General features: G+C 42.1%; 3 protein-coding genes, 1 long non-coding RNA gene, 1 other non-coding gene and 1 pseudogene across 16 annotated transcripts in view; 4 read left to right on the top strand and 2 right to left on the bottom strand.

The window, feature by feature from the left end:
• Window positions 1-18,633: 18,633 nt before the first annotated feature.
• Window positions 18,634-32,317, bottom strand: NACA (nascent polypeptide associated complex subunit alpha). Of its 9 annotated transcripts, XM_047739865.1 has the most exons (11): window positions 32,162-32,289; window positions 31,206-31,367; window positions 25,534-28,379; window positions 25,443-25,464; window positions 22,818-24,323; window positions 21,513-21,598; window positions 21,250-21,327; window positions 20,250-20,396; window positions 19,699-19,827; window positions 18,949-19,071; window positions 18,634-18,760 (listed from the first exon to the last, which is right to left on the bottom strand). In XM_047739865.1, exons 2-11 carry the CDS (start codon window positions 31,273-31,275, stop codon window positions 18,746-18,748), a joined length of 5,022 nt encoding a protein of 1,673 aa, XP_047595821.1. In that variant the 5' UTR covers window positions 31,276-31,367; window positions 32,162-32,289; the 3' UTR covers window positions 18,634-18,745. The 9 variants fall into 9 exon arrangements, with proteins under 9 accessions (XP_047595821.1, XP_047595818.1, XP_047595819.1 ...); XM_047739862.1 differs by having other exon boundaries at window positions 22,818-24,289; window positions 24,368-28,379; XM_047739863.1 differs by having other exon boundaries at window positions 22,818-24,178; window positions 24,380-28,379.
• Window positions 32,318-36,713: 4,396 nt separating this feature from the next.
• PRIM1 (DNA primase subunit 1) lies at window positions 36,714-59,882 on the bottom strand. Its single transcript, XM_047739869.1, has 13 exons — window positions 59,705-59,882; window positions 58,893-59,050; window positions 53,911-54,017; window positions 53,766-53,839; window positions 52,274-52,410; window positions 51,845-51,903; window positions 50,741-50,850; window positions 49,745-49,833; window positions 49,438-49,579; window positions 46,721-46,790; window positions 45,734-45,825; window positions 38,836-38,934; window positions 36,714-36,918 (listed from the first exon to the last, which is right to left on the bottom strand). Exons 1-13 carry the CDS (start codon window positions 59,805-59,807, stop codon window positions 36,899-36,901), a joined length of 1,260 nt encoding a protein of 419 aa, XP_047595825.1. The 5' UTR covers window positions 59,808-59,882; the 3' UTR covers window positions 36,714-36,898.
• An 80-nt stretch (window positions 59,883-59,962) lies between these two features.
• On the top strand, window positions 59,963-97,346 carry HSD17B6 (hydroxysteroid 17-beta dehydrogenase 6). Of its 2 annotated transcripts, none has more exons than XM_047739872.1 (5): window positions 59,963-60,063; window positions 86,173-86,502; window positions 88,342-88,600; window positions 93,319-93,482; window positions 96,748-97,346. In XM_047739872.1, the coding sequence occupies exons 2-5, from the start codon at window positions 86,190-86,192 to the stop codon at window positions 96,963-96,965; spliced, it is 954 nt and encodes a 317-aa protein (XP_047595828.1). In that variant the 5' UTR covers window positions 59,963-60,063; window positions 86,173-86,189; the 3' UTR covers window positions 96,966-97,346. The 2 variants fall into 2 exon arrangements, with proteins under 2 accessions (XP_047595828.1, XP_047595826.1); XM_047739870.1 differs by having other exon boundaries at window positions 59,969-60,063; window positions 86,170-86,502.
• On the top strand, window positions 69,404-69,508 carry LOC125108077 (U6 spliceosomal RNA). The gene has a single exon (XR_007129766.1). It is a non-coding gene; the product is annotated as a U6 spliceosomal RNA (small nuclear RNA).
• Window positions 97,347-124,102: 26,756 nt separating the features above from the next.
• Window positions 124,103-129,256, top strand: part of LOC125106175 (uncharacterized) — a 10,158-nt gene continuing 5,004 nt past the window's right edge. For 2 of the 3 annotated variants that reach the window (XR_007129255.1, XR_007129256.1), the window contains exons 1-2: window positions 124,103-124,266; window positions 128,763-128,986. This is a non-coding gene — a long non-coding RNA (uncharacterized LOC125106175). The remainder of the gene's footprint in view (window positions 124,267-128,762; window positions 128,987-129,256) is intronic. The other variant, XR_007129257.1, reaches the window with a different exon arrangement.
• On the top strand, window positions 124,442-126,133 carry LOC125106173 (60S ribosomal protein L27-like; annotated as a pseudogene).

The following is a 129,256-nucleotide window of genomic DNA, read 5'->3' as shown; positions in this document are numbered from 1 at the left end:
AAAGTATAATATTGTTGAAAGAGTAAATCTTTATTTCCTTTCCTACCCCAGTGAGTTTTCTATATAGAAAACTTTAGTGCTCTTTACCTCATTGCTTAAATCCTACAGAAAATCCTAAGAAGTCAGGTCCCTATTCCCTCTTCTCTGGACCCTACCCAGAGTTCTCCATAGTAGCCTGGAAGCCTCCAAAAAACTTGAAGATCCAAACTCCATTGTTAGCCCTACTCTAGTAGTGTTATTTCCTCATAGTTTCTTTTCTTTTCTTTCTTCCTTTTTTTTTTTTAAGATTTTATTTATCTATTCGACAGAGAGAGAGATCACAAGCAGGCAGAGAGGCAGGCAGAGAGACAGGAGGAAGCAGGCTCCCTGCTGAGCAGAGAGCCCGACGCGGGACTCCATCCCAGGACTCCGAGATCATGACCCCAGCCGAAGGCAGCGGCCCAACCCACTGAGCCACCCAGGCGCCCCCCCTTTTTTTTTTTTTAAAGAGAGCTTCAGGTGTGCTATGTTCAGGGTCGGGGGAGAGCAGAGGGAGAGAATCTTAACCAGGCTCCTGGGCTGACTTAATGACCCTGAGATCAGGACCTGAGTCAAAATCAAAAGTTGGACTAGCCCCCCAGATGCCCCTCCTCATAGTTTTTTTTTTTTAAGATTTTATTTATTTATTTGACAGAAATCACAAGTAGGCAGAGAGGCAGGCAGAGAGGGGTGAGGAAGCAGGCTCCCCGCCGAGCAGGAAGCCCAATGTGGGGCTTGATCCCAGGACCCTGAGATGATGACCTGAGCTGAAGGCAGAAGCTTTAACCCACTGAGCCACCCAGGCGGCCCCCCTCCTCATAGTTTTTTATTTTATTTATTTATTTATTTATTTATTTATTTATTTATTTTTAAAGATTTTGTTTATTTATTTGACAGACAGAGATCAAGTAGGCAGAGAGGCAGGCAGAGGCTTTAACCCACTGAGCCACCCAGGCGCCCCCTCATAGTTTTTTTTTTTTTTTTTTTAAGATTTTATTTATTTATTTGAGAGAGAGACAGTGAGAGAGAGCATGAGCGAGGAGAAGGTCAGAGGGAGAAGCAGACTCCCCATGGAGCTGGGAGCCCGATGCGGGACTCGATCCCGGGACTCCGGGATCATGACCTGAGCCGAAGGCAGTTGTCCAACCAACTGAGCCACCCAGGCGTCCCGTCCCTCATAGTTTTTTAAAGGTAAAATTATTCTCCTCTGTTTGCCTAGGCAAGAGAATATGCTGTGTATGGAAGGGTTAGAGGATGGGAAGTATTGTTTTATGTCCCATTGTAAATTAGATCCTATCAATAGTTTTCTGCATTTCTGTAGTAGGTTTTTTTTTTTAAAGGTTTTATTTTTATTTATTTGTCAGAGAGAGAGCACATAGGCAGGCAGAGTGGCAGGCAGAGGCAGAGAGAGAAGCAGGGACTTGATCCCAGGAGACTGGGATCATGACCCGAACTGAATGCGGCCACTTAACTGACAGCTGCCCAGGCATCCCTCTGTGGTAGCTTTAATATAGAATATATTGTAATTCTTGGGAGGTTACCATGTCCTTTTCTGAGATGGAAGTTGGGAAAACTACTTCACAACTTCAAAATTTGTAATTTTCATTTTCAAGGGGGAAGAGAAAGCATAGCAGAAGAGCTTTGGGGTAATTAGGGGCAGAGGCTTGTGTAAATCCCAGCTACTCCATTTCTAGGTCCTCTTTTTATGGCTTTTTCAAGGTACCCTATCCTCTTGCAAATACCTATGACAGTAGGAGGTTTCACGTGTGTGCCTAGGTGTTCCGTATTTGATGTTCTTCACACTTCCTGGGACAAGAGTAGGAGCAAAGAAAGACTTTTTTAAAAAAATTTACTATTTTACCCATTTAAAAAAAATGATTTTGTTTATTTATTTATTTGACAGAGAGAGAGATCACAAGTAGGCAGAGAAGCAGGCAAAGAGAGAGGGGGAAACAGGTTCCCTGCTAAGCAGGGAGCCCAATGCTAGGCTCGATCCCAGCACCCTGAGATCATAACCTGAGCCGAAGGCAGAGGCTTAACCCACTGAGCCACCCAGGCGCCCCCCACCTTTTTTAAAAAAAAAAGATAGAGTTAAAAATGATTGCCCAGTCTTAGCATCTGGCTAGGGTATCCCCTGGGTAAAGAAACCGAAGTTGTACCCAATTAAAGTAATCCCCATTTTAATGGAACTGTTCATTTCCCAGCATTGTGGTTTCTCCCTGCAATTTTGGTGGAGGCTTTCCTGAGCTATTTGGGCAATATAAAAATAACCAGAAATGCTCAGGGGGGAGGAAGTCAAGAGTTTTTATTGTTAGGTCCCAAGTGACTCTTACTGCTGGAGATGTGAATTGCTCACCACCATCCTTGTCCTTATTTTATTTTATTTTATTTTTTAATTTTTTAAAAGATTTTATTCATTTATTTGACAGACAGAGATCACAAGTAGGCAGAGAGGCAGGCAGAGAGAGAGGGGGAAGCAGGCTCCCTGCTGAGCAGAGAGCCGGATGTGGGGCTCAATCCCAGGACCCTGGGATCACAACATGGGCCGAAGTCAGAGGCCTTAACCCACTGAGCCACCCAGATGCCCCCTTGTCTTTATTTTAAACAACAAAATATGAAATTTATTTGCTCCCTGACTCAATTCCCCAACATACAGTTGGCCAAGAGCAGTTAGCAACTTTCATCCTTAATTTGTATCATTTAGGAGCTGCCACTTTCCCAGCCAAGCTCGCCGGTTGGATCTAGGCAGTGGCTGCCTCTTTAACCCCAAATTATACCAAAATGGACAGGCAGAGATCTGACTTGATGATTTCTAAGAACTGGATCGATTAATAGGTGGGACTACACAGGTACCTCTTGGGACAGAGGTCAGGAATCTTTCTGCTTAATTCAGAAACCAAAGTGTGATTTCTGTGGATCAAAATGTTCATGCTTGATTAGATACTGGTTTGAAAAACAAAATCAGCTATACATGACATTGGGAAGGGGTGCCTAGCAGTCTCAGTCAGAAGAGCATGTGACTCTTCAGCCCCACGTTGGTGTTGAAATTGCTTAAAAATAAACTTTAAAAAATGACATTGGGGAATTCTGAACATAGATTTTTGTATTCAATGATTAGTGAATTATTAATTTTTAGGTACAATAGTGGTATCATAGTTTTGTTAAAGAAAACTTTCGGGGGATGGGTGCCTAGATGACTCTTGATTTCAGTTCAGGTCCTGATTTCAGTCATGGGATTGGCCCCACCTTGGGCTCTGCGATCAGCCAGGAGTCTGCTTGAGATTCTCTCCCTGTACTCCTCCTGCACCACCCTGTCCCGCTTACGTGCACTTGGGCTCTCTCTATCTCTCTCAAATATTTTTTTTAACTTTTTTTTTTTTTTGGAGATGCATGATAATGAGGATAAAAGTGCCATGACATCTTGACATCTGATTTTCTTCAAAGTTTTCAGCAAATAAACTAATATGTCAATATATTAATTGTTGATTCTGTAAAGGAATATAGTTACTCGTACTAATCTTTCTACTTTTCTCTGTGAAAATTTTCATATTAAGAATGTATATGTAGGGGCGCCTGGGTGGCTCAGTGGGTTAAGGCCTCTGCCTTCAGCTCAGGTCATGATCCCAGGGTCCTGGGATCAAGCCCCGCATATGGAGGGGGGGGGTGTCTCTGCTCAGCGGGGAGCCTACTTTCTCCTCTCTCTCTGCCTGTCTCTCTGCCTACTTGTGATCTCTGTCTGTCAAATAAATAAATAAAATCTTTTTTTTTTAAAGATTTTATTTATTTGACAGCGATCACAAGTAGGCAGAGAGGCAGGCAGAGAGGCAGGCAGAGAGAGAGGAGGAAGTGAGCTCCCTGCTGAGCAGAGAGCCCGATGTGGGGCTCGATCCCAGAACCCTGAGATCATGACCTGAGCCGAAGGCAGAGGCTTAACCCACTGAGCCACCCAGGTGCCCCTAAATAAATAAAATCTTAAAAAAAAAAAAGAAAAAGAGTGTATATGTATACAAGACAATTCTTTTTTTTTAAAAGACTACTTTTTTAAAAGATTATTTATTTATTTGACAGAGATCACAAGTAGGCAGAGAGGCAGGCGGGGGCAGGGGGAGCAGGCCCCCCGCTGAGCAGAGAGCCCAACATGGGGCTCGATCCCAGGGCCCTGAGATCATGACCTGAGCTGAAGGCAGAGGCTTTAACCCACCGAGCTACTCAGGTGTCCCTACCAAACAATTCTTACACATGAAGAAATCAAGTAAGTAATCTCACATGTTTTCCTATGCCTACTGTAACTCCCTCACAGAAGTGAGAATCCATTTTTTAAAAAGAACCATTTGAATCTACCTACTTCCATCACCATATCTCCTCTTCACATTCTGTCTTTGGAAACAAAGTCGATGCTTCTCCTTTGTATTTAAAAATTAGTATTTAAAGATCACCTTTAGGTTTTTCTTTCCTTCAGCCTCCTTTCCTCTACTTCATGAGAAGCAACTCTCAATTTCTTACATTCCTGGGTAGGGGAGAGGAGAAAGAGAGAAATTTTGTACCTTGATTTTGTCACATTCTAAATCACGAGATAACTCGTAAAGTTGCCACTGTCTACTCAGTGCTTAAATTTTATTGTTGAAACAATTTTATTTTTATTTATTTATTTTTATTTATTATTATTATTTTTTAAAGATTTTATTTATTTATTTGACAGAGAGAGATCACAAGTAGACGGAGAGGAAGGCAGAGAGAGAGAGAGAGAGAGAGAAAGGGAAGCAAGCTTCTTGCTGGGCAGAGAGCCCGATGTGGGACTCGATCCCAGGACCCTGAGATCACGACCCGAGCCGAAGGCAGCGGCTTAACCCACTGAGCCACCCAGGCGCCCCTATTTATTTATTTTTTAAAGATTTTATTTTATTTATTTGACAGATCACAAGTAGGCAGAGAGGCAGGCAGAGAGGTGGGGGAAGCAGGTCCCCACTGAGCAGAGAGCCTGATGCGGGGCTCCATCCCAGGACCCTGAGATCATGACCTGAGCCAAAGGCAGAGGCTTTAAACCACTGAGCCACCCAGGCACCCCTGTTGAAACAATTTTATTTCAATTTTTTTTGTTGGCCATGCCTGGGTGGCTCAGTTGGTTAAGTGTCTGACTGTTGATCTCAGTTCAGGTTTTCCTCTGAGGGTCATGAGTTCAGGCCCTGTGTTGGGCTCCACATTGGGGATGGAACTTACTTAAAATAAAGTAAAATAAAATAAAACAAAAATAAAATAAAACAACAAACATGTTTGTTTCCCTAATAGTTTAGGGCCTTCTTTCCCTATTGGGCTTGGTGGGGAATGAGATGTCAAATTTATTAATAGGCCATGGGTAAAATATAATGAGAAAAGTGAACCTCAGTATATTCCCAAATAAAATGTTTTCTGCAGATAAGTTTTAAACTATATTTTATTGGCTTTAACTTCCATTACATGGACAGTTGCGAATTGACTACAGTTCTCTGTGCAACTCCTAAGAAGCTGATATTTTGGTATATTCTCCATCCTGTAAGTGTAGGCTTCTTTGCACCTTAAAGACAAATTCAAGGAGGAAGACGTTTATGTCAGAGAACCTGTTTTCCTATTTGGCTCAAGTCCAAAACATGTAATAATGGACGAAATGAGACACATTCATGTTTTCTTACTGTGGTCAGAAAAAACAATGAAAGATCTTAGTATCTAGTTTTCTTTAAGCTAGTTGATCTAGAATTGGATAAGACAAATTCAAATCCACCACATACTTTACTGCTTCCAGCTCTTTTGCAGATAGCACAAAAACAGTCCTTTCTTTAAGTGAAGACATCTCTGAAGGATGTGACTAGCTATTCTATCTAAATGTTTCTGGCCCATCATATTGCAAATAAATAGCCTTTGCTGCATAACAAACCACCACAGTGTGGCTTTACCATTTTTTATTATTATTTTGTGTGTTGGCTGGCCACAGCTGTGTGGCTTTTCTGCTCCATGTGGTATCAGCTGGGGTCACTCATGTGACTGGCATCTAGAGGCTTGACTAAGTCTGAATGATCCAATATGGCCTCCCACATTGGTAAGTAGGTGTCTGCTGTTGGCTGGCACTTTCCTCTCCACATAATCTCTCCAGCAGGATAGCTGGACTTTGCTACAAAGCTCCAAGAAAGTGAAAAGTAGAAACTACCAAGTGTCTTTTGAGTCCCGACTCTCAAATTGTCACAGTTTTGTTTCCACCATATTCTCATGGTTAAAGCAAGTAACAAGGGCTGTCCAGATTCAAGGGGTGGGGAAATAAAAGCCACCTCTTGATGAGAAAAGCAGCAGGCATATGTAGGAATGAGAGGAGTTCTGCTGGTCATCATCTTTGCAGATAATCTATTACACATGAGGAAAGAGAAGACTTAAAAGAGGGAAAAGAATTAGAAGTTGAGAAAAGAGGAGAAACGAGATGAAAGAGGGAAAAAACAGTATAGGTATTCTTCTACAATGCTTTTCTGGTTAATATTCTTGAATTTCCCCTGAAAAACTAGCTGAATGTATAAATGAATGAATGTGAATATATGTTTGTTTTTAGTAAAGGATGGCAGCATCATGCATTTTGTCCGCCCCCTTGTTCTTAAGCCCAGGATGTGAGGGAAAATTCATATATATGTTGTACGGAATATATAGATATACATATAGATACAGTATTTATATATGAACTGTTCTATTTAGCATATAGGTTAAGAAAAACTGCTCGAGGGGTGCCTGGGTGGCTCAGTCAGTAAAACGTCTGCCTTTGGCTCAGGTCATGATTCCAGGGTCCTGGGATCGAGCACCGCATCAGGTTCCCTGCCCAGCAGAGAGCCTGCTTCCTCTCTCTCTCTGCCTGCCTCTCTGCCTACTTGTGATCCCTGTCAAATAAAAAAATAAAATCTTTTAAAAAAATACCTACTTTATTGGGTTATTATTGGGATTAAATAAGATAATATATTTAGCCTGGAATCTAATAAACACTGGATAAATATTATTCTTCTTAAATCTAGTAAGTCTGCCATCATATGATAGAGAATCTTCCACTAGGATACTGTCGGGGAGGGTTATGGCCCCAGTGCCAGTCTAAGGTAATTATTTTGGCCTTCTGGGTTGAAGACCTCATAACTTACTTATTTTGCTTTTCTCCCTGTCTTTGTAGACAAGCAAAGAGATTATTAAAACTGCGATATTTTCAGTAGGTGAACATTAGAGATTACCTAACCTTGCATATCATGAACAAATCCTCAGAGGAACTCAACAGAACCTAACTTATATTTGAGGTGCTATTATCAAATAATAATACCTAAAATTTGTAGACTGTTTCAGAGTTTATATTGCCCTTTCATATCCATTATACAATTCTCACCATTCTGCCAGGTATTATCCCTAATTTACATGTAAGAAACTGAGTTTCAAGGGGATCAAATTAAATTCATACCCAATACCACATAGCTATTAAGTGGCAGAATTGGTATTTGAATCTGGTGTTACAATATCTATAATTTAGTTTAAAATATTTCAGTAGAGAGAGTAAAATATTATGGTTATGTTAGGTTAAAAATTATACTCTAGGTGCAACTAGCATTTTAATTGGGAATTCACATGCCAGAGGGATTGCTAGAAGCCCTTCAGTCCTCTTAATTCTTTTTTTTTTTTTAAGATTTTATTTATTTATTTGATAGAGATCACAAGTAGGCGAAGAGGCAGGGAGAGTGAGAGGGAAGCAGGCTCCCTGCTGAGCAGAGAGCCCGATGTGGGGCTCGATCCCAGGACCCTGGGATCATGACCTGAGCCGAAGGCAGTGGCTTAACCCACTGAGCCACTCAGGCACCCCCAGTCCTCTTAATTCTAATCACCATTAGATATTTTGCTTATTAAACCAATGAATGACAGAAACTAATTTATTTTTTTTAATTTTTTAAAAAAGATTTTATTTATTTATTTGACAGACAGAGATCACAAGCAGGCAGAGAAGCAGGCAGAGAGAGAGGAGGAAGCAGGCTCCCTGCTGAGCAGAGAGCCCGATGTAGGGCTCGATCCCAGGACCCCGGGATCATGACCCGAGCCGAAGGCAGAGGCTTTAACCCACTGAGCCACCCAGGCGCCCCTGGAAACTAATTTATATTGGAGACATTAATGGATTGTTAATTGGAATAATGGACGTTAGGGATGGGCTCTCATTGCTGAAAATAGTGATGTTGTGGATGAGCTGAAATAATCAAAATGCTTTTCATGCTTTTATGAAATGGTAATAGTACATGAAATCATAAAACACAAAAGCATTCCAGTTAAAATCTATCAAGACCTATGGCCTATGTCCTTAGGGATGGAACTTAACACTTCATTTACCTAAAAGGTTCAGTGTTGGACGCCTGCGTGGCTCAGTTGGTTAAGGTCCTGCCTTCTGCTCAGGTCATGATCCCAAGGTCCTGGGATCAAGTCCTGCATCCCGCTCCCTGTTCAGCAGGAAGCCTGCTTTTCCCTCTCCCTCTGCCACTTCCCCTGCTTGTGCTCAAGCTCTTTCTGTCAAATAAATAAACATAATCTTTAAAAAATAGTTTTTAACATCCCGCTTTCAATAATTGATAGAATAAGGAGACTAAAAATTAGTACAGATACAAAAGATTTGAACAACATTACCAGTTGACTTAACCTAATTCACATTTATAGAACACTCCACCTAACCACACCAGAATACACACTCTTTTCAGATATACACCGAACTTTTACTGAGATAGACCATATTCTGAGCCACAATACAAGTTTCAATAAATTTATAAAGATTTCTGTCATATAGGATATGTTCTAAGCTCACAATGGAATTAAATTAGCAGAATAGCAGAAAGATATCTAGAAAATGCCCCAGTATTTTAAACTAAATAAAACAATTCTAATTATCACAAGTCAAAGAAGAAATTGAAGCGAAATTAGTTTGAACTAAATGAAAATACCAAATTTGTGGAATTCTGTAAGGCAGTACTTTTGGGGAAGTTTGTTCTAAACCTAGTAACTTCACAGCATTTAAAAGAAACAGGCTCTTGATTTATATAGCACCGTGAATGAATCTCAATTGCTAACAGTGAAAGGAGTCAGTTAAAAAGAAAGTTTAGGGGCGCCTGGGTGGCTCAGTGGGTTAAGCTGCTGCCTTCGGCTCAGGTCATGATCTCAGAGTCCTGGGATCGAGCCCTGCATCGGGCTCTCTGCTCAGCGGGGAGCCTGCTTCCTCCTCTCTCTCTGCCTGCCTCTCTGCCTACTTGTGATCTGTCTCTGTCAAAGAAATAAATAAAAAAATTTAAAAAAAAGTTTATCTTGCATAATTACAATTCCAATTTTTAAAAATTCTGGAAAATGCATATTTACCTTTAGTGACAAAATAGATCAGCGGTTATCTGGTGCCAGAGTTTGGGGTGGGGAAAGAGGAGGGATTACAAAGGTGCACTAAGGAAGCTTTTGGGAGTGATTGATAGGTTTATTTTTATTTTGGTGATGGTGTACGAGTATATAAATATGTCAAAACTTATCAAATTGTACACTTTAAATATGAGCCTTTTATTGTGTATCAAATAAATTATTTAAAAAATATTTTAATTTTTTTAAAAAAGATTTTATTTATTTATTTGACAGAAAGAGATCACAAGTATACGGAGAGGCAGGCAGAGAGAGAGAGAGGGAAGCAGGCTCCCTGCTGAGGCGCCCAAATTATTTGAAAATTAAACTGAAAAAGAGGAGCGCCTGGGTGGCTCTGTGGGTTAAGCCTCTGCCTTTGACTCAGGTCATGATCTCTCTGCTCGGCAGGGAGCCTGCTTACCCCTCTCTCTCTGCCTGCCTCTCTGCCTACTTGTGATCTCTGTCAAATCAATCAATCAATCAATCTTAAAAAAATATTCGAGCCCTATTATGGGACATGTATTAGGAATACAAAAACCAATGAACTCCATTTTCACAAGGAGTTCTCACTGGAGTATGGACCCCAATCTTCAGGAGCCAGGCATGCATGTATGTGTGTGTAGCTACCAGGCAAGAAAATATAAAGCCTAAAGCACTCTAGAAAGGCCAAATGTGAAAGCAGTAAAATCCAAATACTATATTTAAATATCTTCATACTAATTAAACATTTTTGTGGGCTGATCGTTTTATCACTCCTGGTATAGATGAATAAGGGCAAAAGTATGCCAGGGACAAGGTATGAGAATATTTTAGGAAAGAACATAGGCGGAGGATTGCAAAATAAAACAGCTTGTTTAAATTAAACAGTTTTATGTATTTGGGAAGACTGGAACATAAAGTGTAAGCGAGAGGCCAGTACCTGTTCCTTTATAATAAATATTTAAAGTTTCAACAATTTGTGTAATATTTGCTTAGTTCTATCACCAGACTGGATGACAGCAGCGGAGGAGGGGTCTTAGAAGTTCACAGCTGATGGGGTGCCTGGGTGGCTCAGTGGGTTAAGGCCTCTGCCTTGGGCTTGAATCGAGCCCTGCATCATGCTCTCTGTTCGGCAAGGAGCCTGCTTTCCTTCCTGTCTCTGCCTGCCTCTCTGCCTACTTGTGGTCTCTGTCAAATAAATAAATAAAATCTTAAAAAAAAAAAAAGAAGTTCACAGCTGAGTTGTTTTACCTATAAAAATAGCATGTGAATACTAATTTCATCAGAAGATGTCTTACACTCATGAGCCATTCCTTCCCTAGGCCTGAAAATGGAAGCCATTCTTGGATGATTAAATCAAACAACCCTGATATCTACATGACCAGGACTATACTATGGACAATGCTCAGAAATTATATGTCATATCATAATTGTTTTCAAATGTCCTTGAATTAGTTCCACTAAAATATTTTTTTAAAGATTGTATTTATCTATTTGACAGAGAGAGAGAGAGAGAGAGACAGTGAGAGAGGGAACACAAGCAGTGGGAGTGGGAAAGGGAGAAGCAGGCTTCCCGCAGACTAGGGAGCCCAATGTGGGGCTCAATCCCAGGACCCTGGGATCATGACCTGAGCTGAAGGCAGACGCTTAGTGACTGAGCCACCCATGTGCTCCAGTTCCACTAAAATAGACATTAAAAAGAGTCTGCATCTATATGTAGTGTCATCAAGAAACTATAAAGCATTAACCTTTTTTTTTTTTAAATTCTAGGTAGTTAAGGTACAGTGCAATAGGGGCTTCTGGAATAGAATTCAGTGATTCATTACTGAATTACATACATATTAACAATTAAATTACATATTAACACCCAGTGCTCATCACAAGTGCCCCCCTTAATACTCATTACCCATCTAGCCCACCCCGCCACTTCCCTCCAACAACTCAGTTTGCTCTCCATCATTAAGAGCCTCTTATGCCTTGTGTCCCTCTCTCCTTTTTTCTTTTCCCCCTTCCCATATGTTGATCTGTTTTCTTTCTTTTTTTTTTTTAAGATTTTATTTATTTATTTGACAGAGATCACAGGTAGGCAGGGAGGCAGGCAGAGAGAGAGGAGGAAGCAGGCTCCCCACTGAGCAGAGAGCCCAATGCGGGGCTCGATCCCCGGACCCTGGGACCACGACCTGAGCCGAAGGCAGAGGCTTTAACCCACTGAGCCACCCAGGCGCCCCCTGTTTTCTTTCTTAAATTCCACATATAAGTGAGATTATATTGTGTTTGTCTTTTCTGACTTATTTCACTTAATATAATACAGTCTAGCCCCATCCATATTGTCGCAAATAGCAAGATTTCATTCTTTTTGATGGCTGAGTAAAATTCCGTTATATAATATTCACATATATGAATGTGTTGTGTGTGTGTGTGTGTACCACATCTTCTTTATCCATTCAACTGTCGAAGGACATTTGGGCTTGCTCCACAGTTTGGTTATTGTTGATAATGCTTCTATAGACATTGGGTGCATGTATTCTTTTGAATCTGTATTTTTATGTCCTTTGGGTAAATACCCTGTATGCAATTGATGGACAGTAGAGTAGTTGTATTTAATTAAATTAATTAATTAATTAATTAATTTGACAGACAGAGACCACAAGTAGGCAGAGAGGCAGGCAGAGAGAGAGGAGGAAGCAGGCTCCCTGCTGAGCAGAGAGCCCGATGCGGGGCTCGATCCCAGGACCCTGAGATCATGACCCGAGCCGAAGGCAGAGGCTTTAACCCACTGAGCCACCCAGGCGCCCCGAGTAGTTGTATTTTAAACAATCGGAGGAGCCTCCATAGTGTTCTCCAGGGCAGCTGCACCAGTTTGCATTCCAAAAACATTAACTTTTTAAGTTAAAGATTGAGTCTAAATATCCTTCCTTAATGTTATGCTATAACCAGATACATCAACTTGATTTATTACCATATCAATAATTACAGTATTATTCATTATATTTCAGCTAAAGTTCTGAAACCACACTTATCCATGAAACCCTGAAAAGAAATCAACAAAATGAAATAAACAAAAATGCTGAAATACCTTACTCCTTGAGAGAAAAAAAATGAATGAAAATCTATAGGCTGCTCCAATGCTGAATAAATACTCCCTAAATGAATAGGTTTAGAGATGTGTAGAGAAATACATGGAGACCAAGTTAAGGAATTTAGAATGTTATTTGCCTTTCCCATCAGACTAATTTCTGGGAGGGCAGATCCGTGTCTTATTCTCTGTTGGATTCTTAATGTGTAGCTAATGGTAGGAATTGAAGGATTTATTGAAATATGGATTCCCATTTGTTTTCTTTTTTCTTTTTTTAAAAGATTTTATTTATTTGACAGAGATCATAAGTAGGCAGAGAGGCAGAGAGGCAGGAAGGGAACCAGGCTCCCCACTGAGCAGAGAACCCGAATGCGGGGCTCGATCCCAGGACCCTGAGATCATGACCTGAGCAGAAGGCAGAGGCTTACCCCACTGAGCCACCCAGGGGCCCCAAGAATTTTAATTAAGACATATTGAACAAAGGATTTCATGACTAAAGTTTTAAAGTTGCTGCTTTATTCAACAGAGCTTTAAGTGGGAGAGGATTTTACTTTCTAAGTTTTATTTATTTAGATACTGAGAACGTAAGCAGGGGGAGAGGGAGACAGAGAATCCCAAGCAGACTCCACACTCAGTGTGGAGCCCAACTTGGGACTTGATCCCAGGATTCTGAGATCATGACCCTCCTCAAAATAAAGATTCAGGAGCTTAACTGACTGACTCACCCAGGCACCTTGGGAGAAGCCACTTTATGGAGGCAAGAGGCAAGCTCAAGTGTAGAGGGATACTTAGTGCAGTGTAGAAGAACAATTAGGGAACTATGCTCAGGTTTTTTTTTTTTCTTTCCTTTCTTCCTTCTTTCCTTCCTTTTTCTTCCCCCTTCTCTCCCTCCCTTCCTTAAGATTTACTTATTTATTTGAGAGGGCGACAGCAAGTGAGCAAGCGGGGTACAGAGAGAGGGAATCTCAATCTCTCCCGCTGTGCAGAGAGCCCAATGCAGGGCTTGATACCACGATCCTGAGATCATGACCTGAGCTGACATCAAGCTTCGGTCACTTAACTGACTGAACCACCCAGGTGCCCACCCCTCAGGTGGTTTTATTTATTTTTTTAAGATTTTATTTATTTATTTGACAGACAGAGATCACATGCAGGCAGAAAGAGAGGAAGGGAAGCAGGCTCCCCGCCAAGCAGAGAGCCGGATGTGGGGCTTGATCCCACGACCCTGGGATCATGACCCGAACCGAAAGCAGAGGCTTTAACCCACTGAGCCACCCAGGTGCCCACCCCTCACATGGTTTTCAATTAAGGCAGTTGCATTAGGAATGAAGAGGGGAAATAGACAGAGAATATTTAGAAAGTAAAAATTGTAGGGAACAGCTGTGAAGGGAGCCTGTGACAGGATTAGTTTGACACAGAGGTTTCTTTTCTTCCCTTAAAATAATTTTTTAAAAATACACTTAACACAGAGGCACCTGGCTGGCCCAGTCAGTAGAGTGTGCGACTCTTGATCTTAGGGTCGTTGAGTTCAATCTCCATGTTGTGCATACAGATTACCCAAAATAAAAAAATCTAAAAAAAAACCCAACTAGGCATTTATCATAAATGGTTACCATCCTAACCATTTTTTAAGTCTATAGTTTGGTGAGATTAAGTATATCCACATTGTTGTGTAACCCTCACCACCTATCTTCAGAACTTTTTAATCTTCCCCAACTGAAATTGTCCCCATTAAACATTAATTCTTCCTCTCCCTCCTCTGACCCCTCGCAAACACCATTCTATTTCTGTCTCTTATGAATTTGACTAATTTAGGTACCTTATTAAAGTGGAATCATACAATCCTTATCTTTTTGTGACTGGCTTATTTTTATATAGCTTACTTTATATAGCTTAATGTCCTTATTTTGTTGTTGATCTATAGTTTTTTTTAAGGATTTTATTTATTTGTTTGACATAGACGGAACACAAGCAAGGGGAGTGTGAGAGGGAGAAGCAGGCTCCCCGCTGAGTGGGGAGCCCAATGTGGGGCTGGATCCCAGGACCCCGGGATCACAACCTGAGCCGAAGGCAGACGCTTAACAGCTGAGCCACCCAGGCACCCCTATAGGTTCTTTATATATTCTGGATACTATCCCCTCACCAAGATAGGTCCTTTACAAATATTTCCTCACAATCTGTAGGTTGTTCTTTTCTTTTTTAGTAAGATTTTACTTATTTTTCAAAGAAAGGGAGAGGTCATTTGCTGAGCAAGAAGCACAACGTGGGGCTCAATCCCAGGACTCCAGGATCATAACCTGAGCCAAACAAAGGCAGACTGAGCTTAACCGACTGAGCCACACTACCTTTTTTTTTTTCCCAAGTAATCTCTATACATCACATAGGGCTTGAACTTACCACCCTTAGATCAAGAGTCATATGCTCTTCTGACTGAGCCAGCCAGGCACTCCTACATACTTTGTTGCCTATGCTTCTGGTATCACATAAAATCATTGGCAAATCAAAAGCATGAAGCTTTCCTCCTGTTTTCTTCTTAGAGTTTTATGATTTTAGGTCTTACATTCTTTTGTAGTTAATTTCTGTATTTGGTATCCAGTAAGAATCCAACTTCATTCTTTTCCATGTGGATATCCAGTCTTCCCAGCACCATCTGTTGGAAAGACTAGGTTTCTTTTTTATACAACCAAATGGACAACTGTGTCATTCATGAGCTGTGTTAACCGGGAAAACACAAAGGAAAATTTTGACAAGGCAGATAATGGAAGTAATTTTGTGGATCTTGAAAAAAGATCAAACAAATTTAAGAGAAACCAAAGGGATGTTAAGGAGACTAAAAGACAAATGTGACTATGCATGAATGCCCACTGGAATCATCAACTAGGTGAACTTGAAAGCCATTTCGTGGAAAGGTACAGATACAAGCCACACTACTGTGGTCTGGAAAGAGAATGAACAGAATTACCTCTATCATAGATAAATCATGGGAACAAAGTTGAAGTGAAAATAAATTTGCAGGATGATACATAATGTACAGTTTTGTTTAAAGTTTTAAAAGTCTGTAGATCACTAAATGCTTTGGGTACATAAATATGTATTGAGAGAATATCAACTTACATACAGAAATTATAAAACACTAGTTCATGACAGTGGTATCTCTGAGGGAGGGAAATCGGTCTGAGGAAGGATATAAAGGGCTCTCTGTACCTATCTGTATGGTTTAATTTCTAAAAAAATAAAACAGCTGAATGACAGGTACACATACAATTCTTACCTGCATGTCTGAAGTTTATTTCCCAAATAAAAAGAAAATCTGCTAAAGTAGAAACATGGAGAGACAGAGAGGCTAACTAAATTGGCCTACTGTTTTCTTTCCCCTTTAGAAATCAGAATGGTCATTCAGTAAATAACCAGTGCCAGTTTCGCAGATTCTTAGCAAAATGCTTCTAACAGTCCTATATGTTTTGGGGTTATCAGGTTTTTTTTTTTTTTTTTAAAGATTTTATTTATTTATTTGATAGATCACAAGTAGGCAGAGAGGCAGGCAGAGAGGGGGAAGCAGGCTCCCTGCTGAGCAGAGCTGGATATGGGGCTTGATCCCAGGACCCTGGGATCACACCCTGAGCTTAAGGCAGAGGCTTTAGCCCACTGAGCCACCCAGGTGCCCCCCACCTTTTTTTAACAGATGAGGTCAAAGGTTACTTAAAATATCATTGTTAAATAGTCTATTTAGGGGTACCTGGGTGGCTCAGTTGGTTTGGCATCTGCCTACGGCTCAGGTCATGATCTTGGGGCTCCTGGAATCAAGGCTCCCTGCTCAGCACCAAGTCTGCTTCTCCCTCTCCCTCTGACCCTCCCCTCCACTGGTCCTCTCTTTGCCTCTGCTCTCAAATAAATAAAATCTTTCAAAAAAAAAAAAAAAAGTCTATTGAGTATTTGAATGGAGACTTAATCATTTTAAGAACCAGGAAAGTAATTCAAAAAATTTGCTCATCCTATACATTCCCTAATTTGAGAACCAAAAATTTTATCATTCTGTGATAAAGTTAGTTGTACATTCCTTTTTAAAAAAAAACTTTTTAAGTATTTTGTCAGAGAAAGCAAGCGAGCAAGAGAGCATGCACAAGCAGGGGGAGCAGCAGGCAGAGAAGCAAGTTCCCTATTGAGCAAGGAGCCTGACATGTAAGTTGATCCTACGACCCTGGGATCTTGACCTGTGCTGAAGGCAGATACCTAACCAACCGAGCCACCCAGGAATCCCAGCCTTGAGAAGTTCTGTTCAGCAACCGAACTGTTCTACCCTGGTAAAATGGAAGCAGGTCATCAATCTCAGCCAGATGTCAACTTGTGGTTCTCCAGATAGTCTACCACTTCTTACTAATACAGGCTACCACAATGAAAAGACCCTAGAGAGTAGCTGTCTTTGGAGGAAGTCATTTAACGTTTTTGGTCCTCAACTTTCACTCACATCTCTTAAAACACTATTCAAGGGCACCTGGCTTGCTCAGTCAGAGCAGCCTATCACTGCTGACCTAGGGGTTTTGAGTTTGAGGCTCATGTTGGGTGAAGAGATTAAATAAACCTAAAAAAACTTGAATTCAGGAATAGAAATGGCTAAACTTCTTTAGTCTCCAATGCCTTCTACCATGTTAGTCTGATCCATTCCCATCTTAACATTTTTTGCAGGTGTATTATTACTTATTTAAGATTCTTTTTTTTTTTTTTCTTCAAGATTTTATTTATTTATTTGACAGAGAGAGATCACAAGCAGGCAGAGAGGCAGGTAGAGAAAGAGGAGGAAGCAGGCTCCCTGTCGAGCAGAGAGCCCGATGCGGGCCTCGATCCCAGGACCCTGAGATCATGACCTGAGCCGAAGGCAGCGGCTCAACCCACTGAGCCACCCAGGCGCCCCTTATTTAAGATTCTTACCTCTACGTTTACTTTTCCCATTTCCAAATTTTAGTCTTCTGCTTTTCCCCCAAACCATTTTCTAACAACCCAAACTCAGACACTTTACTCTTCTCCTAGGACTTCTATGGAGTTATGTGTATTTTTCATTCACTGGCTAATCATTGTTTATTAGTTTGCCTCATTTTCCACTTATTGTCCTAGCATAATTATGGCTACCCTAATCATAATTTATTTTGTACATTAAAATGTTTCTATAGTGTATGCCTGACAGCAGAGAGTTTATACTGTATACAAGTCAAAAACTCCTTTCATGACATACCTCTGCATTTTGTACAAAGTGCAGTCTTTTCATCCATATATTTTTTTTAAATGTTCTTAAGTTCTTTTTTTTTTTTTTTAAGATTTTTATTTATTTATTTGACAGAGAGAAATCACAAGTAGGCAGAGAGGCAAGCAGAGAGAGAGGAGGAAGCAGGCTCCCCGCCGAGCAGAAAGCCCGATGCGGGGCTTGAACCCAGGACCTGGGATCATGACCCGAGCCGAAGGCAGCGGCTTAACCCACTGAGCCACCCAGGCGCCCCAGTTCTTTTTTTTTTTAATTAAGATTTTTTATTTATTTGTCAGAGAGAGAGCAAATGAGCACAGGCAGGCAGAGAGGCAGGCAGAGGCAGAGAGAGAAGCAGGCTCCCTGCCGAGCAAGGAGCCCGATGTGGGACTTGATCCCAGGATGCTGGGATCATGACCTGAGCCGAAGGCAGCCGCTCAACCAACTGAGCCACCCAGGCGTCCCTCTTTTCATCCATATTAATTATGCACCCTACCCTCTCCAACCCTGTACCAAGCTCCTACATATCAAGATGTAACCATTGTGAACTGCTTTCCAGAGGCCAGATGAGGTCCCATATATATATATATTCAAGGACTGTAGGCCAGAAAAGAGGCTGATGATTATTAAATATAGAAGACGATTTGCTAACAGTTAACATGTGGGAAAGAATATGGAAAGGAGAAACCTTACATTTAAGTTGTATTCTCTTAACACAAGGAAGTTCTAACAGACAGCCTAGTATAGTATCTTTAAGAGATGAAAAGACTGACATCTTAAGTGAGGAATCTGTGGCACTAAACCTTCTCAAACTCAAGCTGAGGCCTTAAGGTAAATTACATGTTTTCATTTCTAGAGACTTCATGTTTGTTTTTTTGGGGGTGGGGGCAGGTGGGTGGAAGGAGGGAAAAGAGACCAAGCACCCACTGAGTTCATCCAACAAGAAGCCATAACTTTATTAATGATAGAAACAGTACAAATTTCAAACCAAGCTGCAGTTATTCTTTTGAAACACCAAAAAAAAAGTCCTCGTTTTCAGATGGTTACATTGTTAATTCCTGTAAGAAAAGAGATCATTAGAAGTAGTTAGAGGCAAATTGGGAATTCAGGCCCCTAAATATGAGGTAATTCGGAATAGGCTTTGGAATGAAGCTTCCGAAACTGGCTGATCTTAAGTACAGAAAATAAAGTCACCCCGAACTGGTCAGGGCTGAAGAAGTCAAGGAATAAAGGCTTTGACACTTACCATAATAGCATTTACAATGTCATTACTGTTGTTCTTCAGGGCTCGGACTGCCTTTGCTCTTGACACATTTGCTTGTGACATGACCAATTCTATGTCCTTAACCTCTACACCGGTTTCATCAACCTAAGAGAAGGAAGAAAAACACAATAACCCAAAGAAAAATTCTGGTAGTTCTTTGGAGACAGGAGTCTCTTAAATCTAGTTCTTTAATATAACTCAGAAACTATTTAAGTCAATTGAGTTCGAGAGCCTAGAGCAATGTAGAACGCACCCATTAATACGAGATAATACTGGGTGCCTGGGTGGCTCAGTTGGTTAAGCGTCTGCCTTTGGCTCTGGTCACGATCCTGGGGTCCTAGGACTGAACCCCAAGCAGCCCCAAGCTGCTTCTCCCTCTGCCTCTCTCTCATGGATAAATAACAAATTTGTATTACAAATAATAATATATTATATGTAATATTATAAATAAAATCTTTAAAAAAAAAAAAGATTTTTATTTATTTATTTGACAGAGAGAGATCACAAGTAGATGGAGAGGCAGGCAGAGAGAGAGAGAGAGAGAGAGGGAAGCAGGCTCCCTGCTGAGCAGAGAGCCCGATGAAGGACTCGATCCCAGGACCCCGAGATCATGACCTGAGCCGAAAGCAGTGGCTTAACCCACTGAGCCACCCAGGCGCCCCTATAAATAAAATCTTAAACACAAAATACTATCTGGAGAGGATTAAAAGTATAAAAGATTTCCCTATATACCTCTTCCTCTTCACTCTCCTCTTGTACAGTTGGAGTCTGTGTGTTTTCTTGAATGTTTGAGACAGCTTCACCTTGAACTTTGAATTTCTCAGCAGCTGCCAGTTGTGCTTGCTGAGATAAATCCTCGATCTGCAGGGCAGAAAATACAGATGTGACAAGATCAATCTGCAGTAAGTGAAATAAATCATTTATATCTTTTCCAAACTCTTACTTTAAAGCTACTTCAGGTTAACTTACTATATAGCTTTAAATTATTTGCCCTAAGATAATGTATCACTGTACAGAGAGAACTAGTTTAGGTCTAAAGCAGTGATTCTCAACTGGGAGGTAATTTTGTCATCCAGGGACATCTACCAAAATGTCTGGAGATTTTTTTGGTTATCGCATCTGGGCAGGATGCTGCTAAACATCTCTAACACTCAGGAAAGCCCCTCCCACAACAAGGAATTAACTGACCTCAAATTTCACACCAAAGAATTATCTAACTCTTGACTATCAATAGTGCTGAGGTTGAGAAACCCTGGTCTAGAGTGCATCCAAGAAAACTTTACCTTGGCTTCCCCAAAAACTATGTAGGTATCTGAAGCTGGGCTCTTGTAGACATCTGGTTTTGTGATGACAAAGAGGATATTCTTAGATTTCCGGATAGTGACTCTTGTAACCCCTGTAACCTGTCGAAGACCCAGTTTGGACATAGCCTAAGGAATAGAAAAGAACATCAGGTTTTCAACTTCTCCAGAAGAAGCTTCACAGGGGAACCTAGGTGGCTCAGTCGGTTGAATGTCCAACTCTTGATTTCGGCTCTTATCTCAGGGTTGTTAAGATCGAGCCCTACACATCAGGCTCTGCACTTAGCAGGGATTCTGCTTCTCCTTTTACCTCTTCCCCTGCTCCTGCACACATTCTCTCACCCCAATAAATATCTTAAAAAAAGAAATAGCTTTAGGAGGTAAAGAACATAGTAATAACTATACCCAAAGTAAAGCCTTAACTGAGGGTTGCTGGAAGGGAAGGGGATAGGGAGACGGGGTAACTGGGTTGACATTAAGGAGGGTACATGATGTAATGAGCACTGGGTATTACAGAAGACTGATGAATTGGGGCGCATGGGTGGCTTAGTCGGTTGGACGTCTGCCTTTGGCTCAAGTTGCGATCCTAGGACAGGATCGGGCCCCATATCGGGCTCCCTGAGTCTGCTTTTCCCTCTCCCTCTGACCCTCCTCCCGGCTTGTGCGGTCTCAAATAGATAAAATAAAATCTTAAAAAAAAAAAAAAAAAAAGACTGATGAATCACTGACCTCTACTTCTGACACCAATAATACATTAAATGTTAATTAAATGAAAAAAAGTAACAAAACAAATGAAAACAAAGCAAAGCCTTTTCCTAGGCTAACTTGATAATACAGAATTGGCTTCCAGGACTCCTGATTTTTTTTTTTTTTTGCCATAGTAATTTCTATCACTATAAATATGATTCTACCATTACAGTTCCCCCTCTCTAAAGCTGCTTCATCAGAACCTTTAATCCTTGTTCATAACTTAAAAACTTACCTTCCGTGCCTTCTTTTCACTCCGGCTCTGTTTTGCTTTACTGACTGGTTCTTCGTCAATTTCAGCGGCTGCTGCCAGCTGAAGAAAGAAAACAGCTATGAGTAAACTGGGATATAAGGCCTAGATATCACAATCCCCATGAGGTTTTCCCTTTTATGAAGGTTCACCGTTCCAAATACTGAAGTCAGCTTCTCTGATCAACCCTTGTTCTTCAATGCTTCTTTGACTCAAGTACTCTGACCAGCAAGTAGGAGAACACCCACCTGGGCTTGCTGTGTGGTTGCCTGTGTGGAATCCTGTTCCTCAAGCTCTGGTACTGATTCATCACTGTCAGATTCTGTTCCAGACCCTGAGATGACAAATGTAACTTTTACTATTTTACAGTAGATTATAAGGAAAAGACACCTCACCACAGCCTATGTGGACTAGAGGTCACTGGCTTATGCTAGACCTCACAAAGTTAAATGTAAACCAACTGACTTGTATGAAGTCAGCTTGACAGCCTCCAACTCAGCCATAAACTAGTGTGTACACATCCATTAAAGACCCAGCCCCAGAAATAAGAGGTAATTACTAGTTATAGCCAAGCAGTTTATAAAGAGTAACTGTTTCCTTCCTCTTAAGGTCTTCACTTGGCACAGGCCAACACCAAGGACCTATGTAACTCCAAATTCTACCTGATAGCCCAACCATCTCCAAAAGGTTATGGCAGACAAGGTTATCTCCAGATACATTTAAATGAAAAAAACAAAAAACAAAAAACAAAAAACAAAAACAAAAAACCAGTAAGATCACACTGCGGAGGCAGACCAGGGAGGACACTTTCCCCTCATCCTTACACTGAGTTGGGGAAGGCCAGAAGCAGTTGTGTACACACATTTAGCCTTGTTTTCAAACCACTTACCCTAGCAATTTGGCTTCATCAACATAGCCTGAAGATTCTCAAAGACTGCCAACCTATAGTTCTAACAGTCACCTGTTAGAGCCTGTCCTGTGACCTCTCCCCTTTCTTCCAAATATAATTCACATATTTTAAGTTTACCTCAATCAAAAGGCCAAGCATCAATAAAGACTACTGAGAGAAAAAAGCAGACACCTGCACCATTCTCAGGCTAGGAAAAAAGTCTTGAAAAGGGAGTCCCCTGGGCACTGGTCATCACTGAATCTAAATCATGAAAAGAAATGCAAATAGTTCTGTATTTCCCAACATTTTAGCAAATCCCAGGCCCAGGGACAAGGTTAGTTATGTGGTAGAGATTAGAGCAAATTAAAAGATCTAATAGGTCTTGGTTTTCAATGTCAGATCATTCAGGTAAAAAGATGGCAGATCCAGGGTTAGCTTGGACCATATTATACAAGATGATACAAAACAGACTATCTGAGGTGATGAAAACCAAGATTGATTCACATTCCTAGAGCTTTTGCATTTAAAACTATCGTTCTATGTTCTATGTCCAAACACAAGCAGATACACTGGAGAAAGCGGCGCATCCTAGGGTTAGTACGGTGGGTAGCCCCAGGAGGGGTGTGGGCGACACACCATGCACACAGCAAACCAAGGCAAATACCCTTGTTGTTCTTCAGAACAGGCTGCTTGGCAGAGGGGGTTGGGGCAGGGATCCCAGCAGGTTTGGGGGTGGGCATGTTGACGAGGACCGACTGGAAAGGCAGTCCCCCCGAGATTGGTTCCGGGGGAATCAGAGGCGGCAGCTCATCCTCATCAGCAGGGGCTGAGGGCTTACAGGGTGATTCCGGCACCAGCCCAGGTGAGGACGGCAGAAATTGCTGTTTAGGAAGCAGAGGGGGAACTGGGGAGGGAGCGAGAGGCAGAGAGACTGATGGGGTGGGTGCTGGAGGGATAGATGCTGATCCAGCTTTAGGAAGGACCTTCTCAGAGGAAACTGTTGCTAGAGGAGTAGATGTCACAGACTCAAGAGGAAGAGTCAAAGGGCTCTTTGGGGAATGGGCAGAATCTTTGCTTTTTAATGGAGAAACAGGAAGGGTTTTGGGAGCCTTTGAAGAGACTTTCTGAGCAGAGACTGACAGGGGGGCTGGAGCCATTGTAGGAAGGGGTCCTTTAGTACCATTCTTAGCTGTAGGATCTGGGCACACAGAAGGTGAAGTAGCAGAACTCTTCTTGGCCAGTGGAGCTTTCTCAGAGGGAGCTGTGACAGCTGGTATACTTTCTGGAGCTGGGGCAACAAGTCCTGCTTTGAGAGTTGTGGAGCTTTTCTTTACTGGTAGGCCTTTAGAAGCCAGAGGGGCAATGGACCCCAGGGGACATGTGACTGAAACTGGAGAGGTAGGGGCCTCTTTGGGTGAGGGAGGACTCTCAGATGAGGGAGTGGGGGCACCTTTGGATGGGGTAGCTGGGGCTCTCTTGGGGGATGGAGTTCCTCCTGGGATTCTTTTGGAGGATGGAGTTGCTGAGGTCCCTTTCGGGGCTGGGGCTGCCGGAGACTCTTTGGAGGAAGGAGTCACAGCTGGGGGAGTGGATGGCCCCTTGGGAGATAGGGTTCCTGGAGCCTCTTTGGGGGCTGGAGTTTCTGGAGACTCTTTGGGGGAAGGAGTCACAGCTGAGGGAGTAAGGGACCCTTTGAGAGATGGGGCACCTGGGGCTTTTTTTGAGGAAGGAGCAACAGCTGGGGGAGTGGAAGTCTCTTTAGGGGAAAGGGTTGCTGGGCCCCCTTTGGGGGAGGGAGGAGCCACAGGTGGGGCAGTGGGGGACCCTTTGGGAGGTGGAGTAGCTGGGGCTCTTTTGGGGGAAGTTGCTGGAGACTCTTTGGGGGAGGGATGAGCTATAGTGAGGGTCCCTTTTGGAGGCTGGGTAGCTGGGGACTCTCTGGGGGAGGAAGGAGCCCCGGTTGGGGGAGTGGAAGTCTCTTTAGGGGATGGGGCTGCTTGGCCCCCTTTAGGAGATGGAGTTGCTGGAGCTCTTTTGGGGCCTGGAGCTGCCTGGGACCTTTTGGGAGAGGGAGGAGCCACAGCTGGGGGAGTGGAGGCCCCTCTGGGAGGTGGGGTAGCTGGAACTCTTTTGGGGACTGAAGTTGCTTGAGACTCTATGGGGGAGGGAGGAGCCACAGCTGGGAGAGTGGAAGTCTCTTTAGGGGATGGAGTTGCTGGAGTTGCTTGGGACTCTTTGGAAGAAGAAGGAGCCATAACTTGGGGGGTGGAGGCCCCTCTGGGAGGTTGGGTAGCTGGGGACTCTTTGGGGGAGGAAGGAGTCATAGCTGGGGGAATGGAGGTCTCTTTAGCAGATGGGGTTGCTGGACCCCCTTTGGGGGAGAGAGGAGTCATAGATGGGGCAGTGGGGGGCCCTTTGGGAGAGGAAGGAGTCACAGCTGGGGGAATGGTCTCTTTAGCAGATGGGGTTGCTGGGCCCCCTTTGGGGGAGGGAGGAGCCACAGATAGGGCAGTGGGGGCCCCTTTGGGAGATGGAGTAGTTGGGGCTCTTTTGGGAGATTGGGTAGCTGGGCACACTTTGGGGGAGGAAGGAGCCACAGCTGGGGGGGTGGAGTTTTTAGGAGATGGGGTTCCTGGGCCCCCTTTGGGAGATGGAGTAGTTGGGGCTCTTTTGGGAGATTGGGTAGGTGGGCACTCTTTGGGGGAGGAAGGAGCCACAGCTGGGGGAGTGTTCTCTTTAGGGGATGGAGTAGTTGGGGCTCTTTTGGGAGACTGGGTAGCTGGGCACTCTGTGGGAGTTGACTGAGACCCTTTGGGGGAGGAAGGAGCCACAGCTGGGGGAGTGGAGGTCTCTTTAGGGGATGGGGTTGCTGGGCCCCCTTTGGGAGAGGGAGGAGTCACAGCTGGGGGAGCAGAGGTCTCCTTAGGGGATGGAGTTGCTGGGCCCCCTTTGGGAGTGGGAGGAGCCACAGCTGGGGCAGTGGGGGTCCCTTTGGGAGATGGAGTAGCTGGGGCTCTTTTGGGGGGAGTTGCTTGAGACTCCTTGGGAGAGGGAGGAGGCACAGCTTGGGAGGTGGGGGCCTTTCTGGGAGGTTGGGTAGGTGGGGACTTTTTGGGAGAGGAAGGAGTCATAGCTGGGGGAGTGGAGGCCTCTTCAGGGGATGGGGTTGCTGTGCCCCCTTTGGGAGATGGAGTCATTGGGGTTCTTTTGGGGGCTGGAGTTGCCTGAGACCCTTTGGGGGAGGGAGGAGTCACAGCTGGGGGAGTGGAGGTCTCTTTAGGGAATGGGGTTGCTTGGCCCCCTTTGGGGGAGGGAGGAGCCATAGGTGGGGCAGTGGGGGGCCCCTTGGGAGATGGAGTAGCTGGGGCTCTTCTGGGGGCTGGAGTTGCTTGGGACTCTTTGGGAGAGGGAGGGGCCACAGCTTGGGGGTTGGGGGCCCCTCTGGGGGAGGAAGGAGTCACTGCTGGGTCCCCTTTGGGGGATGAAGGAGCCACAGCTGAGGCAGTGGGGGTCCCTTTGGGAGATGGAGTAGCTGGGGCTCTTTTGGGGGCTGGAGCTGCTTGTGACTTTTTGGAGGATGAAGTTGCTGGGGCTCCTTTGGGGGAGGAAGGAACTATAGCTGGGGGAGTGAAGGCCTCTTTGGGAGGTGGGGTATCTGGGGTCTCTTTGGGGGAAAGAGTGGGGGAATGCTTCTTGGCCAGTGACCCTTTAGGGACTTGAAAAGAAAGATTGGCCTCTGGAAGAAAGGACGCTTCAACTGGAGAAATAGGGGAGGAGTGATTTCCAGCAGGAGTATCAGGGATAGCAGGAACACTTTTCGAAAGAGGAGAAAGAGTTAAGGTAGTAGAAGGAGCTGAACCCTTCTTGGTTGGACGTCTTTTAGTTTGAGGAGACACACTAGTCCCTAAAGGAGATGGAGAGTCAGCTAAGTAAGTTCCTTTCGAAGATGCATTAACAGAAGCACAAACACCAGAGTCCTTGGTTGGGTGCCCTTCAGGAGAGGAAGCCACAGGAGCCAATGCTGAGGTATGAGAAATACCGTGAACTTTCTTTGCACCTTGAGGATGAAGAGAGGGAAAGGGCTCAGACTTGGGAACTTCTGGGGCTAGTGCTATGGCAGCTGGAAAAGCAGAAACGTTCTGGGGGGATAAAGTCACAGCTGGAGCCACAGGACAACTTTCAGAGACTGGAGGAACCACAGGTAAAGTAAGAGTGGAACTACCCTTCTTACCTGGATGGTTTTTATGAGATAAAGAGATATCTAGAAAAGGACTGGCTGTAGTGGAGGTACCTTTGGTAACTGCAGGAGCCACTTCTGCAGTAGCAACATGTTCCAGAGGAAATGTAGCTATGCTTGGGGTGGTGAGAGAACTTTTGAGAGGCAGACTACTGGGGTCTGTCTTGATTATAGAGGCTGGGGAGTTAACACCCAGAGGAGAGGGAGCAGTACTTGCTGACGTAACTACAGGGAGAGGCTCTACAACTACAAGGCTTTTCTTTGCTAAGGAGGCTTCAGGAGGAAGAGCTATCTCCAGAGATGATGATATACTTTGGGGAGAGGAGGGATTTTTGGGGGTTGCCAGTACTAATGGTATTAGAGTCGAGTCTTTCTTGGTAGGGAGTCCTGCCTGTTCTGGTGACAAAGGGGCTCCAAGAGGAGAGGGAAGTTCAGTTTGGATATTTCCTTGTTTTGGTAACTTTACCAATGCTGATGTAGGGAGACCTTTGGGGTTCTCAGAGAATGAGAGAGGAGGGGGGACTGGTATTCCCAGAGGGGTTACTTGAGGAGTAGAAAGCTCTTTGGGAGCCCCAGGAGCCATAACCGAGGCAGTGTGGGAAGCTGAGTCCTTATTACTTATGGGATCTGATGAAACTGGAGGAGACATGCAAGTAGCTACCTCAAGGGTAGTAGGTATTGCAGAAATTGTGGAGGGGTTAGTCATAACGAATGGGATAGTTCCAAGAGAAGAAACAGGAGCTTCTTTCAAGCTCGGACTCCCTGGAGGAGGAGGAATTTGGGTCACCAAAGGCTGACAAGGAGTGGCATTAGGAGAGTCTTTCAGAATGAGACAGGCTGTAGGAGATAATGGAGAAGAGGTGGCTAAGTCTGATGAGCCAGAAGGACTGAAGGAAGCTATACCAGTGACAGCAGGGGGTTCTTTCTCAATAGAAAGAGCCAGAGGGGAAGCTGGAGCCCCCGAAGTAGAAGCCACCTCATTTCTGGAAGGAAGTGGAGAAATTACAGATCTCTGAGAAGGGTAAGAGGCCCCAATGGGAGAATGAGCTGCAGAAATGGCATCCACTTTAGGATTTGACAGAACATTAGGACCTGTTTGACCTAAGGGTCGAACAGGAGAATCAAGAGAACCCTGATGTAAAGGTGCTAGATGAGAGCCCAGAGAAGTGAGGAAAACTGGAGTGACGCTGGGAGCCACAGATATAGACTGGGTTGAAAGAGGTAATGTAGCAGGTGAATTAAGGGGTCCCTTTACGCTGAGGCTTTCAGGGTTTTGTGGAGAAGTCAGAGCTGAGGAAACAGGGATGCCTTTGAACTGAGGGGAAGTGACGGCTGGGGGAGTGGTGGGTGGCATTTGAGGACATGCGGCTGCTCCAGACTGAACAGAGGCCAAGGGAGTTCCAAGATGGGAAGGAACAGCACTGACTATACCTGGAGGGATAGGGGTGCCTTTTAGATTAGGGCCTACTTGCATGGGAATTTGAATAGAAGAGGTCTTTGGTTCTGAGGAAACAATGGGAGTTGACAGAGATGTTACTGACCCTGACTCAGCCCCAGCAATCAAAGGAGGTGAATTAAGAGGGCTAAGTGGATAAGCAGAGCTCTTTTGAACTGAGTGGGGAGCCAAGGCCACCAGAGCCAAGGGAGCTGAAGAGGAATGGGGATCTTTCACAGCTGGAGTTATCATGGGAGAGGCCAGAGCTAAGGCAGCTGGGGAGATGGGAGGCCCTATTAGGTTTGGTAGGAAAACTGGGGTGTCAGTGGGGGAAGGGGCAACTCCCAAAGGAAGGATTGTTCCAGAGGATGATTGTGGAAAAGGAGCTTCAAAAGGGGTTGAGACAACACTAGAGGGAGGAAGGAATGGGGAAGCCTGGTTAGGGGTTGCCAGAGGGCATTGTTGGGGGGCCAGGGAGCAAGGAGGGGGTAGGGTAGATTCAGGCTGCCTTAAGGCAGCAGTGACACTCAAGGCTGAAGACACAGGAAGCACAGCTGGAGGAGAAAGGCAAAAAAGGGGATAAAGAAGGAAAGGGAAGGAAAAAAACAAAGGTGAGTTATGCAGCCCAAGTTGGTACAACGTGCCTCACAGGAAACACGGAATTTTTAATCCGAGGATGAAAGTCACCGCACAGGATTAGACAAAGGTGACAGGCAACAGCAACCTTCCCCAAATATACTTCAGTGGTCGATTAAGAATACATCCCTCTCCCCATCTCCCACATTTCCCAAGTTCTACGCCCCCCCACAAGCAAACTATTTTAAGGTGGAGATAACAGTCTAAGCAGGCTATTAGTCTCTAAATGGGGAGCACAGGCCTAGGAGTGGGTTGGGAACAGCATGCTTTCCACCCTTTCCCAGATGTGCCCTCCCTTCCCTCCTTGAATGAACCCAAAGTCTTTCTTACAGGCCATAGAATACCAGTAGAATAGATGTTCTACTGTCAAGGATCACGAACTAACTGAAACAGATACTGAAAATTGGAACAAGGCAGGCAGTGAGTGCTGATAATGATGGGGAGCCGGAACTGAATGAAAAACAAAAACAAAAAACAACCCTCCCCTCACCCCTGCAACAAACCAAGTCTTTATATGCTCAGGCTTTCACTAGGTCAAGAAAAACCTGACTCTTAGAATAAAGTTTTAGGGGGTACCTGGGTGGCTCAGTGGGTTAAAGCCTCTGCCTTCAGCTCAGGTCATGATCCCAGAGTCCTGGGACTGAGCCCCACATTGGGCTCTCTGCTCAGCAGGGAGCCTGTTTCCCTGGCTCGCTCTCTGCCTGCCTCTCTGCCTACTTGTGATCTCTGTCAAATAAATAAATAAAATCTTAAAAAAAAAAAAAAGAATAAAGTTTTAGGAAGGTGGTGTTGACATACAATTCTGCGTGAAGTGTTAAATACTAAGTCACTTTGCCTCCCTATGCCTCAGTTTACCTACTGACCCCAAACAAAAAACAACCACAAATGGGTTGTATTTCATAATGTCCACACACTTTCCTAGGTATTGTTAGCTCTTCAGACATCAATTTAAGATGAATTAGACTGCTAGGGAGAGAGCTTAGTCACAAGGGTAAGGGCTGTATTATGAAACTGTAGGCCAACTTGTTAAACCAGACTGTGGTTCTATTTTGGAAGTAGGGAATTGGAGTGGAGAATACACTGGCTCTCCACCCCTTAATCTGGATAAGTATGTCATTCTGCCAAAATAGACCAATGTTCAGCACTACAGTAAAGCTCAGTAAGATTTCCTGAATGATAAAAACTCACAATTTATTCAACCACTAATTCTAGTTAGAATATCCAACTCCAGAAAGGACAGGTGGCTCAACCAGGTTTTCCTGGAGAGTTGGTAGGTAAAAATCTCACGATTAAAGGGCAAATGCCTCCAAACATATGAATCAATTTGAAACTTAGAATGTTTTCCTCTAACTAGACTTCTAAGATGGTTAGTTAAAGCCCAATTTACTTGCTTTAGACACCATAACCAACTCCTTGGGCTCGTTTTCACATTCGTTATAACAACTACCTAATTAAGAAAAAATTCAGCGTTTTACCACTGGCCCTCCCTTAATATTACTAAACCTACTGTGCAAGCTCTAACTATTCAGAAAGAAGCTTAACAGCACTAAGGATGACTTCAGAAGCAAATGGCATGAGGCTTGAAACAAATTCATCTAAATTTCAGTTTCCACATTTGTAAAATCAAGTCGTTCAATAAGGTTTTGATTAGTATTGAATTATAGGATCTTCTAGAGATCAGTCCTTTATTTTCTCTTTCCATTAAGTCCCCTGTACCTCAAGGATTTCATATAGCTTGTTCACTAGCTTAGAGGCCCATTCCTTTTTCTTTTCTAGCAGCTGTATTAATCCCCTCAGCTGCTAAAATCAGACAGGCGGGCAGAGAGAACCTCAATGCTTTCAACTATAAACAACTCTATTTTAAATCCAGAAGGGGGAAGGAATTGCTTAAGTGACAGGTGGGTTAAAAAAAAAAAAAAAAAGTTTATAGTAAGAAAAAGTGAGGACGGAAGTTACGGCCTGAAGATTCTCTTCATTTATTTCAGCACAACTGACATAGCAAGAACATCATTAAATATTTTCTCACTACACCCTCTCGAGTTTTCTAGAGAAGTATTTTAACGAGAATTTGAAACGTGCCTTTATACTATGTTTATATCCATTAATTTAAAAGCTGAAGAGCAGTCAAAGGAAAACTTTATTTCAATCTTGGTTGGGTTCCGGGCAAGCTGTTGATTCCAGCACACTATAAACATCTTAGTACCAACTGATAAAATAAGTGAACCAACCCAGCAGGGCCCTGCGGCCCAGTAAGACACATTTACCACCAGCACACATCTCATCCAGACATGTGACGAAGGCACAATGCCAAGCTCTGCCATCTAAAACCTTGATGCAACTTGCTGGCTGCATTTTCACAAAGCTCAGGTCTCCTTGGCCTGCAAGTGTGTCATCCAGTTCCAATAGGTAAGAATCACTGAGCCCTCTCCTCCCTGCTCAGTTTTACTGTGAGTTGAGGGCTCCCCAGTACGACCTATGAGGTAGTTGCCATAATCTACAATGCAGGCCTTGGAGCCTTTTATGCTCTCGGATCTTAAATATCTCTTTATAGTCCATTCCTTAATGAAGTCCCTCCAGGACGGCAGTTAGTATCACGGATTCTCCTCCCTGGTAAAGCTACAGCCATCTTTAATGAGTTAACTCTGAAAAAACCAAGGGTATTCCATTTGCCATTTTACCCACCAAATGGTCTTAGGGTCAGTCTTAAAATTTTAATGAACAGTAAGGGGACTAGGGGAACCTACCTGTCTCAGCCTGGGGCTGTGGCAACTCCTGCTCTGTAGCAGGGACGGTTTCTGTGGCTTCACCAGGCATTTCTGAAGGGAATAAAAAGGAGGCCTGAATTGACTGGGATCCGTTCTGCTGCCCAACCCAGAGTCAAATGTTCTTAAAAACTCTGCGAAGGGCTGTTAAGGGAAAAAAAAAAAAAAAAAAAAAAATTACGAGGACGTTTCAGGACAATCCTCCCCAAAGCAGCTGGGAATAGGTAAGAAATAAGACGTGACTCTCAGATCTCGGATCAAGCTAATCACCTTCTACCTCTCTTTACTCCGCAGAGAACGAACCTTCAGTGGCCAAGGGGTTCCTTTTATTCTACACTCCAAACCCCACAGAGGCAACACTCAGCACTGCGTTCTCAACCCCAGGGAGAGGATCCCGGTCTGGCTCGCGACCGCGGGTGACTTCAGACGCTAGCCTGCACCACCTCCTACACTCACGTCGCCTGGGCTGGGACCACCACGTCTCCCGTTTGCCGGACTTTCGGGAACCAGGAGGGGAAAGAGAATGCCTAAAGTCCCAACACTCACTTGTCACAATTAAGAACGGCGTGTGTGTGTGCGCGCGCGCGGGGGTAGGGTGTTCCAAGGCTGTGACCCCCTTAACCTCTTTTGGGTTCTCGTGAAGCCGTTCCCAACACCACACACACTCCGCTTCCGCCCCCCACACCGCAACGGCTCTATGTCGCCAGCCCTGTCCTCCAGGCGCGGCAGGCGGCCCTTCTACCCTGCTTTTGCCAGGACATCAACCGCAGACCCCATTTTGTCCGGAGGCCCCAAGACCACACTTCCCAGGGCCAAGTAGGAACCCAGCAGCCCCATAAAGCCTCCAACTCCCCTTAGCTCCTAGTCTCTGGGGCGGCTTAGTCCGCAAGAAAGGAGGATGGCTGCGGATAGAGAGTTGCGGCGAAGACAGGACTTACTCTGCGGGGGACGCGGAACCAAGATGGCGGCAGAAAGAGAGCGAGCGAGAGCGTGACCCACGCCTCTTGCAGAAGGAAGCTTGGCAGAGGGGGCGGGACCAGGATCCGATTCCGGGTCAGGAGCTGCCAGCAGTCACTTCCTTTGAGTGATCCGTCCTACTGTTCCCGGACGGGGGTGGTGATGAGGTCTAAATAAGGGTAAGAATTCGGAACAGGACGCGCTGGATTGGCAGGAACCTCAACCTCGAGCCGTGCACTCCTTAGATAGCCGACTCCTTCCCGTCCCCTGAGTCGAGGCATCTTTGATACCCGAAAGGAAAGTGTAGTCAGAGAAGCAACCTCTGCCCTCTGGTCAGTAAAGTAGCCACAGCGGTATTATAGTGACTTTTTGATTTCCCTTTTTCAACTAATGCAGGGAAATAGGAGATACTAAATAATATGGAACGCCACAGATTGTAGTCACATCATTGTAAGATAGCAGTGACTGAGGTTAACCCTCAATTATTTTATTTTTGGAACACACAATTTAGATCGATGTTGAAACTATTAGATTACACTCCTCAGAGAAAAGCGCATAGGCATATATACAATTCTTTTTGCCTGCTGTTTTGGGCAAGTAGATATCCCGAAACTCATCCATGCTAGTAGTCCCGGACCCCAAGTTAACTCTTGCTTTACACTGTAAATATTCCTGAGAGTAGAATGTAAATTCAGTGGTTTGTTAATGAAAAGGCCATGGGTCCTGATCCCCTTGCCCTCTCAGCCCTACAAAAAGACTCAACAAATACATTACCTAAACCAGCAAAACTATTTGAACTAAAGGCTTTAGGACAATTGTGGCTGCCTTTTAAGAGAAGCAGTGACGTTATGCTCTAAAAACTACTTTGTAAAATCTTAAAAACAACAACAACAAAAAAAAACAAACTATTTTGAAGTGAGGATTAGTGAATTAGGATTAAATGAAATAGTGGAGTTTACCAGGAATGAGAAATTCTGAAATTTTTTTCAGATAGGGGAGGCAATATTGTGAAATGATTAAGAACATGAACTCTGTATAAGGGTGCCTGGCTTGCTCAGTTGGGAAGTGCATGCAACTCTTGATCTCAGGTTCATGAGTTCAAGCCCTATGCTGGGTGTAGAGATCAATTAAATAAACTTAAAACACACACACATACACAGAACATGGACTCTAGCTATACTTGTCTGAATCACAGCTTTGTCACCTCAGAGTGACCTTGGGCAATTTAATTAACCAGTTTGTGCCTCAGTTTCCCCATCTAAAAATGGGGATATAGTAGCTACTTGATAGGATTGTTAGGAAGATTAGGTAATATATGTACATTACTTGGAAAGTGCTTACTATTATTTTTTCTAAGTAAATGTGTGATATGGAAGAGTTGTCAGCGCAGTCCATTTAACTTCAGAAGAAAGAGCCAGCAATAGCCAATCATCTTCATAGACAAGTAAAGCTATTTTGACCATTTCACTTTCTTTTCCATCAAGCCCACTAACTCTTCTCTCTGTTGTTAATGACTAAGGAAGGATGTATTTTCTTTCTTTGGATTTTTTTATAAATTGGGCAAGTATGGAGACGGAAGTCAGTTCTATGACCTTTGTTTCTACAATTCTCACAAATGGATGAGTTGCTAAAATCAGAGAATAGGGAAGTCAATGGTCTTTGAGCATGTTTCTAATGTCTTCAAGAATCAAATATTTATTTAAAAAAAAAAGGACTTGATTTTTTAAAAATTTTTATTTAAATTCCAGTTAGCATACAGTGTAAAAACATTTATTTATTTATTTATATTTTAAAAAGATTTTATTTATTTGACAGAGAAGAGAAGCAGGCTCCCTGCTGAGCAGAGAGCCTGATGTGGGGCTCGATCCCAGGACCCCGGGATCATGACCTGAGCCAAAGGCAGAGGCTTTAACCCAGGCGCCCCTATTTATTTATTTTTTTAAAATATTTTATTTATTTTAGAGAGAGAGAGAGAGAGACAGCGAGAGAGGGAACACGAGCAGGCGTAGTGGGAGAGGGAGAAGCAGGCTTCCTGCTGAGCAAGGAGCCTGACTTGGAGCTCAATCCCAGAACCCTGGGATCATGACCAGAGCTGAAGGCAGACACTCAATGACTGAGCCACCCAGGTGCCCCAAAACATTTATACTTTTATATGAGTACAATATGTTACGCTTTATCCAAGAGCTTTAATATTAAAGCATTAAAATACTTTAATGGGGGCGCCTGGGTGGCTCAGTGGGTTAAGCCGCTGCCTTCGGCTCAGGTCATGATCTCAGAGTCCTGGGATCGAGCCCCACATGGGGCTCTCTGCTCAGCAGGGAGCCTGCTTCCTCCTCTCTCTGCCTGCCTCTCTGCCTGCTTGTGATCTCTCTGTCAAATAAATAAATAAAATCTTTAAAAAAAAATACTTTAATGGTAGGCATATTGGAAGCTTGAACCATCTCTTTTTGAAAGCATAATACCAGTCTTTATACTCTGGTTCTGAGTTCTTAAGGTAGACTGAGTCTTTAGTAATTTTGTATTCAGGAATTTTAACTGACCCACTGTTTTCCAAACCTAAAAACTGAACAATACATAGTAAATAGAGACTCAAATGAGGAATTTTGCACAATGGTCTTTAATATTTTTTCTTAAAAAATTAGAAAAGAGAAGGAAATGCAAGGCATTGCCGTGTGTTGACTGCATTGTAAAGTGTTTTATATATAAAACCAAAAGATTAAAAAAAAAAAGAAAAGACTGTATGGCTAAAGAGAAAACAATGTTAAAGGAAATGCAAAGGAAAGAAAATCAGAAAACACCAACCCGATAGCTTGACTTCTCAGTGTTTCTCAGAAGATGGACTATATTCCAGAATGACTGTTTTGTTTAGACTGGTTGTAAAACCAGGCAAAAGAAATCTGACACTTTCAGAAAAAACAAAAACAAAAACCAACCTATGGAAGAAACAAAACCTTTAAAATTAAGTATCTGGATATGTAGAAAGGGAAGTGTTTTGACAAATAAAATAGGTTTTCTGTTGGTGAAATTGGTTATTCTAAGCTGCTGCTTTATGGTGCAGACTAACTCAATTGTTCTCTGAGGAAAAAAGTCAGGAGCTACAAATGCAACAGTTGTTAAAAAGTACTCTACTGGGGCACCTGGGTGGCTCAGTGGGTTAAAGCCTCTGCCTTCAGCTCAGGTCATGATCCCAGGGTCTTGGGATTGAGCTCGGCATTGGGCTCTCTGCTCAGTGGGGAGCCTTTTTCCTTCCCCACACCCCTCCAGCCCCCCCCTGCCTCTTTGCCTACTTGTGAACTCTGTAAAAAAAAAAAAAAAAAAAAAAAATCTAAAAAAAAAAAAAAGATTTTTAAAAGACAGGCAGTGGGGTGTGGCCTGACCAATAAAAATATCAGTAAGTAAAATTAGAAGTGACAGAATACACACTCCAGGTATAAATGTCTAAGACTTAAGGACAAAGCTCTCATGTACCTACAATATTCAGTCCAGAAATAAGAAGGTATATCCAGTGAGCTGAGATTAAAGTTTTGAGCATATTATTGCTCACTTGCCTCTACATATGGCAACTGGTAGAAGTATACCAAAATATATATGGCAACTGGTAAAAGGTATATCAAAAAATCTTAAATTATCTTTGTATAATTAGTTTTTAAAATTTTTTTCATTATTTTTAATTTTTTAAAAAAGATTTTATTTATTTATTTGACAGAGAGAGAGAGATCACAAGGAGGCAGAGAGGCCGGCAGAGAAAGAGGGGGAAGAAACAGGCTCCCTGCTGGGCAGAGAGCCCGATGTGAGGCTCGATCCTAGGACCCTGAGATCATGACCTGAGCTGAAGGCAGAGGCTTAACCCACTGAGCCACCCAGGCGCCCCTACTAGTTTTTTTTTTTTTTTTAAGATTTTACTTATTTTTGACAGAGAGCACCCACAAGTAGGGGAGCAGCAGGCAGAGAGCAAGAAACAGGCTTTCCACTGAGCAGGGAACCCAGGACCCTGGGATTATGACCTGAACTGATGGCAGCCGCTTAACTGACTGAGCCACCCAGGAGCCCATATAATATTAACTTTTACAAAATATATCTGCAATTCACTTATTCCTTTCATTATTGTTGCTTCCAGAAACCTGGGACGTTCTCCTTTGGTGGCCTCAGGAATCTTTTCAACATAATTTTTCAAGAAAAGGAAATTTTGGGGGTGCCTGGGTAGCTCAGTCTGTTGAGTGTCAGCCTTTGGCTCAGGTCATGATCCCAGAGTCCTGGGATTGAGCCCCTCATGGGGCTTCCTGCTCAGTGAGGAGCCTGCTTCTCCCTCTCCCTCTGCCTGCTGCTCTGGCTACTTGTGCTCTCTCTGTCAAGTAAAAAAAAGAAAGAAAAGGAAAGGAAAGGAAATTTTGCTTTGAGCTTTAAGACACATTATGGTTCTGTAATATTTATTAAATTGCTCTTGGTGTATTTGGTTTTTTAAAGATTTTATTTTTATTTATTTATTTGAAAGAGAGAGAGAGAGAGAGAGAGCATGAGTTGGGGGGAGGGGCAGAGGGAGAGGGAAATGCAGACTCCCTAATGAGCAGGGAGCCTGACCTGGGACTTGATCTCAGGACCCTGGGATCATGACCCTAGCCAAACGTAGACACCCAGCCGACTAAGCTACCCAGGTGCCTGAAGTATTTGATTCTTGAAGCTAGAAGGTATCTACATTGGTTTGAGGAGAGTTGTTATCTTCAGAAGTCTTTCTGTAAATCTGGAATAGAATAGATTGTTATCAAAGGGATAGTAAAGGAAGACAAGACAAATCCCATTTATTTTCACATTCTGATTTGCTTAATGCTTCTATTAAATTCACATCATGCATAAAGATTTGCTTTCACTTTTGCTGAAGCCCACATTATAGCGTTGAGCTAGTACAGAACAAGAGTACAAAGGACTTAATATAGCCAGTTGGAATGGCAGGTTCATTGAGGCTTTCCAAGTTCAGAGTCATCATTATTCATTCAATAAGCACATATTTAAGTGTCTACTATGAGTTCAGCATTATCTTGGGCACTACTGTTTAACCATCATGCGTATTATTAAAAAATAAAGTGGAAAGGAAGTTTGTATTTCTATAACACTACTACAGTTTTCTATGGTATTGATCCATCTCCTGAATAATATTCACTGCTGATTTCTTTCATTTTGGCTTACACATATGTTTGGGTCTCTCTTATTCAAAGACACTGCTGTCCTCTAAGTATCTCCCTTTAGTCCCAATATGCAACATGATTTTATCAGTTCTCTACTGCATTTGACACTTGATAATCTCCTTGAACATTTCCTTTCCCCGGCTTCTGTGACACTTTTAATTTCCTTTTTCATCTCTCCACTTCCAAATCATTACCAACTCTCAAGGATGGCTCTAGTATTTGCTCCTTTTGGAGATATCCAGTACCAGTGTCCTAATGGTAATAGGCCAACTGGCCTCTTGGTCTATTTTATCCCTAACCTCTCCCCAGACACATTGTTGCTAGTTTTATTTTGCTAGATAAAACTTTAAATCATGGTACTCCATTCCTCAAAAACCTTTACTAGATTACCTGTCCCTACTGAATTAAGCCCAGGCTCTCAAGACTGGACTTCAAAGGCCACCTATACCCTGGATTCAGTCTACTTCTTCAGATTTCTATCCCATCAATTCCTGCCGCATCTTATTTTTTAAAAATAATTTTTATATATTTTTATTAACATATAATGTATTATTAGCCCTAGGGGTACAGATCTGTGAATCGCCAGGTTTACAACCTCACAGCACTCACCATAGCACATACCCTCCGCTATGTCCATAACCCTACCACCCTCTCCCTACCCTCTCCTCCCAGGCAACCCTGTTTGTTTTGTGAGATTGAGTCTCTTACGGTTTGTCTCCCTCCTGATCCCATCCTGTTTCGTTTATTCTTTTCCTACCCCCACACCCCTCATGTTGCATCTTCACTTCCTCATAACAGGGAGATCATATGATAGTTGTCTTTCTCTGATTGACTTATTTTGCTAAGCATAATACCCTCTAGTTCCATCCATGCCTGACACATCTTTTTCCAGATTAGCTGTATTACTTGATGGCCTCTGGAGTGACCTGATGCTTTCCTATCTAATGCCTTTGCCATTGCTTCAAGAATGAAGAACCTATCCCCTTTTCCCATTCCTGTACCCTTATCAAATCTCTGCTTGACGAAATCCTATGCATACCTCAAGGCATGGTATATTGGCGTTGGGAATTAGAATCTGTATAGCCCCTCATTGTAAAGAGTTCAAATACCATTCTTTTCATACGAAATCTTCTCAGGTTCTCTCAGTCAGATGAGATCTCTTTCTTAGCATTTTATACTTCTTTGTTTTGTATCAGTAGTACTTCCTAAGGGCAGGGGGGCATGGTGTGGAATTCATCTTTGTATAATTAATCTTTGTTTCCCTCATAGTACCTGATACACAGAAGGTGTCTAATGAGTATCTGCTGAATGGAATTAAGGGAGCTCAATTTTTAAAACACTAAGGATAGTAAGCTAAATCAGTAACTTGTTTTAGGAGGGCAAAAGCTAGAGCTCTAAAATTTCTCATGTACTAGATGATTAAACTTCCTACACTAAGATCTAAATAGCTAAAAAGGAAAGGTATAGAGTCTTACCACTCTTCTTGAGAAGTTCTCCTTTTCGGGATTTATCCAGGTTTTCAAGAAATTGTTCAAAAACTTTTATATAAGGAGCTAGACTGGTCTTCTTATAATCTAAATTATGAAGGCCATGCATTATAATTAGCATTTTGGAAGCAGAATAACATCAGAGTATAAATAACTTTAAGTTTTTAAAAAAAAATTCTCTAGAACAACAATAAGAAAAAGAATTCTCTAGAACAGTACTGTCCAATATAATGAGAAATATGTAGTTTAAATACTCTACTAGTGGGGTGCCTGTGTGGCTTAGTTGGTTAAGCATCTGCCCTCCACTCAGGTCATGATCCCAAAGTCCTGGGATGGAGCCCCACATGACTCCCCACTGTGCAGGAAGCCTGGTTTTTCTTCTCCCTCTGCCTGCCACTCCCTCTGCTGTGTGCCCTCTCTCTCTCTGTCAAATAAATAAATAAAAATCTTAAAATAAATAAATACTCTAGTAGCTACATTAAAAAGGTAAGAATAATTTTAATATTTTATTTAATTCAGTGTATCTAAAATATTAATACATAATAAAATTGAAATATTTTATTCTCTTTCATACTGTTTGAAATCTAGCATTTTGTACTTAAAATACATCTCAATTTAGATGATACATTATCATGAGAAATACTTGATCTATATTTAGATTTGAATTATAGACAGTGTAAAAGTAGGCTCACATATCCAAATTTCCTAGACATACTTAAATGTTTTCTAATAATTGAATCAAATATCAGTTTTAAAATTTATCTATTGGGGTGCCTGGGTGGCTCAGTGGGTTGAGCCCCTGCCTTTGGCTTGGGTCATGATCTCAGGGTCCTGGAATCGAGTCCTACATCGGACTCTCTGCTCAGCAGGGAGCCTGCTTCCCCTGTCTCTGCCCACTTGTGATCTCTCTCTCTCTGTCAAATAAAAAATCTTAAATCCCCAAACATTAAAAAATTATTTATTTAAAAATATTTTAAAAATGTTTAAAAATATTTATTTATTTTAGAGAGACATCCCTTAAGATTTTATTTTTAAGTAATCGCTATACCCAACATGGGACTTGAGCTCATAACCCTGAGGTCAAGAGTTGCATGTTCTACCGACTGAGCCAGGCACCCCAATCAGTTTTAAAATTTAAATTAATTAAAATTAAATTTAAAAAGTCAGTTCCTTGTTTATACTAGCCACATTCCAAAGTGCTTAACAGCCATATGTGGCTGCTGTATTAAGACAGTGTTGCCTGAAAATATCCAAACCACATGTACATATCTACTACAGTAGTCAGGCTTTCTGGTATTAGACCAGCATAATCTATTGCTCTACGTTAAATCCCATACAATATTCTTTTTTTTTTTTAACAAATTGTGGCTTCATTAATAAATAGTTTTACCAACAGAGCAAACATTAAAAATGTCAGGGGCATTCTACCTGGAGACAACCAGAAGTTTATAGTCATAGTGCCTTAAGTACAGGTATTTTTTTATTTATATAAAATTTTAAAAAAATGTATACAACAAAAAAATTTTTAATCTTTCCCCCCAAGATTTTATTTATTTATTTATTTGAGAGCGAAAGAGAGAGAGAGAGAGAGAGAGCACAAGCAGGGGAAGAGGCAGAGGGAGGAACAGACTCCCCACTGAGCAGGGAGCCTGATACAGGGCTTAATCCCAGGACCCGGAGATCATGACTTGAGCCTAAGGCAGACGCTTAACGACTGAGCCACCCAGGCACCCCCACAACAAAATTTTGAATACAGAATCTTAATCGTCTATTTGTTTTTTTAAGATTTTATTTATTTATTTGACAGACAGAGATCACAAGTAGGCAGAGAGGCAGGCAGAGAGAGAGAGAGGAGGAAGCAGGCTCCCCGCGGAGCAGAGAGCCCGATGCGGGGCTCGATCCCAGGACCCTGGGATCATGACCTGAGCCGAAGGCAGAGGCCTCAACCCACTGAGCCACCCAGGCGCCCCCCTTAATCGTCTATTTAATTACACAATCTATAATACTCAATAGGGGAGAAAATCTGAGAACAAGATGAGATTTGGATTTCAGTAGTGTGCTGTATCTGGATGGAATAGTCCTCATAATAGTTCATTCAAAAGAGTAAAAAAAACTATACTTAAAAAAATTTTTAAGGGGCATCGGGGTGGCTTAGTCAGTTTAGTGTCTGCTTTTGGCTCAGGTCATGATCCTGAGATCCTAGGATGGAGCCCTGTGTCATGTTGGGCTCCCTGCTCAGTGGGAAGTCTCCTTCTCCTTCTCCCTCTGCCATTCCCCCCCTGTTTATGTTCTCTCTCTCTCAAATAAATAAATAAAATCTCTCTCTCTCAAAAAAAAAAAACTCTCTCTCTCAAATAAAATCTTTAATAAACATTATCTGATGTATGACTAGAAAAGGAATTTTGACGAGGATATTCAGGATGAATATCTGAACTGTGGCAATCATGAAAGTACCGTGTATTTTGTCCTAAACTTTTATATATGAATTTTCTTATAATAATATAAAATATACACCAAGGAAACTGTTTAGTTTGGGATCAGCCCCATAGTACTTAGAACCTTTAATTCAAGATTCTAAGCTCCTTGCTTGTCTTTTTTTTTTTTCAAAGATTTTATTTATTTATTTATTTGACAGACAGAGATCACAAGTAGGCAGAGAGGCAGGCAGAGAGAGAGAGATAGGGGGAAGCAGGCTCCCCGTTGAGCAGAGAGCCCGATGTGGGGCTCGATCCCAGGACCCTGGGATCATGACCCGAGCCGAAGGCAGAGGCTTTAACCCACTGAGCCACCCAGGTGCCCCTCCTTGCTTGTATGTTTACTTCACCATCGTGGAATATGTAACAGGCATTCACTAATCACTTAAATATTTACTAACTATATATTAAGTACTCTGCTAAATTCTAAAAAAAATATAAGCCAAACTCTTTGGTTTTAAGAAGTTTTTAAATGAACTGGTAAAACAAGTCCTATATGTAGTAATAGAAAACAATATATAATTAAAAGACCAAAGAGGCACATGGATAATTATAAGGCCAAAGAATCCACCTGTCAGTGTTGAGCGAGGTGGCTGTGAGGTGGGTCTTAGAAAAAAGATATAATTAGGGGTGTCTGGGTGGCTCAGTCAGTTAAACATCTGACTCTTGGTTTCCACTCAGGTCATGACCTCAGGGTGGTGAGACTGAGCCCTGCGCTGGGCTCCATGCTCTGTGTGGAGTCTGCTTGAGATTCTCTGCCTTTCCCTCTTCTGCCCCTCTCCCTGCTCATGCTTGCACTCTCTCTCTCAAATAAGTAAATAAAATCTTTAAAAAAGAAAAAGAAAAAAGACATTAATAGATAGAACATTCCAGGATTCGTGAAGAAGGGTGGGAACAGGGGCGCCTGGGTGGCTCAGTGGGTAAAGGCTCTGCCTTCGGCTCGGATTGTGATCTCAGTGTCCTGGGATCGAGCCCCACATTGGGCTCTCTGCTCGTCGGGGAGCCTGCTTCCCTATCCCCACTCTCTTTGCCTGCCTCTCTGCCTACTTGTGATCTCTGTTAAATAAATAAATAAAATCTTTTTTTTTTTTTTAAAGATTTTATTTATTATTTATTTTGACAGAGAGAGATCACAAGTAGACAGAGAAGCAGGCAGGCGGAGAGAGAGAGAGAGAGAGAGAGGCGCCCCTAAATAAATAAAATCTTAAAAAAAAAAAAAGGAAGAAGGGTGGGAATAAATGGTACTAGTGTGATAAAGGACAAAGGCTTAAAATTACAGAAACTAAAGCGATAGTAGGGAACTTACACATCACTCATTCCAACCCCCCACCATCTCTAAAGCACCCCTGACTGATGGTTATTAGGCTATTTATGAATACTTGAAATGACAGGCAGTTTAGTTTATTTTGAATAGTTATATTAGAAAATTTCTCTTTAAAATCTTTGAACAGGGGCAACTGGGTGGTTCAGTTGTTTAAGTGACTGCCTTTGGCTCAGGTCCTGGGATGGAGCCCTGCTCAGTGGGGAGCCTGCTTCTCCTTCTCCTGCTCCCCTTGCTTATGCTTTCTCTCTCTCTCTATCAAATAAATAAAATCTTTAAAAAATAAAAAAATCCCTGAACAAAAGAAAAAGATGTTCATCAAGAGAAAATATTTTTAAAAAATTGTGAAGTAAGGTATACATGTTGTTAAAAAGAATAAAATAGTAATAACAGGTTGGAAAAAATAGCTTTCTGCCCTAATTCTGACCTCTCCATCCTCTTGAATGGCAACCACTTTTTCTTTCTAGCACCTACTTTTAACAGATGAACACTTCCAATGTTTAGAAATCCAAAGCCATTCTTCCTAGGACTGTGGCTTTTTTGTGGGGAGGAGAAGTAGGAAAGGGTCAGAAGGCTAAGATTTTTCCTTAATTCTCAATGTGTTGAAATTTCAAAATGATGTGCCTTGGTGCCAGTCTGTTTTCCTATTAGGCTGAGCCTTTTTTTTTTTTTTTTAAAGATTTTATTTATTTATTTGACAGACAGAGATCACAAGTAGGCAGAGAGGCAGGCAGAGAGAGAGAGAGGAGGAAGCAGGCTTCCTGCAGAGCAGAAAGCCTGATGTGGGGCTCGATTCCAGGACACTGGGATCATGACCCGAGCCAAAGGCAGAGGCTTTAACCCACTGAGCCACCCAGGCTGAGCCTTTTCAATAAAGGGCTCATTTCTGTGATGGCTTCCTATATAATTTTGATATATATATTTTTTACCTCTCTTTTGTTGTTTTTCTGAAACTCCCATAGTTAGGTATTAGACCTCCTGAACCATTTTTTTTTTTTTTTTATTTGTCAGAAACAGAGAGAGTGAGCACAAACTGGGGGAATGGCAGGCAGAGGGAGAATTAGGTTCCTGGCTGAGCAAGGAGCCAATGTGGACTCGATCCCAGGACCCTGGGATCATGACCTGAGCCAAAAGCAGATGCTTAACTGACTGAGCCACCCAGGCATCCGCTGAACCATTCTTCTGATTTTCTTTATCTTTTTCCTCCTTAAAATAAAAACAAAATAATTATCTTTTTTTGTAGTACTTTCTGGAAAATCTTAACTTTACTTTTCTAGCCCTTCCACTGAATTTTGTATTCTAATGATTATGTTTCTGATTTCTAAGACCTCTTTCTTATTCTCTGAATGTTTCTTTTCATAGCATTCTGCTATTGCTTCATGGATACACTATCTTCTCATATTCTCTGAGGATAATAATTTTTTAAAAAAAGGTCTTCAGGGTGCCTGGCTGGCTCGGTTAGTAGAACATGTGACTTTACTTCTCTGGTATGTGAGTTTGAGTCCCATGTTGGGCACAGATTACTTAAGAAAAAAAGAGGGAAAAAAAGGGTTTTCTTTGTTCCTTGCATTATCTGTTTTCTCTGAGTTCCTTTTTCCAGTTTATTCTGATTTTTCACGTTGGAGATGTTCTTCAAATTATTTATTTAAGATTTTATTTATTTATTTGACAGAGAGAGAGAGGGGGGTCACGAGTAGGCAGAGAGAGAGGGAGAAGCAGGCTCTCCGCTGAGCAGAGAGCCTGATGCAGGGCTTGATCCCAGGACCGTGAGATCATTACCTGAGCCAAGGGCAGAGGCTTAACCCACTGAGCTACGCAGGTACCCCCCAATACTTTATTTTAAAAAAATATTTTATTTACTTATTTATTTGAGAGAGATGGCGGGGGAGAGGCAGAGGGAGAGGGACAAGCAGACACCATGCTGAGCACAGAGCCAGATGGAGGGCTCAATCTCATGATTCTGAGATCATGACCTTAGCCAAAACCAAGAATCAGATGCCCAACTGACTGAGTGACCCAGAAGCCCCTCAAATACCTTAGGCAGAGTGCTTGTAATCACTATAAACATTAATAGTGGAATATACTATGGTTAGGTATTATGTTAGAGCTGGAACAGATGAAGTGATTTTGTTTGTTTTTGTTTTATGGAGTGATATTTGAACTTGGGTTTTGAAAGAAGGTGGCAACATTTGACTGAGAAAGGTCAGTTAGATAACACAGATCTGTACTGTGTTACAAAAGTCACTAGACACATGTGGCTACTTAAAACTAAATGAAATTGAGGGGCGCCTGGGTGGCTCAGTGGGTTAAAGCCTCTGCCTTCGGCTCGGGTCATGATCTCTGGGTCCTGGGATCTAGCCCCACATCGGGCTCTCTGCTCAGCAGGGGGCCTGTTTCCTCCTCTCTCTCTGCCTGCCTCTTTGCCTACTTGTGATCTCTGTCTGTCAAATAAATAAATAAATAAATCTTAAAAACAAAAAACAAAAAACAAAAAAACAAAACTAAATGAAATTGAAAATCAGGTTTCTCACAATTCAAGTGGAATGTGTCACATGTGGCTAGGGAGTACCACACTGGGCAGTGCCTTACGTTTCTACTGCACAAGAAGTTCTATTGGTTCTGTAGAGTGTCTTTTGGGTGTTGGTATATGAAGATTTGGCTTCTATTAGCAGGAAGATTTATAAGTTTCCCAGCTTCATCAAATTCTTGAATATACAATTCAACCACAGTTTAGATATATATTTACCATAACATTCTCTGGATATATCAAGAGCAAAGAACAAAAGCATGCATATATAGTAGTTGTTAAATAAGTAGCTGTTGAATCTAAAATTGTGAGAGTCAAATAACAATCAACATAAAATGACAATTTAATCTTATAGCATTTATTTATTTATTTATTTTTTAAAAAGGATAGATTTATTTATTTATTTATTTATTTAACAGACAGAGATCACAGGTAGGCAGAGAGGCAGGCAGAGAGAGGGAGAGGAGGAAGCAGGCTTCCCACCAAGCAGATATTTTATTGGACTGACAGAGGATGTCTTGTAATAAACTTATATTAAAGTGAGACTTCAACATATTAACATACCTCTGGTTCTACGTTTGATATCAGATTCGGCTTCATTTCCTTCGTTTCCCTCATCATTAATGGAAATGGCATCCAATTCACGGCAGAGAGAGCTACAAATAATAGAATAAGAGAATTTTTTTTTTTAATTTTTTAACTCTATACTTGATTTCGGGCTCAAACTCATGACCCCAAAATCAAGAGTCACATGACCTACCAACTGAACCAGCCACGTGCTCCAGAATAAGAGAATTTTATTCTGTTTTTTAAAAGTAGTCTCTATGCCCAGTGTGGAGCCTAATTCAGGGCATAAACTTATGGCCCACAGATCAAGACCTGAGCTGAGATCAAGAGTTGGACGCTTAACCAACTGAGTCACCCAAGCCCCCCAGAATAAGAATTTTAAGATTTTATTTATTTGATAGAGGGAGAGATCACAAGTAGGCACAGAGGCAGGCAGAGAGAGAGGGGGAAGCAGGCTCCCTGCTGAGCAGAGAGCCCAATGTGGGGCTTGATCCCAGGACCCTGAGATCATGACCTGAGCTGAAGGCAGAGGCTTAACCCACTGAGCCACCCAGGAACCCAGAATAAGAATTTTTAAAGTTGGTTCTTGGTCAACATTACCCAGTGTATGATAGCACAAGAATCCCACAAAATTTTCTGTGAAAACAGTGTGTGACCAACTAAATTTGGGATATTCTAAAAATCACAATCGCATCTTGCGAGTTTTCCATGCATAAGAGCATAATAAAAACTGGGAAATCTTGCAGTAAATAACATTTTATCTGTTAAAATCATTATTTCTCAAACTTATTTGAACTTACAATCTTTTTATAGGAGAATAGCAGCTTGTGTTCTGTGGAACTCACTAGGAAATGTTGCTTTACAAAGGCACTGTCATATAGCCTCAGAGCACCTGCCTCTCTGAAAGGGATCTAATTCAACCTACTTCAAATTCAGAGTAAAAATCACAAACAAAAAATGAATGATCAGTGATGTGGAACATACCTTATGGTTGGAACAGTAAATGGATCAAACTGTTCCACTTTCTGTACATTAATAGGCACAGAAATACGACCTGTAAGAACCAAAAGTTATAAACTGATGATTGTAAAATACAATCCTATGTGTTATTTTGGCCAAATTTTAATCTAAGGCATAGAAAAAGGGTTAGACTTACCTTTTTTTTTTTTTTAAGATTTTATTTATTCATTTGACAGAGATCACAAGTAGGCAGAGAGGCAGGCAGAGAGAGTGAGAGGGAAGCAGACTCCCTGCCGAGCAGAGAGCCCAATGTGGGATTCGATCTCAGGATCCTGAGATCATGACCCGAGCCGAAGGCAGCGGCTTAACCCACTGAGCCACCCAGGCGCCCCTTATCTGTTAAAAACAATAGCTAGAAATTACTTCCACATTAGCTGTTTTTAATTTCTCCTAAAAACAAAAAAAATAGATATGAAAGAATGTTGAGCTATAATCTAGTGTTCTTATTTCCACTTTTATTTCTATCTCCTTCTTCCTAATATCCTTATATGTAAGGACAGAATGATATCAAATTTAGTGAGTCCTGAAAAATGAAATAACATAGATATAGTTCATTTCATTAACTTGGTTTATTTGCTGAGATCAGAACAGACACCTATATGTTGGGCATCTTTAGAAAGCATTTTGGAAATAAAATAGACAGCATTATACTTTCCCTTTCACAATATCCACACCTGGGATACCTCATAAAATTCATTACATCTCAAAAATGAGATAATCAATCTAAAGGATGCCAGGTAAATAACAAGTAAAATAATCAAGAGAATTGGGAGTTGTTGTTTGAAGACAGAGTAAAAAGACTACAGCTACTTATGGGAAAAGAATATAATCAAATGTGTATACTTATGAACATAATTATTTACCCAAACTCTGAGTATTAGAATAAGGAGATACCCACTATAGCTTTAGAATTAGGTTTAAAAAATAATAAGAAATATATAATGCACACTGCATCAAAAACTAATGATGTGGGGCAACTGGGTGGCTCAGTGGGTTAAGCCTCTGCCTTCGGCTCAGGTTATGATCTCAGGGTCCTGGGATGGAGCCCCGAATTGGGCTCTCTGCTCTGCAAGGAGACTGCTTCCCCCTCTCTCTCTGCCTGCCTCTCTGCCTACTTGTGATCTCTCTCTCTGTCAAATAAATAAATAAAATCTTAAAAAAAACACACACACAAAAAAAACAACTAATGATGTATTTTATGGTGATAAATAAATTAAATAAATAAATAAACAAACCCAAAACTTTTCAGCCACTGGCTACCTAAACATAATTTTAAAATAATAATCAAATCAAATTAAAAAAATTAAAAATTAATTAATTCAAAAATTTAAAATGAAATATATAATGAGCACTGGGTATGATATGGAACTGATGAATCACTGAACTCTACCTCTGAAACTAATAAGACAAATTAAAAAAAGAAATACTGGGCGCCTGGGTGGCTCAGTGGGTTAAAGCCTCTGCCTTCGGCTCAGGTCATGGTCCCAGGGTCCTGGGATCGAGGCCCGCATCGGGCTCTCTGCTTGGCGGGGAGCCTGCTTCCTCCTCTCTCTGACTGCCTCTCTGCCTACTTGTGATCTCTCTGTCAAATAAATAAATAAAATCTTTAAGAAGAAAAAAATAAAAAAAATAAAAATAAAAAAAGAAATACTAAGCTTATTATCAAAAGAAGCTAAAAACACATAGTTGATAGGTTTAGAAAGGGGCTATTCAAATATATGCACTAGAGAATCATCACAGATTATTAAAGGAAACTAGGCAACTTGGGAGAATTGAATGTGTGACAGATCCTTTTCTAAGTACTTTACATCTTATTATTTTTTACTTATTTTTTTAAAGATTTATTCATTTGAGAGAGACAGAGACAGAGAGAGCACAAGCAGGGGGTGAAGCAGAGGAAGACGGAGAAGCAGACTCCCTGCTGAGCCCGGAGCCCAACTTGGGGCTTGATCCCAGGATCTAGAGACCACGACCTGAGCCAAACACAGACACCCAAACATCTGAGCCACCAAGGCGCCCCAGCACTTTACATTTTAGATCTTCACAATAAGCCTGTGAGTTAAGTACTATATCATTTCCATTTACAGATGAGGAAACCAAGACACAGAGAATAATTAGCCTAACATCCCACAGTGAGTGGTAGAGTTAGACGAAAAAGGACAACTACACACAACTGTATATGTCTCCTGATTGGATGAAGCAAAGTTTATGTCAATATAGCAACCATTATATTTATTTTAAAGTCAGTTTCAGTCCATCAAAACATATCTAAGAGAAATGTGAAGGAGGAAAGCTAAAACTATGGAAAAAGAACTGAGGGAGGAGGCATAGTGGGAAAAGCACAGAACTTTCAAGTTTTAAGAACTGAATTCTGTTCCTAGCTCTGACACAATTTGTTTTAAGACTGTGAACAAGTCACATCAACCTCTTGGACCACGGTTTTCTCATCTCTACAATGAGAGCTGTTGTCCTCGGATTTCTAAGTTCCTCTATAGTTCCAACACTAAACCTCAGAAACCCAGAGGAAAATTATTTATGTAGTGGAAACTGATCTGGTAGCTACTAGTCGACAATTAAAAAATAACTTAGTTATCATACGTATTCATACCCAGTGACATGCTTACTCAAACAAAAAATAACTAATTTTTCTTCTAGTTTTCTTTGCTTTCTTTACGTTGTACCTGTTTTAGGATGAACACTAAAGGGGCTCTTCAGTAAATGATTGATTCCTTTGCTAACATTGATGTCCAGCCGTGGGAAACAGTACTGGAGCATGATCTCCCATTCCAGCCAGGGTCCACATTTGTCATTTTTGGTACTATCCTAAAAGCAGATGAAACTCTAGCATGAGGATCAGTAGGAACTTTTGAGGATTTCTTTAAGAGGTTAAAAAATGGCTTTCAGTGATCTTTAACTTACTAAGCAAAAAAATTAGAATTTAACTAAGAATTACATTATATTTATAATAAAGATTTCAATGGAATATACCTGCAAGCTGATGGCTTTCGTCAAATATTCCCAACGCTGAAGTGAATTGTGATACTTCGGGAAGTTTTGCTGAAGTGTCTCATGAATTGGTGATGAGTCATTAAGGAACACAGTCATTTAGAGCCATTGATGAACAATTTATTTTCAGTATGTATTACTCACAAGGATATCAAAAGTTTACTAGAAAGTAATTATTGTTTTCAAAAATGCAAATATTAATTAAATACATTTCCTTAAAAAAGTCCCCTGTAAAAATATATACTGATATGACAGAAAGAATGCCAAAATAACCATATAGTTTTTTTTTTTTTTTAAAGATTTTACTTATTTATTTGGGAGAGAGAGAATGAGAGAGAGAAAGCACGAGAGTGGGGAGGGTCAGAGGGGGAAGCAGACTCCCCTGCTGAGCAGGGAGCCTGAGGTGGGACTCGATCCTGAAACTCCAAGATCATAACCAACTGAGCCACCCAGGCGTCCCTTCTATATAGTTTAATGTAAAACCTTTCCCTGGTCTGTACATATTTTGACAAAATGATTCAGCATTCTTTAAGTATCCATTAATTCTATGAGGATCAACTTCCAAAATGAGGAAATTTATTTCCAAAATGGTCTCATTTCTTACTGTATTCCAGACTAGATATACTAAAATGCAGGAAAACAGGAGACGTTTTTGTAAAAAAGATTAAACTTATAAGAGTAAGTATATGAGGGGCGCCTGGGTGGCTCAGTGGGTTAAAGCCTCTGCCTTCGGCTCAGGTCATGATCCCAGGGTCCTGGGATCGAGCCCCACATCAGGCTCTCTGCTCAGCAGGGAGCCTGCTTCCTCGTCTCTCTCTGCCTGCCTCTCCACCTACTTGTGATCTCTGTCAAATAAATAAATAAAATCTTAAAAAAAAAAAAAAGAGTAAGTATATGAGAATATGTAGGCAGAACACATTTATAATATAGATCAATACATCATATAGCTCACATAGAAGTGGCCTTGGGAAAGGATATTTTCAGGAACAAGGGCTAAAATCTTATCCCAGCTTTCTTTATTTTCAAGAATATCTTGATCAACTAAGGCATATTCTTGGAAGTATTTTTTTATTATGTTTATAGATTTGCTGTAGGAACAATAGCACAGTCCTAATACTATTAGCAACATATACACTGCATAGTTTTTCATGCCAAGAAGGGAGGTTAGTGCTTGCTTCTATTGAATCTTTTTTTTTTTTAGTGAGCATACATTAGTCTAATAAGAAGACAAACAGAATTAGCTAACAAACAAATTAGCTATGTAAAATGGGAATAATATGCCTTCACAGGGTTATGAGAATTAACTAAGACATTCTAAGGGGGAAGAACCTAGTACAGCACCTGGCTTAGAATAGCTATTCAAGAAATGTTTACTTCTTAAATTCCACAACTTACAGATGAATAGCATCATAAATATGTAACAAGGGTAGAAACAGGCCAGGACAACATAATAATACATCAGTAGTAGTGTGGGATAGAGTCTACAGTTTCTACTCCGAAGTACTTGCATTAATGTCTCAACAATTACATAGTGCTTAGCAATTTGCAAACAGACTTCACATCTATCGTTTTATTTAATCTTTGCCACAACTCTGAGATAGATGGAGCAGATGTTGTTTTCCCCATCATACACTTATAAGAAGATAGAGGCTCTAATATTTTATCAGGGTTTTAGAAAGCCACAGAATAGAAACTCTTACTCTTAATGCAATGCTCTTTACATCTAGAGAAGTAGTGAATTTAGTGGAAAGAGTCTGAGTTTTGAAATTAGGCAGACTATGACATGCTTCCTAAATTTAACAATTACTTTTGTGGTACCAAAGAAATATACTATCTAAGTTCTACTTCAACTATAAATGGAGATACCATCATGTCCCTCATGAAGTTACTATTAAGACCAATAAGAACATCTGTAAAGCACCTATCATGAATACTGCAGCATAAGACAGTCATTCAATTAACTCTAGCCTTATTACCAGTAAAATGGTACCCCAATAGAGAAATTGGTAACAATGTAATTCTAAAAGCACATGTAGGTATATCAGACACAGCTTAAACCGCATGGACTCTTTCCCAACAGACCTGACAAAAGGGTGAATTTTTTCACTTAGATGGACTTTCTTTTTAACATCTTGACCACCCTGAAAAATAAACCATCAAAAAAGAACTTCATGTATATGACACAAGTGAAATAATTAAAAATTTTTAAATGTATTCTAAATATAGATTTAATTCTGTCAAAATATAGAATTTAATTCTTTTAATTATGTCAATATTAATTGACATAATTGAACCAGAAAGGTCATTTTCCTCTTGCTACAAGGAGGATACTTACAGCAAAATATGAAAGATCTTAAAAAATGTAGCTGCTATGATTATTTGATCTGCTAGTAAGGTCATCTACTCTGGAATATGGATGCTATAAAAGATAGTTTCATTTTTTTCACTAAACATTTCAGGCTTGGTAACATCTAGCAAACAAAGAAATGTAAAGTATCACTCAGATCTTACCTTTACAAGACTCAAATACTCAACTATCCCAGAACGTACTGCAGAGGACAATTTTCTAACCGTTTCATCACAGACCCAACAATGAACACCTCTCCTTCCAGAATATACCCAGAGACGATGCTTAAATCCAAAGTCCTCTGAGGAGGGGAGAAATAATATATTTTAAAATCTATAAATAAATTTATAAACTCCTGGTTCTTGCTTATTTCCTTGGCTTCATTTTTACCTCTTATCCACATGTACTCACCCTAACTATACTAAATTATGTGTAGTTTCCTGTCTCCCATGGTCTTGCCTTCATGTCTATACCTATCCTGTTCTCTCTGCCAAGAATTTCTTCATGCCCTTTTTTTTCCTCTCAAGCTTTTTTTCCCCAAGATTTTATTTGTTTATTTGTCAGAGAGAGAGCACAAGCAAGGAGAGCAGCAGGCAGAGGGAGAAGCAGACCCCCAGCTGAGCAGGGAGCCTGATGTGGAACTCGATCCCAGGACCCTGGGATCATGACCTGAGCTAAAGGCTGATGTTTAACTGTCTGAGCCACCGAGGCATCCCCAAAAAAGAGCTCTTTTTAGTACATGCATTGCTGAAGCGAGGACAAGAGTTAGCTATTTTTTTTTTTTTTTTTGAGAGAGAGAGTGAGCGAGCGTGCATGCATTGGGGCAAGGAGTGGCAGAAGGAGAGAGAATCCCAAGCAGGCTCCTTGCCCAGGAGCCCGATGTGGGCCTGTATCCCAGGACCCTGAGGTCATGAGCTGAGCTGAAATCAAGAGTTAGAGGCTTAACCAAATGAGCTACCCAGGCATCCCAAGAGTTAGCTATTTTTTTTTTTTAAGGTAGCAGCCTTTTATTTATTTACTTATTTGAGAGGAGAGAAAGAGAGAGAGCACAAGGCATGGGGAAAGTCAGAGACAGAGGAAGAAGCAGGCTCCCCACTGAGCAGGGAGCCCGATGTGGGGCTCGATCCCAAGACCCCTGGGATAATGACCTGAGCTGAAGGCAGACAATCAACTGACTAAGCCACCCAGGTGCCCCTCTTTTTAATATCATTGTCATCCTTATCATCACCTTTTCTGATCTAATTTCTTTCTATTCCAGTATGTACTCCTGCTGTTCTCTATCCCCATGGTACCTTGTGTATATTACTAAACTAAATGTAATCCTCAATTTTATTTGTCACTTAGAGTGTATAACCTACTTGAGGCAATCATTATCTTTCATATTTCCCTCATCTAGGACAGTTTTTAGCACACAGAGGTGCTCTGTCTGGGTAGCACACAGACTGAATTGGATAAAAACTCACTGGTTTGATCAACAGCTTTATTAGCGTTTCAACTACAACTTTATTCTAGTCTCCTTTTATTTTCCAGATATATGTTTCAAGGAAACATGTTAGAAATCTATGAGATTTGATTATAACATGGTATACATAGACAAATATTCAGAGGAAAACAGATTCTTATATTTGACCCCACTCAGACACTGCCAATACTTGCCCTTCAGTGCTCGGTCGATTATGCGTATGGCCATCGTCATGAGGGTCCAGCACTTAGAACATATGTCTGCAGAACTGGAGTAGAGGCTTCATTACTCACTGTCAGTGATATCATCCACCCTACCAGCAAGGCATGCAGTGCTTACCTACAACATCTCCTCACATCGTCATAGTCTGTCATATCAATGTCAAACACCAGTTCTTTTTCTTGAGCCTGGAAAGCTCCCAGCTTCACTGTATTGTGCTGATTGGGCTACAAGGAGAAAATATCAATCAGTTTCTGTAAGAGCTGTCATGCTGTCAATTATGCTATTTTCTAACCACACAAAGAAAGTGGCCAAAGAGAAATGAAAACAAAACAAAACAAAAAACCCATAATATAATGCGAACTCTACTCAGTTAAAGTTCACTAGTTTGGATTTTATACATCCAGAATGGATGACAATATAAAGTTCATCTACTTAAAACAGGTTTTGGTAAATACATATTATCATAGATATTTTTTACCAGTTCTACTGAGATATAATTGATATGTTACATTGAATAATAAATATTTGTTAATTGGGGCGCTCGGGTGGCTCACTTGGTTAAGCATCTGCCTTCGGTTCAGGTCATGATCCCAGGGTCCTAGGATTCAGCCCCACATTGGGCTTCTTGCTCTGCCTGTTTCCCCCTCTCTCACTACCCCTGCTTGTGTTCCCTCTCACACTGTGTCTTTCTGTCAAATAAAGAAAGAAAATCTTTAAAAAAATTTGTTAATCAATAGAAATCCCAATAAGGCTTTTTTAGGTTTCTCATAAAGAGTAGTACGTACAAATAATTAATGCCCTATTGCAAGCTGTTTTAAAGACTTTTAATTATTACTGGACATATAAGTAACAAAAAGATATTTAAAATTTTTCAATAATTCAAAATATCTCAATTTAGTTTGAACTGAGCCTTTGGCTCAAGCTTTAAGTAGCCTCTTTTTTTTTTTTTTTTTTAAGATTTTATTTATTTATTTATTTGACAGTCAGAGATCACAAGTAGGCAGAGAGGCCAGCAGAGAGAGAGAGGAAGGGAAGCAGGCTCCCCGCTGAGCAGAGAGCCCGATGTGGGGCTCAATCCCAGGACCCTGGGATCATGACCTGAGCTAAAGGCAGAGGCTTTAACCCACTGAGCCACCCAGATGCCCCTGTAAATAGCCTCTTTTGAGGCTATGGGCCACCAGAGGAAAAAAAAGCAGACTGAATACAGATACTTATCTTGCTCTTTCCAAACCTGCACAAAAATGATAGTAAAGGTTTTCTTAAGAAAGGCATAAATCTTTAAAAAAGGACCAGAGTGGGGGAAAAATTAAAAAGTACCAGAGAGGAGAAAATACCACTAAAATTTTTATAAGGATAACCATAAGGGCTGAATTTTAAACTCTCAGTAAGGAAAGATAAGCAATCCAATTTACACCTCAGCATCTCCCAAACTCAGGTGATAATGGGTATCCCTAGAGTTAGAGAGAGAGTGTGTGTGGTAGTGGTGAAGCTAAGATTAAAAATAGGAGAATCAGTTAAAAATCTATTTATGAAGCAGTTAATTCCCCAGATTCTTCCATTTACTCTGCAGAGCTAGGTGACTGCACTTTCATTTCCCTGGCAAAGACACCTGAATTATTATCTGGAGAACCTCAAATAGTGGGTCTCTCTGGATTGGGGTGGGGGGCAGGAACAATAGGCACAGTTGAAGAAAGTGTATTGTACTGATATATAGTGGATTAAGTGGACAAACATTTACATGTGGAAAGTTGAGACCCAGCCCTCTCCCCAACTTTTATACCCTATTACTGCCATCCTATGCAGGAAACCAGAAGATTCCTCACTGAAGAATCTGATCAGGAGTGCCAGGCACTATGACAGGCTCTAGGAATAGAAGATTTGTGATCAAAACAAAGATCCCTGTGCAAGTGAAGTTTTCATTCAAGCAAAGATCTAGAGAAACTGACATCAGAGCTTCCTCCCCCAAAAATGGCCTAGCCAGATCACCCTGTAATAAAGAAATCTCAGCCATGTATACACAATGTCCAATCAGCTTTTTTAGTGCTTTATTTTTAAATATAAACAACATGCAAGAAATTATCAGACTTATGAGGAAAGCCTCTAATATGAAAGAGGAGAAAAAAAACAGGGAAAAACAAAGCGACTTTGAGAAAACAGATTATATAACAGAAAACATAAACTATCACTGATACTCTCAGAAAGATAAGACATATCAATGAAAAAAGTACAGGATACTCTAAAAAAAAATTCTTGTAAATTATAATAGCAGAAATGAAAACCTCTGAGGAAATTCCCCAGAAAGTAGAGCAAAATAAAAATAAGGGAAAAAAAATTAGTGGACCAGTCCAAGACACATAACATCTGACTTTAGGATTTGTAGAGACCAGAGAAAAATTATAGATAGAAAAAATTATATTTAAGGAAAAAAAAAGGGGTGCCTGGCTGGTTCAGTCAGTAGAGCATGAGATTCTTGATTTCTGGGTTTTAAGTTCAAGCCGCATGTTGGGGATAGAGATTACTTAAATATAAAATCTTTTTTTTAACTTCAAAATAAAATCTTAAAAAATAAAAGGAAAATTTTCCAGAATTGAAGGACATGAGTTCATGATCATAAGAGCCCATCAAGTATCTAGCATAATAGATGCAAAAAAGATGGACACCAAGGCACATCATTGTGAAATTTTATTACATTAGGGACAGAGGGGCTAGGTAGAAAATCCTAAGAGCTTTCAGTTCCAACACAGTGAAATAAGAATCAGAATGGCATTAGTCTTCTTCTTTTTTTTTTTTTTAAAGATTTTTTTTTTAAGATTTTATTTATTTTATTTGACAGAGATCACAAGTAGGCAGAGAGGCAGGCAGAGAGAGAGAGAGAGAGAGGAAGAAGCAGGCTCGCCGCTGAGCAGAGAGCCCGATGTGGGGGCTCGATCCCAGGACTCTGGGATCATGACCTGAGCTAAAGGCAGAGGCTTTAACCCACTGAGCCACCCAGGCGCCCCAGCATTAGTCTTCTTAACAGCAACACTGGAAGCTAGCAGATAATAAAAAATTCTAAGGGAAACTGATTTACAAACAACCACTAGTTAAGTACAAAGGTAGAATGAAGTCATTTTCCAGATACAGAAAGTGTCCAATATTTTCTTTTCCATGCACCTTTTCTCAGGAAGCTCCTGGAGGACGTGCTCTACGTAAAGAAAAGTAAACCAAAAAGAGAACAAAGGATTCAGGGAACACAGGATCCAAAATAGGAGGTAAAAGGAAATCAGGGTGATTACAAGATTATATTTATCCATGAGGCTTAGAGAGAGCAATTAGTCCAGCTTGGAGGTCAGGAAGCTGCAAGTGAAATTTCTTCAGGATGAAACTGACCAAATAAATATAAAAAAAATTTTTTTTTGAGATTTTATTTACTTATTTGACAGAGAGAGAGAGAGAGAGAGATCACAAGTAGGCAGAGCAGCAGGCATAGAGAGGGAGGGGGAAACAGGCTCCCTGCTGAGCAGAGAGCCCGATGTAGGGCTTGATCCCAGGACCCTGAGATCATGACCTGACTCAAAGGCAGAGGCTTAACCCACTGAGCCACCGAGGCACCCCAATAAATAAAATCTTAAAAAAAAAACACCAAAAAAAAAATTGGGCACCTGGGTGGTTCAGTCAGTTAAGTGTCTGACTTCTGACTGTGGCTTAGGTCATGATCTCAGGGTTACAGGATTGAGCCTGGCCTTGGGCTCCATGCTCTGCAGAGTCTGCTTGAGATTCTTTTCCTCTGCCTCTTGCCCTGCTGGGCGCTTGCTCTCTCTCTAAAATAAATATATAAATCTTGGGGAAAAAAAAAAAAGAAAAAGAAATAGTTCCATACAAAAGCTATCATCCCATGAGTGTGTTTCTCCCCGCATGTATTTATTTTTTTGTAAGTTTTTTTTTTTTTTTTCTTTTTAAAAGAGAGCACGAGCAGGGGAGAGGGGCAGAGGGAGAGAGAGAAGCAGACTCCCTACCAAGCACGGAGCCTGACACCAGGCCTGATCTCAGGACCCTGGGACCATGACCCACGCTGAAGGAAGAAGGCAGATGCTTAATTGACTAGCCACCCAGGTGCCCCTCCCCATGTGTATTTTTAAGGAAAGAAAGGCAATTTTGGTATGTTCATTCATTCAACAAATACGATATATTCTCTCGGGCAGGCACTAATCTAGACATTTAGACTGTATCAGTGGCAATGGGTAGGAGGAGTGGCAGGTTGCAGAAGGCCTCAAAGTGAAGACTTGAGGAGGTGAGGGAAGGAACCAAGGAGATATCTGGGGAAATGGGTTCTGGGCAGTGGAAACTGCTTGAGCAGGGGCAGTGTGGCAGGAGTGGAATGAGTGAGGGGGAGAGAGGGGCTTTTACTCTGAGCAAAATGGGGAGCCACTAGAGAATGGTTTTGAGGAGAGGAATCACAGAATCTAACTTGTTTTAAATGGATTGCTCTGGCAACTGTTTTGAGAATAGACTCTAGAGTCTATAGGAGCAAATTGTTAGGAAGTTTTTACAGTAATTCAGATGAAAGATGATAAGGATGGTAGTAGTATTGGTACCAGTGGTTGGATTTCAGATAATATTCTGGTAGAGCTGAAGAGATTTCCTAATGGAATAGATATAGGAGTGTGAGAGAAATAGAGGAATCAAGCATATCTCCAAGGGGTCTTGGTCTGGCTCAGTCCGTAGAGCATGTGACTCTAAATATTGGGGTTACATTGGATATAGAGATTACTTAAAGACAAATAAACAAACAAAACACCTCCAAGGCTGGAAAACAATGTAATTCTTTTAAAATACCCTCCTTTAAATCACGCTGACTTCCTCATTTACTCTTTTGGCCAGATACTCAATTTTTCTGTCCTAGTGAGAATACAACCAATTCACTTCCAAATGATTTCCAGTCAGTAATGTGGATGGAGTATGAAAGAACAACAAAATATTACAATCTACTTGCAAAAAAGTTAAAGTGGGACTCAACTAGAATCAATTCTAAAAATTTAACCTCAAAACAATGAGAACACCAATCCATTCTTGGTTTAAAAAACAAAACTACAAAATACATTAAAAAACCGATTTCTTACTCTGTGGGAATATACCGCGCCTATATCAATCTTGTATGGATTCATTTTCTGCATCTCCTTTTCCAGCTCACTCTGGTTGTTGAAGGATTGGTAGCGAATGTAAATATCATCTTTCAATGTGAATGAAAATTCACGGTGTTGAAAGTAATTCTTTATTACTGCAAAATAAACATACCATTTTAAAGTTAATTTGGCACTTGATTCGGCTCAGGGCATTAAAACATTAACCAATGATAAGATATTTTTAATGAGCCCTCTGTGCTCAACGCTGTGCTACATGTTTAAAAAAAAAACAACCCAAAAACAAACTAGTTCCTACTCTGAAGGTGCATACCATCCTGCATCTGATAGGAAAAAGTAAAAATGAGGAAAAAGACGCAGACATATTCTAAAGCTGTCTCTCCTCGGCGAGCACTACTAAGTTCAGCTGCGAAGAGTTCAGTACCTCTCATCTTCCGGGAGATGCCCCGCTGTCCCCGATACAGAACACGCCTCTGCAGCTTCCGGCTACGACCCAGTAATCTTCTGGGCTCAGGCGCCGCGGCAGGTAAACGAGGAGCTGAATGGGGAGTCCCACCACGTAATGGTAGGAGCAGCGGCTCTTTCTTCCTCTGTGTGCCTGCTTACCGTAACCTCTCTCGGCCCCTTTACATCTCTGAGGTGGTGGGGAGGGCTCGAGATAATACGCGAAGGCGCTGGCACAATGCCTGGCGCACAGGAGGTATTTCATATTGTCGTTCCGAGGAACGCTCCCAGTACCTCCTCACCCTCCCCACCGAACCACTACCCGCTCCGCTCCCGGCTTCCATCACCTCCGCCATAGTTGAGCCAACGGTAGTACTGCGCGTAGGGAAAAAGCCTCCGGTAATAAAGCTTAAGCAGTTCGGGCAGCTCGGCAGAGTCAAACGTCTCCATGGACGGCGCGACTCACTGTCTGTCGTAGTACCGCAAAAATTGGCGGGAATCACACAGCAGGATCCCCGGACACTGCGCAGGCGCGCTGTGGCCGCAACCGGAAGTCTCTACGGGCCGCTGGGAATTGTAGTTCCCACTTAGGAGTTGGCCTGGGCGCTGCTTGGTCTCGGCCTATCAGCGTTCTCACTAGGTCCTCTGCTCTGGTGGGTAGAAGAAAGCCGCTCCTGTTTCAGGAAGGAAGGTGTCGTACAGAAAGGTGAGCCCTTGAGCGTGTTGACTTAGGTTAAGATGACGTAAAAAATGATGTTCCCCGTTAACTTTATGAATGTTTTGGAAACGCATTTAAACAATGTAAGCCATTAAAAAAAGATTTTATTTCAGAGAGATTGAGAGCGCGAGCACAATCAGGCTGAGCTGCAGGCGGAGGGAAAGGGAGAGGGAGAAGCAGGCTCCACGCTGGGCAAGGAGCCTGATGCTGTGCTCTATCCTAGGACTCTGGGATTATGACCCAAGCCCGAGGCACTTAACAGAGTGAGCCACCCAAGCGCCAGTGTCTTTTTAAGAGGGTCTGAAAATTAATTCTTCATAGAACTACTAGGTCCACTATGTGGAAATGAAGACCAACCAAATAAGGTAAAAGGCTTTTTATTCAGAGCTTGCTATATAGCGAGGGGGTCAGCTGCAGACACTTGGGTTCTGGCAGAGAGTCAAAGGCAGGCAGAGGAATCGGGAATCTTTATATACTGGGTGAAGAGGAGGTTTCAGGTGTACCTAGATTCAAGGCTGTTTCGTGGGAAAGCTGTAGCTGGGCTAACTGGTGTAGGGGCATTCTGTGTGATTGGTTAGGAGCGCTAATTTGGCTTTCTCTGATTGGTCCTAAATTGGAAGTAACCACAAAATCTAGGGAAGCTGATATTTATTAATCAAGTCCTGGCCATTTGGGGTTATGGTCTGGCTTCCTGAAGTATCACTAGAGACAACAGTCTGACTTTTGCAAGTCTGACCTATAGTAGGCTGGCTTCCTGAGCTGTTTATTATGGATAAGGGGATTGGTTTCCTGCGTTGGCTTCTTCAGGTTGTAGGTTGGAGTTCTGTTTTGTTTTTGTTTGTAAGTAAACTCTACACCCAACATTGGGCTGAACTCACAACCCTGAGTTGCATGCTCTATGAGCTGAGCCTGCCAGCAGCCCTCAGAGTTCTGTTTTTATATATGGTCTGGCCACGGTTTGTATATTCAGTCTCTCAAATAGGACACCCAGGAATGCTAAAATCTGAATTATAGGAATCTTGCAGAATCACGGAGAGATTTACGAGTATAAAAGGAGGCTGTTGGGGCGCCTGGGTGGCTCAGTGGGTTAAGCCGCTGCCTTCGGCTCAGGTCATGATCCCAGGTCCTGGGTTCAAGCCCCGCATCGGGCTTTCTGCTCAGCAGGGAGCCTGCTTCCTCCTCCTCTCTCTCTGCCTGCCTCTCTGCCTACTTGTGATTTCTCTCTGTCAAATAAATAAATAAAATCTTTAAAAAAAAATAAAAGGAGGCTGTTTGCTGCTAATGTGCAGATCTGCCCATCACTTAACCTGGTAAAGATAAACCTCATTGCAAATGTGGACTGGGGTGGACAGTCTATAATCACAAAGATATCATGTCACTCGAAAACCATCATTTTCATGAATTTTATGTTTGCAGTAACAGTAAGAGAGCAGGGAGAGAACAGAGTCTCTAGGAAGTTATTATTAGCTTAATCTCAAAAACGATCAGGGTCTCTCAGCTCCTCTGGGAGAACTGCTCAAAATTGGGCTCTGGGCAGATCATGCTTATTTGAATATTCCTTGAAATCTGGTTTCCTGCACAGATCTTAGTTGATTTTCACAATCCATAGGCATCTTGTGTTGGGTAGCATGAATTTCATAACTGGGAATGTCTTCACTCTAATAATGATGACAAGAGTGCCCTGGAGAGTGCTCTTTTGCAGAACCATATCCCTCTGGACTGTTTAATGGAGGTTTCTCAGTTTTCTCATTGCTGCCTTTAGGAACTGCCTTTTTTTTTTTTTAAAGATTTTATTTATTTCAGACAGAGAGAGAGAGTGAGAGAGAGCATGAGCGTGGGTGGGGAGGGGCAGAAGGAGAGGGAGAAGCAGACTTCCTGATGAGCAGGGAGTCCAACATGGGGCTTGATTCCAGGACTGTGGGATCATGACCTGAGCTGATGAAGTCAGATGCTCAACTGACTGAGGCACCCAGATGCCCCAGAACTGAATTCTTTGGGATATTTGGGAATCCATTTTGAATTTCAGGACCACTAAGGAGGGCAGCTCCTGAAGGAGCGAAGATGAAAGGGGAGAAAGCAAAGGAAGTTATATTTTTTGAGTTCCTACTGTATGCTCGATTTATTTAACATTAGTTTTTTCATGAGGAAAAAGGGAATAATAATAGCTAATGTTTATATAGCATTTGCTGTGCTGTCAGGTACCCTTTTGAGAATTTATTCTTCCACCTTCTGCCTGTCATAATGGCTAAAAACAAAACAAAACAAAACAAAACAAGAAATAACAGGTATTGGTGAGGATGTAGAGAAAAAAGAACCCTCATGGAGGGAAATGTAAATTGGTGCAGCCACTGTGGAAAATAGTATGGAGTTTCCTCAAAAAATTAAAAATAGAAATATCATATGATTCAGTAATTCCACTACTGGCTGTTTACCCAAAGAAGATGAAAGCACTGGGGTGCCTGGGTGACTCAGCTGGTTAGGTATCTGCCTTTGGCTTGGGTCATGATCTCAGGGTCCTGGGATCAAGCCCCACATCAGGCACCCCGCTCAGTGGGGCGTCTGCTTTTCCCTCTCCTTATGTGCTCTCTCCCTCTGTGTTCTCTCTCTCTCAAATAAATAAAATCTTTATAAAAATTTTTAAAAAAGAAAATGGAAGCACTAATTAAAAAAGATATGTGCACCCTTATGTTTATTGTAGCATTATTTACAGTAGCAAAGATATGTAGGCAACCCAAATATCCACCAATCGATGAATGAGCAAAGATGTGATGTATAAATATATATATATATTTATATATGTATATATAAATAGAAACACAAAAACACACAATGGAATATTACTCAGCCATAAAAGAGAATGAGATCTTGCCATTTGCAACAACATGAATGGACCTAGAGAGTATTATGCTAAGTGAAATAAGTGAGACAGAGAAAAACAGATAGATACCTTATGATTTCACTCATATATGGAATCTAAGAAACAAAACAAAGACAAACAAAAAACCCAGACTCTTAAATACAGAGAACAAAATGGTGGTTGTTGGAGGTGACATGAAATGTAAATGAAAAGTAAATGAAAAAAAAAAGTAAATGAAAAGTACAGCATAGGGAATATACTCAATAAGATTGTAATAACACTGGTGACAGATGGTGACAAGACTTACCATGGTAAACACTGAGTAATGTATAGAATTGTTAAAAAAAAAAAAGAATTTTTTGGGATACATGAGTGGCTCAGTCCACTGAGCATCTGACTGTTGATCTCAGCTCGGGTCTTGATCTCAGGGTCGTGAGTTCAGGCCCCATGTTGGGCTCTGTGGTAGGCATGGAGCCTACTTAAAAAAGATTTATCCCTCATAAGAACCCTATATGGTAGATACTAATATTATCCTATTTTATAGATGGGGAAATATGTGGAGAATTTAAATACTTTGTCCAAGGTCACACCAGCTAGTGACTCTCTACAGTTAACCTCTAAGCTACATGCTGTGTCTCTCCAAGCGGTTGTCATGAGAATTAAATGAGGTAAAGTGAGAGGTCCCTAGCACAGTTCACAGGGCACAAGCACACTGTGGCAGTAAGCTATAGAATTCTGTACAAATGCTCTGATATGGAGGCTGTTATCCTACGTGCCACTGGGAGGCAGTATTGCCATTCAGCTTTCATCCATATGGGTGCAAAACCCTTTTGTCCCTCAAGCCTTATACTATATGCCATCCTCTTTACATTTCCTATATATATCTACTGTCATCCTCTTTGGGTAATCCATCAGTCCTAGGTCTCCCCAAGTTTTTTTGCAGACTTGGATACTTACCTCATGGACTTCCCTTCCAGTTCAACTCCTTTTGTTATTCTGGATGTTTTTAGCATGTAAAAGATGATCCATATGATAGATCCACAGATAGTTAATGAACATTTATGTTGGGCACTTAGCTAGGTTCTGGGGAGTAAAAAAAATAATGACATGGTTTCTGTTTCTGAGAAAGTTATAACCTAGTAGGGGCAATGGACACAAATCAAAAAATGAAAAAAAAGTGTTATAGATGCATTTATAACCAGCTGTCTTTTGGCATCATCATTTTCCTTAAGACTTGGGTAAGATTGGTACAGGAAGCAGAGCCACAAAATAGTAAATGGCATGGCACTTTCCGGAAATAGCCAGTAGTTCCAAATGGACAGAGCTTGGACTTGAAGGGAAGGCCTGGGAAAGATGGGGCTAAGGGGCAAGCCATGGCCAGAGCATTGCATGCCAAGCTAAGGAGTGTGGAAATAAAAATTATTCATCTTCCATTTTATTCCGCTTTGGCTAAAATTAAGATAAAATATTGATCATATCAGTATTTGATGAGACATCTTGGGAGTAAATAATCTTGTTGAAACAAGTAAGTAGGAAATTTGAAATACTTCTGTGCTAGTTGTTTTCCTCTTTTTTAAGAAGATTTTTATTTATTTGTTTGACAGACAGAGATCACAAGCAGGCGGAGAGGCAGACAGAGAGAGAGGGAGGGGGAAGCAGGCTCCCTGCCTAGCAGAGAGCCGGGGGGGGGGGGGGGGGGGGGACGACCTTGATCCCAGGACCCTGGGATCATGACCTGAGCTGAAGGCAGAGGCTTTAACCCACTGAGCCACCCAGGCGCCCTGTTTTCCTCTTTAATAAGGTAAGAAAGAGAAGATTATAGAATGTGTTCTGATGAATCGAGAAGCATCACAAGGATGCTTCTTCTAGCCACAAAGCAAATGATGGCCACAAAGCCAATAAAACAAGTGTTATAGGGCATTGCAGTTGTTTTTTAATCTCTACGCTGGATTTCATATACAAAATTGAATTTTTTCACCTAAACTATAAGTTAACCCACCAGTTTTTGTTTGTTTGTTTGTTTGTTTGTTTGTTCTTGGTAAGTAACCAGCTGGTATACATACTGTATGGATTTTCATATAAGTCATGAAGCTGCATACTCTTTGGGGCTAACTTTCTCTTTGCAGACTGTATAAAATAAAGGATACAGAATCAAATGGAAGCACATTTGGAAATTGCTCTGTTCTTCCACAGGAATTTGGATTGGTTGGAAGACAGTGGGGAGCTTTGGAAGGCTTTTAAGCAGCAGAGAGGCATAATCAGAGTTGCATTTTATTTATTTATTTTTAAAGAAGATTTCATGTATTTATTTGAGAGAGACAAAGAGTGTGAGAGAGAGCATGAATGGGGAGGGAAGGGTAGAGGGAGAGGAAGCAACAGGTTCCCCACTGAGCAGGAAGCCCGATCCCAGGACCTCAGGACCATGACCCAAGCCAAAGGAAGACACTCATTGAACCATCCAGGTACCCCAAAGTTGTGTATTATAAATAAATTCTGGAGCCCTGAGGAGGGCAGATAGGAGGGGAGAGAGCAGCCAGAGGCAGAGCAGTCCCTGGAAACTGTTGCTGAAATCCAGGTGACAAATACTTGTGGCCTGAAGTAAGGCAGTAAAGTGGAGATGGAGGGGATTGGGTAGACATAGCTGATGTAAGGAGGTAGAGTTAATATTGATTGGATGTGGGGAATGAGGAAGTGGTCTAGGGTGATTTCTCAGGTTTCAGGCTTGGGCAACTGGAGAGAAGGGGGTAGTCTGGCACCAAGTGGGCACTCATTACATTTGTTGAATGTTGAATGGATTTAGGAATAGGAAATAACATGAAAATGAGGAGGATCAGATAGCAATGAAGTGTGATTATACAGTTTTGGAAAGTTTAATTTGAGTTACTGCTGTGATACACCCTAAGCACCCTATGTATTTCTTTTGTAGTTCCCATCAATATGTAATGATATATTTATTTGTGGGAATCTATATTTAATGTCTATCTTTCCTGCTAAGACGAAGATTTCAAATATCATGTCTACTTTACTCACCTCTACTGTGTCCAGTAACTTGATAGGACCTAGCACATAGTTGGGACTCTGTTTATGGAAGATATGGGTGAAACCAGGTGGGAGATGTCCGGTAGGTACTTGGATCTGAGGAGCTGGATCTCAGGAATGATCTGGACTAAAGACAGAGATTTGCAAGTCGTTAGCACTCAGATCAGGGTTGAAGCTGGTGATGACTGAGGATATAGACAGAAGAGAAGAAAGACTAGGATAGAACTCTTAAAAGATACTGACTTTAAAAACTGGGGAGAGAAAGGGGAGCCAGCAAAGAACAGTGTAAATGAAAAGGAGTATAAACAGAAGAAGAGCTGGGAAGGGTCATTTCATAAGTGCCAAGGGGGGAGAGTTGTGAAAGGATGCTGATATCAGTTCCAGTGTGGGTGGAGAGTGTTTCCCACACATCCAAACCAATTATTCAAACACTAGCTGGGTGTCCTACAATTCAACTTGATTCTGACATTAGCTACCTGGAGACAGCCTCAGATTCCATAGGTTAAGGGTTCAACCACACAAGACTGCCCCACTTCAGATGGTGATCGCAAGCCCAGCTTGTCACTTGTGCTTCTGACCAACTGGCTACAAATCAGAGGGTCCCACACATCGCTCCTTGGGTTGGATTACTTTTCTAGAACTGCTCACAGGCCTCAGGAAGCCCATTTACTGACTAGATTACCAATTTTTACAAAGGAAATGAAACAACCGCCAGATGAGGAGATACAAAAGGCAAGGTGTGTGGGAAGGGGCTTGGAGCTTCCAAGCTTTCTCCAGATTCTTCCTGAATCTAATCTACATGTGTTCACCAACCTGGAAGCTCTCTGAACCTTGCCCTTTTGGGTTTTATGGTGGCTTTATTACATAGGCACAATAGAATAAATTGGCCCTTGGTGATTAAACTATCTCTAGCCCCTCTCTCTCTCTGAGGTCTGGGGTGGGACTGAAAATTCCAACTTCTGTTCCTGGTTGGTTTCCCTGGCAGCCAATGAAGTGCTTTCCAAAAATCACCTCATTAACATAAGCCCAGTTTTGGTAGAAAGGGGCTCGTTAGGAATAACAGTACATCATTTTACCTTCATGGGTCTGAAGTGATTTCAGGGACTGAGGACAGAAGGCCAAACATTATAAGGAAAGATGCTCCCGTTGCTTTTTTTCTTTTTTTTTTAAAGATTTTATTTATTTATTTTTCAGAGAGAGAGAAAGTGTACAAGCAGGGGGAGCAGCGGGCAGAGGGAGAAGCAGGCTCCCCGCTGAGCGAGAAGCCTGATGCTGGACTCAATCCCAGGACCCTGGGATCATGACCTAAGCTGAAGGCAGATGCTTAACCAACTGAGCCACCCAGGCATCCTTTCCATTGCTCTTTATCCCTCAGGCAGTTCCAAGGGCTTTGGGAGCTGTGAGCCAGAAACATGGACAAAGACCAAACATAAATGAAAAATAAATATTCGGTCATCTGAAAGACCAAATATATATTCCTTAGAATTCACAATATTGCATGCTGATATATGCTACATTATGGATGAACCTTGAAAACGTTATGCTAAACAAAACGAATCAGTCTTAAAAGGCCTCATATTGTGGGATTCCATGTATGTGAAATGTCCAGAAGAAGCAAATCCATAGACATGGAAAGTAGATAAGAGGTTGCCTAGGGGTAGAGAAGGGAAGAGCGGTGACTGCTAAGGAGTACAGGATTTCTTTTTGGGGTGAAGAAAGTATTCTGAAAAGAGATACCCTGTGAATATACTAAAATGCAGTGAACTGTATACTTTGAAAGGGTTAATTGTCTGGTATGTGAACTGTGTCAGTAAGTTCACATGAACTTACTCCATGAAGTTCATGGAGTAACTCCATGAAGGCTGAGATCCCAGGTTTGTGCAGCTGATCTCAGATTGGCAGTCTGGGTGGGTTCTGCTTAAATTAGCTGACCTCCTTACTCCATACTCCAGCAGGGGTTTCATATTTTAGTATTCCAACTTAAATCAGAGGATGGGGGCCGAAGGTGTGGAAATTGCTCTGGTTGGCCAGGGCAGCTCTTTTCTTTCTGCTTTTTATTTTATTATAACAGGTCTGGCTCTCCAGCTGAGCAAGGATGACATGGGTGAGGATTGTGAACTTGGTCCAAGGGCATGGAGTGCCCCCCCTTACCACAAGAGGGAGATGTTGTGCAAGCAGGGCAGAAGGTGCTGCGCCACACCCCCCAGCATCCCCCTCTCTGGTCCCGGCCCCCGGATTCATGAAGTCCTTTCAAGCCTCTAGGACTGGACTTTGCCTGAGCCGGTAGTGTGTGTGTGTGTTGGGTTGAGGACAGGGAGGAGATAAGGTCTGTATGGAGAGAGGTCTTTTTTTTTTTTTTTTTTTTTTTTAAATTTATTTGTCAGAGAGAGAGAGGGAGAGAGAGCGAGCACAGGCAGACAGAATGGCAGGCAGAGGCAGAGGGAGAAGCAGGTTCCCTGATGAGCAAGGATCCCAATGTGGGACTCGATCCCAGGACGCTGGGATCATGACCTGAGCCGAAGGCAGCTGCTTAACCAACTGAGCCACCCAGGCGTCCCGAGAGAGGTCTTGATAATGAATTTTTTTATTTTCTCAAAACATCTTTCAACTTTGAATCCTGAAAGAAATTTCATCATCATTGTTTCTTCCGCTTTTTAAATCTGCACTCCTTTGGAGTTTGGGAAAGTATGATTTAAAAGTTGGGAGTGATTTTATCCTTGCAAATAAGATCCCCTGGGTATGCCTATAAATTGAGATTCTTGACATAGGGGAAAATCAGCTCTCTGTAGTTCATGCTGATAGCTGTGGGGTAAGTTCGTGAAACTGTGGGTAAGCAAAAGGAGCCTTCTCTAATTAAGTCATGAGAATTGTGTTGCTGAAGCTTGGTAGTCTCATTTGGGTCTTGCCCTAAACCGACCCCCACCAACACCAACTCCCTCCTGTGGCTGGCCAAGCTCTTTGCAGCCACAGTGGTGAAAAATTTTTTTTCTTTTTATTTTTTACTCACTTGGCCACTAAACACATTTAATAGTCCCATTATTCCTTCCCACTTGTTAAATTTCTAATTCTGTGGCGAACAAAGAAGTAAAATTCCAAAGGCGGTTAAACAAGAAATGTTTGAAATCCGACATAGAGTCAGTCCCAAACAGGAATTCCTCAGGTAACATTTTTCCTTTCTCTTTGTGGAATCTTATATGCTGATAGGAGATGAAGTGTGATATAACCAAAAACTGCCCGCACAAGGCAGCAGTTGCTGGAGCATTTGCTTATTTTTTCCCACTTGGCAGAGGTGAAGTCAGCTGTTGGAACGAGGCTGAGATTGGAGAATCTGTTAAGTTTTATTCTTGGACAGATGCAGCATCTTCAAAAAGAGTTTGAGGTAACCTAAAGTAAAAGACACATAGACATTAAGGACAATAAAATGCAAATTGAGTGCTTGCTTTGGAAGCACATATACTAAAATTGGAATGATAGAGAAGATTAGCTTGGCCTCTGTGCAAGGATGGCATGCAAATTCATGAAGTGTTCCATATTTAAAAAAATAAATAAAATGCAAATGGAGTACAAAAAGGAAAAGAAAATCAAAGTGATAGAAGAGCAAAGAAAAATGCTGTCTATAAAGCCTAAGAGAATTACTCTGATTGAACATTTAATTTGGCTTTGAATATGTAAGATAATATGAAGAACTTTTTAAAAGTGTTTTTTAAAAACATTTTATTTATTTATTTGACAGAGAGATGGTGAGAGAGGGAACACAAGCAGGGGAGGTGGCAGAGGGAGAAGCAGGCTTCCTGCTGAGCAGGGAGCCAGATACGCGGCTCCATTCCAGGACCCTGAGATCATGACCTGAGCCGAAGGCTGGTGCAAACAACTGGGCCACCCAGGCCCAGAACTAGGTAATTTAAAAATAATCAGTAGCAGAGCGCCGGGGTGGCTCAGTCAGTTAAGCATCTGCTTTTGGTAGGTTATGATTCCAGAGTCCTGTGCTTGAGCGCCACGTCCAGCTCCCTGCTCACTGGGGAGCCTGCTTCTCCCTCTCTCTCTACTTCCCTGCTCCTGCTCTCTCACTTGCTCTATCTGAAATAAATAGATAAAATCTTAAAAAAAAAAATCAGTAGCATACTATTTACTTAGACCAAGTCTCAAAAAAGAAAAAAAAAAAAAAGAAAGAAAAGATAAAACCTCTCCTGGTGCTGAATGAATGACAGGATTTATTTATTTATTTAAAAAGATTTCCTTTATTCATTTGAGACAGATGCAGAGAGAGAGCGTGAGCAGGGGGAGAGGCAGAGGGAGAGGGAGAAGCAGACTCCCCGTTGAGCATGGAGCCTGATGTGGGGGTCGATCCCAGAACCCGGAGATCAAGACCTGAGCTGAAGGCAGACATTTAACCATCTGAGCCACCCAGGAACCCCATGACAGGATTTATTGTGTGGAGTCTTACACAGTGTATGGATTCATATTGTTCTTGATAAGAATTTCATAAGCAAATGCAGAGTTTTTCAGACTTTTTTTCTTTTTTTTTTTTATCAAAGATATATTTTTCTTTTTCTTTTTTTTCTTCTTCTTTTTCTAATTTGAGTCAAACACGTATAAATCATAAGTGGACAGTTCAGTGAATTTTCACAAAATTAATGCTTACATTACAATCACACAGGTCAAGAAATAGAACATTACCAGTACCACAGACAACCTCCTAATACCTCCCTGTGTCTTTGACCCCGCCTACCTCCCCAAGGGTAACCACCAATCTGATTTGTAGCAACATAGATCAGTTTTGCCTCTTTGTAACTTTGTGTAGGTGGAATCTACACAAAGTTCTTTTGTGTCACAATATTGAGTTCTTTTGTGTCACAATATTATGTTTGGGAGATTCATACATCCAGTTGTGTGTAGGTGTAGTTCATTTTTGTCACTGTATAGCATTACATTGTGTGCACACATTTCAGCTTCTTTATTTATTCAACTGTTGCATATTTGGGCTGTTTTCAGCTTTTTGGTGCTGCTACAAACACATCTTATGATGCACATGTGCACATATTTTGTCGTTGTTATATATCTAAAAGTAGAATCAATTATTTTAAGGAAGGTGGATTTTTATTTTTGGTAGATAAGGACAAACCATTTTTCAAATTGATTGACTCAATTAACTCTTTCAGTGTACATGCTAGATTGTTCCATATTCTTGCCAGCACTTGACATTGTCAACTTTTTTTCAGTTAAAACATAATGGTGGGTGCCTAGTGGCATCTGATTATGATGAATGATTATTGACTTGAGTACCACCCGTATGTCCAATATGGGAACAAAGAGTATTGTGGTGGATCGGTCCATGAATTGTGCTGATTTTATATATATATATAATTTTATTTATTTGAGAGAGAGAGCATGTGAGCATGGTGGGGAGGGGCAGAGGGAGAGAGGATCTTTTTTTTTTTTTAAGATTATTTATTTATTTATTAGAGAAAGAGAGAGAGAGAGAGTGCACGCATGAGAAGAGGGAGGGGCAGAGGGAGAGGGGGAAGGAGGTTTCTGTTGAGCAAGGATCCTGATGCGGGGCTTGATCCCAGGACCCAGGATCATGACCTGAGCCAAAGGCAGATGCTTAACTGACTGAGTCACCCAGGTCCTCCCCCTACCCGTGTGCTGATCATAGACTAGCTCTTAGGATCAGGGATGAGACTGATAGGAGTCTATAGACAAACTCAGGTCTGAAGATTTGAAAAGAGGGAATAAAGGCTATTCCTTATTTTGCAATGCACTATACTGCAGAGAGATGGGTCCTCTGCTTGAGGCTGAAGAAAGTCAGGGTGAATTAGCGTTGTCCAGTATGGTGACAAAGAGCTGGTAGAAGTGATGAAGGATGTTGCCATACATGGAGTTTGACTTCTGAATGCGCCAGATGGTTTGAGTTCTCATGATGAAATTTCCTTCTGTTATAGCCTGCAGGAAGAGGTAGTAGGGCTCATAGAGAAAGGCCTAGAATGGCACTGATAAAACAATGACCACCAAAATATTGCTAATAATATCTAATAATTTTATAGTGTTTTATGTATGTTAACTCATTTAACTTTCTTAACAAATCACCAAGGTGTTCTTTTCCCATTTAAAGATAAGCCTGGGTGGCTCAGTGGGTTAGGCCACTGCCTTCCGCTCGGGTCATGATCTCAGGGTCCTGGGATCGAGTCCCACATCGGGCTCTCTGCTCGGCGGAGAGCCTGCTTCCTCCTCTCTCTCTGCCTGCCTCTCTGCCTACTTGTGATCTTTCTCTGTCAAATAAATAAATTAAAAAAAAAATTACAGATAAGCTCCCAGGTACAGAGAGGTTAATTCACTTACCCAAGGCCACACTACAAGTAAGTGATAAATAAAGTCTGAATTTGAACCCAGGTAATCTGGCCTCAGAATCCAGGCTCAGGACTTTATGCTATCCACAGAATTAGGGTTGGGGGCAGGGGAACTCATGCAGACAGATTCTTGGAAAGGAAGAAAAGGAAAAGTAGGCAGGAATTAGTCAGGTAGTCTCACTGGTATCAACTAACAGGCTCCCAAAAACGTGTTCTGACAAACGGAATACATTTGCACTGTTAATGAAGGGGAAAACCGTGGAAGCCTGAGACATCTCCAGGTTTGGATAGGAGAGTCTTCAGCACACAGCAAGCACAATGGCTGAGTAGGGAAGCCCAGTTTAGCAGAGAGAGCCTAACATTGAGGATTGCCAGTCTTCCCTCCTTCTCACACCTGTGTCAGGTGTTTATGATTGCTCTACTGAGGGATAGATGATGAGTATCATAACTAGTTTCTTTTGGGTTTCCTGGTTGTAGAGAAACCAGTCAGGGACAGTAGTTCATATATTATGATACTAAATCATATTATATATGATTTATATTTCTAATACCCATGCCAGTGGCTAGGGACCCTGTATTTGCCTCAGATTCCGAGACAACCAGAGAGGTCAATTCCTGGGGCTCCAAAGGGGCCCTGTCACTGAGACCTGGGCTGGAGGGTGGGATCTGGAGACTGATAATGGGGAGGGAGGAACAAAGGAGGGACACCCTAGTGGATGTTTAGGTGGAGATTAAGCCATCTTCACTTCCTCTTAGAGCCCCTAGACGTGTTCCACTTCCCTACACCCCTTTATACCTTTGTTTCCTATTCTCCTAGCTTCTCCTTTTCCCCTTGTACTTATATTGCCCCATCCACAAATATAAATAACCTTCCCTTGGGAAAGAGCTCACTCTAAATGGGGAAAGGAGGAAGGAAATCTCAGGCTGGGAAATGGCCAGATGACCTGTGTAGTTCATGGAGATAATCTCAGGACCAAGTCTCCAAGGCAGAATGGGCCAATGACTGCGCTGTTGGTAAAGAAAAGGCTCTGTAGGTGTTTCCTACAGAGTCATGTTTGGACTCAAGTATCTCCTGCCCAAGGAGGTAGCTCAGTGAAGATACTTCCTAAGCAGAACCCAGCCCTCAGTACTGCTTATCTCCCTGAAACTTCTCCCAGGCTTTCCCTTTTCTCCTTCCAGTCTCCTTCAGGTTGTTCCCCATCCTTGCCAGCATTTATTATTTCTTGTCTTTTCTGGCTCCTATATGTACGTTGACTGTATATGTGGGTTTGTTTGTAGGCTCTTGATTCTGTTCCCTTGGGGTGTGTGTGTGTGTGTGTGTGTGTGTGTGTTTATGCCAGTAACATACCTCTTTAATTACTATAGCTGTGTAGTATAGTTTGAAATCAGGAAGTGTGATGCCTCCAGCTTTGTTCTTCTTTCTTGGTATTAAATTGGCTATTTAGGGTCTCTTGTGCTTCCCTAAGAATGTTAGGGTTGTTTTTTCTACTTCATGAAAAATGCCATTGGAATTTTGATAGGATTGCATTTGAGCTGCAGGTGGCTCTGGGTAGTATGGACATTTAACAATATGAGTCCTTTTTTAAAAACATTTTTTGATTTAAGTAATCTCTGCACCCAGTGTGAGGCTTGCACTCCTGACCCAGAGACCAGGAGTTTCATGCTCTTCCAACTGAGCCCCGACAATATTAATTCTTCTGATCCATAAACATGGGATATCTTTCCATTTATTTGTGTATTCTACTATTTTTTTCATCAAAGTCTTATAGTTTTCATTGTACAGATCTTTCACCTCTTTGGTTAAATTTATTTATTCCCAAGTATTTTGTTGTTTTTGATACTAATGTAAGTGCGTTTGCTTTCTTTATTTCTTTTTCAGGTAGTTCATTATTAATATATTGAAATGCAACTGATTTTTGTAGGTTGATTTTTTTATGCTGCAGTTTTACTGAATTTGTTTATTAGTTCCAAGGGTTTCTTGGTGGAATCTAGGATTTTCTTTCTTTCTTTTTTTCCCCTTAGCTTCAAACCCACCTCTAGAATTTTCTATATATGTTGAACCATCCTTGCATTTCAGGGATTTGAAACTGGAAATCATCCTAGGACCCCCCACCCCATCCAATCACTAGGTCCTAGGGCATCTGCCTCTTGTATATTTCTAATTGCTCCCTTCTTCCTCATACCCACTGCATGATCAACTCTTTCACCTCCTGCATGTCTTTGTTCAGATGTTTCTTTCTCAGTGAGGCCTACTCTGACAACTATATTTAATGCTGTAAACTGTCCTCCCTCCAGCCCTCTTGGTCCCCCTTATTCTGCTCTTTTTCTTTTTAACAAAGTGCATATCCTCTTCTAACATATTTATTATCTGTTGTTTATTTTACCTTTTAAAAAGTTTTCTTGAAATATAATTCACATATACAATTCATACATTTAAAGTTTACAATTCAGTAATTCTTAATATATTCACAAGTTGTGGGATCATCACCAAAATCAATTTTAGAATATTTTTATTACCCTAAAAAGACTTCTCTTACTCTTTAGCCATCACCTCCCATTTTCCCTCAACTCCTTGAACCCAACCCTAGGCAACTACTCACCTACTCTTTGTTTCTATAGATTTGCCTATTCCGGAAATTTCTTATAAATTGAATCATACAGTATGTGGTCTTTTGCAACTGACTTCTTTCACTGAGCATAATGTTTTCAAGGTGCCAAAGCTACTGTACCATTTTACATTTTCACCAGCAGTGAATGAGGGGCGATCACCTAATGCAGTGGATGACACTGCATTAATTAAACAAATGTTTAATTAGTTTATGTTTAGTTTAATAAGCTAAATGTTTATTAAATCTATGGATGAGAAACTGTAGGGCATAATCTACATTGTTTAGCATGCCACCCAAGGACTTTCCTGATCAGGTCCTTACCTATTTTCCCAGCATCATCTGTGGCTACTCCATGGCCTCTAGCCTTACAGACCTCTCTGCCTTCTCTCATCCTATTCTGGCGGCCTGAGGTATATTTCTTGTCCTTCTGCTTAGTGTGCGGAGCTTCTGTTCACCTTGAATTCTATTCTGCCCTAAACCTTTGGCGTGATAGGTGCTTTCTCTTGCTGTTCTCTCCACATTTTCTTTTTTAAAAAAATTAATTAATTAATTAATTAGTTTGAGAGAGAGAGTGAGAACATGAGAAGCAGACTCCCTGCCAAGCAGGGAGCCCGATGTGGGACTCGATCCCAGGACTCAAGGATCATGACCTGAGCCAAAGGCAGTCCCTTAACCAACTGAGCCACACAGGCACCCTCTCCACATTTTCTTAATAATTTTATTTCTATTTCTATTTCCCCTTCTAGTTCTGTGAGCTTCTTAAGGACTGTCACTGTTCTATTCATCTTTTTTTTTTTTTTTTAGATTTTATTTATTTATTTGACAGACAAGTAGGCAGAGAGGCAGGCAGAGACAGAGAGAGGAGGAGGCAGGATCCCCGCTGAGCAGAGAGCCCGATGCGATGCGGGGCTCAATGCCAGGACCCTAGGATCATGACCTGAGCCGAAGGCAGAGGCTTTAACCCACTGAGCCACCCAGATGCCCCTCTATTCATCTTTGTGCACTTAGCTGGGGCTTGGCACATGGTTGCTATTTAATAAATGTCTGTTTCAGTGAACAAGTAGAGGAAATCGCAAGAGCAAAACCCCAGAGCAAGAAATCCACTGGCAGGTTTGAGAAAACAGTGAGTTTTCCAACTTGATTGTGTTAAAAAACAAAACTCAACTGAGTAAATTTGAGGATCTAATTGACTCTGTTAAATGATTCATGGATGGGGCAGTATCCCATCTAGCAAGGAGAGGAGAGCTGCACTAAGCTCGGAAAAAGAAAGGTTTTTAAAGGCACAAGGAGGGCATTAAAAAAACAAAAGAAGAAGAAATTTGTTAACAAGGAATGCATTCTTTAGGCAAGGTTGCCCTCCTAAGGGAGAAAGAGTCTATGGAGGATTATCTCCTAGTGATGACCAGGAAATTCCATTTTGGCTGCTGAAAGGTTACATTCCTGGAGAAGTTGAAATTGTAGTTAGCTTAGGTATTAAATCATGGTTTACTGACATGGGGCCTTAACATAAGTGACTCCATTTGGGGCCTGTGGTTTTCTTTTTAACATTCCCCCCTTCCGATCAGACCCTCAGTTTAAGTGAGAAATGTGTTAAAAAAAAGTTTTGTTTTTGTTTTTTTTTGAGATGTCATAAAAATTAAGGCATCAGCGCCACTCAGCTACTATTCTTTAGTTTTTGCAGCTGTTAACAAACAAAATTCAATAAATAAATTTAAAGATCTAATTGGCTTTATTAAATGATTCATGAATCAGGCATTATCCCATCTAGCAAGTAGAGAGGAGCTCAGAAGAGCTGTGCAAAATGGAAGGTTTTTATAGGAAGGAGGGTGGGGCAAGAAAGTTATTAGCAAAAGAAAAGGATTATTCTAGGCAAGGTTGCTTTTGCTTAGGGGGAAAGCTGGGGGTCTTTCCATGAAGATCATCCTGTCTTCTTTGGAGGATGGAGAGGGCCCATGTGGCCGACTCATAGGTGCCCATCAACAAATTCCTGATTAAGACTATATTTATGGGGCGCCTGGGTGGCTCAGTGGGTTAAGGCCTCTGCCTTGGCTCGGGTCATGATCCCAGGGTCTTGGGATCAACCCCGCATCGGGTTCCCTGTTCAGCAGCAAGCTTGCTTCCTCCTTTCTCTTTCTGCCTGCCTCTCTGCCTACTTGTGGTCTCTGTCTCTCAAATAAATAAAATCTTAAAAAAAAAAAAAGACTATATTTATGGGCTATGTTGAAACTGTAGTTAAATTAGGTATTAAGCCCTGGTGTGGGGCCTTAACTAAATGCACAATTCTGGGTCTGTGGTTTCATAGCTTTTGTTGATCCTTTGTTTGGTATTCACAGGTCATGACTTTTTTTTGCTTAATCTCTGAGAGATCCATAGGTTACAATCTTAGGTTCACGATTTTTGAGTTAGTCATCCTCTTTGTGCTTTTTTTGATGTTCTAGTCTTAGGGAGGTCATTTGCTTGGTGGTTAGTGGCTGTGAACGTGCATGTAAAACTTTTGAGAGAATATGACACTAGGAATAATGGAGGGCCTTGTACACCCAACTGAAGTTTTAGATTATTTTTAGTAGGTTGAATGCTTTTCAGGTAGTAACATCAGCAGAGCTGTGCTTTGGGAAAATTAAGCAGACAGCACCATGTAGATGAGAGGGGAAGGGACTGATCCTGTAGGGATAGTGAGAAGGTGTATATGATAGGCCAGGCAACAGGCACTGAGTGTTGAAGGCTTGATTGAACAATGGATGTGGCCGTAGGAATGAAGAGGAGGGGACAGGTGCTCTGGACACAACCTAGCCTGACTCTACAGCCTCATTTCCTCAAAGAATGCATTGGGCCGGGAAGAGGAAGTGTCAGAGTGTTAAGACTAAAATGTAATACAAATAGAAATTGGGAATACTAGAGGAGAAGCACTTTTAGGAGATAAGATGATGAGTCTGCCGTGGGTATACTGAGTGTCTAGCTAAACGTCTGGCTGGAGAGTACTTCAGGAAATTAAAACTATAAGACAAAGCCTCAGGAAATGGTCAGGTTGGGGATACAGATCTGGGCAGCTGTGTGGAGGTGTGAGTTGGAACCTTAAGAGGAGACGAGATGGCCAAGGAGAGAGTGAGGAACAGTCAGGGAGGGATTCTGGGACAGAACACTGGGGAATCTTTATACTTAGGGTGTAGGAAGGAGAGGAGGAGCAGACTAGGTGGAAGTGTTGGGTCCCCCCAAAATTGGGTACCCCAATAATGGGTCTGTGATTAAAGGAGCAAGACTGATACAAAGCGAAAGTCAAGCAAAGCTTTATTTCACGCCAAGCATCAGGAATCAAACCGACCGTCAAACAGACTGGTCGGAGCAGCCCCTACAGAGAGGACGACCCCTTCCTGCTTTCCAGACTAACTTTTATAGAGCAAAGGCCATGTGGTTGGGCCTGGCCACACACAGGTGGCCAATGAAATTGTAACACACACAGGAAACTCCACAGTGATGCTAGGCGACCAACTGAATTACAATTTACCCTAGTAGACATTTGAACCAGCCTATCACCTAGTTCAGAATTGGCCCAAAAGGTGCCCAAAGGGCAGGGCCCATACTCCTTGGTAGCTAGGAGAGAGTATGCGCCCCCACTGATTGAATACCTCCACCTGGCCTGACCCACCCTTGTACTGGTTTCCCGGACTTGCTTTTAAGTAAGTTCCCCTGGGGGGCGGAGCGGGGGGGGGGGGGGGGGGGGAGTCAATTTAAGTTTTACAACAAAATGGCAGTTCAACCAGGGTGGGGCCGCTCGGCTGAATAGGCCCTTATAGAAGGGAAGGGGCGCTGTGATGGAAGCAGGAGAACCAGAGAGTGGAGTATCTCAGAAGTCAAGGGAGGAACGTGTTCCCAAAATTGGGTGGTCAAAATGGAGCAGGTGATGGCTTCCGACTGTGAGAGCAGGGAGCTTAGGTGGAAAAAGTAGGCCAGAGCCGGACCATGGGAAGTCTTCTAGGGGTGAGATAGTATGGTGTGGTGATTTGATCCTGTCTCTACTACTCACTATCTGTTTGACTTTGGGCATTTCATTTCATTTTTGCCTTAATTTGTGCCTCAGTGTCCTCATCTGAAAAGTAGGCATAATGCTTGCATGTATGTTGTGCGGTTGTATGTGTGTGTATGTTGTTTTGAACAGTGCCTGGTACAAGGAAAGTTCTAAATTACTGTTCACTATTATGATTATGTGCCAAGCTGAGGAGTTTTGACTTTATCTGTGGGTGATGGGGTCATGGATAGGCTCCAGCAAGGGCATGGCATGGTCAGAAAGCAATCTCCTCCTTCATCCAAGATCCAGTTGGAATTTGAGAACCAGATACAATTACTAGAAAAAAGAAAGTGCTAGCTATTGTGGTGATATCTGAGGAGGAGAGATAAAAGGCCTTAAGGATTGTTTCCTTGGTCGTTGGTGAGCCCTGAGTTTCCGGAGAGGGATGGGGATGGGAGGTGGAGTACAAGGGGTTGGGAACGCATGGGCAGGGAGACAATAGGGGACCTGTGCATATGTTCTTTGAATATTTTGACCATATGGGGTAAGAGAGGTTGTCATTTGGAGGGTGGCAGGGTAGGATGGTCTTAGGGAGGAGGAAAGACAAAAGAGGCAGCCCAGAGGACAGACAATATAGAGACATTTAAAGCAAGGATGTCCTCAGTGGACATGACAGCTCCTAAAATGAGAGACAAAATGTGGGTATGAATTAGACTGTGCAGGCTGTTGGTTTAGAAATGAGGATGATAAGGTAGTATAAGGGCCTATTCAGCCAGAGCGGCCCCACCCCGGTTGAACTGCCATTTTGTTGTTTATGCAGTAAAACTTAAATTGACCCTGCCCCCCCCCAGGGGAACTTACTTAAAAACAAGTCCCGGAAACCAGTCCCAGGTAACAAAGTCCAAGTACAAGGGTGGGTCAGGCCAGGTGGAGGTATTCAATCAGTGGGGGCGCATACTGTCTCCTAGCTACCAAGGAGTATGGGCCCCAACCCTTTGGGCACCTTTTGGGAGCCAATTCTGACCAAGGTGATAGGCTGGTTCAACTGTCTACTAGGGTAAATTGTAATTCAGTTGGTCACCTAGCATGACTGTGCAGCTTTCTCTGTGTGTTATAATTTCATTGGCCACCTGTGTGTGGCCAGGCCCAACCACATGGCCTTTGCTCTGTAAAAGTTAGTCTGTAAGGGAGAGAGGGGTCGCCCTCTCTTGTAAGAGGTGCGGCCCCGAACGTTTGGTTTGATTCTTGATGCTTGGCACGAAATAAAGCTTTGCTTGACCTTCGCTTTATATCAGTTTCGCTCCTTTAATCACGGACCCATTATTGGGGGACCCAACAATAGAGCTTATCTGGATTTTGGCAGGGAGGCAAAAGGTCAGCTCATCTGTAGAAGGAGAGCCCGATGAACATGAGGCTGGGAAATTGAGAAGGTTGGAGATTTGGAATGGGTCTTATTGGGAACACACGAGGGGAGGGTCAGATGGAGTCAAACAGAAGGTCTGCCTTGTGTCAGCGAAGTCCAGCCGAGATGGGGTATTATTGATTTGCTGTGGAAATCGCTGGTTTGTTTTCTAGCCTTTCTCTAGTGCCACTTGGCAGCTGGCAATGAGGGAATGTGGATAGTAAAGGCTTTGGGACACCAGTAAAACACCCCTCAAGTGGCTGGCCCCAGGACCTACTCTGAATAAGGAGGCAAATGAAGCCATAAGAGGACCGTAATAATATGAGACTGAGCAAAGGGAGGGCGCTGTAGGAGGAAGGAGACAGGGAGAGGTGAGGGAAGGAGGGGGAGAGATACAAAGGGGCTGTAGTCAGAGAGGGCAGTTTCAGCTTTCAAGATCTTTGTGGGAGAGCAGTTTCAAACGATGATGAAGACCAAGGGTGGCGAGGGTCCGGCCTGAAGTAAAGAGTAGATCTTAATTTATGCATTACGATTATGAAGGTGTTTTCTGAGTTCAACTTCAAAACTCCTTAAAGAAAATTAACCAGGTGGTGTCCTGTGGATGAGAAGGAAAGAGACAATACGGTGTGAGAAAGCTAAGTTCAGTTGATGGACAGGAAGTCAGAAAATGTCTAGAGGTGCTAAATCAAGAAACAGTATAAACGTATAAATCTCCTGGGTCAAAGGCAGAAACATAAGTGATTGCACGGCTTTTGCAGATGAATGGTTATAAAAACAAGCAGGCCACTTGGGGTTTGCTCTTTGAAGTACTCAAGGCATATTTAGGGAATTTGATTCATGTTCAGGTTTGGCGCACGGAGAGTCTCTCTGGCCTGGCATGTCTCTTCCATGAGTGCAGTCCTCTCGCTGCTGGGTATGCGGTTGAACTGCATACCCATTCCAAGACCCTGGAAGGCTGTGCGGCCTGAGCTGCTCTGTGATGGGGGAAATGGATTTTCATCTTTGATTAACATCAGGAAGTGACTCTTAGTCAATAAACAGGCAGGAGGAAGTCCTGTTACTATAGCACACTGGAGAATGCAGAATGCGGGTGCGGAGGAGAGCCAGAAGCATCTGGCTAGAGAATGGAAAGCTCTCAGGTTGGAGAAAGAAAGTTGGGAATGGGAGAGAGATCATGGGGAGGTGGAGGGAGAGGGGAAAAAAGGAAGTGGGGAGAGGGAGGGAATACTAAAGTTGGGAAGGGGCTAGGGAAAGCGTAAGTCTCTAAGGAATTCTGGAAGCAGAGTTTCTAGGACCTTGAGGGGCAATAGCTATTGTTGGGAAAAGGTCATTTATTACTGTCTAGTAAAACCTTAATTATGAGACCCTTTAGATGTTTGTCAGTGGGTCATAGGCTTGGGGGATGATTGCCAACATGTATCTTGGGGAGCAGAGATAAGGGAAGTTTTTGAAAGAATTTTTTTTTTAAAGAGTTTATTTATTTATTTATTTGAGAGAGAGAGAGGGAGAGAGCATGAGAGAGGAGAAGGTCAGAGGGAGAAGCAGACTCCCTGTGGAGCTGGGAGCCCAATGCGGAACTTGATCCCACGACTCCAGGACTCCAGGACCATGACCCGAGCCGAAGGCAGTCACCCAACCAACTGAGCCACCCAGATGCCCCATAATTTTTATATGTTTAAGTAGACTTACAGGGTCCTGGGGGTCAGGCTGAAATTGCCTTTTGGCCTTAATGAACTGTCAACATCCAGGCAGCTGAGTTCCTAGAGGAATGTCACTCCGCCTGTCAATGGGCTGTAAGTAGTAAGAAAATTTAATAATTTTTCTTCTGCCTTTGTTTCCCACATCAACACTATCTACCAGAGATAGCATCAGATCCCACAGGTGAAAGGTTCAATCCTGCAAGACTGCCCCCCTCCCCCACCCCCCACCCCACCCTCAGCCCCTACTACAGATGCCAGCCACCAGCCCAGCTTATCATCGGTACTTCTGACTGACAGGCTACACATTGGAAGTTCCAAGATCATTGGAAGTTCCAATGATTCCCTCTTTGGGTTCTATTAATTTGCTAAAGGCCCTCACAGAACTCACAGAAATGCTTAACTCTACAGAACAAACTGGAGGTCTCCAGGGGAGAGGGTGGGGGGGGGTGGAAGGAGTGAAGGGGGCTAAGAGCACATTTATCATGATGAGCACTGAGTAATGTGTAGAATTGCCAAATCACTATATTATACACCTGAAACTGATGTACCACTATATGTTAACTCTACTGGAATTAAAAAAAAAATCAACTCACGGAAATATTTTTTGTGCTAGATTTCTGGTTTATTATAAAAGGATATAACTCAGGAACAGCCAGATGGAAGAGATGCGCAGGGCAAGATGTAGGGAAGTGACACAGAGTTGCAAGCCCCCTCCAAGCATGCAGCTCTCCCTAGTCTCCATGTGTTCACCAACCCAGAAGCTCTCTGAACCCCATTCTTTTTTGTTTTTGTGGAAGCTTTTTTAATGGAAGTTTTTATGGAAGCTAGGCATGATTGATTTAAATCATTGACCTTTAGTGATTGGACTCAATCTCCAGTCCCTCTCTCCTTCCCAGAGGTAGAGCGATGGGTGGGACTCATTCCAACTCTCTGATCACATTGTTGGTTCCCTCATTCTTAGGAGTGGCCCCAAGGTAGCCTCATTAACATAATAAGACAGCTTTGTTCTCCTCGCTTAGGAAATTCTAAGTGTTTTAAGCATTGTGCGGGGAAATGGACGAAGACCACATATATATTTTTATTTATAAATCACAGCATCACAACCCTTCATTCTCTTGTAGCTACTGCCTTCTTTCCTCTCCTTCCCAGACTCTTTTATTTTTTTATTTTTTTTTTTTTTAAAGATTTTATTTATTTATTTGACAGAGAGAGATCACAAGTAGATGGAGAGGCAGGCAGAGAGAGAGAGAGAGAGGAAAGCAGGCTCCCTGCTGAGCAGAGAGCCCGATGCGGGACTCGATCCCAGGACCCTGAGATCATGACCTGAGCCGAAGGCAGCAGCTTAATCCACTGAGCCACCCAGGTGCCCCTCCCAGACTCTTTTAAAAGGAGTCTCTACTTGGCTCTACTTCTGCCCTCTAGTCCAGTTCATTCGCCCATTGCTGGCTGGTTTTTACTAATTCCCTAAGAGTCCTGTTTAAATCACCAGTAACCTGCCAGTATTCAGTGGAGCTCCGTGTTGAGAGCTGATCCTCATTAAGCCCCTCTTCCCTTAGCTTCCTTTGACTTTCTTTCTACTACTTCTCTGGCTAATTCGTCCTGTTATTCTTTTCTCCCTTTGCCACCGCCCCCCCCGGATATTTTTGTTTCATTTATCTATCTAACAGCATTTATCCAACCACACAGCCCCGGCTGTATACCCTTCACTGTGCCAGCTGCAGAGGAATCCATAGCCTGGGCTTGCAAGGGCTTCATAGTCTACAAGTCGGAGGAAGCAGTGTGACGTCATGATACTCTCAAGTACAGGCTGCAGCTGGGATGTGGGGAGGGGGTTGGGGGGGGAGTGGTCCCTTTTGTTAGATCAGGGGTCAGGTTAAGAGGGGTCCAAAAGTCTTCTGCCTGGGCCCCTCTCCCCCTGCTTTGCCCTGAGCTATACTTCATCTCTCAGTGCTCATCTATAAAATAATGCGGCGGTTGTGTTGGTGTATTGCTCAGATGTCTTTTCAAGAGAATCTGCTTTGAGGAGTGAAGTTGACTCACAGCCCCCAGCTATTGTTTTTGGATCTGCGATGGCCTGTATACTGAGGCAGGCTTCTCCTGGGCACCCCCAGCTAGTGACGGAGCGTGGTGGCAGCATTGGAACCCAGCCAGTTCTGCCCAGTGCAGGGTTCTACTGGACAGTCTCAGCTCAAAGGCACCCCCATTTGCCTGGCTGAGACTTTCTGAGGGTCCTATATGTTAAGGAGCCTCCTCTCAAATCCTCCCTCCTCTTTCTCCTTTCAGAGGCTATCAGACCTGCATCACCACCTACTCCTGCACTCTCCCCTTTATCTTTTCGTGGTATTTTCCCCACCAAATCACTCACATGCCTGAATGCTTTGGCATTTGAACCTGACACAGGGATATGACAGGACCTGCCTTAGAGTGCTGTTGTGAGAATTCAGTGAGTTCGTATATGGGAACTGCTTAGAAAAGAGCCTGGTACACAGCAAGTGTTAGGCTATTGTTGTTGTTAGCTATTGTTACGATTATTTTATTATCCTTTCAATCTCAACTTCTATTTACTCTCTCTCCAGAAACCTCAGATCTCCTAGAGTGCTCCAGCAGCATCTTGTCCTTAATTCTGTTCCATTGCTTTGTTTTCTTGTTGGCCTTCACCCTTAGATGGTAATTCAATGAATAATGGAACCTTGGGGGCGCCTGGGTGGCTCAGTGGGTTAAGCCGCTGCCTTCGGCTCAGGTCATGATCTCAGAGTCCTGGGATCGAGCCCCACATGGGGCTTTCTGCTCAGCAGGGAGCCTGCTTCCTCCTCTCTCTCTGCCTGCCTCTCTGCCTGCTTGTGATCTCTCTCTGTCAAATAAATAAATAAAAAATCTTAAAAAAAAAAATAATGGAACCTTGTTGGATTTACTGTTGTTTATCCGTGCCTAACATTGTGTCTGACTCATAGTAGGTGTTGAATTGTTGCTTGTTGAATCAAAATGATCGTTCAGCTGAGTATTAATGGATGAGTGTTATTGGCCAAATGGATGAGGACTGGGAAAGAAGGGATTGTTGAGAGCATTGTGTACTGGGCCACAAAAGGCCTGTACTGTGTGGGGTACTGGAAGCTGCTATGACTAAAGAGTGCGTGCAAGAGGGATGTGGCAAAAAAAGAAGCCTAAGGAGTAAGTCAAGGGCCAGAGCACCTTGATGGCCTGAATGCCAAGCCAAAGAATGTGAATGGCATAGATTCACCTCACGCAGGTGTCATGTGCAGCCCTTATGATGTGCTGGTGGGCTCATGCCCATCTGTGATGGTGTCTTACGTCCTTATGAATCATATGTTACTGCACCCAACACTATAGGTTGCCCCCAAATGGTGGCTGTTTCTCTAGAACTACATGAAAAAATGTAGGCCTCTCTGAACATTCATTTCAACAACGCATCTGATTGGTCTTTATTTACAAACTGCCTTGGCTGCAGTATCTCCCCCAAACAGTTGGGTCTCTTAACCCACATCTTTGCCTTCCTCACAGCCCTGTTAAATATACCTTCCACTCGCGCTGTGGTACAGATCTCTCAAGCTAAATCTGCCCATCCTACTCCTCAGTGTAATACCTCCCCATAACAGCACACTCTGGTTGCCTATAAGATAACGTCCAGATTCCTTAGTGTGGCCCAGAAGGAACGCCCTGGTCTGGGCATCTGTGTCCTCTGTATGCTCTGTGGCACACCATGCTGAAGTGCTTGTAGGCATCGGGAAGTCATGCTGCCCACCACTTCCTTCAGATACACGCTATGGCTGCCTGGAATGTTCTTCATCTGGGTCTGCTTCTTGAACTCTTAGCTATCTTACAGGAAGTAGTTGCCAAAACACTGATCCCTGTGAAGCCATTTCTAACTTGTTAGGCCTCAAGTCCCACTTGTTTGCAGCCTCGTCAGACTGTTTGTTTGTTGTTATGACACTGGCCACACTGCATGGCACTCGTCCTGTTACCTCTGATGCCCTCTCTGGACTATGGCTCCCGGAGTATTGGTGACTGTGGAGTCCCCAGCCCCAGGAGCAGTGTCTGGCACATAGCATATCCTCAGTAGATAACTGGTTAAAGAGAAAAGGACAGAAGGGAATGAAAGCTGGTCTCTTTCTTTTGAAGCAGAAGGGAGTCCCCTCACCATGTGGCTGTGCCTGGCAGCCCTCGTGGGCCTCTACTTTCTCCTGCGCTGGTACCGGGAGAGGCAGGTGGTGAGCCACCTCCAAGACAAGTACGTCTTCATCACGGGCTGTGACTCGGGCTTCGGGAACCTGCTGGCTCGGCAGCTGGACCTGCGAGGGTTGATGGTGCTGGCCGCGTGTCTGACGGAGGAGGGGGCCCAGCAGCTGAGAGGCCAAACGTCAGACAGGCTGGAGACGGTGATCCTGGACATCACCAAGACAGAGAGCATATCGGGAGCCACCCAGTGGGTGAGGGAGCGTGTCAGGGACAGAGGTAAGGAGAAGTAGTTTCTCTTTTCATTTACTTGGGCATGAAGTTGTTAAAGTTTTCTCTCTACATGTAATACCCCAAAGGAGGGCCTAAAAGGCTTTCTCATTTGAAGGATAGTTGTGATCTTCAGTGGTGTTTCATTTCCTTAACAATGTTTACCTTGAAAAATGAGCCAAATAGATTTGAAGCTATTATCTCACTTGCCAGTGTAGTATTTATAACCATAGTTCTTTGTGTTTATGTTTAAAGAATTTTCAAGGTATTCTTAAGAAACTGATCTTCCCTTGGCTACCGTTTAAAATAGAGTCATTCCTGGGCACCTGGGTGGCTCAGTTGGTTAAGCGTCTGTCTTTAGCTCAGGTCCTGATCCCAGGGTCCTGGAATTGAGTCCTACATGGAGGGGCAGGAGGAGGGTCCCTGCTCAGCGGGGAGTCTGCTTCTCCCTCTCCCCCTGCCAATTTCCCTGCTTTTGTGCCCTCTCTCTCTGACAAATAGATAAATAAATGAAATTTAAAAAAATTACGTTATATCTAGCATACATATTTTATATGATATGTCTTATACTTCTGGTATCTAATGTCTTTGTGAGTCTTTTTTTGCTTCTTTTAATTCTGTCGGTTCTTGCATTTGGTGTTTTGCTTCCTTCTGTATTTTGATTTATGACCATGAACTACAATTTTTCTTAGTAACTCTGGTGATTCCCTGACGCCTGATCTAAAGATTTTTCCAGAGAGGATCCATGTTTGCTTCTATCATGTGCCAGGGGTGCTCGGAAGCCTTGACCACCTTGAACTTAATTCTTGGCTTGACATTTTTGGACCATCCAGATAGTGGGAATTGGGCTGCAAACTCTGATGAGAAATGGCTTGTAGTAATGATCCCTCAGGGTTGGTAGGGATGATTCTTGCTCCCTCCCCACAACAGCAAAGTTCAAGGTGGACAGTGTTACTCTCAGTCCTTTGGAAGGACTTTCTGTCTCACCCTTATACGGATAGCATAGCCATTAAAGATCCCAGTTTAATGAAGAAAGTATTTTTTATTAGAATCCCTACCTTAGGTGGGTCCTGGACTTCATAGCTTATTGTGTATTTTTTTGAGGCTATAAATATTGAAATTCAAGTTCACACTGGTTGGCAAATACCCTCAAATCAAAAGGCGGCACCATGGGGCACCTGGGTGGCTCAGTGGGTTAAAGCCTCTGCCTTCGGCTCGGGTCGTGATCCCAGGGTCCTGGGATCGAGCCCCACATCGGGCTCTCTGCTCAGCGGGGAGCCTGCTTCCTCCTCTCTCTCTCTCTCTCTCTCTGCCTGCCTCTCTGCCTACTTGTGATCTCTGTCTGTTAAATAAATAAATAAAATCTTTAAAAAAACAAACAAACAAACAAAAGCTGGCACCAACGTTCTCTTTATTGTCTCTGGATTCCTGCCTTTTCTTAGTTTTTGCCCTGACCTTCCTCTACTTTCTTGTTAACTGATGGATTTAAGAACTTTAAAAAAAATAGGGGTGCTGGATTTAAGAACATTAAAAAATATAGGGGCGCCTGGGTGGCTTAGTCATTAAGTGTCGGCTTCGGCTCAGGTCATGATCCCAGGGTCCTGGGATTGAGCCGCGCATTGGGTTCCCTGCTCGGCAGGAAGCCTGCTTCTCCCTCTCCCTCTGCTGCTCCCCTGCTTGTGTTCCCTCTCTCTGTCAAATAAATAAATAAGTAAATAATCTTTAAAAAAAAAAAGAACATTAAAAAATATATTTTGTCTAACATTTTTAGTTGCTGTCAGCCGAAAGACAGATTAAGGTAAATTGTCGGTTTTGTCTGAAACTGATCTTCTGCTTTGACTGTTTTAGGACTCTGGGGCCTGGTCAACAATGCAGGCATCTTCCACCCACACTGCTACATCGAGTGGCTGAAGATGGAAACCTATATGGATGTCTTCAAAGTGAACCTCATTGGTTTGATTGAGTTGACCTTGAGCATGCTTCCCTTGGTGAGGAGAGCACGTGGGAGGATTGTTAATGTCTCCAGCATTCTGGGAAGAATTGCTTCCTTTGGAGGAATCTACTGTAGCTCCAAGTATGGAGTAGAAGCCTTTTCAGATATTCTGAGGTAACGCTCTTAAGTTAAAACAAAAGCAACAAATATGTCATAGGCACTGTGCTAATTGCTTTTGCCTACATTATTTTATTTCATTACTCCAAAAATCTTGATTTATAGATATTATTACTGTTTGTTTTATATAGGAAATTGAGGCTCCAATTTAAGTCTCTTTCCCAAAGTTCACCTGCCGCAACTCGGATTTGGCAGAACTGTGTTTTGACTGTAGGTCTTTGTTTCCTTCCACCACATCACACTTCAATTCTCAAGATTTAGCCTTGATAAAATTTCATTTCTCAGGGCACCTGGGTAACTCACACGGTTAAGCGTCTTATCCCAGGGTCCTGGGATCAAGCCCCACATTGGCCCCCCTGCTCAGCAGGGAGTCTGCTTCTCTCTCTGCCTGCTGCTCCCCCTGCTTGTACTCTCTGTCAAGTAAATACATAAAATCTTTTTAAAAAATTTCATTTCTGAAGAGAAGATGACTGTCTTCTTTCCTCCTTACAGTGAGCTTGTCCTTGTCTCTCCATGGTGACTCTCTTTGTCTCTGGGCACTCATCTGCTTTACTCTGTATCTCTTTTCTTTATCTAAGCACTTCTTTTCTTATATCTTCCGTTCGCCCGCCATGGCCCATTATGGCGCTGGGCCTACCTCCTGGCTTTTTTTCAGGCACTGTTTCAGGCTTGTGTTGCTCTGTCAGCTGCTTCCTTTTTATATTTCCCTTTACCTTTTCATTCCTAAGAGGGAGGACTCTGTTAGCTTTGTTTATTTTCTGTGTGTGCCAGGTGACCTGTTCTGTGACATTTTCATGTGCTTTATTACGTGCCGGGCACTGTTGTGAGTACTTCACATCTAACAAGTCATTTAATTTTCATAGCAACCCAATGAGGAAGGTCTTATTTTTATCCTTAGTGTGTGTGTGAGGAAACAGGGGCAGAGATTAGTAGGTCGCTATGGTCATAACACAGGTAGTAATAGACAGAGCCACTCTCCAAGGCTAAGCAGGGCTCTCTCCTCCCAGCAGGTACCCTCCCTGGTCCAGTTAGCTGGGGACATGATGGGATAGTCACATGGCACAAAATATTGCCACACAGACTCCCCGTTAAGCAGTAACTGACTTTAGGGCAGTTTCATTCTTGGAAATGAGCTGTGACTATTTTAGGCACCATGTATTAGCTTCCTATGGCTGCTGTAATTCTTTTTTTATTAATTAAAAAAAATTTTTTTAAAGATTTTATTTATTTATTTGACACAGAGAGATCACAAGTAGGCAGAGGGGCAGGCAGAGAGAGAGGAAGGGAAGCAGGCTCCCCACTGAGCAGAGAGCCTGGTGCGGGGCTCGGGGCTTGATCCCATGACCCTGGGATCATGACCTGAGCTGAAGGCAGAGGCTTTAACCCACTGAGCTACCCAGGCGCCCCTCTTTTTTTTTTTTTTTTTAAGATTTTATTTTTTTAAGTAATTTCCACACCCAATGTGGGGCTTGAACTCACAGCCCCAAGATCAAGAGTCACATGCTCTGCCGACTGAGCCAGCCAGTGTCCTGTGGCTGCTATAATTTGGAGTGTCTGAAAACAACACATATTTATTCCCTCACAGTTCTGGAGGCCAAAGTCTGAAATCAGTGTTACTGGGCCCAAATCAAGTTGTTGACAGGGCCAGGTTCCTTCTGAAGGCTCTAGGGGAGAATCTGTTCCATGCCTCTTCCAGCTTCTATGGGCTGTCAGCATTCCTTGGCTTGTTGCTACATCACTCCATTCTCCGCCTCTGAGGTCACATTGCCTTCTCTTCCTCTGTGGGCCTTCAAATCTGCCTCTGTCTCTCTTATAAAGATAGTTGTGATTGCAGGCACCTGGGTGGCTCAGTCGGTTAAGCGTCTGCCTTTGGCTCAGGTCATGATTGCAGGGTCCTGGGGCAGAATCCACATCCGTCTCCCTGCTCAGCAGGGAGTCTGCTTCTCCCTTTCCTCCTTGCTTATGCTCTCTCTTGCTATCTCTCTCTCTCTCGAATAAATAAATAAAATCTTTTAAAAAAAGGTAGTTGTGATTGCACACCCAGATTATCTAGCATAATCTCCCTGTCTCAAGATCCTTAATTTAATCACAACTGCAGGGTGCCACATGGGTTCCAGGGATTAGGACCCGGTATCTTTGGGGGCCATTATTTAGCTTATCATGTGCCATGACCAGTAGGTATCTCTTATAATACGCATACTGTATTATCTGCCTAGGAAGGGAATAGGGAAATAATTGAAGTCATGTGAGTTGTCACCATGGGACAGGCACCTTGCTTGGCTTCCAGCCTAACTTACCTTCTGTCTGCCTCTATGGGGCTGCTGCGTGTATTTCACTGGTGTCTCAGACCCCTTGACTCATTCTCAGACCAAGAGCAAAGAATGGCCTTCCAATGTTCATATCATGAATTCTTTTAGAAAAAATTCCAGTGTGCTCTAATTGTGCTAAGGCTGAACAGGGAAAGGAAGTTCTGGCCCACACATAAGCTGGACTTTCAGAGGGAACGCAGATCTCACGGTGTGATGGGAATCACAGTGGGGAAGCCGCAAGGGGAAGTGAAATTCTAGGGCAGAGGCACCATGGGCTTACACAGCCCTCTCTCTTTGCCAGCACACACAGCCACCAGGACAGTCTTTCTCTGAGGCTCTACCATGGAAAGTTTTAGATTTTGCTTTGATAAGGGAGGCTTTTCCTTTAGAAAAGTAGTTTTTAACCTCTAGGTTGCCTGGATGGCTTATGCACACAGATTGTCAGGTCTCACCCCCAGACTTCCTGACTTAATAAATCTGGACTAGAGCCTAGTAATTTGTATTTCTAACAGGCTCCCAGATGCTGATGTTGCCATTTATCTGGGGACCACACTTTGAGAACCACTCAGAGCTTTAGGGGGTCATGATGCTATGTGTTTTACCTTCTTATGGACCAATTATTTCAAACATTTCTCCTTGAAATCAGCTTGGGCTTCACCTTTTTCAGTGAGGCCACTTCAACCTCCAGATTAGGGAACACCCCTCATCACTGTCCCCAAACACCTAGACTATACTTCTCCCATGGTACGCAATGCCATCTTATTTCACTTGGTGAAGACAGTACTTAGCACAGTGCTTGGTACATACCCAGCCCCCGGTAAGGATTCTGGCACTCTTTGTTGAACTAACCTGAGTATTCTGGAACGACCAATGACTTGTAATTTTCATGTCCACCTCAGATTCCATTAACGGTCTTTTGTAGTCTTTGAATATATGGTAATTCTTCACAGGTCCATGCTTCTGCAGGTCCAGTTCCCACTATCTGGTATTTTGTTCTTCCCCTTTCATCACTTAGAAATTTCCTCTTTATCCTTCAAGGCTCAATTGAAACAGTCTCTCCTCATTGAAGCCTTCCTTGACTCCCTCAGAAACTGTCTGCCTCCTCCTCTCTACTTATGTAGCCCCTTGAATATCTCTCCTTTATAATTCCTTTTTTTTTTTTTAAAGATTTTATTTATTTATTTGACAGATAGAGATCACAAGTAGAGAAGCAGGCAGAGAGAGAGGAAGGGAAGCAGGCTCCCTGCTGAGCAGAGAGCCCGATGCGGGGCTTGATCCCAGGACCCTGAGACCATGACCTGAGCCGAAGGCAGAGGCTTAACCCACTGAGCCACCCAGGCACCCCTATAATTCCTTTTTTTTTTTTTTAAAGTTTATTTGTTTATTGATTTGACAGAGAGAGAGAGAGAAAGAGAGAAGAGAGCACAAGCAGGGGTAGCAGCAGAGGGAGAGGGAGATGCAGGCTCCCTGCTCCGCTGGGATCACGACCTGAGCCGAAGGCAGATGCTCAACCCTCTGAATCACCCAGGCGCCCCTATAATTCTTTTGAGTTGTGTTAACAATGATTTGCTTACTTGTCAGACTCACTCATTGTGAGCTTTTTTTTTTTTAAAGATTTTTTTAAAAATTTATTTATTTGACAGACAGAGATCACAAGTAGGCAGAGAGGCAGGCAGAGAGAGAGAGGGGAGGAAGCAGGCTCCCTGCCGAGCAGAAAGCCCAATAAGAGGCTTGATCCCAGGACCCTGGGATCATAACCTGAGCCGAAGGCAGAGGCTTTAACCCACTGAGCCACCCAGGTGCCCCTCATTGTGAGCTTTTGAGGCAAGCAACTGAGTCTTAATTTTCTGAGATTGTGCATGCTTAGCACAGTAGCTGCTGTAAAAATGCTAACTTTCTTTGTTCTTCCTTGTGTCCTTCATGGCTCCCCTGTCTAAAACAGGGTAGGGACTTCATGACTCTGTGGAAAGAGTGGATGTAGAATTGAGTGGTTCTGGTAGTTTGTATAATCATGTCCCCATTGTTGGACCTAGGAAATGAAAAACATTTTTTTTCCTTTTCCTCTCCGTTTCTTTATCCTTCAAAATATTCAGTAGAGATGTTTTTAAAAACTTGTTTGGTTTTGTTTTCCTCCATGAGAGCACTGAAATCGTGTCTTTCAATCAAAAGAGTTAACTTCTGGGGCGCCTGGGTGGCTCAGTGGTTTAAGCCTCTGCCTTCAGCTCAGGTCATGATCTCGGGGTCCTGGGATCGAGCCCCACATCAGGCTCTCTGCTCAGCAGGGAGCCTGCTTCTCCCTCTCTCTCTGCCTGCCTTTCTGCCTACTTGTGATCTCTCTCTGTGTCAAAGAAATAAATAAAATCTTAAAAAAAAAAAAAAAGTTAACTCCAGGGTTTGTATTTTCAGGCGTGAGCTTCAACATTTTGGGGTGAAAATTAGCATAGTTGAGCCTGGCTACTTCAGAACCGGAATGACAGAGTTGCAGCGGTGCCTGGAGAAACTCAAGCAAGCCTGGGAAGAAGTCCCCGAACATGTTAAAGAAGCCTATGGACAGAAGTTTTTTGATGCCCGTGAGCTTTTCTTTGCCTAAGATAATGGCTAACCTTGCCTGAGAAGGGGAAAAGAGGGTTGGTGAAAAATGGTGAAGATGGGCAAGTCCTCTGAGAACAAAACTCCTTAAACAAAGCCTTCGCAAGATAGGAGGTGTTGGGTAAGGTCCCATGGCCCTCATGGTTGGCTTGGTGATGGCTTTCATGGCTGAGGAAGAGGTTGTATGGATAGCCTAGGGCCAGGGCTCGTTCTGCCCTGATACATATGGGCTGGGCCATCTGTGTACTAGGGAGGCATTACGTGGCTAGAGGCCCAGAACCTCTGGGTCTTGAGAGGGGTGTGCCCTTCTGTAGTCTGGCAGGACTGGTGTGGGAGGCCTGCACAACTGAAGTACAGCCTTCAGTATCGTCTGCCCCTTTAGTAACAAAGGGCCCAGGCACAAACTCCATGGCTTATTGTTAGGGGAGGGAAGGTGTGTGTGGGTAGAGAAGACTAGGTGAAGGCCAGCTTTGCAAGGCTTTATTGGCCGAGCCCAGAGACTGGACCCCAAGTGCAGCCTTCAGGAGCCTTCTGGGAGTGAGATGGTTCAATGTCTGTAAGAATGGCATTCTTATGATCTGGAAGAGGAGGCAGTTTGGGGGTAGAGGTAAAGCAGCCTTCTTCATAGGAGTACGTCATTCACCTTGGTGTGGGGTTCCATCTTCCTGGGGGAAGCGTCGGTTTTTCTTCACACAAAGGAGTCAGCAGCTTGCCAAGGCCAAAGGGAGCAGCTCGCCTTTCACAAAGGGACCCTGTGATGGGTGGGTCCCAGCAGCCTGGGCACTGGCTTTGAGTGATACTGTAGTCCAGAGAAAAGAAGGCAGACAGAGGTGCAGACAGAAGACTCTCGACCTCCAGCACTGTCTTCTAGGTGCATCAGGCCTAAGAGGGTCACGATTAGCAGAGGGGAGAAAAATTGAATCAAGAAAAAAGCTGGCACAAAACAGTGCCTGAGCCTCTCAGAACTCATAGCAAGCTAGGGAAATATCGTTCCCAACATGGCAGAGGGCCAGCTGTAGTTATAAACTCTTCCCTGTCTAAGGTTTTAAACTGTATTAGGGAATTTTTTTCCCATCTGGATACATAGAGTTTGACAATAGAAATTAAGAGGAAAGTAGAATTTATTGTAGTGACTATACATAAAAGTACATATAGATACAAAAGGATATAAAATATATATATATATATATGTCATGATATATATCATGTCATATATATGTCTGTCATGATTTAAAAGTAGTTAAGGGAGGGGTACCTGGGTGGCTCAGTGGGTTAAGCCTCTGCCTTTGGCTCAGGTCATGATCCCAGGGTCCTGGGATCGAGCCCCGCATCGGGCTCTCTCCTCAGCAGGGAATCTGCTTCCTTTCCTCTCTTTGCCTGCCTCTCTGCCTACTTATGATCCCTGTCTGTCAAATAAATAAAAATAAAATCTTTAAAAAAAAAAAAAGTAGTTAAGGGATGCCTGGGTGGCTCATCGGTTAAGTGTCTGCCTTCAGCTCAGGTCATGATCCCAGGGTCCTGGGATTGAGTCCTGAGTTGGCCTGCCGCTCCTATTGCTTATGGTCATGCTCTGTCATGCTCTTTCTCTGACAAATAAATAAAATCTTTAAAGAAAAGAATATAAAAGGAATTGGAATTGTTCAAAGAGTTATTATCAATATAAAGTTGTTAATAAGGTATTTTTTATTCTTTTTCTTATTGGTTCTTTAAAATTGGTGTATATTTTATACTTATAGCATATCTTAACTTGGATGCTAAATTTTCCTAGGAAATACTTCATCTGTGGATTAAGAAAATTTAGAGTTGCTGGAGCATTATTTATAAGAATATAAATTACCTTATTAACAATTTCACAATGATAATAAATACTGAAATGGTAGTATTTTGGATATGGAGGATTAAATATATATATATTTTTAAAGATTTTATTATGAGCCACCCAGGTGCCCCAAATAACTGTATTATTAAAATTAATTAATTTCATGTGTTTCCTTTTTTTTTTTTTTTTGAAGATTTTATTTAATTATTTGACAGACGGAGTCCATAAGTAGGCAGAGAGGCAGGCAGAGAGACGGGGGGAGCAGGCTTGGCGCGGAGCAGAGAGCCAGATGAGGGGCTCGATCCCAGGACCCTGGGATCATGACCTGAGCCGAAGGCAGAGGCTTTAACCCACTGAGCCACCCAGGAGCTCCTCATGTGTTTCCTTTTTAAAATTTTTTTAACTTTAAAATTTTTTTAAATTTATTTTTTGAAAAGATTTTTATTTATTAATTTATTGGACAGAGAAAGAAACAGCGAGAGAGGAATACAAGGTGGGGAGTGGGAGAGGGAGAAGTAAGCTTCCTGCTGAGCAGGAAGCCTGATTTGAGTCTCGATCCCAGGACTCTGGGATTATGACCCAAACTGAAGGCAGCTGCCCAACCATCTGAACCACCCAGGTGCCCCCTGTTTTCTTTTTTTTTTAAGTGGCAACTAGAAAATTTAAGATTACATATGTGGGTCTCATTATTATTTCTATTGGATAACACTGTAAATTATTCTGATCCATGAACAACTCCAAAAATACTAAAATGTTTTCCAGAAATAGATTTGAGTTTTAAAATGAAAATTAATTAAAATTTAAAAATTCAGTTTTTAGTCATACTAGCTATATTTTAAGTCTTCAATAGCTACATTTGGCTAATGGCTGTCACTGGGAAGCATAGATCTACAGCCTAATCCTTGTAGAAATCAAATGTCGTTAGATTTCTGTGGCTGTATAGCAGGGTCTTAACCTTAAAATATAAGGAATAAAGATTTTATTTATTTATTTGACAGACAGAGATCACAAGTAGGCAGAGAAGCAGGCAGAGAGAGACGGAGGGAAGCAGGCTCCCTGCTGAGCAGAGAACCCAATGCAGGGCTCGATCCCAGGACCCTGCTGGGATCATGACCTGAGCTGAAGGCAGAGGCTTTAACCCATTGAGCCATCTAGGCACCCCTAAAATACAAGGAATAAGATTGGGGCACCTGGGTGGCTCAGTTGGTGAAGTATCTGCCTTTGGCTCAGGGCATGATCTCAGGGTCTTGGGATCGAGCCCTTGTGTCAGGCTCCCTGCTCAGTGGGGAGCCTGATTCTCCATCTATCTCTGCCCCTCTTCCCTGCTCATGCTCTCTCTCTCTCTCAAATAAATAAATAAGATCTTTTAAAAAAAAAAAAACGCAAGGAATAAGATGGCTGACCACCATTTCTCTGTTTGTATACAGATTGCAGTGGCGTCAAACAAGAGCTGTTGAAATGTAGCACAAACCTGAACCTGGTCACTGACTGCATGGAACATGCTTTGACGTCTGTGTATCCCCGCACTCGATACTCAGCTGGTTGGGATTCTCAGTTTTTTTTCATTCCTCTCTCCTATTTACCTACATCACTGTCAGACTACATACTGACTAGGTCTTGGCCCAAACCAGCCCAGGCCGTCTAAAGAAAACTGGTTTGATTGCTCTCGAAGAAGACGAAAGTCCGAAATTGATAATTAGTGTCTCAGTAATCCTTATTAGGAACTAACATGTTTATAATCCAGATATCCAAAGCTTATTCCTTGAGGAATTTTTACTATTTTAAGAATTTTTTGATGAGAATATTTCCAAAATACATCATTCTTCTTTGCCTGTTAAACAGAGTAAACAGAAAATAATTCAACTTGCTTTGATATTATTTCTTTATGTAAATGAATAGTTCTGGGCTATGATAACACTGTTGCTTGAGGACTATTTAGAAATATATGGACTTCTTTATCCTTATTTGTATTATGGTACTTTTTTTTTCTACTCTGGTACTTTTAATAAATATTTCATTTTGCTTTCTTCTCTGTTTGCCAGCTATTTTTGATGATGTTTCTTCCTTGTTTAAAAATAAATGATTTTTAATTTTGTAAATGAAAATAATACACACACACACACACACACACACACACACAGTTAAATGTTCCATTAATACTCAAAAGCATAAAAATAAAAAACAGCAGTTCCCCACGCTTCATTGCTGCTCCTCAGAGGTAAATGCTTTCAACTTTTACCTATTTCTTCTGGTATCAACCTCTATATTTCTAAGTAATATTCTGTTATTTCTTGATTTATTAAGTTTAGACATTCTCAATTGATTTCCCACTAAGAAAAATCCTGTTGATTTTCCTATTAGTTTATTTATACCACTTTCCTGACCATTTCCTGTATCCCAATATTTTAAATAAAATTTTATCTTATTTTCAGTAATTAATAGTGTTTGCATTGTTAAGTATGCGAATATTGCTTACTGTTCAGTCAAGTATTTTTCCTTTATAATACCATCTTTTTGTTTTTCTTAGAGTTAATTATTGCCTTGCTTTTTTACTTGCAGTATTTTAAATTTACTTTAATTTTTTTTGGTTCTTGCAGATGTCAGAACACTATCAGTAGTATTTTTAGATAGCTAAACAGATTATCATTCCATTTCAATTGATCCAATAAAGGATCACACTTTGATTTAGTTGTTATGTCCCTGTTCTCTGATTTAACCTATAATAATTTCTTCACTTCAAAAAAGAATCTTTTATAATACGGACATTTTTGAAGAGTATTAGTTACTTTGTAAAGCATGTCCTCATGATCAGATCTGGGTTATGCATTTTGGCAGAAATGCCACAGAAGTAATATTGAGTCCCTCTCAATGCATCCTATCAGTGGGCATAGATGTCAGTTTATCTCATTATTGGGATGTTTTTAAGTTTGAACCCTTGGTTAAAATAGAGTCTGCCAAGGGGCACCTGGGTGGCTCAGTTGATTGTCTGCCTTCAGCTTAGTTCGTGCTCCTAGCATCCTGAGATCGAGCTCCACATTGGGCTCTCAGCGGGGCATCTACTTCTCCCTCTCCTCTGGCTTGTGCTGTCTCTCTCTCTCTCAAATAAATAAAAATCTTTAAAAAAAAATGGAGTCTGCCAAGTCTCTCTACTGTAAAGTTAATTTTTTTCTTTTGTAACTAATAAATAATTCGTGAAGATATTTTGAGATTATATAAATGTTCCTCATCAAACTTTTACCTACTAATTTTAGAATTATTAATGATTCTTTTTAAAATCAGTTATTACTATGATGATTATGAATGATTTTTAACTCCCTCACTCCATCTACATTTACAAGCTGAAATTTCCATCTCCTTTATTTTTTTATTTATTATAAGAATAGACTCATGGGGTCACCTGGGTAGCACAGTCAGTTGAGTCTCTGCCTTCGGTTCAAGTAATGATCCTAGAGACCTGAGATTGAGACCCATGTTGGGCTCCCTGCTCAGTGGGGAGTCTGTTTCTCCCTCTGCCTCTCCCCCAGCTTGTGCTCTCTCTCCCTCGCTCACTCTCCCCGCAAATAAATTAATAAAATCTTAAAAAAAAAAAGGAATGGACTCATGGATTCTTAGTTTAATTAGTTATAAGCCATTTCTGTCATTATGTATTTTGTATTTTTAGAATTCTTATATCTGTACAACTTTTTTTTTTTTAAAGATTACTTATTTGAGAGAGTGTGAGAGGGGGAAAGAGGAAGAGGGAGAGTGAATCTCAAGCAGACTCCATGCTGAGCGTGGAGCTGATGTGGGGCTGGATCTCACAAGGCTAAGATTATGACCCAAGCTGCAATCAAGAGTCAGATGCTTAACCAACTGCTTTTGGCTGTGCTTTACCATTAACTCCAAGCGCCTGTGCATTCGTGTGCCCTTCTAGGACAAATTGGCACCAGCCACAGTGTGGCAAGACTCTCCCCCAGAGGATAAGCATAGGTCTGTGTCTCGCTGGCTTCCTAAAATTTGGAGTTTTGAAACCCAGCTAGTGGACCTCAGATAAAACATAGGAGCACTGCCCTGTTGGGTGAGCAGATGGCTTGGACAAAGACAGGGGAAGGCAGGGATCTAAGGGGATCGTGTGCCTGGGACACATGAGGAGAGATTGTTCACTCTTCTGTGAGGGCTTCCTAAACAGTGGTGGTGTGAACTTTGCCTGCCCCCCCGCCCCCTATCAGCACAGTGCCCACAGTGGAGGCTTGAGCCGATTATACCAAGCCCCAGCCCCCTGCTAGGACAAGTGTGCCTGAGAGTCAGAGTAGTGGTGGGCCCTCCCCCAGAAGACCAGCACAAACCCCCCACACGCACCAAGTCTACTGACCATAGAGTGCTGCAAAGCTTCAGCTCTGGGGCAAATAGGAAATAGAGTCTAACCTCTTTTAACAAGCAGACCAAAGCACACCAAGTTAGAACCTACCACACACTGGACAAGTTCCCGACATTCCCCAACTCAGGCAAGGAGAAACACACACACACACACACACACACACACACACACACACCTTCCTCCAATTCCTCCACCCTCCACCCCTGCCTGTGATAACCATGTATCTAAACTCTTTTCTATGAGTTTGGTCTCACATATAAGTGAGATCATACAGTATTTGTCTTTTTCTGACATGCCTTCGAGGTCTATCCATGTTGTCACAAATGGTAGAATTTCCTCATTTTTTTATTGCTGCTAATATTCCATTATATATACACACCACAACTTTATCCATTCATCCATCCACAGACACTTAGGTTGTTTCTCTGTCTTGAGCAATATCAGTAATGTTGCTATGAACACGGGAGTCCAGATATCTTTCAGAGTTAGTGTTTTTATTTCCTCTGGATATATTACCAAAAGTGGAATTGCTGGGTCATATCATGGCTTTATCTTATTTTTTAATTTTTTAATGGAACTTTCATGCTGTTTTTCATAGTGACTGTATCAGTTTACATTCTCACCAGCAGGGCACAAAGATTCCCTTTTTTCCACATCCATACTAGCATTTGTTATCTCTTGTCTTTTTGATGATGACCATTTGAATGGATGTGAGGTGATACCTCACTGTGTGTTTTGTTGTGTTTTTTTTTTTTAAGATTTTATTTATCTATTTGACAGACGGAGATCACAAGTTATGCAGAGAGGCAGGCAGAGAGAGAGGAAGGGAAGCAGGCTCCCTGCTGAGCAGAAAGCCCAATGTGGGGCTCCATCCCAGGACCCCGGGACCATGACCCGAGCCGAAGGTAGAGGCTTTAACCGATTGAGCCACACAGGCGCCCCTCAAGTTAATTTTTGTGGGTGGTGTTAGATAAAGGTCCAGTTTTATTTTTTACATATGAATAATCAATTTTCCTAGCACTATTTATTGAAGAGACTATCTTTTTTCCAGTAAGTATTCTTGGCTCTCTTGTCAAATATAAGCTGATTGTATATGCTTGGGTTTATCTCTGGGCTCTTGATTCTTTTCCATTGGTCTAGCTGACTGTTTTTGTGTCTACCATAATGTTTTAATCACTAAAGCTTTATAGTGTAGCTTGAAATCAGGAAGTATGATGCCTCCTGCTTTGTTTTCTTGGGATTTCTTTGGCTATTAGGGGTCTTTTGTAGTTCCATATATATCACAAAGTTTTATTGTTAAATGGAAAGAACTTGAAGTTTATAAGCAAGAGAAACAATGATGGGGTTCTTGGCTGGTTCAGCTGGTAGAAAATGCGACTTGATCTCAAGGTTGTGAGTCTGAGTCTCACATTGGTTATAGAGATTACTTTAAAAAAAGAAAAGGAAAAGAAACAATAATAGAAAGTAGACAGGGGAAGAAGGAGAAAAAAAAAGAGACAAACCAAAAAACAGACTCTTACTAACTACAGAGAACAAACAGTTACCAGAGGGGAGGTGGGTGTGGGGAAGGGTGAAATAGGTGAAGGGGATTAAGAGTGCACTTACCTTGATGAGCACTGAGTAACATAGAAGATTGTTGAATCATTGTCTTATATACCTGAAACTAACTTGACACTGTATGTTAACTATAATGGAATTAAAAATAAAAAAAAATAAAGAAGGCCTAAATATAAATGAAGAGATATACTATTTTTACAGGTGGGTCAGAAGACTCAATATAATTGTTAATTCTCTAAAAAAGTAAGGAAAAGAAAAGAGAAAAATGGACAGAGGAAATGAAAAGCTGAATGACTAATAAATATATAAAATATATTCATTTTCACTAGTAATCAGAGAAATGAAAAGTAAAACCACAGAGAGATATAGTTCCACATCCATAATACTGCCAAAAATGAAAGTCAGCCAATATTAGGAGAGAAGCTATAGATAAAGGGCAGATTCTACACTTCTATGCAAGATTAAATTTATAGAGCCATTTTGGTGAACAATTTGGGAAATACCTGATAACGTTGAAGTGCATTTGCCCTATGACTCAACAATTTCACTTCTAGATACAAATCATAAATATCATACATTTACACAAGAAGACCTGTACAAAAATCTTGAGTATTCTATTGTTTGAATCATGATAAATTGGAAATAACTTATCTGTCAATTTACAGGATAATGGATGAATTATAGTATGTTCATACAATGGTTGGTCGATCTACCTATCATCCAACTATCTATCTCTCCAACCATCCATCCATCCAACCATCCATCCATGTGATAGTTAACATGAGTCTTCATGAGGATTAAGCTACATATATCAATATGGGTAAAATTTAAAAACATAATGAGTGATAAAAATAAGTTGCAGAAGATCTGAACAGTAGTATATCTTTTGTTTAAAGTGTTAAAACTTGCAGAAAGTCCTATATCTTGCTTATGGATATAAATATATATAGTAGAAGAACTAGTATATTTATGAGAATAATAAACACCGAATTCCTGGTGGTAGTTACCTTTGTGGATTGAGGAAGGGTATGTTGGAGATGTCAATTGAACTAACGTTATATTTCTTAAACTGCGTGTTAGATATATAGGCATAGGTGTTAATATTCTTTTTTAAAAGATGTATTTATTTATTTAAGATTGAGAGAGCATGGGGTTGGGGAGGGCAAAGGGAGAGGGGAAGGAAAATCCCAAGCAGACTCCCTACTGAGCATGGAGCCCGATGCAGGGCTGGGTCACAGGTCCCTGAGATCATGACCTGAGCTGCTCAACTGACTGAGCCACCCAGGCATCCCTAATTAATACTCTTTTTACTATTTTGTAGGACACAAATATTTAATAACAAAAATGAAATTTAAAGAAGTCATAGTCTGTATAATCTCAAACTATAGGAACTACATCTTTACCTATTACCATACCTCGTGTATAATAAACAGTCAAAAAGCACATCTTGAATGTAAAAACAAACCACATTTTTTCAACAGGGAGTAATAATTTGAATCTACTTTCCTAGGTTCACCTTTTAGTAGATACCATTGGAAATTTTATCATGCCCAAATATGGTTTTAAAAAATATGTTTAAGTAGATCATTAACAGAAACTCCTATTTATCTTCTTGATTGGTTTAATAAAGCATTACAAAATAGTCCTTGCTGAGGAAACCAATCAATAAATGTGACAGTAAAATTTTAATCTCTAGGACCTTGCATCTAGTAGTCATTAAATAAATATTTGTTGAATGAAGCAAATACAGGAAGTATAAGATTATGTGAAGTGTTAAGGCTGTTTTTCTGATGCTTTGAGGGGAAACTTTTTTTGAAAAGTTAGCAGTTGTGGGAACAAAAATCCATTTAATTGCTGACTGGAACTCGAAAGAGTGAGCACTCTCTCTGGGTTTAGGAGTTTTCCCATGGCTACACTATTTTGCACAGCTGACATTCATTTAGATGCGCTGGGCAGGATAAACAAAATATTGATCTTTCTGTTAATGAAAGGCTTAAGCAAAACCTCTAAGTCATTAACTTCTTATCTATATAGAAAGCTGTGTCTAAGAACATTATCAATTAAAAAAGAGAGTAGCATGTATATTATGAAAGCTCTGTAAAAATAAATTTACACATAAAAAATAAATTTATACATGTATATATACATACATGCAAGCATGTAGTTTGTGTGGGAGAGAGAGAGAAATAATCCCAATTGTTGGTTTGTCTCAGAGGCAGGATGGGGGTTGGAACTAAACTTTCTGCATTGTACACTTTTGTAATATTTGAGTTTTCTATAATTTATGTTGTGTTTATGATGGGGATATTTTATATTTCTATTTCTGGCAGGCCAGAAAACCAGTCTATTTTTTAAAAAGATTTTATTTATTTATTTGACAAAGAGAGATCATAAATAGGCAGAGAGAGGGGGAAGCAGGCTCCCAGCTGAGCAGAGAGCCTGATTCGGGGCTCCATCTCGGGACCCTGATATCATGACCTGAGCTGAAGGCAGAGGCTTAAACTACTGAGCCACCCAGGCGCCCCGAAAACCAGTCTATTAATCAGTGTGGTGAGGTTCTGGTTCTTAGGGAGTAGGACAAAGGACTGGGGTGCTTTTTACTCGGGGTTGATGATAGGGTGGGAGTTGGGGAGAGCATTACCCAAAACCTCTGCAATAATTTAAGGGCCAAGCTGATGCTCTTACCACCTGTATAGCTTCTCATTGCAAGAGGACAAAGTAGAAAGGTCTAGATGTTTTCATACTTTCACTTCCAGTTAAAGGAAGCCAAGCCCTGGAATGGTTTTCAGGGTTTTTCTTGATCTGGACTGTTCACCCCTGAGCCCCGCAGTTAACTACCACTCTCCAAATGGAGGCAGCCCGTCTGTAAGGAGGTCTCAAGTCCCCACTTAGGGCACTTTCACCTGTTGCTCTTGGGAATGTATACCGCTTCAAGCCTGTTGGGGGCAAATTTGATTACACATCATTAGAATTTGTAATGTTTTAAATACTCTTACGTTCAGCAATTTAACTAAGACTTTAGTCTGTGGATATAAAGTATGGGCCAAGCAATGACTTAGCTACAAGGAATGCTTGTGGCTGCATTTTAAAAATATAATAAAGAACAAATGAGAAATAATTTTAATTTCCAAAAATGCTGAAAAGCTATAAGAAAAATGAAGCAACTATATCATAGACTATTTAATATATATATTCCCGATATATTTAATAATATTAAATATTTCACAGATTTAAGAATATTTAATTTATATTTATATAGTATAAAGTAAATATATTATTATTAAATAAAATGATCAAAACTTTATATTTAGGGGTGCCTGGGTGGCTCAGTAGTTAAGCGTCTGCCTTCAGCTCAGGTCATGATCCCAGAGTCCTGGGATAGAGCCGTGCATCGGGCTCCCTGCTCCTCAGAAGTCCTGTTCTCTGTCTCCCACTTCCCCTGCTTGTGTTCCCTCTCTTGCTGTCTCTGTCAAAAAAATAAATAAAATCTTTAAAAAAACAAAAAAACCCAGGGTGCCTGGGTGGCTCAGTTGGTTAAGTGACTGCCTTCGGCTCAGGTCATGATCCTGGGGTGCAAGGATCAAGTCCTGCATTGGGCTCCCTGCTCAGCGGGTAGCCTGCTTTTTCCCCCTCTCCTCCCTCCTCCTACCCTCTCTCACTATCTCTGTCTCTCTCTCTCTCTCCAGTAAATAAATTAAAAAACAAAAAAACCCTTTATATTTAGTATAATAATTTCATAAATATATTCACAATATTCTTCAAAAGTGAAAAAAGACTACAAAACAGTCTGAATATTGTGGTCTACTTTTTATTTTATTTTTTTTTAAAGATTTTATTTATTTATTTGACAGACAGAGATCACAAGTAGGCAGAGAGGCAGGCAGAGAGAGAGAGCGGGAAGCAGGCTCCCTGCTGAACAAAGAGCCTGATGTGGGGCTCGATTCCAGGACCCCGAGACCATGACCTGAGCTGAAAGCAGAGGCTTTAACCCACTGAGCCACCCGGGCACCCCTACTTATGATTTTAAAAAAGGATACTCATGGGCTGCCTGGGTGGCTCAGTGGGTTAAAGCCTCTGCTCAGGTCATGATCCCAGGGTCCTGGGATGGAGCCCCACATCGGGCTCTCTGCTCAGCAGGGAGCCTGCTTCCCCCCCTTTCTCTGCCTGCCTCTCTGCCTGCTTGTGATCTCTGTCAAATAAATAAATAAAATCTTAAAAAAAAAAAAAAAAAAGAGGGCGCCTGGGTGGCCCAGTGGGTTAAGCCACTGCCTTCGGCTCAGGTCATGATCTCAGGGTCCTGGGATCGAGTCCCGCATCGGGCTCCCTGCTGAGCGGAGAGCCTGCTTCCCTCTCTCTCTCTCTGCCTGCCTCTCTGCCTACTTGTGATCTCTCTCTGTCAAATAAATAAATAAAATCTTTAAAAAAAAAAAAAAGATACTCATGTGGAACATCTGGGTGGCTCAGTTGGTTGAGTATCCAACTCCTGATTTCTGCTGAGGTCATGATCTCAGGGTCATGGGATCAAGCCCTTCATCAGGCTCCATGATCAGCTGGGAGTCTGCCTGAGATTTTTTTCTCCATCTCCCTCTGCCCCTCCCCCATCACTCTCTCCCTAAAAGTGAAAAATAAATAAAAAAGGATACACAAGAGCACACATACACTCACACAGATAAAGTCTACAAAATGGAAGAACACCACAGATCTGGTTCTCTCCTTACACCTACATTAAATAAGGGTTTGGAGTTGGATTATGGTTTTAAATAATATCCCAAATCCTGTCCCTTAGTACATGCTATCTCTCCCATCTGGAATGACCTGCCCAGGTGGCCTCTCCCTCTTGGGAATTCCTGTGGCACTTCATCAACACTGTTACTGTTCCTGAGCTGCTTACTGTTTTCTAGCCACCACCTTCTCTCTCACAGTGGATTATAACATTCTGGAGAGGGACCAGGTACCTGGTACACAGGGCACGTGGCCCTGGGTCTAGCCACATCAAATACAGTAAATATTTGTGGAATGGGTTGGATATAAACAATTTTCAGGCACCAATACGTCAGTTGAAAAGAACAAAACTTAACACGGCACAGCATATTAAATCTTTGTCTTTGACTTTCAAGATAAGCTGTTTGTTTTAAACTCCTGTCAAGGAAGGACAGGGACAAGGGCAGAGTGGTGGGTGTGCACATCTTCAGTGGAAAACTCCATGGGATGTTTTCAAGGTTTTGAACATAGAAAAATGTTAAGGATATAATATCTATGGGAAAAAGAAAACACATGTGAAATGGTATATAGTTCCAAATATAGGGTGACCAAATAATTTATTGTTGAAACCGGGACATTTTTGGGAATGAAAGTTGGTGCTGAAATACTTAAAATTATATGATTTTTTATTGATTTGAAACCCTTTTGGGAACTTCCCAGGTGAAATCTAAAACTGGCCCCGTGCTCAGAGCGTAGGGGAGAGACTGAAGAAAGAGGCAGGCCACTCCAGGGCGGTGGGTGGCAGTTTTCATAAGCAAAAGGAACTTCCATATGGGGCTTGTCTTAGGCGGCAGCAAGACGAATGGATCCCTGCACCCACTCATTGCATCTTAAGAGTTTATAAAGAGGCCCACGCTGGGTTCAGTCACGTATACCGTGCATGTGTTGTCAACACCACATCGCTATCTCAAGGCTGTGTCCTCGGAGCAGTCCCTGGGAGTGGGAAAGTCAAGGGGAACCCACATTCTAAGCACAGGGGAGGGGGCGAGGATCCTGTGATCACTGGGGCCCACCTCACGGGTCAACTGGTTGTCACGTCTTTTCAGTGACATATAATCCACATACCATAAAAATCACTCATTTGAAGTATACAATTTAGTGGTGCTTAGTATGTTTATAGAGGTGTGCAACCAGTGTCTAATTTCAGAACATTTTCATCTCCCTCAAAGGAAACCCTGTACCCAAAGTATTTATTTCTTTGTTTCCTTTAATTTTAACCTTATTTTTTACTGTGAAATATAATGTACATACAAAGAAATACATATATATATACGCATATATATATATAATTTTAAAATATATATATAATTTAATAAATAACTATAAAGTGAATACCCCTGGAACTCTCACTTTGGTCAACATTCGGAGCACTGCTACCCAATGCATACTATCCTCATTTGACCATCTAGAGGGACACTACCCAGACTTTTGTCAAAATCATTTCCTTGGTTTTCTTTTTAGTTTTTAGTTGAACTACTCCCGATTTTCTTTCCTTTCTAGAAATTAAGATATAATTGACACGTATTAGACATTTCAGGTGTACCACATAATGATCTGATATTTGTATGTATTGTGAAATAATCACCACAGTAAATCTAGTTAACATCCCTCTCCATATATGATTACAAAAATTTTTTCTTGTGATGAGAACTTTTAAGATCTCTCTTAGCAACTTCCAAATATGCAATACTGTATTATTGCACCGTATTAACTAAAGTCACCCTGCTGTACGTTACATCTCCAGGACTTACTCATTTTATAACTGGAAGCTTGTACCTTTTGCCTCCCTTCATCCACTTCTCTGTGCACCCCTGCCGGGACCCCCACCACACCGGACAACCACCAATTTGTTCTCTGTATCAATGAGCTCGGTTTTTGTTTTTGTTTTTAAGATTCCACATGCAGGAGAGATCTTATAGAACTATTTTTGATTGTATTTCTAAAAAATAGAGTCTTGTTTCACCTATTTTAATTCTCCCACATCTTGCTTCTCTTACCCAGCATTACGCTTACACAATTTGTCTATAGTATGGTACATGGAAGTAGTTTCTTCATTTTTATTACCGTGTGTTCCAACTCATGAGGATTTTCTAGCAACCATTTGGTTATTGATTTGTGGAACAACTATCTTTTGATGAGAGAACTATCAGCAGAGGACTTTGATATTTGTTGAGACTTGCTTCATGGCATACTACATATGGTCAAGTTTTACACAAAGCATGCATTTATTTTTCTTCTTTTTAACACTTTTTAATGACTATTTCATTCAGCATTACACTCTCTAGTTCCATCTATGTTGTTACAAAAGGCAAGATTTCATTGTTCCTTTAATGGCTGAATAATATTCCATCATACAGTATACCACACCTTCTTTATCCATTCATCTACTAATGGATTTTTGGGCTGCTTCCATAATTTGGCTGTTGTAAGTAAAGTTGCAATAAACATGGGGTGAATATATCTTTTTGAAATAGTGTTTTTGTATCCTTTGGGTAAAATACTCTGTAATGAAATTACTAGAACAAAGTATTTACTTTTTTTTTTTTTTTAAAGATTTTATTTATTTATTTGACAGAGAGAGATCACAAGCAGGCAGAGAGGCAGGCAGAGAGAGAGGAGGAAGCAGGCTCCCTGCCGAGCAGAGAGCCCGATGCGGGGCTCGATCCCAGGACCCTGAGATCATGACCTGAGCTGAAGGCAGCGGCTTAACCCACTGAGCCACCCAGGCGCCCCTTACTTTTTTTTTTTAAAGATTTTATTTATTTATTTGACAGAGAGAGAGAGAGAGAGACAGCGGGAGAGGGAATACAAGCAGTGGGAGTGGGAGAGGGAGAAGCAGGCTTCCCGCCGAGCAGGGAGCCTGATGTGGGGCTTGATCCCAGGACCACAGGATCACGACCTGAGCTGAAGATAGACGCTCAACCGACTGAGCCACCCAGGTGCCCCTAAGGTATTTACTTTTTAAATTGGTTTTAATTTTTAAAAATTTTTAAAATTTCTTTTCAGTGTTCCAGAATTCATTGTTTATGCACCACACCCAGTGCTCCATGGGTATTTACTTTTTATTTTTTTTAATTTTTTAAAAAAGATTTTATTTATTTATTTGACAGATGGAGATCATAGAGAAGCAGGCAGAGAGAGAAAGGAGGAAGCAGGCTCCCTGATGAGCAGAGAGCCTGATGCAGGGCTTGATCCCAGGACCCTGGGATCATGACCTGAGCCGAAGGCAGAGGCTTTAACCCACTGAGCCACCCAGGCGCCCCCATGGGTATTTACTTTTAACATCAGTTTTGGCACAACAAATTTCAGTAGTTTAGTTCAGTTACTCTGTATATAAATCAAAATATTTGTAAAAGTTGACAGATAGAACTTTTACATTAGTTGGTAGCAGATCACAGCTTGTTGGGAAGCAATCATTAATGATATATGTCCCACAACCAAGACCAAGTGCATTTCTCCACCGCAGATTTTTAATTTAGTGAAAACATTGTTCTCATTATGACACTGGACTCTCTCTACTTTTGTACTTGTAATTATTACTCTCAAAAATAATTTTATCTTTAATGTTGGAATTTTATATTTTTTATTTTTTTAAAGATTTTTATTTATTTATTTGACAGAGATCACAAGTAGGCAGAGAGGCAGGCAGAGAGAGAGGAGGAAGCAGGCTCCCCGATGAGCAGAGAGCCCAATGCGGGGCTTGATCCCAGGATCCTGAGGCCATGACCTGAGCCGAAGGCAGAGGCTTTAACGCACTGAGCCACCCAGGCGCCCCGTAATGTTGGATTTTTAAGCTGAATTTGCAGTTCCTTTTACAATGTTGCATGTTTTCATCTTTGACAGAATTAACTTCAAAAACTTTATTTTCATTTTAATAATTGGATAAAAAAATCAAAGCATTATTGTAATTAATTCATTTTCTACTTGAGCCACATGATGATACTGACATGAAATGGCATTATTAGCCATTAGTGAAATTCTTCTGCTAATGAGTTGACACATCAACAACTGTGGTTTCATTTTTCGCATGTGGATGAGAAAACTTGGAATCAAAACTGTCATTTGTTCAAAATGCAGAGTGACTCTTCACACAGTGAGATGGAAATGTATCATCTGCAGTTGCTGGTGTTAAGTCTTTGTCTTTGAGTACAGTCTTCATAAAATAATGGCACATGGTGTGGAGCTCAAACTCGCAAGAGCTGCACGTGCCACCAGCTGAGCCAGCCAGATGCCCCAATAAGGCTAACTTTTCAGGAAGAGATAGATGCTTCTTCAACCTTCCTGGGTTGGTCAGTGGTATTCTTAAGGCCACTAGGTGTCAACAAATATTTGCAAGTTTCATTAATTTTTAATTTTTATTTTATTTTTTAAAAAAGATTTATTTATTTATTTATTTGACAGCGATCACAAGCAGGCAGAGAGGGAGGCAGAGAGAGAGGAGCATCAGACAAGCAGATGTCCAAGCACATTTGGTGTGTTGTTTTATCATTGATTACCCTGTGAAGATTTGAGAAAAGAGAGCTGTCTTCATTCTGGGTTTTTGGTAGATTTAACTATCTGGGAAAGCAAGAATTCTCTTCAGTACTACTAGACAAGCATGGCAGAAGGTATGAATACAAAGTGAACTCTTCCAAATCCATTTGTGTTTATGTTAATAATAAATAAATAATAAAAATAATAAAAAAAAAAAAGAAAAACCCTGGATAAATGCTAAACCAGGTATGACACTGTGGCCATAGGCATGAGCCAGGACTTCCCCAGTCTAACCAAGATGTATAGTCACCTTTCAAGGGTCCTAGTAAGGGTTCTCTTGATGTAAGCAACAGAAACTATCTTTGGTTAACCCAAACGAAAAGATGGTTTATGGGGAGAATTTTTCAGGGTTGGGTGTAGAGCTCAAGGATAAAGAGCCAGGCTTGGAGAGTCTCAGTAGCAAGAACTCATTGATGGGTTTGTCAGAGTGCCACTCTGAAATAAATGTGTCTTGATCATGCTCTGTGTTTGTACTCCCTTGTACTCCTCAAAGTCAAGAGAGAGAAAGAGAGAGAGAGAGAGAGAGAGAGAGATTTCGGCTGGTCTAACCTGTGATACTATGCCCACCTCTTGGCTAGGGGAGGGCAAGGTACTGGCATACACATACCCATCTAGCCTGCAGCGCATGAGAGGTGATTCCCTGAGGAGAAATCAAGATGCAATATTTACTTATTTATTATTATTATTTAAAGATTTTATTATTTTTAAAGTAATCTGCACCCAATGTGGGGCTTGAACTCATGATCCTGAGATCAAGACTTGTGTGCTCTACTGACTGAGCCTGCCAGGCGCCCCTCAAGGTGTTATATTTAAAGAGGAAGAATTAGAGCTGGGTAGTCAAAAACCAAATGCCCACCATATCCACCACATTTTTTCCATCTGACTTATGGTCTTCTTCTCCATCACAGTTCTGCCATCAGTCTAGGTGTCTTCAGTGCCTATGATGATGATATGATATCCTAGTTTCACACTTTTTCTTTCTTTCTTTTTTTTAAATTTATTTTTATTTTAAAATTTTTTAAAGATTTTTATTTATTTATTTGAGAGACAGAGATTACAAGTAGGCAGAGAGGCAGGCAGAAAGAGATAGAGATGGGGAAGCAGACTCCCTGCTGAGCAGAGAGCCCGATGCAGATCATGACCTGAGCTGAAGGCAGAGGCTTTAATCCACTGAGCCACCCAGGCGCCCCTCTTTTTTTTTTTTTTTTTTAAGAGAGGGAGAGAGAGAGTGAGGGAGGGAAGAGGGAGGAAAGAAGGGGCAGAGAGAGAGAGAGAATCCCAAGCAGGCCCCATGCTCAGTGCAGAGGCTGATACAGGGCTCGATCTCAGAACCCTGAGTTCATGACCTGAGCTGAAACCAAGTGTCAGTCACTTAACTGATGGAGCCACCCAGGAACCCCCGAACTTTCTTGATCTCCCCAGCTTCGATGACTATTTCTGTTTCAGGCAGCCACAGGTCATTAACTCAGACTGGACTTTTAACATTCCTTCTCTGAAACCTTGTTTCTTTCTTTCTTTTACATGATATTTCTAGGTCTCTCAATTTTGTCCTCCTAAATCCCTGTTCTTTGACCTCATGTATTCTGCAGGTCCACTGACCCTTTCCTTCACTTCCTCCAATCTATCAACTGGCTGTTGCCTTCACTTTCTTCCCAGGAGAGGACAGACACATAACCCATTGTAGCAGTCAGTCTTGCCACTATAATATTGAGCTTGCGGTCTTACACTGAGTTAGCTTACTACAGCATCGCCTATATCCCTAACCAGCTGTCTCCCATTTCCCCAGGGATTCATTTAAACATTCACCATTATTCTCAATGCTCCAACCCCACAATCTACTAGTTATCTTGAAAATTGAAAGCACCAATGAGGAAACCCTCCATTCCCTGTGTTTCCCACTGACCAACATAATGTCCTTCCCTGTAGTTTTATGGAATTGTCCCTCCTCTTGTAAGGCTAATTCTTTCCCCTGTTCTGAATCCAATCCTTTCCTGTATCTTACCCTCACAGTTACGCCTTCCCTAGCCTATGTCCTCAACCTCTTCTGTCCATAGGCTCTTTCCTCAAACCTAGAGACATTTGCTACCTTTTTTTTTTTAAAGATTTTATTTATTTATTTGACACAGAGAGAGAGAGAGAGAGAGAGAGAGAGAGATCACAAGTAGGCAGAGAGGCAGGCAGAGAGAGAGGGGGAAGCAGGCTCCCTGCTGAGCAGAGAGCCCGATGTGGGGCTCGATCCCAGGACCCTGAGATCATGACCTGAGCTGAAAGCAGAGGCTCAACCCACAGAGCCACCCAGGTGCCCCGACATCTGCCATCTCGAAAAGACTTCCTCTCACCCTAGTATCTCTTTCTAGGTATTGTCCTGTCTTGGTCTTCCCTTATAGTTCAAATTCTTCAAAAAGAGTAGTTTATATTCCACTCTCCACTTTTTTAAATAAATATTTTTGATGACTCCATTTTATTTTTTTTTTTAAGATTTTTTATTTATTTGAGAGGACGAGAGAGAGCAGCAGCAGCAGGGAATGGGGGAGAGGGAGAAACAAGCTCCCCACTGAGCAGGGAGCCCAAAGCAGGGCTTGATCCCAGGATCCTGGGAGCATGACCTAAGCCGAAGGCAGAGACTTTAACCCACTGAGCCACCCAGGCACCCCCACTCTCCACTTCTTTACCTTCATGCCCTGTTCAATCTAGTGCAACCTAGCTCTTTTCTTTGCTGGCTCCTGTTATCCTCCATATAAAAAAGTTAATGGATGCTAGTCAGCTCTGACATCGACTGACCTCACTGTAGTATTTGCCTTTTGACCAATCCCTCTTTCTGGAGACTTCTCCTTAACACCACACCTTCCTACGGCTCCTCTGAGGAGGGCTCCATCCCTGTGTGTCTCCAGGCTCCCCCACCTCACACCAGCCCTCTTCTTTTTTTTTAAAGATTTTATTTATTTATTTGACAGAGAGAAATCACAAGTAAGCAGAGAGGCAGGCAGAGAGAGAGGAGGAAGCAGGCTCCCTGCTGAGCAGAAGGCCCGATGCGGGGCTCGAACCCAGGACCTGGGATCATGACCTGAGCCGAAGGCAGCGGCTTAACCCACTGAGCCACTCAGGCGCCCCACACCAGCCCTCTTCTTTACACTGAACCAACTCTGTAAACTTCCTCATTGAGTTGGAAACTGAACTTCTATTTCTATGCAGTTTAGTTTTATAAGGAAGAGTGATGCAACTTGTCATAGCGGTCAAGTTCCTTGGTTCTGCTGGTCCGAGGACACATTTTACTTCTCATGTATTGTAGTCACTTCTCACTAGCCAAAGAAGCTGGAATGAGGACATACCAAGAATAACAAATTTTTCCTAAACTTTAATAACTTGACTTTTAAATGCTGTTTCTAGCTGCCTTGATCATGCTGAAAGCCCAAGTTATGAGTTTAAAAGGCCCAGGGAAAGTCGGGATGCGGGAAGTACAGGCTGTAATCATTTTGAAAGCAGAAGTTGCAGAAGCAGAGCTGGAAGCACCCTCACCCGTCATTATTCAGAGTCTGGGTGTGCATTTGTAATAGCGCCTTGTTTATTTCTTGCGTTGGGTCTCAAGGGGGCTGCGGGGGACGTCAGAAGACATTGTTCCTTGAACACAATAGTCACTTAATAAATATTCATTGAATGAGAAAGCAGAGACAGACACTTCAGAACTTTACAGATACGAAGAGTTGTTCATGGAGCTATGCTGCAGGTTTTTAGTGTGGGTGGAAGTGGTAAGAAGACGGTGGTTTTATATGGAACACCTAGGGCACAGAGGCAAATGAATAGAAAATAGTGCCATGAAAAACTTCTAATGTGATTATGTAAAAAAGTTGCCCAGAGCTGAGGTCTCTTTAGTTGAGACCCAAGGAAATCTGATGTCCCCTAAACTTTCTGCTTTTATTTATTTATTTATTTATTTAAAGATTTTATTTATTTATTTGACAGACAGAGATCACAAGTAGGCAGAGAGGCAGGCAGAGAGAGAGAGGAAAACAGGCCTCCTGCTGAGCAAAGAGCCCGGTGCGGATGCGGGGCTCGATCCCAGGACCCTGGGATCATGACCTGAGCCGAAAGCAGAGGCTTTAACCCACTGAACCACCCAGGTGCCCCTGCTTTTATTTTTCAAACTGGCATCCATGTAATACACATGTACTCCTTTGAACCAGGCAGTGAGGTCACAGAGGCAAGGAGACTCAGTCTTTAGCACACACTTTCACATCACACAAGGATTGAAGCTTGTTTAAACATGAATGAAAATGCAGGGCCCCTGGGTGGCTCAGTCAGTTAAACGTCTGCCTTTGGCTCTGGTCGTGACCCCGGGATGCTGGGATTGAGCTCTGTGTCTGGCTCCCTGCATTTCCTTCTCCTTTTGCCACTCTTCCTGCTTGTGCCTTCTCTCTCTCTGTCAAGTAAATAAATAAAATCTTAAAAAAAAAAAAAAAGAAAAAGTATATAAAGCATCTAGTGTTTAACATATAGGATACACTCAAGGAGTTGTTTTGGTTGATGAACCCTGGTGTGGTGGTCTCTTGTGCTCTAGCTCAGGTAGCCATGTCTGTTTTTGCTCCCACATCAACCCAGAAGCAGAACTCAATCTCTCCAATTTCCCCCAAAATATCCATTTACAAAAGAGTAGTGATGGGCAGCCTAGGTTTTGTTGAAGATTTTGTTGGGAGAAACTAGAAGGTGTTCATATGCCTCAAAGAAAGCACCTTAAAATCCTTAAGTGGTTCCATTTCCCCAAACTTCCCTTTTACCTTAATCCCAAGGTCTTCTCTCTCTGACGCTCTTCCACCTACACCCAGCTTCACCCAGCTTCGTGACTGCTTTCCATTGTTCTGGGAATTTCCTTTGGGAACATCAAATTCTCTATCATGCAGATTGATTTAACTTGGTCCTACTTCCTGTTCTGGGTATGCAAACCCCTGTCTGTCGTGGTGCTCAGCCCACAAAGGGTTACCCAGATCTAATCTCCTTATGGGGTCTATATGTTCTGTTCTGTCCAGTTTTCACTACTACTCCCTCAGCATATTAATATCCCTCCTCTTCATAGTCTCAAAAATGACTTGGTTTAGATAGTAAATTATACGTCCCAAGTTGTACGTAACTTTTCTCCCTTGAGTAGGCTAGTTCTTTAAGGCCTACTTATTTTCTCAAATGGGATTGATGGCGCTTTAGTTTATTTTTTCTAAGTAGGCCCTACTGCCCAACATGGGACTCGAACTCTTCATCCTGAGAACCAGTGTTGTGCACTCTACCAACTGAGCCAGCCAGGTACCCAGATATTGGCAACTCTTTAGATAAAGGACTCAATCTTCTATGCGTTTGTATTATCTATCTTGGTAGCTATTCAATAGGTTCTTGTAAAATTGGACAACGTGAGTCAAAGTGTACAAGCAGCCTTAGGCAGGGGTGTGTGTGGGCAGGACTATCCTTAAAGAGAGAGTTTGTGCTGGGGAACCCTGGTGGGAGATCAGGTTGATGGAAAAGTTGGGACGTATCAGCAGCAGGAACTGCTTGAAGATTACATGAGAATTGTGTGTATGTGTGTGTTTGTGCATGAATGTAGAGAGATACAAGTACATTGGCAAGTAGTAGGTAGTCAGTGAATGTTAGTTTCACTCTCTCATATTTATATTCTACTAGCTTTTTTTAAAGCTTCATTGAGTTATAATTGACATAAAATTATAAGATATTTAAAGTGTACGTCCTGGCGATTTGGTCTATCTCCCTAGCTTTTAATTTTTATTTTTTTAAGATTTTGTTTGTGTAGTTGGCCACTTAACTGACTGAGCCATCCAGGCATCCCTACCATATACTGTGGGTTGTTTTTTTTTTTTTTGAAAGATTTTATTTATTTTTTTGACAGAGAGAGATCGCAAGTAGGTGGGGGGAAACAGGCTCTCTACTGAGCAGACAGCCTGATGTGGGACTCGATCCCAGGACCCTGAGATCATGACCTGAGCCAAAGGCAGAGGCTTAACCCACTGAGCCACCCAGGAACCCCTACAATAACTTTTTGATGAAAGGGTGTTTCTTTTTACCAATGTCATGATTCTCATTTTACACATATGAATTCTGGACTTTTGTAAATTATTTAATATATATACATGAGAACCAATTTCTTTGCTTCTATTTCTTTAAAGAGAAAATAATTTGTGGTTAGGCTGAAATGTTAACTGTCTGGCGAAACTCAGTAAATCCAGCCAGGAAACTATCTAGCTCAAGTTATGTAACACAGAACACTGACACATTTTTGCAAACATGACGTATTGACAAATGTATTGAAATAGATGGTTTTGGCGCCATTAGTCATGGGAGTCACATTGCTCCGGGCAGAGATATCACAAGGCATCATTTGAATTAAAGAGACTCCTTTAATGTCAAATATTTATCTTGGGTGGATGGGTTAATGTTCAGAATTAATGTTTTCACAAAATGTCAGATTAAAATATTTAAGAAACAAAGAAGGGATGGATTTGAGAAAGAAATATTCCAAAGCTTCAATATGATTAAGCATAGGGTAACCACAGGTTATATATTAAATTTTTTCACTAATTTTTCCAATTTGTCTCAGGATGAAGAGTTCGAGCTTGGGCTCTTTCTCTCTACCTCTCCCCTCTTGGTGATGCCAAACTCATCCTGGATGTTCAGTTGTTTCTGCCTGGGTTTCTCAAGTGCAAGTCCTTTCTGTCTTTGATCCGCGTGGTTTTGAATTCAGGTGGTAATTGACCTATATTGTTCTGTGAAATCTTACATTCTGTTTGAAGCACTGGGGCCTAAACTAAAATGGTCAGAGGGGGAAAATCTCCCCTGGGGAAGTGACTGTTTTTTTTTTTTTTTTTTTAAAGATTATTTATTTATTTATTTGAGAGAGAGACAGTGAGAGAGAGCATGAGCGAGGAGAAGGTCAGAGGGAGAAGCAGACTCCCCATGGAGCTGGGAGCCCGATGTGGGACTCGATCCTGGAACCCCGGGATCATGACCTGAGCCGAAGACAGTCGTCCAACCAACTGAGCCACCCAGGCGTCCCGGGAAGTGACTGTTTAGCTCAGAACCATCTATGTATACAATCTATTGACTCACCTGCTCCAAGGTACAGGCTGTTCAGGGATCACCTTGGGCCTGCTTTTATCTGCCTTCCCATTGGAGCTGACAGATCTTTCAGGGCCAACCAGTTCTACCATCCATGACCTTCAAAGGAGCCTGGTCCCAGCTCCTATCAATATTCAGAAACTGAATAACATGACTTTTCATTAAATGCAAATAAGAATGAGTCAAAGAAGTTTGTGCTGATTAACCCTTGAGATGACTGGGTAATTGGTAAGTTCATGATAGAAAAATGACTACTTGGGATGGGCTTTTTTTTTTTTTTAAAGATTTTATTTATTTATTTGACAGAGAGAGATCACAAGTAGACGGAGAGGCAGGCAGAGAGAGAGAGAGAGGGAAGCAGGCTTCTCGCTGAGCAGAGAGCCCGATGTGGGACTCGATCCCAGGACCCTGAGATCATGACCTGAGCCGAAGGCAGCGGCTTAACCCACTGAGCCACCCAGGCGCCCCTTGGGATGGGCTTTTAAGAGGATTGTGATTATGATTCTTTGATAGAATTAAAACTTGATGGTGTTAAAAAGAAAACCATAGTCCCCAAATGGTGTCACGTTAAGGCCCCATGTCACAAAATGAAGACTTAATCCCAAATCTAACTGCAGTTTCAACCACCCACACCCCCACCTGAATGTAACTTTTTAGCAGCCAAACTGAATTTTCCAGTAGATACTAGGAGGTAATTTCCTAGCCGGCCCCTTTGGTTCCCCTTAGGAGGGTGACATGCCTAGAGCAGTGCTTCCTTGGTAATACATTCCTTTTTTACATCTCTTCTCTGCTTTTAAAAACCTCCATTTTGTACAGTTCCATGGAACTCCCCTGTGCTTGCTAGATGAGATGCTGTCTGGTTCATGACACATTTAATAAAACCAATTAGATCTTCAAATTTACTCAGATGAATTTTGTTTTTTAACAATGGAAGATCGGAAAACAATTTGCCTAACCTGGATAATCATAGATAAAGTCATAACCTTTTTTATCTGGTTGTTTAAATGAGATGGGGGAGGCTAGGAGGATAAGCATGAACTGGGAGAACATGGAGATCTGTATTTGGAACATGGGAAAATGTACTCGGACATTAAAAGCAATAATATTAATCATCACTATTTTAACTACATCTAAGTAGTTAAGTACTTAACTTCGTAGTTAACTACATCTAAGTAAGTTGACCACTTTGTAGGGAAATTGAATTTTGTCTAGACTATTGGATAATGTCTGGAAAAATAATTTCTCCACATGAAGACCTTGGATCATCAACTTCCATTTATGCTTTTGATCAAATGCTATTTGGCTAATACATTGCAGGAGTGCTTTAAGATATTTGCCTTTAATTATAGTATTAGTCATAAGGTTGGTTTATTATTAAGTAAACAAATTAAAAGCTTTCCTGAAAATCTGAGAGAGAAATGTTGAGGAAGGAGCTCGTGCCATCTGTAGATAACTGGTTGTACAATTTCGTCTTCTCATGCAGAGGGAAGCATGTGTTTGCGATGGACATAAGCAGCTACCAACATGACCCCACTATCAATGACTAAGCCCTCAAACCCATTATTTCCATAGCAAAATATATTATCAAAAAGTTAGGAGTGAAAAAATGTTTTTAATTATGATATATCTGTTCTTTTCTTTTGTTGTCTGTGCTTTTGGTGTCATATCCAACAAATCATTGCCAAATCCAATGTCAGGAAGCTTTCCCCCTGTCTTTTCTTCTAAGAGTTTTATAGTTATGTCTCTAAGCCTTTGATTCATTTTGAGCTAACTTTTGTGTATGGTATAAGGTAAAGGTTTACCTTCATTCTTTTGCATGTGGATATTTAGTTTTCTAAGCCCCATTTGTTGAAAAGATTGTCCTTTCTCCTTCGAATGGATTTGGTAACCTTCATCAGAAATCACTTGACCATGGGATGCCGGGATGGCTCATTCAGTTCAGCATTAACTCTTGATTTCAGCTTAGGTTATCATCTCAGGGTTGTGGGACAGACCCCTGCATCAGTCTCTATGCTCACCGGGGAGTCTGCTCCTCTCCCTCTCTCTCTTCCTCTGCCTCTACCCTTCCCCCCGCTTATGTGCACATGCACACACACACTCTCTCTCTCTGATAAATAAATAAAATGTTTTTAAGAAATCATTTGTCCATACATGCAGTGTTTTATTTCTGGACCTTCTATTCCATTCCATTGGTCTATATGTCTATCTATATGCCAATACCACACTATTTTAACTACCTTAACTTTGTAACAAGGTTTGAAATCAGAAAGTGTGAGAACTCCAACTTTGTTCTTTGTTAAGATCGTTCTGGCTATTCAGGGTCCATTGAAATTCCAACTGAATTTGGGATAGATTTTTAAAAAAATTTCTGTGAAAAAACATCACTGGGATTTTGATAGGGATTGCACTGATACTGTAGATCTTATTGGGTAGAATTAACACCTTCCAATCCATGAACACTGGATGTCCTTCCTTTTATTAATGTTGCCTTTAGTTTCTTTCAGTACCATTTTGTAGTTTCTAGTGTACAAATGTTTTGCTTCTTTGCTTAAGTTTGTTTCTAAGTATTTTAATATTTTTTATTAAAAAAGGTTTTATTTGGGGTGCCTGGGTGGCTCAGTGGGTTAAGCCTCTGCCTTTGGCTCGGGTCATGGTCTCAGGGTCCTGGGATCGAGCCCCGCATCTCTGCTCGATTGAAGATCTGCTCTGTTAGATTGAAGCAGGCAGGGAGCCTGCTTATCCCTCTCTCTCTGCCTGCCTCTCTGCCTACTTGTGATCTCTCTCTGTCAAATAAATAAATAAAATCTTAAAAAAAGGTTTTATTTATTTATTTTAAATTTTATTATTTATCTATCTATTTATTTGGGTGGGGGGAGAGGGACAAAGGAAGAGGGAGAGAGAAACCCAACCAGACTCTGTGCTCCTCGTGAAACTTGATGCCAGGCTCCAGGATCCCGACCCTGAGATCATGACTTGAACCAGAACCAAGAGTCAGATGCGTAACCAACGGCACCACCCAGGTTTATTTATTTATCAATAAATAAAAAACCTGTTTATTTATTAGAGAGAGAGAGAGGACAAGAAGGGGGAAGAACAGGGAGAGAGACAAGCAGACTCCCAGCTGAGTGTGGAGCTAGATGCAGGGCTCAATCCCAGGACCCTGAGAACATGACCTGAGCCAAAATCAAGAGTTGGCCACTTAACTGACTAAACCATCCAGGCACCTTAATAAAGTATCTTTTCTCTTCTTTTTTTCTCTCTTTCTCCCTTCCTTCCTTCCTTCCTTCCTTCCTTCCTTCCTTCCTTTCTTCCTTTCGTTCTTTCTTTCTCTCTCTTTCTTTCTGACAGAGAGAGAGGGAACACAAGTAGGGGGAGTGGGAGAGGGAGAAGCAGGCTTCCAGCTGAGCAGGGAGCCCGACATGGGGCTCGATCCCAGGACTCTGGGATTGTGACCTGAGCCGAAGGCAGACGCTTAATGACTGAGCCACCCAGGCGCCCTTATTTTATTCTTTCTGATACTATAGTAAATGGAACTGCTTCCTTAATTTCCTTCTTGGGTTGTTTATTGTTAGTGTATAGAAACACAACACTTCGGTGTTGGGCTTGTATCCTGAAACTTTTCTGAATTTGTTCATTAGTGCTAATGGGGTGTGTGTGTGTATGTGTGTGTGTGTGTGTAGTCTTTAGGATTTTCTCCATATAAAATCATGTCATCTGTGAACAGAGATAATCTTACTTCTTCTTTTCTAATTTGGATGCTTTTTATTTCTTTTTGACTAATTGCTTTGGCTAGAGCTTCCAACACCATGTTGAATAGAAATGGTGAGAGTGCGCATCCTTGTCTTGTTCCTGATCTTAGTGGAAAAGCTTCTAGCATTTCACCGTCAAGTATGACGTTTGCTGTGGGCTTGTCACATATGATCTCTATCATGTGGAAGTGATTTCCTTCTATTCCTAGCTTGTCGAGTGGAGAATAGTTTTTTTAAAAAACTAACTTCTTTTTTTTTTAAAGATTTTATTTATTTATTTGACAGAGAGAGATCACAAGTAGACGGAGAGGCAGGCAGAGAGAGAGAGAGAGGGAAGCAGGCTTCCTGCTGAGCAGAGAGCCCGATGTGGGACTCGATCCCAGGACCCTGAGATCATGACCTGAGCCAAAGGTAGCGGCTTAACCCACTGAGCCACCCAGGCGCCCCTTAACTTCTTTTTTGAGTACTTATTGTGTCAGGCATTATATGAAGCTCCTCACATGGGTCAGTTAGATTGATGCTTTCAAGAGTCTTTGGGGTAAGAATATTATTGTCTCTCTTTCAGCCATAAAAAGACTAAAGCTTAGAGTTTGTCCAATGTCATGTAGTTGCTGAGTGATGAAGTTGGCTGGAGTTTCAATCTGGAGTTTGTGTTCCTGACTGCTCTGTTTATGCTACTACTTAAAGTTTCACTCTTTGACATGTTTCAAATACAAGTCCAGGGGCTTGTGAATTCTGAGGTGTGAGCTTGCAGGCTGGGTCGTGCTCTGAGGAGGAAGACGAACGTCCTGCACGGTTACCCCAGGGAGAAGTTACACATCAGTTGGTTCGAACCAACTCTTTCCAGCTCAGCTCTGAGGAACAAATTTTCCACAGAGATTAGATTTTAGAAATGAACTTGCTCAGACTGTGTAAGCTGTTATATAAAGAAAGTGTTAGAAGAGATGTGTTAACATGTGCATATGAAAGCACATAAGAAAAAATGCTAAGAAACAAAACAAAAATGTATTCCCTGTAGTAGGGAGAAAGGAAATTTATCTCTGTTGCAGGTGTGATGGCTGCATGGTGGCTGCCCAGAAGGGGTGTGAGGAGAGGCAGCAGTGTGGAGGGTTATAAGCACAGGTTCTACATGGATTGTTTGGATCCTATTCGTGACTCCGCCACTGACTTGCTAGGTGATCTTGACATTTCTTACCTCAGTTTTCTCATCTACAAAAGGGGAATAATTACACCGCCTACCTTAGTGGGTTGTTGTGAAAATGTGCTGAGTTATTTTTATAAAGTGGTTAGGATGGGCCTGACACATAGCCCAAGTGTACTGGGTGTTGAGATACAGGGAAAAGAGATCCGTCAAAGCATGAAGGAGAGGTAGCAAGTGAGCCTGGAAACAATAATCAATAGATATTGTTTGAACAAACATGTTTGCCACCCCATCTTGGGAAATTGAGGAGGGAATCCGTAGTCTTCGGAGAACTTTTCTCTGAGCTTTCCTTTGCCTCTGGAGACGACTGGATCCAGCCGCCCTGGAATATCCTATAGATAGTCCGGGTTTGAGAGACCTGATCTGGAGTTGTCTAGTTCTAGGATAGCTACATGAATCTGAAAAGGACTGCTCTCTCTTCTAAATTTTGTGAGGCAAGAGAGTGTGAACCAAGGGAAACCTAGGAATATCCGTGAAAAATGCTGCCCTGTCCTCCCACAGATGCTCAAGGCAAAGTGCTTTGGGAAGAATAGGAAGAGAAACCCCAGGCAGCTGGGGAAGAAGTCGACTCGAAGGCCTGAGGTGGAAATGAGTTTCCTTGTCAGATCTGAAGGTACTGGAGGCAGAGAGAGGATTAGTGCTGCCTCTTACTAGCCCAGTCTCACACCTCTCTCATGGACCCCCCTCCCTGAGACAGCCACGATGAACACCACGTGGTTTCCTAGATTCATGAGCTCGCTCCTTCCTTCCTTCCTTTTTTATTAAAGATTTTATTTATTTGTTTGCCAGAGAGAGAGAGAAGAGAGAACCCAAGCAGAGCAGCAGGCAGGGCAGGCGGAGAGAGAAACAGGCTTCCTTCCCACTGAGCAAGGAGCCCGATGTGGGACTCAATCCCAGGACCCTGGGATCATGCTCTGAGCCAAAGGCAGACGCTTAAACAACTGAGCCACGCAGGCATCGCGAGCTCTTTCTTTTCTTTTCTTTTCTTTTTTAAAAGATTTTATTTATTTATTTGAGAAAGAGAGGGCAAGAAAATATAAAAGGGGGGGGGCGTGGTGGGGAGGGGAATGAGCAGAGGGAGGACAGACAGACTCCAGGCTGAGTGTGGAGCCCAACGCTGGGCTCAATCTCATGACCCAGAGATCACAACCTGAGCTGAAATTAAGAGTCGGACTGAGCCACCAGGCACCCTGTCATGCAGGCAGTTCCCTCTGCCCAGAATACCTTTCACCCCCTTGCCTGCTTCTCAGTTTAGAGCTCAACTCCTCTGTGAGTCCTTTGCCCTATTGCCCCAAGGGATATTAAATGTCTTTCTCATTGTTTCTCCAAGGAGCTGATATGTGCACCTATGTTTCTTCAACAAATAATTGTACACCTCTATTCTGGGCCTTGGGCCAGCATCTAGAAAATTTATGAACACACTCTTAAGGAGATGATTTCATGACTCATAAGCCAGAGGTCACAAGGTTTGTTTACCTTCTGAGCCGCTGATTCTCTGAGTTCAGGGCCCAGCTGGATTCAGAGAGCTTGGGCTTGTTGCATAATTATTAATCACTGACCTGCTTGTCTCTTCTGTGAGCCACGAACTCCTCAAGTACATAGGACTCATTCTCCGAATGACCCCGGAACACCTGGTGTTATGGACCAGCACGGAGCCCAGTGCAACAACAGTGGAAAGGTGTCTGATGTCTGAAGTTCTTGTTCCAGAGAAACTTTCTCCTAAGATGATCATGAGATGTGTGTGTGTATGTCAGAAACTAAGGTTCAGACTGATGGAGGAATGACAGAGCCCAAGTCACTGCACGGTGTGGAAGGGAGTGTGAAGAGTGAGTGTGTAAACAATGCGTGTGGAAATACTGTCCCCACCTCCATTGTAGTGATATCCACATAACATGGGTATTAGAGAATTTTGGCAGGAGAATTTTGCCTCAGTAATTGTGCTTCTAGAAAATCCTGACTAACAGAACTTCAGACTGGACGGTTTCTTTTATAGGAAAAAACATGAACCCTTTTTATAGGCAGAACTTAAGGTGAGAGAAACAACTGTGTTTGTGTGCTGACTTGGCTGGCTTGAGTTGGAGAGGATGAAGTGAGTGTCATGGTGGGAGGACCTGGGAAGGACTGGCTGACAGGCAGACGGAGAGGTGGTCTCTGGTGATAGGTGAGACTGCATATATGCTGGAAGACACTGAGAGTCTGAGGTCCTGGGAGTGCTGGAAGTTCTCTTAAAGTGCTTCAACTCACTCAGTAAAGTAGGAAGCAAGATCACTTCCTCAAAACAAGCTGAGGAAGACATGGAGTTTGAAGAGGACAAGGTGTGAAGTTCTTGCCTAGGAGTGTGGGAGAGAGTGGGCTATGGAAGGATAATATGCTAGTGGGGCAGCGATCAGGGCCCAGTGGAAGTTTGTCAGCTTAAATACGCATCAACTTAACTGTTCTTCAGACATGTTCAGTGTGTGGAGCAGGTAGAGTTGGATTCGACCAGAGCTGTGGTTTGACTGAGTGAGGACACTTTTCCCGAAGATAGGCAGTGAGTTGCGGATAAACAAAGGAGTCATTAAAATGATTTTCCAAGTGGAGGTGCCATTATTTCCTTTCTGCTGTAAGCTCACACGGCTGGTGTTGAGATGGGCAAGTTCATGACAGCCGGGAAGGTGGTGCTGGTCCTGGCCGGTTGCCACTCCGGGTAAAAACTGGTCACTGTGAAGAGCACTGACCATGGCACCTCAGACTGTCCCTACAGCCATGCTCTGGTGGCTGGCATTGACTGCTCCCCCTGCCACCATACAAAGTGACAGCAGCCATGGGCAAGAAGAAAATCACCAAGAAGTCAAAGATCAAGTCTTTCATGAAAGTTTACAACTACAGTCATCTCATGCCCACAAGGTATTCCGTGGATATCCCCTTGGACAAAACTGTCCTCAAAAACGATGTCTTCAGAGATTCTGCTCTTAAACACAAGGCTTGAAGAGAGGCGGAGGTCAAGTTCAAGGAGAGGTACAGGACCGGCAAGAACAAATGGTTCTTCCTGAAGCTGCGGTTTTAGATCTGTTTTGTTTCAGTCATTAAAAAAATGAAAAAAAAAAAAAAAAAAAGATTGTCTATGGAACTTAAGCTGGATGAAGATCAAAGTGAATACATCGTGGTACGGAGCCAGTGAGGATGTGGTAGACCCAATCTGAGTGTTGTCCTGGTGGGATCTAAGGATATTTACTCACTGGATGGAGTGAGCTGGAAAGATAGGAGTAGGATTCATGGACCAGAGATTGCAGGGACTTTTCTGGGCCAGGAGGAAATGGTTCCAGAGCACCTGTGTTCACTGTCTAGCGTGCGGCAGATCCTGTGGGAATCTTGCTGAGCTCAGTAAATTGTGGGACATCACCCCTATCAGAGGCACATGGCTGGCGTGCCCCAGCCCTCATCCTCCCCAAAGTCATCCCAATTCCGAGTATATTGGTTCTGGACCCAGACAGAGAACTTTGTTTAGAGTTGAAACTTTAGTTACTGTAATGCTGGTAGATGATTTGCTTTTAAAGTCATTATTCGGGGGCAACGTTCCTGGGGCAGTATGCGCCTTGGATCTTCACTTTTCTCCCTAAGAGGTGACGGTCATGTGTGTTACCTACATCCATGGACTTCCTAGCTATGTAATCTGTACCCCTCTCCTATTTTTAAATCCCAAACAAACAAGCTGGATTATAAGGAAATGAGGCTTATGTTGTTGGTGAGACAAGTCAGCCTCCTCCTGTAGCTTTGTAATTAAACCTTTTGTGATACCACAACTGCTTTTTATTAACCAATGTCTTGAGACTCCAGTGACGGGGTGTGACACAGGCCGAGCTTTGAGAGGTGCCTCTTGGAGCATACCCCCATGGACAGATGGCACTGGTCCCTGGTCCCCACCCTGACACCCAGACACAGGGTCGGGGTGGTATGAGGTGACACTGCAGCTGGGCAGTGGGTCTGGGAAACACTTTGCCACTTCCACAAAGATGGGGGAGAAAAATAGAAGAGAGAGAAAGAAGAGGAAGGAGTGGATGAAGCAGAAAGGAACAAGCAGAAGAGGGGGGAAGAGAAGGCAAAGAAGCAGGAAGAGGAAATGAAGAAGGACACAAAAGGGGATCCGTTGGATCCTAACCCTCCCGTCATGCCACCAGCCAAGGGCATCTGACCTCCTCGTGACCGACAAGTAGGGGATGATCAGGGAGGAAGACCTTCCTCTGCCCCATGGTCTTTCCAGCTGGACTTGGGACCAGATTGACATGAGACAGATTAACAGGAGCAAATCAAATTTAAGGTGCAGACCTACGGGGAATCCACACAGACATGACACTCTGAAGGTAGTGGGGCAACAGGAAGCTCATGTGAGCTCAGGACAAAGCTGAGGGCCTGAGGACTCAAAGACAAGAAAAGTCCTTAGTGAGAAGGTAGAAGGAGATGTTTGGAAAAAACAAGATTGTTCTCTCATGTTGCTGAGTTCCTTTGGTAAAGGGAGGTTTCTGTTAGTACTTCCCTTCCTGACGCAAACTCTCCCTTCCACCATGAATTTAGGCAGTTACATGGGAGGCAGAGAGACTTTCCTGCATCTGCTGGTTTTTTTTACTTTTAACTTGAAATAATCTTTATGCCAGAGTGGCCTCCCTGGGGTGTCTCACCCTGTACCCCTCTAGGGTGGTCTGGTCACTTGTGCTCAGGCTGAGGAGGTTCTCAGCCTGCTTTGATTTTAAAATTAACTACCAGACTTGCTTTGCTTTTAAAATTCATGACCCTTCCCTATTTTCATTTTTTTTTTAATTTTTAAAATTTTTTCCCATTTTCATTTTTCAAGAGTTAAAAATTCATAGGGCAAGAGGGTAACCTCTTGGGTCTACACTCTCCCTATCCTCCTACCTGTTCCTGAATTTTCTGTCCAAATGGGAAAGGACAAGGGGTCTTGTCTTGGTGCCAGCACCAAGCTGGATAGGAGGGTATTTGCTGATTCTTCTGTGCCCAGCACTGCCAAGGGCTCCTGAGAAAGACCAAAAGATTGCTTATGTGTATTAAGTGCACACACATATTTATGGCAACATTCCTTCTCTCAAAAAGATTTCAACTTGCTTGAAATAACAGGCATATTAAACAAGTACAAACATGTTAATTGCTAGACAATGACTATGAAAGGGTCTTGAACAGGGTTGTAGGCCCAAGCCACCCGAGAGGCAGCCGAGGAGAAGGCGGCGTTTATAGGACAGGCTGTCAACAGCTTTGAAAAGACTTTGCTGCCAAGTCTCAAAGGAAGATCTTTTACTTGCCTCAAACAGATACAGCCCCCAAGTTGACATGTTCACTTCCTCCGTCAGGCTTGGGGCACGGGGCTGCTGTGGATGAAAGGATTGTAGGGTCAGGCAGAGAATATTAATACCCTGTTTTCTTTTCAAGATCGAGAGTGGAAGGGATATTCATGGAAGGAAAATGCAAGACAGCTACAGAGTGAATTGCAAAGAAGGCAAAAGTTTAACCAAGTCCTTGTGTCACACATATCACCTGCTCGCCCACATCTGCCATGTTCTGCTCTGGTCCTTGAGAAAGCAAATACTAACTCGAGCTGAGAAAGTAAATTTTTGCCAAATTTCTGGCTCACTCTTTCTCCAAAGGACCTGCTGCAACCGTGAAGTGTTTTTGTTTTTCTTTTTAAGATTTTTTATTTATTTATTTGACAGAGAGAAAGATCACAAGTAGGCAGAGAGGCAGGCAGAGAGAGAGGGGGAAGCAGGCTCCCTGCTGAGCAGAAACAACCCCTTTGTTTGCGTGACTACTGCGTTTGCACTTACTGAGAAACCTCGTTCTCTGAAAAAGCATCACTCATCCAAAACTTTGCTGTTTAAAATTGTGTCAGTAAGAATGGATATCCCATTCTTGCCTCTGAGTCACTCTGACACGGAAGCAGCTTCAATATACGACTCAGATACAGAGCTTCAGATAACGGGTGCTAGACAACAATTCACAGCTGTCTTAACTGTACGCTTGACCCTTGAAATACATGGGTTTGAACTTCATGGTCTAATTACATACAGATTTTTTTTTTTAATTTGATAAATACAATATGTACTGTAAATGTATTTTCTCTTATGATTTTCTTTTCATTTTTTTGCAATATACAGACTCTATTCGAATATGTGCTATTCTTGAAATTAGGGCGGAGCACATCTGGAAAACATACCTGCCGTTGAAATCAGATCCTTGAATTTGCGTAACAGAACCCAGGATTTGAGATGGATGCCTGATTTGAACTGACCAGATGTCTGGAGGTGGGAAGTTCTGCTTGTTCCATGACACTACCTGTAATGTGATTATTTTCCAGGGGAACTCAAACCAGACCTTCAGCTTGGCTGCTGGAACTTGGTGTACCAAATGGCCTTGTAAGTGGATGTAGCAGGGACCTCTCTGTACCTAAGACTAAATATTCTGTTTGAAATTATGATATCTTCATTTGTAGGAGAAGGTTCTTCCCTCAAGCTGGGAAGAGGCATTATTGTGAACCTCAGAGAAAAAAAGGTGGTCCCCTTAGTTAATGCAATATTATTTATGGTCCAGGTGTCCAGTTATGGAGTGAATAAGTCATGGGAATAAAAAACAGAGCAGAGGGAATATAGTCAATGATATTGTACTTGGGTTGTGTAGTGACAGAT

This window comes from Lutra lutra, chromosome 8, assembly GCF_902655055.1.
Source record: "Lutra lutra chromosome 8, mLutLut1.2, whole genome shotgun sequence".
In the NCBI taxonomy this organism is placed as follows: domain Eukaryota; kingdom Metazoa; phylum Chordata; class Mammalia; order Carnivora; family Mustelidae; genus Lutra; species Lutra lutra.
The sequence above is the reverse complement of the archived record's forward strand: the minus strand, read 5'-3'. Positions and strand labels throughout refer to the sequence as shown.

Bases quoted from the DNA above. Each gene is read 5' to 3' on its own strand.
- NACA (XM_047739860.1), bottom strand. From the start codon at position 31,275: ATGCCTGGTGAAGCCACAGAAACCGTCCCTGCTACAGAGCAGGAGTTG. The intron at 28,380-31,205 runs GTAGGTTCCCCT...TTTCTCCTCCAG, and splicing joins ACAGCCCCAGGCTGAGACAG to CTGTGCTTCCTGTGTCTTCA. The intron at 20,397-21,249 runs GTAAGTTTTTAA...TCTATTCCTTAG, and splicing joins GTGAAAAGAAGGCACGGAAG to GCTATGTCCAAACTGGGTCT.
- HSD17B6 (XM_047739872.1), top strand. From the start codon at position 86,190: ATGTGGCTGTGCCTGGCAGCCCTCGTGGGCCTCTACTTTCTCCTGCGC. The intron at 88,601-93,318 runs GTAACGCTCTTA...TTGTATTTTCAG, and splicing joins GCCTTTTCAGATATTCTGAG to GCGTGAGCTTCAACATTTTG. The intron at 93,483-96,747 runs GTGAGCTTTTCT...GTTTGTATACAG, and splicing joins ACAGAAGTTTTTTGATGCCC to ATTGCAGTGGCGTCAAACAA.
- PRIM1 (XM_047739869.1), bottom strand. From the start codon at position 59,807: ATGGAGACGTTTGACTCTGCCGAGCTGCCCGAACTGCTTAAGCTTTAT. The intron at 49,580-49,744 runs GTATATTCCATT...ATCTGCTTTTAG, and splicing joins CGAAAGCCATCAGCTTGCAG to GATAGTACCAAAAATGACAA. The intron at 45,826-46,720 runs GTATGTTCCACA...TATTATTTGTAG, and splicing joins TTTACTGTTCCAACCATAAG to CTCTCTCTGCCGTGAATTGG.